We start from the raw sequence: 121,896 nt of genomic DNA, 5'->3' as shown, positions 1-121,896 counted from the left end.
GAAGTCATGTTATGTTAGTGCTGGAAGTGCTAATGAAAACAGAATACTACAGTCTGTGTGTATCCCTGATCTATAGCAATCAACTTTGATGAAAACACTATTATAATTAAAGGAAACACTGATATTATTTTGCAGAAGCTGTGAATGGAAGGATGTGGAAAAGGCATACACATGGGGAAGAGATTTCTCTATAATGCTGAACAGAAACGATTGGTCCTGAGGTACCAATAGCTATCTGCTCTCCTGTGAGTTAACTCCACCCTCTTCTCTTGCACTGGGCTATTTTGGGCTAGCCGTGTGAGCCAGAGCTCTGACAGATGAGCGCTCTGAAACACAGCACAGCACAGTTAGCACTTGTTGCTCCTGCGAACTGATATAAACCTTAACAAATTCTCCTTGTTTTCCTTTTCCTATTTTTTAAAAAATTCTTAACTTGGAAATATATCTTTGTTAGTAGAAGGTTCAGAAACAGCAAAGAGATTGTTTAGTGGAGGGGAAGAAACCATTGCAAGCACTATTTTGTTTTTTTAAAAAAACGTTAAAATAAAAGGAAGCATTAGCTGTTATTGGAACCTTTCATTGCTTTGCGATATAAGGAGAACATCACCTAGCTTGTGTTGGGGTTAAAAATGACAGACTCATCTCCTACTAACGGAGAAGGAAAGGACCCTGAAATAGAGCTCTTTGTAAAGGTAGGTGAGACACTGAAGTGTTTTAACTCTAGTCAGCTGGGCTTTTATTTAATACACTAAATTGTCCTCTTGCTGCCTGGCAATGCTGACTCTAACTCTGTGTTCTCTTGTGTTTCAGTCCTGCACTTTTATTCTCCAGCTTTGGATATGAGAAAGATGTTCTTTTTCATGCTCTTGTTTGCCTTCTCTCCTGCTGTTTGTCCTAATCGGTTGTCTACAGTGCTACGATGTCCTCATTCTTGTGTGCCAGGCTTGCCACAAAGAACCTTGCTTTCACCTTTTGAATTGTGCATTAGGGAGAGAAAGCCTAGCTCTGAAGAAGGAGGAAGGGTTACTTCCCAGAAGCCCCCTTAGCATCACCCGTATCAGCATGTGAAAAACTCTGAAGTATGATAAGGGAAAGCTCTCCTCTCTAATTAATATTTACAGTGATAACTGTGTCAATGCAGAGATAAAAATGTAGTCAGGTTTTGTTGTCAAGTAGAACTGGTTCACACATGTGGGAGTTTTTTGGGCATAGCCAGATTTCACTTGTGTCGTAATCAAGTGTATGAACCTCAGTGAAAAAGGTAGTGAGTAGAGATGGGGGGGAAATTCGATTCAGTTCACATTCCAAGGCAAACCTGCCTAATTTGCACTTTCTAAAACTATATAGGAAACCAAACACAGCCATCCTTCAAAACTCACGCTCCTCCAAATTCTGCAACGCAATTCTGTAGACAAGAAACGTGTACAACAATGCCTATACTAGGGTCAAGTGTCTGTGTATTAATGAAAACAACAAAATGCATTGCATTAGAGGAAATTGCTTTGCAGAAATGTGTGTTAGGCAAAATTGCATATAAAACGTGCATCTTAGGAGAAATCTGCACTAAAATGCTGATGAATGTTTATGAGAACTTTTTTTAAAAAAAATCACAAACAATTGTGGAAATGTGGAGAACTGAACTTAAGATACTAAGAGAAACCAGTGGACAGCTTCACTCATCCCTAGTAGTAGTGACTGAAGCAAAACAAAAGGGTTTTTTGTGTGGCAGTGTATATGGGAAGGCCTATTCAGACATCTTAAGTCATCATTTGATGTTGTAGTAATTAAGTGATGAAATATGCAGGCCCTCAGACAGGTGTAGGTGGAGAGTATTCCTAGCAGCTCAGTGGTGATGCTCAAGAGTTCTTGAAATTTAACACATTTTTATCCTAACAGTCATAAAACATTTATGAGTGCTGCTTATTGATGATACATAAAATGCCACATAAGAACAATAACGGACAGAGCAGAAATTTTACTCATTCATAGTATAGGAAGAAGTGTATAAAACGTGTAATATTATTTCAAACCATATGTATTTGTATAAGTCCTTAACATGTTGGTAGCAAATGTGCTGCTCCACACGGAACTCAACCCAAATGGATGCCATTTTGTAAACAGTAAACATGACACAAAACATTTCCCAGGGTATGTTCAGATGACCATTTTAGCATGGCTCAGAAGTTTCCATCTTCAGAGATAACTGTGTCAGCACATTATTTAATGCAGTTTAAATTGCAGCTAATTCCAAGTCTCTGGGACATCCACAATTATCTGTAATTGAAGTACAACATAACTATTATCTCCAGGCTTTCAGTGCCTTGTTCTAGGGAAAGAAGCTCCCAGTGTTTTCTAAAGGTCCATAGCACGGTAAGGCAAGAAAGCGTGTTTCCTTCCATCCTTTCAGCTGATCCCCCTCTCCAGAAACCTGTTTACATGTGAGAGATCAGCACCAGAGCATTGGAAATGCTAGTATGTGGAAAAGTATGTGGAAAAGGGAACATGCTAATGATGATGATGATGATGATGATGATGTTTATTTATAATACCTCTTCAACCAAAGGGTGGCACACCAAACATATACAATTAAAATAACAATACATAAAATAACATAACAGCTCCTAATATCAAGCATCAACCAGGCTCTTCCAATGTTTGTTGTTCTCTTTGTCATTTTAAGCAAAGTGATACCTTTTTGTGCCAAATACCTTCTCACCAGAGTTCCCCATCAACAATGGTCTCCCTTATTTGTGTACATTCTTTAGACATTAAGGGAGAGTTGTATAGTCCTGTGCTATACACGCTATAATCTAAGAAATGAGTTTCCTGTGTGGAATTTATATATAGTATCACTGTTTTTATGCTTTAACTGGCTATAATCAGTTAATCAATACTCTATGCTCCAGTCAGGGATGAAAGGAAGTGGTGGTAAGAACAGCAGGCTTTGGGTCTCAGCTGCTCGTCCCTTTCTAGGCCCTTGTGCACTTCATAATCTATGCTAGTAGATGTGCACCTGTACCAGGGCTCAAGAGTGCTATTGTTACTCTGGCACTGGAGCAGGAATGGAAGGTGCTCTCAATTTCATTTCTCTCATTTTCTCATTTTTCCAGTCTTAAATTCATTGCTCCACATTCCTACAGCAATTTGTGTTGTTTTTTTTTTTAAAAAAAATCAACATGAAAATTCTTCAGCATATTAGTGTGAATTTCTGCTTATAATCACATTTTTGTATGCAGTTTTGACTAAGGTACACATTTTTGTGAGCATTTTATCCTAATGTAATGCATTTTTGTATGTTATTTCACTCATATTCATTTTTCTCCTAATATATGCATTTTTGTAAACAATAGTTGGAGAACTGTAGTGCAAAATTCAGAGAAGTGCAAAGGGTGGCTGTGTTTCAGTTTTCTTACTGGTTTGGAAAGTGTGAATTTGAGAAATGAATTTGAGAAATTCTCCCCGCTCCCTACATTGGACTAAGGAGTATATAGGATTGCTCTGTAAATCTGTAGTATAAATAGACCTTGGTAGAAGAGCTATAAACCAAATACACAAAGCTGTCACACAGTTCCAGTTGTCACAGTTACTGTCAGAAGAGAACAGGGCTGAAATGTGCCTCATGTTATGTTCTGTAACTCTTTACCTGCCTGGCCTTTGCATGTCGACTTTTCCAAGGCCTTGGGAGAATTAATGTCATTTTTAACATGGTAAAAAGTTGGGGGCAAAAGGCTCTCATGGCTTTCTCTGGTACCTCCTTTAAGAAGGAATTGTCGTAGGTGCTTGGCCTTTTTCATTTGAGGGAGAGGTTTTGGTACTGCATATTGCTTAGCAAATATTGGAGGGCTTCCATTAGCCTTCTATGTCAGGGGTGAGGAATCACTCACGCAAGGGCTACATGTAGTGTGTGTGTGGGGTGCCTAACAGTGATGGGCAAGGCCAAAACCTAAAGTGTGTGGAACCATCCACACAAAGACACCATTCCGTCTCCATCTCTCTGTATCATACACCATTTCACACAACACACTACAGAAACACTGCAATTTGCCCATGGAGAAAAAGAACAATCTTTCACTTGGCTGCCATGCTGGACAGTGAGAAATGGTCTCCCCCCTTTTTTTTATCATACAGCAGAGAAACTGAGTGAGCTGCCTCTCCCCTGATTCTGAGCAGGCGGAGGGAAACTGAGAGGAGGAAAGGGTTGAAAAGCTGAGCTGCAAGGAAAAGATGACTGAGGAGATTTCAGTTTATCAGCAAGGTCAAGATGGCTGAGGAGGGAGGGGTCTGTGGAGAGGCTAGCTGGCTGGGTGGGGAGGTCCTAAGAGCCAGAGGTCCCCCACGCCTGTTCTGCACATTCCATAATATGACAAAGGAATGGCTTGTTGGATCATTACGTCATTACTTTTAACACCTGGGGTCTAAATCCAACATAGAGTTGAAATCAGTGGGCTTAAGCATCCCTAACAGGGTGTTGGTTTTAAGTATGTCATAATTGTAATAGATATGTTCTGGTTTTAGCTTTGGACACCGAAATGAATGCTTCCTATGGGACTTTGTCATTACTCTGTCATGCCCATGGCACTGCTTATGATTAATAGATTATGAAATTATTGAAGCGCCAGTTGAGGAGTTTGTGAATAACAGCATTTTCACACATGCTTAGGCCAGGCAATCATGTGGTCCTGCCATGACAGTGAGGCACTGACATTGTTACAACACTGGTGTAACTTAGTATGCATGCCTGGCACAAATCTGGGGAGAAAAAAGCACAGACTAGATCAAGAAAAGCCACACCCTAATGTCAGTGACAACTCCTCTAACTCCCACCAATCATGGGATGGCATGGTGTTGTACACCCACATGACAGACAGCAATGGAAGGTGGCATTCTGTTCATGGCAATGGGAATATGCCCCCATGACATCTCTACCCAACACTACAAACAACCTGTCATACATGACAGCAGCACAGTATCCTCTGCAGCTGTAGTCAACATGGTACCCATGAAGGCCTTCATTGGCAGCCCCTGGACTGGGCCCCCAGACTCTGAGCTTTCATAAAAAACAAACTAAGCATCTAGCTCTCCTGGAAAGAAAGTTATGAAGCAAGATGATGGTTGCCTCTATCGACTGAAACTCCTGGGAGTGCAGTTCCTGGTGGGTAAGTTTGGTGCATCTCTCATTGTTGCAGCATGTGAAAAAGGTAGCAACGTTGGGGGAGGCATTCAGCTCACCAGCCCTATGTAAAATCATTTCTCTTTAATGGCCCTCTGCATGAATCATACAAGTACATATGTATGATTAATAGTGCAAATGAAGCTCAAAGGTGCTTTAACAATTATGTGAAATCTCTCACAATACACAATGTATTTTTTAGGTATTGTATGTGAGTGGAGGATGTTTCAGCAAACAATAGTATCTGCCTAGTTTGAGAGTAGAGTTGCTAGGTCTAAGATTTTTGCCGGGAGACTCAGGATTTTTGGGGCATCTCTGGACTCTCAGCTTTCATTTTTAAGAAATTAAGTTTCTAGATGGTCTGGTTCAAGAGATATATACCCAAATGTCAGCCCCCTGCAACTTCTGTTAAATGAGCTCATAGCTGGCTGCTCTAACCCCTCCCTTTCATATTTTTAGCTAATAAGTGAAGTCAAAGTTGTGATTGACAAGGGATCTGTTAATCCCCAGGCGATAGCTAGAACCCAGTGCAAGGCCAGAAAATGGTTGTCTCTTCCTGCTTGTCTGAAAATCTCATAAATTGTGTGCAGGTTAGGAGATATAGAACAAAAAATCACAGCAGGATCTTTGTAGATAATTGTTTACTGTAAACAATTTAATTTATGATTATAATAAAAGTGTACATGCAGAGTTTTTTAAATTACTTGAAAAATAGCATATAATACATTTTATTTTTTAAATAATTTTTGAACAGAAATTTAAAAGAAGTGTACATGCAGCTTATGACGTGTTATACTTTTCTTATTATGAGTAGTCAAACAAGTTAACATTTTTTCTGGGGTGTTGAAGAGGGCAGTTTGTCTGTCTAATTAATAGCCTGTTTTGAAAACCTTCCCAATATGAAGCTTTAATTCCATGCTCACTTTTCTGGGAGTAAAGCTGCAATGCTAATGCCACACACCAGGAGTAAACCCCATTTAATTCATTAGAACTTACTTTTGAGTAGACATGGTTAGGATTGTGCTATAAATCAATGGGACTTTTGAGTGAACATAGCAAAGGATCGGGTTTGTGTTGTAAATCTTTCTTTCCCCTCCAATCCTATTTTTAAATTAATTAGGTAGGGCTTACCTAGGTGTCACTGCTTTTGTTTTATAGGAAACTAATACTGATTTTTTTTTAATGTTCTGCAATGACCAACTGGTTTTGACAATAAACTATTATATGGGGTGTAGGTTTTTTTTACATCTCCAGTGTGTATGTATATGGAATCTTTCCAACAACCCTGTAAGGCAAGGGTAGGAAACCAAGGCAGCTGACAAGAAGAAATAAATCCATTTAAAACCCAAGAATCATAAAACAAATATAAAACAGTTACAAAACAGCTTAAAGTGGCATGATTCTGAATTTTGGGTTGGAAGAGTGAAGTTCCTTATCATTTGAGTTTGCAGTCCTGAGAATGCTTCCCTGTTGGAGTAGCCACATTGAATACATTGGGACTGGCTTCTGAGTAAACATGCATAGAATTGCACTATAAATATTATTACAGGTTGTGTAAACATCTTTGACAGTCATGCTTATATAAATATTTCTTCATACTATGTCCCGATAAGTATCTGATTTCACACTATGGTTGTACATTATTTCCCCTACATTTTAAGTGTGCCCTTCTTCCTTGGGATGGTCATGGTTCCCCTCTGTTGTTTTCACCTTGAGGGGCAGATTAGGCTGAGAGATGGTGAGTAGCCCATGGTCACTCAGTAAACTTTGTAGCTGACTTCAATTTTAAAAGTTAATTAAAATGATTTGTATGCAGGCAAAGTTTATGAAGTAATGCAGGTCCGCATAATACATTTAAAGCATATCCAACCTGCATTTAAAGTTCCGCCAAAGAATACTGGGAAGTGTAGTTTCCCCTCATAGTTATAGTTCCTAGCACTCTTAACAAACCACAATTTCCACGATTCTGTGGTGGGATTCATGTGCTTCAAATGTGTCTTGAATGTGCTTTAAATGAATGGTGTGGATCTATCCTAGATATGCTGTGCATTCATTAGTGAATTGAAAAGAACAAATTTAAAAGATACATTTTAAAATGGGCAGGGCTGTAGGTAGGGCACATGCTTTACATGCAAAGGTCCAAAATCCAATCTCTAGAAAAGATTATTGCCTGGAATCCTGGAGAGCCAATGCTTTCCCATGTCATCAGTACTGAGTAGGGTTGCCAGGTTCATGGCCTGAGACTGATCCTGTATCTTTAGAAGAAGAGAAAGTCAGCCAAGTGCAGGTGTTCTTGCAAAAGTGTAATGGGAAAAACCACAAGGTAGAATTCTCCCTTCCCCCTGCACAATTTTTAAAGAGTATTTTTAAAAGGGAGAATTCCACCTTGTGGTTTTTCCCATTAAACTTTTGCAAGAACACCTGCACTTGGCTGACTTTCTCTTCTCCTAAAGATACAGGATCAGTCTCAGGCCACAAACCTGGCAACCCTAGTTAGGATTCCGGACTGGTTGTGGGATGCTGAGTTTTCTGTTTTACATGTAGGAATCTTGTTGTGGTTAGTATAGTATTGGATTTAGGAAATCATCACTGTCTTTTGTTTTTGTTTTTCTATTTGCATTTCATTTATCTTTGACCTTACTCCCTTTTATTCATAGAAACAACAACAGTGTTTTCATGCTCTCAGCTCAACCCCCTTAAACCCACTGATGACGCACCTTGTTGTTTGCATGATGGTTTGTTTCTTGCCCAATAGTGGTAAAAGAGAATTCACATAGTGGGAAGTGTGGATTTAATTGCTGTTATTCCCAAGCTACTGCCCATGAAGATAGACCAAACCATGTGTGTTTTCTGTCTGTCAGTTATTACTCACTGGAATTGGGTTGGCTGTCAAAGTGAGTTTATAGCAGCCCATATCTTCTTAACTCTTACTCATTTCTCAAACTTCTCTGTGCAGTGAAGGTCAACTCTGTAAAGAAGCTTGGAGTAGACACATTAAAAGGCAGGCAGGGCATTCCAGGCAGGAGGTTGCCAACTCTGCTTTGATACTGATATTTTTGCAGAGGATCCCGGGTCAAGCCTTACCAGCAGCACAATCCTAAACATATCTACTCAGAAGTAAGTCCTGTTGAGTTTTATGGGGCTTATGTCCCTTAGTAAATGTGTTTAAAATTGCAGCCTTCAGGGGCATCCATCCTGAGTGCTCCCATCTAACATCTCCACAACACTACACTCCCTTTTTCCTACAATGGCCTTCTGGTGACTGGCCTAGCCTGAGGGCACTTACACCCTTCTTGCCAGAAGCAAGTAGGCTAGATTAAATGTTCCCTACCCAGTCTCACTAAGCAGGTGAGAAGAAATTATCCCATAACTTCAGCTGGACCTGGGAACACCCTCATTTAGCTAAGATTTCTCTCTTAATTTCCAATCAGATATTTTTTTGTTTTGTTTGAGAAGTATGCTCCAAGCAACTGTAGTTGATGCTTAAGATGACTAAGGCCCACCCCTGTGACGTCACTGGGGTCCATCCTTGAAATCTCAGTGTTTGGGATGCTTCTGACTCGGCAACCCTGTACAATTGTACTTACTGTATTTGGCCTTTTGGCAGTGATTGTAGATAACTAGCTCTATAGGGATGTGTATGAGGCAGTGCAGCCAGGAAACAAAGCTGGCTGTGTGCTAGTAAGAGAGAGAGCGCGTCGGAAATATGGAATGAGGCTATAAATGAAAAGCAAAATTAAAAATAAGCATGTTTAAATGTTGAAATTGTGGTAAATTGGTCATGTACTTAAAAGTGTGTTTAACAAAGATGAACACAGAAAATGTTGAAAACATGTTGTTGAAAATGTATTCTGTTTTGTGTGTTTGAATATAATTATAATGGCCTTTCTGTTGGAGAAGCAAAGCCATTTTGCATAAATGCTCACTTGATATGGGGTACATTTAGCTTTTCCTATGAGGCATTGACAAGTGACATTTTAATATGGTGTGAAAACGTAATTGCTGCTATTATGATGGTGCAAAATGCTGGGTTATGGATAGCTGGCACTAAGCAAGAGTCAATAATAAAGTTCCTAACATTTGGCTTTTAAATAAAATAAAAAGGCCTGGACATCTTGTGATCCACCATTCTAAATGCATTCCAACAGATATTTATGGCAACCCAACAGAAACTACTTTTGCTGCCTTCCTGGTACTGCAGAAACGTGCTCGTGTAAGGGATGAGGAACGCTGCGAAGCAACCTGCAGGCCACAATACATGGGCATAGCGCTTTCTTTGGCTTTATGTGTCACACATTTTGCAGACATGGACCCTCCCCCAAAGTCATTTTACAAATCAGAGTAAGCTCTTTTACTTGATAATCCCCTCTCCAAATAGTGCAGCCCATCCTCACAGAATGACAGTACTACAGTATTCCTGAGACACATATGAATGTTCTAAAACCTCAGTCACATTGAACTGCTGTAGCTCCCTATCTCCACCCTAGAAAGCGGTACTATTTTGGATTTTATCCTGAATCTTAAGACTTACTCTGGCTCATTGCCTTCACTGCCCTGTTAGTACTGAAAGGCCCACAAGATGATACCGCACGAGGGGAGTTTCTCATCCTTCCCAGCAGGGCTGGCTGCAGGTTTCTTTGGGCCCCTGGCCACAGGATATCAGAGGGCCCCTTGGCCCCACCTTTTCATTCTTAAACCACACCTCATCTTGGCTCCTCCCCTTTAAACTAAACAAATTTTGACTGATTGTCAAAGAAAAACACAAACTTTAGTGTTCCAGTAGGTGCCTTTTAATTTTTTTTGGTCAACAGTATAACTTAGAGGTATAACTTTATCTGCAATCTTATACACACTTGCCTTCCACTTTGGGCTCCTTTGGGAGGAAGGGTGTGATATAAACTGAGTAAATAAATAAATAAATTTTGAATATCACCATGAAAACTGTTAAGGGATTGTTTCTGAGTCCAACACTATAAAGTCTGTACATATCTGTTATCAGTTGTGCTTATGTGAACCACTAGAATGCCATGGGGGATTATTGCAGTCTAACATGATGGAACACTTTTTTCCCCACTTCAGCTATATAGATACAGGCACTCTTGTGCCTTCTTTGAAAACTTTGATTTAATTTATCTAGGATTAGTCAACTGACCTGTCAAATCTTGTCAGTTGATTGTCTATTACTTGACCAAGGTCAAATATTCCATGAATGCTACTGGGTAGCTAGCAGCTTACCTTTTTTATTTCATTGTAATGTCATCTGTTAACAAGGGGAAGGATGAGTTCAGTTTGCCCCCTAGCTCTGCAGCAATTGGGCAAAATGAGCAGTGAAACAAAGCTGTTCCCACTGGCTACATGCTATAGTTTTAGGCATCTCCAAACATGAGTACAATCAGTCTTAAGTGGGAAAGGCCACTGTCTAGTGAGGATGCCTGACTAGAACTAGGGAGACACAGGCTGTTATTTACTACATTTATATACTATCCTTTCCCCAAGAAGCACATACAGACATATCTGACAGTGGATTCAAGGTGTGGCCAACATGTATTTACAGGGGGGAGTGGTCCCAGCTGCCCTGAAAGAGGCGGTGATCCGACCGCTCCTGAAAAAGCCCACCCTGGGTCCATTGGTTTCTAACAGCTACCATCTGGTCGAAATACCCCCTTTTTAGGGAAGGTGATCGAGAGGGTTGTGACACAACCCTTGGATGAAACAGATTATCATGACCCATTTCAATCTGGATTCTGGCCTGCTTATGGGACTGAATTGGCCTTGGTCGCCCTGATCAGGACGACCTTTATCAGGAGAAGGACAGGGAGAGTGTGACCCTGTTATTCTTATGTGATCTCTTGGTGACTTTTGATACCATTAACCATGGTACCCTTCTGAGCTGACATGGTGAGATGGGTATTGGAGGCACTGTTCTATAGTGGTTCCTATCCTATATTCAGGGTCAGATTCAGAGAGTAGCATTGGATGCTTGTCTGTTGTGCTGTGGAGTGCCACAGGATACCATCTTGTCTCCAAAGCTTTTAACATTTATATAAAGCCCTCGGGAGTGGTTATTAGGAGATTTGGAGCCAGGTGTCAGCAGAATGCTAATGATACCCAGCTCTATTTCTCTGTAACATGTGAACTGGGAGAAGTAGTGCAAGCCCTGGATTAGTGCCTGGACTCGGTGGTGGGCTGGATGAGGGCCAACAAACTGACTCTGAATACTAGTAAGATGGAGGCAGTGTGGGTTGGTGGTTTCCAGCGGCGTCACTAGGGGGGTGTGGGGGGTGCAGACTGCACCGGGTGACACCATCAGAGGGGGTGACACCCAGAGCTGCCCCTAGGCACCGGGAAGCCCTGCAGCAGCCATCTCGACAGCCACTTCCCTCTTGGGAAATCTTCCACTCTTCAGCTGCAGAGCGGTTTTCCCCCCCCATCCTGCCTGGCCTGCCCGGTCATCAGCTGTGAATTATAGGCGGGAGGTTTGAATCCCCTGCCTGCTCTTGTGTGCCTGAGTGGCTTCCCAGGAGGAGGGTTACCAGGTGTCTGATGTTTGGCTGGAGTTTCTGGTTTTGCGGGTCTCCTCCGGGTCCCCAGCTAATTTACCTTAGTCTCTGGACTCTCAGCTTCAATTTGTGTCCAAAAGGCGGCATAAAAATAAACCGTAATAATAATAATTTCATATTTATATATATTTTGTAGGCCCCCTTACATTTTTTGGAGAAGGAAAGTATAATAAACCAATCAAATAAATAAATGAAGTCTTGCTGGCCAGAGCAGATGGATGAGAAGGGTTTGCAAGGGCACCGGTGGAGGAATGTTTGAGGAGATTCAGCAGCAGCCATTTATTTGTCAAGCCTCTGGGTACTGACATGCGTAAGCATCATTGCTGGGTGAGGAACTGGCAACCCTAGTGGGAGATATTCAGAGCTCTTTAATCCAGGCAATCTATTCGTTGATTTTGTGTATAGAAAATTATAGTAGCACAAAGGGACAGGTACTTGGGCTTGGAATCATGCAAGAAATTCCATTCCATTCTACTACCACAATCGCTGCTTTCACAATGGTTACTATCGATTTTACTTGTACATTCATACCATTGCAAACCTGCTAGCTGCATGCTTCTAAACTGTAGTGTATGTTCTCGTGTCATGGTGCAGTGATGACAGCAAGTTCCAGTAATTGTCACTGTAACTGAACCAGGCTAAGCAGGATGCAGAGGTCATTCCCGAACGGTAAATGTCACAGGGATCATTTGACATTGCATCCCCAAAATATACTGGAGGAGCTTTCCAGGTCAGCAGAAAGCACCCTAGCTCATGAAAGGAACTCCAGTGTCATTATTGGCTTGGTTGACAATGCCATAGTTAGAACATAGTCATTTAACTGGAGGATCGCTATGAAATAAATGGCAAATGTGTCTTTTGGTTTCAAGTGATGAAACCTTCAGTCTGTGAATATGGAGAACATTGCTTATCAACATGCACTTTTAATTAAAAAACCACCAATAACTGCTGGAAAACACTGATGTTTAATTGCTATAGTAACCAATATAGTATGGGTGGCAGAACTTATTTTAGAGTACAGTGGCTCTTCTAAGGGTAGTTATACTCGAGTATCTGTATATTATTTAACTACATGATCCCTTTCTATCTGACTTGATCAGCACCCCTTATTTTAAAAATTAAGCAAGGACACACTGTTGAAGTGACTTCTCTAGTGGTGTTTAGGAAATCAGTGTAGCAACCAACAACAAAGCCTTCATTTCTGAATCCATTGCTTTAAACTGTATTTCTTCAGTTGTTATAAGTTTGGACACTGTTCTGTGCTGTATTGAGGAATGTTTTGTAATCCACTTCTTAATTAATTAAAACTTCCCATTGTTGCGATGAGAGGTGGTAAAGAGTGGCTTATATTGCAAGGACTTCATAGGAAACCAATGAGTTATTTATTTATTATTGTGGGGAAATGCCATAGTTCAGTGACAGAGCATCTATATTACGTGCAGAAGGTCCCCAGATTCAATCCCTGACAACTCCAGGTAGGGGTGGGAATGTCCCTATCTGAAATGCTGGAGAGTTGCTGCCAATCAGTGCGAACAATACTGAGCAGGATGGACCAATGGTCTGACTCAGTGTAAGGCAGCTTCCTATGTTCCTGTTCAGTTATTTATTGTGTATATAACCACCAGTTATGCAGGCATTTCACGGCTGTATATAAAACAAAAATATACAAATAATTGAAATCAAGTCCAATCAAGCACTCAGTAAGAATATTTAAAATTCTGCAGTGGCTGGCATCAGCAGCCAGCAAAGGCCATAGTTAGCAAAGTTTTTAGCATGTGCCAAAACTGTATCCAAGGTGGTGCATGACAACAGAGTCCTCTCAGTGAAGTCTAGGTCAGTAGTGGAAGGGGGCAGATGTTGGTCCACAATAACAGTGCTTTCCTCCCCCCTCCCCTACAACAGCCATCTGTACAAGACAAAATAAAGGGTTATTATTCTCAAGAAACATTGTTAGGTTGAAAATTAATCTTGGCCTTAGTCACAATAGTATTTTTGGAAGGGCAAAACCTGTTCATCATTCTTATCTGCAAAGTCCACCTCTTCAACTAGATACCTTTTGAATGCTAGAATGTGACAAAGAAACAAAATCTTGGAAATGTCATAGATAAAATTTCCATACTAGTTTCAGGGTTTAAATAACAACTGACAACAATTTAGGATTAATAAAAAAATTAATAGATTGTTATGTGAGCTGCTCTTTTTAGTTAGGATGTAACAAAGATTAACATTCAGGTAGCATATGACAATTCCACTTTGGAGTAATGGGCTTTATATATAATATTATGGAAGAGCAGAGGTCACCCTTTTTCTTCCAGGAGAGAAGTGTCATTATATTCAACATATATGTAAATAGACAGTTGCCAAGAAAGTCTGACATGGTTGGATTTGATTTGAGGAAATTAGTTGAAAGTTTGTTGTGAGGGAAAGACAAATATTGGGGAGATTTTTTAAAATCTGTGATAAAAGAAGCTTATCTAAAGGGTATACCACAGTTAAGGAAAAGCAACAACAAATCCAAGAGGACATTCGAGTGATTAATAAGAAGAGGTGATAAAGCTAAAAAAGGAAAGAAGACTTCCTTGAGAACATGAACGTCTTGCCCAAATGAAGAGTTCGAAACAAGCACAAAGTCTGGAAAAAAGTTGAGCATATTGCCAAGAACGTTAAGGACAACAATACAGTTTATTTTAAAATATGTCAGAAGCAGAAACTGGCCAAGGAAATGGTGGATTTTTTAGATGCCAAAGGGGTGCTAAAAAAGAGAAAGCCAGTGTGGTGTAGTGGTTAGAGTGTTGGACTAAGACCTGGGAGACCAGGGTTCGAATCCCCATGCAGCGACATTGGGCCAGTCACTGCCTTTCAGCCTAACCTACCACACAGGGTTGTTGTGGGGATTAAATTAGGAGGGGGAGAACCATGTTTGTATGCCATCTTGAGCTCCTTGGAGAAAAGGTAGGATATAAATGCAATAAATGATAATGATAAAAGAGAATAGAGAGACTGCACAGAAGCTGAATGAGTTCCTTGCATCTGCTTGACTATGGAAGTTGTAGAACAGATATCTGCATCTGAATCAATTTTTTGAGGGATGGCATCTATAGAACCTGTGGCATTCCATTATATATAACAAGGGACCAAAGAACATTCCTCTGATGCTACTCTCTGGAACTGTGACAAAGTTGGTCCAGGAGGATACCATGATCAGGTACCACTCTCCTTGTCCCTCTCCCAATAAATATCCATCATGTACCATGATAGCATCACCCTGGTTGGACAGATAGTGGAGGGACCTCTGGTCCAGGGTCCTGATAGGAGAAAGCCCTTACTCACACTGAGACTAGCTGAAGACTAGAGAAAATGAAGGTGTGGGAAAGAGATTCCTGTCAACCAACCCCGAGGAAGAAAGACACAACATATTTGGCAGTATTATTGCCTTTATTGAACAGCATCAGGGATGGAGTGAGTTCTGAAAATAGTAAGACATATGTATGCAGTTGCCAACCAGTCACCCCAGCAGGGCTCCTGTGCCTTTTGACAGATGCATGAGAGACAACTGCTAGCAGGAGAGCTGCCATTCATGGCTTCATCACACTGTTGCATAACCATCTGTCATGGAGCATGGAGGGGTGCAGGAGCCTGGTTGGAACAAGAAGGATCTCCTTGGCGGAGCAGGTGAAACAGCTCTAGTCACTGCTGCCAATCTTACAGTAGGCCTCCCTTGTTGTCTGCTGGGGTTGGGGTGGGTCCTGTCATCTTCACTGTCACGGAGCTGCCTGTGAAGAAAGAGAGAAAAGGCAAATCACCAGCTGAACATATTTATTTATTTGAACAATTTATGTACCATGTATATTTAAATAAAACTCTCAGCAGTTAAAACATATTTTAAAACTTCTTAAAAAGCATTCATGGATGCAGTATCTATGGTTGCTATATCTTTCCTGCCATATAACATGCTTTCCTATATAATATTGAGCGATAGCTGAGGCTAGCACTGATCTGGGAAAATGCCCAGAGTTTACTCCGGTGTTGCACTGCCTCAGCCATTGAGTCTACAAGTTCCTGGTGGCCCCTTAACTCCAAGAGGAGCAGTTGAGGTCAGAATCAAAGGAGTGTCTCCTGAGAAGCAAGAGAGACCTCTTCTCTGCTTTCCTATGTAACACTGTGTGATAGCTGAGGCTAGAGTCTCCGTGCGCCTGAGTGACGCACAGAGAGCTGCCAAGGAATGGGGGAGACCATACTGAAGAAGCTAACTTTCGGACAAGACACTGTCATTCCCAGGAGTGGATGAGAACAGAGGAAGTAGGAAGCTGAAGATGTTATGAGTATTATCACTTTGGCTGAACTAACAACTAATCTCTTTACATTACTCTGCCCTTTACTTCCTGTTTACAGCTCTGATTATTGATGTTCAAGGTGGCAGTATAATAAACTTTTCTTCTCTAACCCACTAACATCAATGAACTGGAATGCCAGATTATATGCTTACTTGATCATAAACAAAGTGTTTGTACTCAGTATTAGCAATAGCTGCAGATTCACCTGGCTTCTAATACTGGCTTCTAATACTGCAAGTAATGTCATGGAATTTCAATAAATAATTCAAGCTCATCTCCAGTTACATTTTCAGAGTTAACTTACAGCACCTGACTGTCATTAATTTTTGTTAGCCAAATATTGTGCTTAACAGTATGGAAATTTGGCGGAGGTTCATCAACGTTTATGAAGATACAACCAGATTATTGATCCAGGGCCAGAGATTTTAAACACTAATTTGAATTCCAGATGTGGATAGATTTCCTTTTTAGATAAACTCACTTTTAATTATGTTGTAATAGGTTTTAGCTGGTTGTTTAATTGATGTTATTAATGTTTTATGTGCCTTTTGTGTTTCTACTTTGTATTTTATTGCTTTTTTACTATATTTTATTATATTGTATTTGCAATATTGCTGTAAACAAACAAACAGTTACTGTGAAATATCTTTTCCAGGAATCTCTCTTACATTTGTGGTTGTACCTTGAAAAATACTAATAATTTTAGTATGATTTCCATTATCTATGAGCTTTTTATCATCTGACAATGATGCTGATTCTCTACATCTCCAATAATAGTGTTGCATGCCACCCCAATCTCTGAGAGGTGAGATTTCCAGGGGTCCCTGCGCTCACCCTGGGTTTGGTTTACTTGGGAAGAAGGTCAGCAGAGACTGTGGTGTCTATATGAAATATGATGTATTTAATTACACACATTCCAACCCGAGGTTAGGATGGAGGGGTTCAAGGCATCATAGAATCATAGAATAGTAGAGTTGGAAGAGGCCTATAAGGCCATCAAGTCCAACCCCCTGCTCAATGCAGGAATCCAAATCAAAGCATTCCTGACAGAGGCTGTCCAGCTGCCTCTTGAATGCCTCCAGTGTCAGAGAGTCCACTACCTCTCTAGGTAATTGGTTCCATTGCTGTATGGCTCTAACAGTTAGGAGGTTTTTCCTGATGTCCAGTCGAAATCTGGCTTCCTGCAACTTGAGCCCATTATTCCGTGTCCTGCACTCTGGGATGATCAAGAAGAGATCCCGGCCCTCCTCTGTGTGACAACCTTTCATGTACTTGTAGAGTGCTATCATATCTCCCCTCAGTCTTCTCCTCTCCAGGCTAAATATCCCCAGTTCTTTCAATCTATCCTCATAGGGCTTGGTTTCCAGTCCCCTGATCATCCTTGCTGCCCTCCTCTGAACCTGTTCCAGTTTGTCTGCATCCTTCTTGAAGTGCGGAGACCAGAACTGGATGCAGTATTCAAGACGAGGCCTAACCAGTGCTCAGTAGAGGGGAACTAATACTTCATGTAATTTCGAAACTATACTTCTGTTACTGCAGCCTAAAATAGCATTTGCCTTTTTTGCAGCCATATCACACTGTTGGCTCATAGTCAGCTTGTGATCAACGACAATTCCAAGATCCTTCTCACATGTCGTATTGCTAAGCCAAGTATCCCCCATCTTATAACTGTGCATTTGGTTTCCTTTTCCTCAGTGTAGAACTTTGTATTTATCCCTGTTGAATTTCATTCTGTTGTTTTCAGCCCAATGCTCCAGCCTATCAAGGTCCCTTTGAATTTAGTTTCTGTCTTCCACAGTATTAGCTATGCCCCCCAATTTTGTATCATCTGCAAATTTGATAAACATGCTCTGTACCTCCTCATCCAAGTCGTTAACAAAAATGTTGAAGAGCACTGGGCCCAGGACCAAGCCCTGTGTTACCCCACTCGTTACTTCTGCCCAGTTTGAGAAGGAACCATTGATAAGCACACTTTGAGTACGATTCTGGAGCCAACTGTGGATCCCCCTGATAGTTGTTCCATCCAGCCCACCTTTAGCTAGTTTGCTAATCAGAATATCATGGGGCACTTTGTCAAAAGCTTTGCTGAAGTCGAGGTATATTATGTCCACAGCATTTTCATAGTCTGCAAGGGAGGTTACCAAGTCAAAAAAATGAGATAAGATTAGTTTGTCAGGATTTGTTCTTCATAAATCTGTGCTGGCTCCTAGTAATCACTGCATTGTTTTCAAGATGCTTACAGTTTGACTGCTTTATAATCTGCTGCAGAGTTTTTCCAGGGATTGATGTTAGGCTGACTGGTCTGTAGTTCCCCGGTTCCTCCTTTTTGCCTTTTTTGAAGATAGGGACAACATTAGCTCTCCTCCAGTCATCCAGCACTTCACCAGTCCTCCATGATTTCGCAAAGATAATAGACAGCGGTTCTGAGAGTTCTTCAGCCAGTTCCTTCAATATTCTAGGATGCAGTTTGTCGGGCCCTGCCGATTTGAACTTGTTACATTCTTGTGTTCTCCTTGATTGGGTGGTCGGTAGTAGACTCCAAGCACCACATTCCTTTTATTACTTGCCCCATTAATTTTAATCCAGATACTCTCGGTGGAACTACCAAGCTCATCTTCCTGGAATTCTGTGCAGGGATCTGCTGTGTGCTGCTTGGGGTGGAGGGGCTGGGGAAAGGCTGACTCTGGGCTGTTGGAGAGGGCAGTGCTTTAAAAATCTTGGCAATAGAAAAATGAAGCGTGAATGCGAGAGGGACATCCGTAAGCTGATGGATGAGATAAACGGCAAAGAGAGAGTGATTTTTGCTCTGGAGAAAGATCTTGGTGTCCAGGCAGGCCATACACAAAAGTTGCTGCTCCAAAAAGAAGCACTGGATGAACAACTTGTTCAAGTCAAAGAGGCAGAACAGTTCCATGGCAGCCCCAAGAAAGAACTTCCTCCTGGTGCAGGAGATGTGACTGAACTTGTGGGAACCCCGGTCTTCTGGGTGGCCCCTCCCTTCATCATAACCTACCTTGTTTATTCCTGGGGGACCGAAGAATTTGAATGTCTGAAAAGGAAGAACCCAGCTGACTGTGGAAATGACGAGTAATTTGATTGATAACAAAGAAAACAGTTGCCAGAGTTATTCTTGCTCTTGCCTTGTGAACATGTATATACAAGTATTTAAAGTAACACTTGCTCAATAATTTGCTTTTAATAATGTTATTTGTTATCTAATTTTGAGAATTGTTATTTAATTTTGAGAATTGTATTATTTTATTGATGTATTATGTTCTATTAATGTATTGTTATGTTCATTTTCTTTTGTAAGCCGCCTTGAGGGCCTTTTGGCCATAAGGCGGGGTATAAATTTAATAAATAAATAAAATAAAATAAATAAATTTTTAACACATAGTGCGACTCCACCTCCCTTTTTATTCCTTCTGTTATTTGTGAATAAGTTATATCCTTCAATTGCTGTATTCCAGTCATGGGAGTCATCCCACCAAGTTTCATTTATACCCATCAAGTCGTAATTGCCCTCCTGTATTAAGAGTTCAAGTTCGTTCTGCTTGTTTCCCATGCCCTGCGCATTAGTATACAGGCATCGAAGACCATGTGAATGATTGCTTGGCTTCCTTACTACATTTTTCTGAGGACTGTCACTGGTCCGTATTACAGCTGATCTCTCTGTTCCCATTACTGTGCACAAGCCTTCATCAGTCATTACCACCAAGTTTACGTCTCCCTCCCCCTTAGGAAACCCTCCTGATGAAGTTCTCCATGCTGTGGCCAAACACATTCTTCCCAGTCCTTGTGAGATGCAATCCATCACTTGCCAGCAATCCATCTTCCAGGAAGCATAGTCCATGGTCCCAGAATCCAAATCTCTCACGTCGGCACCACCTTTGTAGCCATTCATTCACACGGAGTATTTTTCTTTCCCTTTCTATTCCTCTTCTATGTGCTGGAAGGATGGATGGGTCAGCAGTCCAATATCCAGCTTTTCCATCAGGGTTACAGGAGGCATCCTAAAGCCATGGTGCAGAGAGCCAGTCTCTCTCCCTGCCTCCAGTTCCCAGCCTTTCTCAGACACAACTAAAAACACAAACCTCTCCTCGGCCCCAGGAGGGGGGGAGAAGGCTCTCCTGAAGAGTTTCAATGACAAAAGGGTCTCCCTGGCCCATTCACCAGTTGCTGGGCACCTGATAGACCCATTAACCCACCTGGACACTCTCTTAGCTTAACAAAAGAAACTCATCTGACCAGCAGAGTGAGTTTCTCACCCCAAGGCACAGGATTCCAAATCAGAGGCTGGAAGGGGACTCATAGGAATTATCCATCTCAACCCCCCAAACTCACATCAATAGCAATTCAATTTTCAAGCTACCATTTCTTGGATTATTAAGTTCTCCATGTTAGTATGATGATTGGTCTTGTATTAATACATAATCACAGTGTGCAAATAACTGCAGAGATCTGCAGAACTTTTTAAAAACCAGCATATGTGCACCATAAGCTACAGAAAGACTTGTCACAGTGCTGCTGATAATAGCATGCCTGTAACATAGCCATGAAGCTCGCTGGGTGACCTTGGGCCAGTCACTGCCTCTCAGCCTCATGAAAACCCTATTCATAGGGTCGCCATAAGTCAGAATCGACTTGAAGGCAGTACATTTACATTTGTTAAAATTCTCTTTTCCTTAATGGACAATAGAACTTACCCCGTGCTGTGATATTAGCACATTGAGCACTTTCCCCCACACCTCTTCATAACATTGGGTACCTCTAGTTGAAAGTTTTTCTGAAGATGTGGGAGGTGGTGCCTGGTAGTGTTTTCCTATCTCATAGCATAATAGACTGCAGGTGATCATCAGGCTGGCACCTGACACAACACATGACTCACTACACCCTTGGCAGACATATGTTTGTTTGCCTGAGAAAGGAAGAAGCTGCCATCCTCACTATATCTGGGCACTAGTTGGCAATGTTACTATTATTTCATTGTTGAACTATTTTGACTGAAGCGTCAATGATCCTCTGTCTTGAATGAATTGTTGGATTTACAGTACAGTCCTATGCACAAGTTACACTAGCACGACAAAGACAAAATTATTTCTGAATTGATGATGATGTTGTTGCTTGCTATAGAAAGAGTCTTTAAGCAACTTGCAAAAATGTAAGAGTGCAAAGAATAACATAAAATGAGAAAAAGGAACAATATTTTACAAAAAAAAGCTATAAAGTAATCCATAAAACAGACTCGGGGCTTATCCACATGGGAGTATAACTTAATGCTAAAGATGCTGTTTTTACCTCTGTTTTCTGTTTGCACCGTCCACAGTAAGGGCTCAATGCCAGCTGCAAACACGGTGTTTTCTAGTCACACTTGAGGGGAAACATTAAACACGCAGTTTCCTAAAGACCATGCCCTCTAATTTAACATTTCCACTCTCTTTGGTTACCTGGCAACTGAGCATGCTCAGTTTGTTCTACCAGTAAGTTTCTTTTAAAAACAACAATTGGGAAGTGCAATTATTTGTATTTTCACTGGTACAATACAGCTGAAATACAAATCTTTGTTTGAGCAGTGTTATGCTTTTGTGCACAAGTTAGGGGGGAAAGAAATATGAGGCACCGTCTGCAGCAACATAAAAAAGGCTTGCAGAATGGGGGATAGCAGCCATAAGTTGCTCTTCAGCCCACCAGAAATGAAATAAAAGAAGGGAGGAGGAGGCAGTGGGCATGAAGAGGGGAACAATTGACACACCCATGGAGCAAAGCATCTGCAAGTCCTAGAGATATGGAGTGAAGATGTTTTTGCCTTCCCTTTTCAGATTATCAGAGGATTGGGTTACTACAGATTTACAGGGGGGAAACTGTATGATAGCTTCAGTTTGCCAGTAACATAATATATACCATGCAAATTAAAAGGGGTGTGAGTAGCACCAGACACACAGTAAAACCCTGTGTAGAGGAGCCCCCAGTAAAACCATAGCAAAACCTGGACAGCAAAAACATTATAATTCATCAATTGTTTGGGAGAAGAGTTTAACTGGCACCAAAAAGATATTAATGATGATGCAGGCAGAGCTCACTGGGGAGAGCATTCCACAGGCGGGGAGCCACAATTGTAAAAGACCTTTCCCTTCTTGCTACTACCCTCCAAGCCTCCCTCAGAGGGGTCGTGGGGAGGGCCTCAGATGAAGGTCTGGGTAGGTTCATATTGGGAACCTGAAAGATATTGAGGTCCTGAGCCAAAAGAGAAGGCGGAAATGGTGGTTGGACAATCAGCAACTGGGACAAGTTAACTATAAATATCTGGGTGTGATGTTTAAACCTCTGGAGCTTAGTCTACCCATTTAAAAGCTGTCACCCTAACAGCTAATATAATGGCCTGAGCTATTCTCCATTATGCAACTGGACCCGGGGATAGGCTAATGGTGCCCCTCCTTGAGCTTTATAGGACTACAGTAGGACCCTGCTTCTTGGCACCCTGCTTCTCGGCGCTCTGTTAATACAGCGCCAGTGAGGCGATCAGCTGGAGGGGGGCTGGAGCTTCCCACACTCCAGCTGATCACGCTGGAGGAGGGGAAGATCAGCTGTAGCGTGCTACAGCTGATCTTCTCGGGGGCGTCCAGACTCGCGCACTCCAGCTGATCGCGCCAGAGGAGGGGAAGATCAGCTGTATCTTCTCTTCTGGCACGATCAGACTCCCGCTCGAGCTGATCGTACCCGGTTTTCGCTTTCTGGCCGGGGTCTGGAACCTAACTTGACGTATGAGTGATACCGCAACTGGATGCTCTTGTCCCAGTTGTTGTATGGGCACATTCAGATATTGCAGCCCTAGAGTCAGAACAACATAAATTCCTGACAATAGCCCTAGGTGCCCCCAGATCTATGCCTAAGGGCTGTTGTACATAGAGAGGCAGCTTGTTACTTAGTAAAAACTTTAGCCCTGAAAGCAACAATTTATTACTGGCTTAAGATAATTTTTCAACAGGCCCCCTCCTTTTTCTTAATGAAATATGAGGAAATAGGATCAGAATCAAAGGCTACTAAAATTGGTTGGACTATTTCTGACTTGGGCTTCTCAGTGGGCTCTCTGCAGGGAGCTTTAGTGGTGCTCATTTGGAAGTCACAAGGTGCTTAACCAATGTTGACTTCCAGGCTATTTCCACACTAATGTCTAATTGCTGCTCTAACACCCTGTAAAAAATGTTATCGCCTCCCCAGAGAAACTGCTGTCATATTTGCCCTTTATTTGCCCTTATGGTCTTAAGGGGCTTTTAACTAAATGTTGGCTCAATATTCTGCAGCTGATGGAGGTTAAGGGATGTTATAAAGGACAGTGCAGGATGAGCAGATATTGCCCTGCTGGATGTGAAAAGGTAGAGGACTTGGCTCCCTTTCTTTTAGAATGTCCATTATATTCAGATTTAAGAACTCGGTACCTTGATCTTATTGCTGATTTTAGGGATAATACTCTTTTAAATAAAATTGTGTTCTTATTGGCAGGAACAGATTTCGATGTGACTTACTGGGCTGCTAAATATGTTAAATTAGCCTTAGAGAGGAGAAAAATTCTTATTCCCCCAGGTAACAATATTTGTACCTAGAGCCATTTTAATTAATCTATTAAATTAGATAATTAACTTTGGAGTATTTTAGTACGTTTATATAACTGCCTGATTTTATTATTTGAATTATTGCTTCTAATACAAATTAGAAATCTTTGTTTTCTTTTGATGTACAAGCAAAAAGCCTGGTTGGTTATCATGCAGTAAACTCAACTGAACTGAATCCCTGGCAAATGCAGGCAGGGCTGGGAGGGACTCCCTGTTAGGACTCTGGAAAGTTGCTGCCAGCCAGTGTGGACTGTACACTGGAACTAGATGGATCAATAGGTCTGACTCAGTATAAGGCAGCTTCCTATGTTCCTATGCACAGGTAGCCAGTGGAGGTGTGCCTTTGACTGCATTGCTTGATTTCAAACCACGCAGGCAAAGGAAGACAGGCCACCTGATATCATGTCAGGTGAATGACAGGTGGGAGGTCAAAGTCAGCTCATGGAGGTGGGGGAGGTAAGGACCCCATATAAAAACTGAGGCAGCCATGTTTTTCCTGTACAATTCTGTCTGAGAGTGACAGAACATCATCAAGTCCCATTGCTCTCAGGAGGTTTTCTCTACTATAGAGAAAGAATTCAGCAACAAGGAGCCGCGGGCTAATACTAAAGGCTGTCCCAGATTGGAACGGGACGGAAGGAGAAAAACAGAGAGAAGTGGTAGCAAATCAGAGACAGTTGTGTCATGATATTTGACTGAAGAGAGACAGATAATGTAGCATGTAAAGGAAGAGATGGTGCTGGAAGTTGTCCCGAGAAATTGGGGACCTTTTTTCCTAAGGCTCCCAGCTACTTGTGGGGGGGACCTCCATTCCAATTCCAGTGAGGGAGTGAAGAGATAAGTCTCCTGTCCCTGTGTGTCCCCGTAAGAATTCTCTTCCCCCCCGTGCCTGTAATGACTTAAAGAAAAAGAAGACATGAAACTGCTTTGTCTAGTTTAGCCCTGAGAAACAAAAAGTGTGGGAACAAAATGGAGGTAAGCTGCTAACAGGTGGATGAAGGCAGCAGCTTAGAAGAATTTGACAAGGACTTGGGTGGACTCAAATTGGAATCACAATGCTTCCCTGTGATGGCAAAAACTCATATCCAGATCATTCTCTTGTACACTTTTTATTTCCTCTAGGCTGGTGTAGACGGAGAAAGCATTGGGAATTGTCCTTTCTCACAGCGTCTCTTCATGATACTTTGGCTCAAAGGGGTTGTGTTCAATGTTACCACAGTTGACCTGAAGAGGTAAAGAGTTTTGAATAAAAATATTATACAGCCACAATAGTGGCTGTATACTATAGTCAGCATGGATTTTTTGCATTCCGCAATGTTAAATTGAAAATACCCCCGTGCCATTCTGATCCTTCCCATAAGCTCATTTCAAAATAAAACCCTACAAGACGTATAGTCCTGAACTCAGAAATGCTTGCTTAACAACCCTTTAAATTTTCATGGTGATACACAAAACAGTCAGAGAGAATTGAGAGTTCAAAGTGTAAAACGAGAGAAAAAACCCAGACCCCTTTAGGACTTGTTTCTGTCAGAGTTCTCATAATTTGTTGAAATTAATTAAAAATTGGCCATGTTCACAGAGTACCTGTATTCCTATTACTGACCTTGCCCCATACTCTAAACTTCATCTTTTGCAGTTTAAAAGTTAAAAAAAATGCCTGGCTGATTTTTAATTAATTTAAGAAATCTAGCATTGAACTCAATGATAAGGCCGAGCATGCTCAGTAAGAACCAACTGTGAGTGTTCTAAAAGCCAGACTCACAGCTGTTGGGCATGCCGAATCAGGGGGCCACACCCATGCCAGACCTTGATTTCACTTGAGACAGTCATGGCTTCCCCCAAAGAATCCTGGGAAGTGTAGTTTGTGAAGGGTGCTGAGAGGAGACACCTATTCCCCTGACAGAGCTCCAGGGGCCAGAGTGGTTTAACAGTCAACCACTCCAATTGAAGCTTTGTGAGGGGAACAGGGCATTCAGGGGTGGTGAACCTTTGGCACTCCAGATGTTGCTGAGCCACAACTCCCATCACCCCTGCCCATGGGCCATGCTTGCTGGAGATGATGGGAATTGTAGTTCAACAACATCTGGACTGCCAAAGGTTTTCCACTCCTGTGGAAACTCTCAGCACCCTTCACTAACTACACTTCTCAGGATTCTTTCGGAGAAACCATGATGGTCTAAAGTGAAAGAAAGGTCTGGTGTGGATGTGGCCAGGGACAGCTTTGGCTTAAATTTGGTTGAGAGGTTACATGAGCCTGCTGTAGAATAAAAAGGTGGGGGAAACCCTGAAAAAGAATGATACTGTTCACAATGTTTTCCTTTTGGAAAGGAAAGGGGCTTTCCCTCTGCCCAGTGCCCACCCATCCAATCTCCTCCCCTCGTTCTCCCCTTCCTGCCCTCCCCTCCCCTTCTCCTCCCTCCTATCACCTCCCTGTTGCCCCTTTCCTCCCCCTTCCTTCACCCCCTTCTCCTCCCCATCCCCTTCCAATCCTCTCCTTCCCCATCTCCTCCTTTCTCTCTCCTCCCCCTCCTCCCTCCCCCATGGTCTGTTTTACATATCTTAAGCATGGCAGCATGGAAGTAAATCCCATTGAACTCAGTAAGCATGCAAATGATCAAACCTGCCCGCCCCTCCTCCTCCCTCCCATCACCTACCTTTTGCCCCTTCCCTCCCCCTTCCTTCCCTCCCCCTCCCCTTCCAATCCCCTCCTTACCCCTCCCCTTCCAATCCCCTCCCCCCCAATTTGACAAATTTGTACACTATCTCAAAGAGGAGGTCAGGTCTCCTCCTCCCCTGGTACATTCACTATAGCTGCCCAATTTCCCTGTTTTTTAAAGTTTGATAGAAATATTTGTTGGCTATAGGCACATTCTTAAACCACAAGGTTTTTTGCCTATTAGTGAATTTGATAAGACATAATGGTGTTCATAATTGTGATCTCTGTTGGCATTATCATTCTTCTAATTAATTAATTAATTAATTAGTGAGATTCACTAAATGGTCTCAGGCCAGCATGAATACGTGAACAATCACACATACACACAACATAAAATAACCATCTATAGTAAATTGGACCATAACTGACTGGCATACTGTTGCCCTCTTCCAAAGTTCTGGGTGTCTTCACTTTCCAGCAATCAAGAGCACACCTCAGAGGGGAGGGCATTCCAGAGATGGGGGGTCACCACAGAGAAAGCCTCCTCATGTACTGTTGCCCCTCAAACTTCATGTGGCAGTGAGTTCACTAGCAGGGCAGTCTCTGTTGATCCTAATGCATGAGCCAGCCCATATGGGAGGTGGCATTCCTTCAGACAGTTGGCTTCCAAACTGTTTAGAGCTTTGTATGTTAACATCAGCACCCTGAATTGGACTTGGAACATATTGGCAACCAGTATAATTATTTCAGGACCAGTGTTATTGAATTGGCCGAGCCAGTTAACATTCTGGCCACAGTATTCTGTACCAGTTGCAACTTTCAAACTGTCTTCAAGGGCAGCCCCATATAGAACACATTACATTAGCCTAATTTGGAGGTTACCATAGCATGGATTACTGTGACAAGGCTTTTTCTGACCAGGAATGGCCGTAGCTGGTGAACTAGCTGGAGCTGGAAACAGGCACTTCTTGCTACTGAAGCAACTGGAGTTTCATGTGTTTGAAAAGGATCAAGGAGTAAGCTATGCACCTGCTCTTTCAAGGAGAGTGGAAGCCCATCTAGATCAGGACATCTGTCCAATGGCCTGGCCCCTTTCTTGTCTCACCTGATTCAGATGGAACAGAGAAATTAAGTTGGGTGTCATCCATATACTGATGACTCCTTGTTCCAAAACATCCGATAACTTTTCCCAACAGCTTCATGTTTCTTCATATCACTTTCTTTGAATTTTCTGTTGTGAATCTTAATTTTTCTCATACAGACAGTTTATTATACTGTACTGGGTTCTTTAAGTGCATACCATATGTAGTTATCAAAAAGTAAGGGGGAAAGCAAATGGACTAACTTTCTAAGTAATACAAAAGCAATGGTGCTCCTATATCAGTAATGACATATATGATTAATGATATCTTTCTTTTTGTTTTTGCAGAAAGCCAGCTGATTTACATAATCTAGCTCCTGGGAGCCACCCACCATTCCTGACTTTTAACGGGGAAGTCAAGACGGATGTCAACAAAATTGAAGAATTTTTGGAAGAGAACCTTTCACCTCCAAAGTAAAAAATTTAAGTTTTTTTGGAAGATTATTTTATGATACATTTACTAGGCAAAACTGACAAAAGTAAAGGGCAAATTGATGCCTGCTCTGTGTTATAATTAGTCCACCTGCCTCATAGGTAGTCAGAAATCATAATTTTGTTTACCTCTCTTCTCTTCTCTGTGTTAATCTGAGCATGGGCTGATGGCTAGGGACTCTCAGCTGTGGGACCTGTTTTCATTAATCCTCAGCTCAAGCAGATCTCATTTCAAATTAATTCCCATGCAGGTGACATATTACTAGATTGTATAATCCAATACACTGCATGATGGTGTCCCCACCCAACCCCATCCCCCAAAGTATAACTTTTTAAATGGGGCACATAAAACCTTAAACTAAATCCTGGTACATGTACATATTATTGGCATGATTCTGGGTTGAAGGACTTTTCTTTCTTTCCACACAGCATGACAGGGGAAAATGCTATGGCTTCACCTTCTACAATGGGCTTGCCCAACATATTGTCCACTAAACTGAACCCAGCTTGCCAGCACTGTATTGCAGTTTGCCAAGTGCTTGACACCCTCTTCCTTCCAGAGTTTTTTCAGCTAGGGCTGATCCAAAGGTTCAGATGTTCTGATGGGGTGGCAAAAACTTTCCAGGTGGGGGAAGACAGATGTTTGGGGGCATGTGTCAGGTCAGGGGGAGAGTTTTCAGCTTGGGGGTGGTTACAATTTGATGAGGGGGCTGCATAGTCTTTCCTCCCCCTTTAAAAAAAAACTTTAAATGGTGGCAAACTGTTTTGCTCCACAGCTGGCTGCCAGTCACGTTAAAAATCCTGTACAGTGTGTCTGGGAACCATGCTATATCAATATACCCAGCACCAAACTTCACAGATTTTTAAAGTGGCTGGTAGCTGGTTACTGAGCACAGCAGCTTGCCTGTGTGTGTCTGTGTGAAAACTAAACCACAATCTGGCCAGCTTGTCAGATTTCCAAGTACCCCATGAAGATCACACAAGTTCTCCCTCAATATTGCTGAAGAATGAAGGACCTGTTGATGGTGGGAGATAGTCCTAGTAGATAGCACAGCCCTAGTTTTGAGGCTAGGAAGCTGCCTTTCGCTTCATAGGTCATGGGTTGTACAGGACTGTTTTATAGCCATCACATTTGTTTATTGCTAGAGAAAGACCTTGAGCTTTGGCTGAGCTTTCGAGATCCTGATCCTTGAGCCACAGAAAACTTTCAAAGAATTATAATGCACTTTTCAGCAGGAAGTATTGATTTTTGTTGCATTTCAGCTGTATATAACTGCTTTTTATCAAGTGCCTCTGTAAGAGTGCACATACTTGGAACCCCATTTGGCCTTCTTTGTTGTTATGCTGAAAGTGCTATTATATATTGGAATGGTTTTCTCCAAAGGGAGCTAAGCACGTGGCTACCATTCACATCGTGAAGGGAAGTAGCTTACTGCCATACGCCTCTGCATCTTTTGAAAACATATGACTCTTTCTGATTTAAGGTTGCTGTTTCTTGCTTCCTGGCACATTAAGCCCCAGTGCAATTAACCTTGTCATAAAGCCATCATTACATAACTTTTAAAATTCTTGGCTTCCCGTGGCAGCAATGATATTCAGCTAGGGTCCTGTGAGGCTGACGTGCTGAGACAAAAGACAGTTTTAAAGGCAGTACTTGATCTACAAGAATTTTCGCTTTGTGTTACAAACAGCACTTGAAGCGAACACCGTATGTCTTTTTGTGGTGTGTGTGTGTGTGCTTTTAATTTTCCACTGGATCTCCTTTTTAAAAACTCTCTTCTCATTTTGCAGATATCCCAGGTTAGCTGCCAAGCACCGTGAATCAAATGCTGCAGGCATAGATATTTTCTCCAAATTCTCTGCTTTTATCAAAAACACAAAGCAGCTGGACAACACCAGTAAGTTTGGTTGTGATGAGGACCACTTTCGCTGCATTCTCATGCTTAAACAAACAGAAATATAGAGGCCACCAAGAGGTGTTTTTCTTACTTCATTTGGTAAAGGCACCAGCTCCATCTACAGATATCTCATCCCAGTGTTTCCCATAGAAAATCCGTATGTGCATCTAGAAACACTCTTGTACATATGCCTTGGAAGCCTGAATGAGCCAGGTCCCCAGACATGTGTATGTTGTGCATGCATGAACTGTGTTTGCAGTGTAGAAGAAGATAGATTTATTACGGTCAAAGACCAGCATAAAATACACAAGATTCTGTGCTGCAGCTATTACACACCAAAGAGCACGGTTAACCCAACAACCAACATAGACCTGAGAATTGGGTCACAATTTAGAGTCTGCTTTATCATGGAAAATGTGTTTGCAGTGTAGAGCATGCAGGTGCCCTGAGAAGCTGAATCTAGTATTGTATGTCCCAGGCCTAATTGTTACAACTAATCTTCTGATGATGCTAAAATCTATGTTCTATGCCTCATTGGCATTGTTTGCAAGAAACACATTCCAGACCTAGGGCTCATCCAGACGACTGTAAAATGTGTGTTGTGTTTTCATTATTTTTCGGTCGTCCATATGACGCCGCACGCTTTTGTGCATTTTTGCGCGGTTAAATCCGCTCCTGCAATACTGCAAATCATGCGATTTGCTTTTTTAAACTGGGAATCATCCACTGTACCTTCAGGCGCTCGGATGCAATACTGCGGACTTTACAGCTGTGGGCATTTGATGGGCGGTTCTTGGACGGTTCCCCATATCCCTGCCCTCATTCTCAGCCAATCATGTATTTCCACTGTTGCGCATGTGCATGAATGTCTGGGGAAAGCCCGGGAGAAAGGAACCTTATCTCAAAAAGGATATTATAGAGTTGGAAAAGGTTCAGAAGAGGGCAACCAGAATGATCAAGGGGATGGAGTGACTCCCTTACGAGGAAAGGTTGCAGCATTTGGGGCTTTTTAGTTTAGAGAAAAGGCGGGTCAGAGGAGACATGATAGAAGTGTATAAAATTATGCATGGCATTGAGAAAGTGGATAGAGAAAACTTCTCCCTCTCTCATAATACTAGAACTCGTGGACATTCAAAGAAGCTGAATGTTGGAAGATTCAGGACAGACAAAAGGAAGTACTTCTTTACTCAGTGCATAGTTAAACTATGGAATTTGCTCCCACAAGATGCAGTAATGGCCACCAGCTTGGATGGCTTTAAAAGAAGATTAGACAAATTCATGAAGGACAGGGCTATCAATGGCTACTAGCCATGATGGCTGTGCTGTGCCACCCTAGTCAGAGGCAGCATGCTTCTGAAAACCAGTTGCCGGAAGCCTCAGGAGGGGAGAGTGTTCTTGCATTCAGGTCCTGCTTGCGGGCTTCCCCCAGGCACCTGGTTGGCCACTGTGAGAACAGGATGCTGGACTAGATGGACCACTGGCCTGATCCAGCAGGCTCTTCTTATGTTCTTATGTTCTTAACCTATCAGAGCAATGGTGTGGTGTTGGGGTCCCCCCTGCAACTTCTACTGCACAGATGCAAAAAAGTGCATTTGCGCAGAAGCAGCAACAGCGGTTAATTTTTAGCCAGCCTGCAAACTGGGCAGCAGCTCAGGGTGAGATCTGCAATTGTGGTTGTTTGTAAACTTTTTCAAGGGAGAAAATATTTATCTTTGCCTAACCTCCACCTCCCACCTCTCACCCCCCCACATCAAATGCCCTTCTTGAAGGTATTGGTCTTTGCTTCCAGGCATCCAGAGTTGAGGGAGAGGGGGGGAGAAGAGAAACAGAGGCTTTCCTCTTGGATTACAGACACTCAGGCAACCTTAGTCAATTTCGCTTTCCTGCCTGCAAGGCTACTTTCTTTGAGTCTTGTCAATTTCAACCACAGCCTGCAGGTTCTCCCCAGCTGAGCTGAAAAGCATAGTCACTTTTGGGAAATATTGCATATACAAGCAAAAAACCCACAGGAATTATTGGCATATAAGTGGTTTGCTAGAGCGTCTCAGCCACCTGCAGCCATAGAGACTGGTGGTCTACCTTCCTAGACATGACACATTGTTACTTGCTGTTCTGGAGAAATAAGTGGAATTGCAATCATGTGTATCTCCAGAAACGTTAAAGGTAGAAAAGCATACAGTCGGTTTTGCGAAATATCACAAATACAAACAAACAAAAATACAGGAATTATAGGCATATAAGTGGTTTGCATGTTTCTTTTATCAGAGGGAACACCGCAAAGCCTGTGCTGGTCACTTCAGCGCAGATTGACACAGCAGCACGCGGGGCTGTTTGCCCGCATTCCCTGCCCGAGCCAAGAGCGGCTACCCGTGGGGGGGCTGTTTGCTTCCCTCAGGGGCAGCATTCCTGCCGCCGAGCTGCATAACGGTCTGGGGCTTAGGGCATACATTACCAGTTTGGATCCCAGAAGCACAATGGAGGATTTGGCAATGAGAAATTCAATCCTTTATTTTCTCAAAGAAATTTTTTTGCCTTAGACAACAGTACTGCTACAGGCAAACAGGTTGAGTGGGATCCAATTCTACTATGAGGCTAATCAGCTATAACATCTGGCTTCATTTCCAAGAGAAGATGAAGAAAAGAGATGAGTACCAAAGGCAAACAGAACCCTCAGTGGTCATACCACAAGCTCTTTATTTTTCACTAGACAAAATAAACAGACTAAGACTTTAGTGCATGAAAACCCATTTACTTCAACAACAGATGCTAGGCCTTCAGGGCCACACCAGTCTCCTCTTGTTTCTCCCCTTTCTGTCACCCACAATTCATTAATAAATATAGAATTTTCCCATGGCAGGTTTGGAAATCAAAAGGCTTATATAAGATAAGGGACTTTCATAAAGATGGCAGAATGCTGACCGAAGATGAAACACACTTCATTTTGAACGAGGTCCCCTTAGGGTGGTTTCAATGAAGACAATTAACTGCATCTTTTCTGAATGAAGAAATAAAAACACAAGCAATTAGAAAATTAACAGTCTACAAATCTCTGGTAGTCAACACAGCATCTGGAACGGTGGGTCAAATTTCAGCCACATACTTGATTTTAATAGACAAGGAGGTGGGTAATCTTTCAGGGCTAAAAAAAAAATGTGAGGAAAATTTTAGTTGTACAATAGAAGATCAGGACTGGATACAATTGTGGAATAGGCCAGCCTTGGATGCCCCGGTAACTCAAGTCAAAGAACAGAAACTCAACCTGGCTTACCCGTGGTATTCTGCTCCGATCCTACAATCTAGAATAATGGCACCACCACCACCATCAATTGTTGGGGGGGGGTGCCAAATGAATGGCACGTATGAAGGAACATGTAGTGGTTATGTCCAAGAGTGACAGACTTTTGGACAAACATCTTTACCCAAATTAGAAATATTGTCAAGTCGCACTTGGACATGACCCCTCAGTTGGCTTTGTTAAATTTATATGATGGCAACTATAGAGATTTGAAATGCAAGGAAATGATTAGGAATCTATTAACAGCAGCATGTCTTACTATGGCCAGGTTTTGGAGAGATCTTAATGACACCACAACTGAATACGGGTACAAAAAAATTGGGCAGTTGGCGATAGCTGAAAAAAATAACATAGAGGAATGGTACGATTTTATTTGTTTTGTTAATTATAAAACTAACAATGTGAACCCACCAATACAATATATTAAGATACAGACAGCTTGAAATAAACAGACCTAACCCCCCATGATGTATAGAAAACATTGTATATTAGGTGAGATGGTATATCTACTTCAATATGAACCCACCCGTACACTACATTCAAGATCAAAGTCCCTCCTCCGGGTGCCTACTCCAAGGGAAGCTCCCTTGGCAACAAGGGAGAGGGCCTTCTCAGTGGTGGCCCCCAAATTATGGAATGATCTCTCTGACGAGGTGCGCCTGGTGCCAACACTGTTATCTTTTCAGCACCTGGTCAAGACTTTCCTCTTCTCCCAGGCATTTTAGCATGTGTTTTAAATTGTTTTTATATTGTTTTAAATTTTAAAATTGTGTTTTAAATTGTTTTTAAAATATGTGTTTTAAATTGTATATTTGTTTTAATGTTTTTGATTGCTGTAAACTGCCTAGAGAGCTTCGGCTGTGGGGCGGTATACAAGTGCAATAAATAAATAAATAAATAAATAATATAGTTTACTATTTGAATTATACAATAGCCCAGCTTCACGATATGTCACATTACAAATGATTCATTAACTCACAGTTAAAGGTTCCGTGACCTAATTGAATACTTACCTATGAGGCTTCCTATGTTTTAGTGCATTAGTTTTTTGGATTTTGTTTTCATGTTGAGATATGGAACTGAGGGGGACTGGATTTTGGGGTTTGTGCATTAAATATGATTATAAGTTCAATTATTACCTGCATGCAATATATGCCATGGGTCTCTGTTGGCTCTGCTCTCTGTCTCCTCTAGTTTCCTTGTAATATCATATGTTTCTTCTCTGGAAAACAGAAGAATGTTAATAATAAATGGAATAGAAGACAACAATATTTGTTACTGAATACTTTCCTGAATCATTGAGGGATGCTAGATAGAAAGAGACAAAAATAATATCTGTGTTCCTCTCACAGACTCTCTTGTAACTTGTTTGTTTGGTTTTTGAGCTTCTCTTCTTCCTTCTCCCCAGACCACATCCCACCCTTTGTCCTCCATGCCATCCTGAGCACTCAATCAGAGAGATCGCTATATATGCTAGAAGTAAATAAACCTTAATTTTTCTTTCTCACCTTTACCTGTGGTCTAAACAGACTGATTTGTTGCAACTGCTATGCCACTCTGCTGACTTCCAATAGGATATTGGCCCAGACAGCAAAAAACAACTTTAATAGGTGCAGAAAATATTTTTGTGTGAATCTGCAGTGGCTTCACAAGCTGGTGGCATTAACATGCACAGCCTAGTGACAAAAACTAGAACCAGATAACTTTCATACAGTGCTTTATCAACTAGAGACTGTTTTGGATCAAGAAAGATTCTTGGAGACAATAATACAATGACAGCCGGCGGGAACAGATGCTGCTGTTGTTATACGCCTTCAAGTTGATTACATGAAAAAAGTTTTTTTAAAAAAAATACTGATTCTCCTTGTACAGCACACCACATGCCAGTGGCACTCTCACATTTACTCTGAAATAAGACAGGACAAAACACAGGCTACTCCAAAACAAGTACTTAGAAAGAAAAAAAAGGTAGAAGAGAGTATGAAAGGGAAGAATACTCCAGTGGTTGTGATCTGCAGGGTGTGTGCCATTTTGTTTTCTTGCCTGAGAACAACATGGCGTACACGTGCAACAAGTGCAAGCTCGTGGCACTGTTGGAAGAAAAAGTGAGAGGCCTGGAACAGTGGGTGGCCACACTGAGAACTACAAGAGAAGATGAAGAGTTCTTAGAACGTTGGAACAACAGCAGCAACGAGAAGTGAAGGTGGAAGAACAACAGCATGTGGTAGCAGAAGAGGAGACTGCTTTGGAGAGGAACAACGAAGTGGAGGAAACTCCATGGGAAAGGGTGACAGATAGGAGCAGAAGAGCTAGAAGACACCCTTTACCAGTGGAGCTATGGAACCACTTTCAACCACTCGAGGATGAGACTGGAGGACAACCTGTGGTGGAAGAATAACAGGAGACCCCATGAGACGAGCAAGAGGCTGAAGCTCAATCAAGCAGGGACAATGAAACCACACCCCACAACAAGATGAGAAGAGTACTAGTAGTGGGAGACTCGCTACTGCGAGGGATTGAAACCCAAGTATGCCGAGAAGATCCGTGGATTCACCAGGTATGCTGTCTACCAGGGGGATGGAATAGAGATGTGACGGGAGGGTTGCCATCACTCATCAAGCCCACTGACAGGTATCCCTTTCTCCACATCCATGTAAGAACAAATGATACTGCCAAACGGAGCTATGAAGAGATCACATCAGACTTTGAAGCCCTACGAAGGAAACTGGCGCCCAGATAGGTTTTTTCATCCATCCTTCCAGTACATAGAAGAGGAGTAGAAAGGGAAAGAAAGATACTCCATGTGAATGAATGGCTATAAAGGTGGTGCCAATGTGAGAGATTTGGATTCTGGGACCACGGGCTTTGCTTCCTGGAAGATGGACTGCTCGCAAGTGATGGGTTATATCTCACAAGGACTGGGAAGAATGTGTTTGGCCACAGCATGGAGAACTTCATCAGGAGGGCTTTAAACTGAATCCTAAGGGGGAGGGAGACGTAAACTTGGTGGTAACGACTGATGAAGGCTTGTGCACAGTAACAGGAACAGAGAGATCTGCTCTAATAGGGCCCTGTAACAGTCCTAAGAAAAAAATGTAGTAAAGAAACCAAGCCATAAATCACATGGTCTTCGATGTCTGTATACTTATGCACAGAGCATGGGAAATAAGCAGGACGAACTTGAACTCTTAATACAGGGGGGTAATTACGACTTGATAGGTACAACTGAAACTTGGTAAGATGACTCCCATGATTGGAATACAGCAATTGAAGGATATAACATGTTCAAAAAGAACAGAAGGAATAACAAGGGAGGTAGAGTCGCACTATATGTTAAAAATATATATCCCTGCACAGAAATACAGGCAGATGAGCTTGGTAGCTCCACCGAGAGTATCTGGAATAAAATTAATGGGGCACATAATAAAAGGAATGTGGTGCTTGGAGTCTACTACCGACCACCCAATCAAGGAGAAGATTAGAATGTAACTTTTGAAAAGCAAATTGCCAATGTTTCAAGGAGGCATGATGTAGTAGTAATGGGGGACTTCAATTATCCAAATATCTGTTGGGAGACAAATTCTGCCAAACACAGCCCCTCCAAGAAATTTCTGACTTGTGTTGGAGATAAATTTCTCCTACAGAAAGTGGAGGAAGCAGCCAGAGGATCAGCTATCCTGGACTTGATTCTAACCAATAGAGATGATTTGGTGGATGAAGTGGCAGTTATGGGAACTCTGGGGGAAAGTGACCACACCATACTTGAATTCTTGATTTTAACAGAAGTGAAAGCTGAGAGTAGCCATACGCACACCCCGGACTTCAGGAAAGCTGATTTTAATAAACTCAGAACAATTGTAAGTATGGTTCCATAGAAAGCCACCCTAATGAGAAAAGGAGTCCAAGATGGGTGCGAGTTTCTTAAAAAGGAAGTTCTAAAAGCGCAATGGCAAGCAATTCCAACAAGGAAAAAAGGGGGGAAACAGCAGGAGAAGCCAATGTGGCTTCACAAAAAGCTTAGAGATGACCTGGGGGGAGGGGGAAGATCACATACAGGAAGTGGAAAGAAGGCCAGGCCACAAAGGAATAGTACAGGCAGGTATCATGGAATTGCAGGGATGGTGTCAGGAAGGCTAAAGCTGAGAATGAACTGAGGTTAGTGAGAGATGCTAAAAGCAACAAAAAAGCTTTCTTCAGGTACATCCATAGTAAAAGACAGAAAAGAAATGGTGGCACAGCTACTCAATGAGGATGGCAAAATGATAACAGATGAGAAAAAAAAGACATAAGTGCTCAATTCCTACTTTGGCTCAGTCTTCTCCCAAAAAAGGGTCTATGACCCTCCCGGGAAACATGAAGTAGAAGGGGCAGGATTGGAGCTTGAGACTGATAGACAAATGGTCAAGGAATACCTAATCACTTTGAATGAGTTCAACTCGGCAGGGCCCAATAAACTGCATCCTAAGGTGTTGGACTATGACCAGGGAGACCAGGGTTTGAATCCCCACATAGCCATGAAGCTCACTGGATGACCTTGGGCCAGTCACTGCCTCTCAGCCTCATGAAAACCCTATTCCTAGGCAGATCTTGGAAGTAACTAGTTACAAGTAACGAATTACTTGTAATTCATTACTTTTTAAAGTAACGAGTGGGCAATTCCTTTACATTTTGATTGTAATAGAACTAGGAGTAATTTTACTACTTTTGTGGAGTAATTGTAACGTTTCCAGAATTACTTTTGGGCATTACTTCTGCTCCTCTGATTTGTGGATGAAAATCATGTGCCTCAAACTGGGCTTCTGTACAGCATCGCTCTTCCCTCATGCTCTGTGGGTGGGTAGGAGGCAACGAGGGAGGAGGCGGAGAGTGAGATGGGGTGTAGTGGAGAAAACAATTATTTAAAAAAACGGATAGTGGTGGTGAAGAATGGAGTGGAGGGAAAAAGGATCCGGAGGTCAAGAACATGGATAAAGGAGGGGAAGGAGGCAGCAGCAGAATGGAGATAAAGAACTGTGGAGGTGAAAGATGACAACATGTTTTGGCACACAAAGTGGCCTCCACCACCCTCTCTGGCTATTGTGCTGCATTTGCAGTATTTTAACTTCTTTGCATCTCAGGGGAAAATGTTTGCTTGAGTGAGTGTCCCTTAGTTGGTGGCAGAGCAGGGTCTGGAAGGTGGTTAAGTGAGAGAGATTATGCTGGCTGGCTGAGTGGGGGGGTTGCACTTGGTTTGACGTGCAAAGATCTGAGTAGTGGCCTCAGCCTCCCTCCCCACCACCCTTACCAGCGGAGTGACCACCACTGCTATATTATGAATAAAAATAATAATTGTACTACCTCAACAAAGATGGTGGCAGAGGCTTCAGCCCCTTAGGGAAACCTTGGCTGCCATCTTGATTGATGGCAAACCTGCGCGTGCTGCAAAAAACAACGGAAAGGTAGGTGAAGTGTGGAGATAGCGGGGGGATGGCGGTTGGCGCAGAAGCTCCTGTCTTGCGGTCCGCAGATGCTTAAGTTCCTCGGATCGTGGAGGGGGAGCAGAGGGGCCCAGGGCAGTCTGGTACCCAAGGGCCCCGGCATGCCTGGGGCCAGCCCTGCTCACTCACCTTGTTGCCTAGCAGGGCCTCTGTTCAGCAATTCAGAAAAGGCTAAAAAGTATTTTTTAAAAAAAACACATATCCTTCTTCAAAATGACTGGTAGGAATCTCCCCGCCAAAGATCACCCTACTTCATTTCCTCCCTAGTACACACACACACACACACATGTACTAAATACACACCGAGAGATTTTTAGATATATAATATATATTTTAATGCAGTAACATTTTACCTCCTTAGGACCAATAGGAATGGAACAGCTGCTCTGTCTAATGCTAGCACAGCTTGTCAGGTGTCTAATTTACTGCATTTTTATTTTATTTTTTTAAAAAGAGATGCCAGCTCTCAAGTCTCCATCAAATTCCAGCCTTTATCACAGAAGGCTGTGTTTCCCCTCTCCCTGATCTGGTATGTGAGAATCAGTGTACTAAAGTCACTTCTCACATTTTCAGACACCTTTCTCTTTAGATAAGATTATTTGACTGAACTGACAATACTGAAATCTTTATTTCTATCTGTACTACAAGTTGTAGTGGTGTGTTCATTTCACAATTCCTAATTGTTGGTACAGATGACCTCTTGGTCACAATATTGCTTTTAAATGGTGCTTTTTGTTTTGTGCTGGAGTTTTATACTGTTGCATTGACTTGTTTTATGTTTGTTTCTATTTTGGATTTTATTATGTTTTTCTGTATTTTTATTGATTTTGTTATGTCTATAAGCTGCCCTGAGCTCTGTTTTTAACCATGGAAGGGCAAGATATGAATCCTCTTAATAAATAAATATTCCATAGTGTTGGAAACTAGAGTTTAGGCAGTTAAGGCTGAAAATGTAAGGGTTTTTTTTTTTTAAGTTTCACACATCCCCAGTTTTTGATGGTAATTACTAGGCACAAAAACAAAACAACTGAACAATGAACTATTAATATGCTTAATTTGCATAACTAGCAAATAATTTGCATAATATACAAATTTGCCTGCCTGGATTTGTGAAACTGGAATATGGCAACCCTACACATTGAAAAAACTGTGGTAAAGAATTTAGCGCATTTCCAGATATGGATTTGGATATCAGTAGAAAATGACATCAGTAATTTTCCAGCATTTTGTGCCTGGCTGTACCTCTGGACTACCATTTTGTGAGTGGTGGGCCTCAGCAGCTTTCAGCTATCTCAAGAGGGCCTTGGGGGTAGAAAGTTTGAGGAGCCCTCGTACAGGATTAATTAGAAATTATCATTTGCTTGTAATGTGCTTGTTTGAGATGTACTGTATTTCTATTTAAATTATGAATTATTATATATACACATATTAGCATATGCAAATTTTATGCCAATTGTCATATTTTGTCCGCTGTTTTGGAGAACATTTCCCCTTTTTAGCAATGTATAGTGGCCACCCTTGGCTTCTACTTTAATATATAGCCTAGCAATGAGATTATGGCACATCTACTAAGAAAATTTGTAGTCTTTGATGGAGTTGGGAGCTGTCTGTAAGTCAGCAGTACTCCTGATTCATGGGCGGCGGGGGGGGAAACCACCTAGAAAACTAGCATGACAAGTAGTCTAGAACACTTCTCTCTGCCTTACATGAGTTGCATCTATTATGTTTTCTATTGGGAAAAATACGTTGCTTGAAATAACTGAGGCGAAGCTTAATAAACCAACAGGGAATCTAGAAATACAGGTGGTTTTGTTATGAATGCATGTGACATACTGGGTCCAATTTAATTGTGTGGGCAAAAACACTTAATTGTGTTGCTGTGCATGCACCTTGTGTCTCATTTAGATCAGAGTCTCAGTTGCTATGGACACAATGTTATATATGGGCTATAGATCCCTGGCATGCTTACACAGTCCATGCAGATGACGTGACCTGGTTTAAACGAGACATCAGGAACATGTGATAGCATACAGCATCCCCAAAGTCCCCTTCTGTGTGTGGGGCTCAGATACCTATATCACACCTCTACTTTCCCCCCAGTAGCTGCTTTGGGGGTGGGGAGAGTGGGAAGACAATGCAGGGGAAAGGGTTAAAGACTGCTCCCCCCCCGGAACTCTGATCAAAATTGTAGCTGACAGAGGATGCTTTAATAGGGAGTTCTGATCATAGACCACTTGCATCAAGACTGTCCTGGCCCTAAATCAAACATGTATATTTGAAATGATGGGTTCATTGCTCTCTGCTGGTCATTATGAAATGTATAGAGCAGGGATGGGAAAACTGTGGCCCTCTAGATAGCGCTGGACCACCGCTCCCACTATTTCTGAGCATTGGACATGCTGGGGCTGATGGGAGTTGGAGTCTGTAGCTATAGTTCCCAGCATGCTCAACAAATCTTTTTGGGGGGGCACAGGTTGCTCACCCTGTGCATTAATAGAAAGAATTTGAATATTAAGATTGAGGCTGTGTACACACCATACTTTTAAAGCACATTCAAAGCACATTCCTCACCCCCTGCCAAGAATCCAGGGAACTGTCATTAGTTAAGCATGCTGGGAATTGTAGTTACAGTTCCCAGGATTTTTTGGGTGTGCATATGGTATGGTGTGTTTGCAGCCTAAAGTTGTAAACTGTAAAAATTAAGCATTACACACCAAACAGTGCTTACACATCTCATAGGAACAGTGGAAGCTGTTCAGTTAGCACAGATTGGGCACTGCTCCACCAACCTTAGCCTGTCCTCAGCCAGCCTGCCCTGTTATTTACAGCCAATCAAGGGGTGGCTCTGTCTGTCACTGGCTCTGGTTCCACCTACTGTTGGTCTCCCTGTCTTTTGACTTACCAGTTCCAATAGGCACCAGCCACTACTGCATAGGAACATAGGAAGCCGTCTCAGACCATTGGTCCATCTAGCTCACTATTGCTGGCACTGATTGGCAGCAACTCTCTGGGATGTAAGGCAAGGGATTTTCCACCCCTACTTGGAGATACTAGGGACTGAACCTGCAAACTTCTTCATGCAAAGCAGATTCTCTACCACAGAGCTACAGCCCTTCCGCTCTGCATGCCTCTGTATTCTGTGCTGGTAATGTATCACCTGATGGGGCAGTTGCTAATGGCAAAATGTCTTTTGCTCACTTTAGTTGAACAGTAATTGATATAATACTCCCCTGCACTTTCCAGTCTCTTTTTCCCTTTTGTTGGCCACATTTTCCTGCCTTGAAATATATATATATATATATATATATATATATATATATATATATATATATATATATATATATATATATATATATATATATCTGGAAGGTTTGCAGCAGGCTGGCTGGGGCTGTAAGCCCAGAAGCAAACACATTTCTGCCATATCAAAGTTCCACAACTTTTAAGCGTCTTGAAAGAGAAGGAATTGATTCCAGATTCTCAGGATATGGCAGGCTATGTTTGAAGAAAGCACACATATTTATTATTTCATGCCAGTTCAATTACAGCCAACCTGATTCCTTCTACCCCCAACATCAACCAAATCATTTTAATAACAGGCTTTCCTAGAGGCATGATCTTCATTACGTGCCACCTCAGTGTGCAGTGTGATTCTATGCTTTGACTTCTTCTGCAAAGCCCTAGTGCTGCTATAGCTGACATAGCTAGAATTTAATTTCCTCACGTCTGATACAAGAACAAAGAATACTTAGAAGATACAAATGAGTAGGATCTTGACATTCTTTTAGAATGTTAGCTCTTTGAATTCCCTATCTGATGGAGGCATATCTACACCACAGGCTAAAATTGGCTTAATGGTTATTTCCTCAGAGAACCACAGGAATTATAGTTCTGTACAGAGAGAAAGGGATTCCTGGCAGAATTCTCAGTACCCCCATGCTGTTCAACATCTACATGAAACCGTTGGGTGTGGTCATCCGGAGCTTTGGAGTGCGTTGCCATCAGTATGCTGATGACACGCAGCTCTATTTCTCCTTTTCATCTTCTTCAGGTGAGGCTGTCAATGTGCTGAACCGGTGCCTGGCTGCGACAATGGACTGGATGAGGGCTAATAAACTGAGGCTCAATCCAGACAAGACTGAGATGCTGCTAGTGGGTGGTTCTTCTGACCACATGGTGGATGTCCAACCTGTCTTGGATGGGGTTGCACTCCCTCTGAAGGAGCAGGTTTGTAGCTTGGGGGTTCTCCTAGAACCATCTCTGTCACTTGAGGCTCAGGTAGCCTTGGTGGCATGGAGTTCTTTCTACCAACTTCGGTTGGTGGCCCAGCTACGCCCATATCTGGACAGGGATAACCTGGCTTCAGTTGTCCATGCTCTGCTAACCTCCAAGTTAGATTACTGCAATGTACTCTACGTGGGGCTATCTTTGAAGACCGTTTGGAAACTGCAGCTTGTGCAAAATGCAGCGGCCAGATTGGTAACAGGGACCAGACAGTCCAAACATATAAAACCGATTCTGGCCTGCTTGCATTGGCTGCCTGTATGTTTCCGAGCTCAATTCAAGGTGCTGGTTTAAACTTATAAAGCCTTACACAGCTTGGGACTACAATATCTGATGGAACACCACTCCCGATACAAATCCACCCGTACACTACGCTCAACATCAAAGGCCCTCCTCTGGGTGCCTACTTGGAGGGAAGCTGGGAGTCTGGCAACAAGGGAGAGGGCCTTCTCAGTGGTGGCCCCCAAATTATGGAATGATGTGTTTGACAAGGCGCCAGATCAAGACTTTCCTCTTCTGCCAGGCATTTTTGCATGTGTTTTTTAATTGTTTTAAATGTTTAAAATGTGTTTTAAATTGTTTTTAAAAGATGTGTTTTAAATTTGTATATTTGTTTTAATGTTTTTAGGTACTGTAAACTGCCCAGAGAGCTTCGGCTCTGGGGCGGTATATAAATACAATAAATAAATAATAAATACCCTCTGCAAAATAAAATGAAAAAAAATATCTAGGGAAGCCGTATCTAATAAAAATAGCACACAGCTAGTACATGAGTAATGAAGATGTGTGTCTATTTCACAGTAGTATGTCACCTTCTCTGAGCATGGATCCATACTCTGTAGGCTCTGGGCTACTTTCAGGTAGACTTCATTATACGGAGTCTGTTGGGATAAATCTAGTGCTTTGAGGGTGTGATGGCACATCACTTGCCAACCCACAGTGAAAGATGGGTGTGGGGGAATGGTAGCAATAGGACCTGATGGCAGTCTGCTATGGGGATAACAAGGATTAGCGCTGTGGCCCATATACCTTCTGCTTTTGTCTTAGAAAACTATTTGGTAATCAGGAATTAGTACCATATGATGTACTTAATATGCCAGATTCCCTAATCCAAATTAGCAAATGCAAAGAATCCAACTAATGTTTGACAATCATACAGTAGATGCAGATAGCAGCAGCTTTTTATGTGCTCTTGGATAGACTGATCAGCTGAAACACTTTGTACTCATTAGCCTTTTTATGACTGTTTATAGTGTGCAGTAACTAGCTGTTTGCAGCTGACTAATCCTTCCTAAAATTGTACTTACCTTGGCTTAAAGAATGAGCCCTTTGATTTCATTTGAGGGTTGTTATTTTTTAATTTGTACTAAAATGAATACCCAGTGTGGGTGGCCACATTCATTAAGGTGTTTCACTGTATTACTCTTCATTTGGAGCGGAGCTGGGAGACCACCAGCATGATTCCATTCCGTGGAATTTCCAGCTGTCTGACCAGAGGAATCCTCTGGTCTGGCTTGGATTCAAATCCAGGGCTTAAAAATAAAAGGACATTAAATCATTAATTTACATCTGATAAAATCCTTTCCCCCTCCTGCATCATATCTTGTGGCTAAGCAAGAGAGGTGAAAAATGCCTGTCTGCTATATATAGCACAGGTGCTGTCAAAAGTGTCTGTCGGACATGATTCCCAGCATACTTACTTTAGTTTGACTCTAACTTAGCTCTGTTGACTTTGATGCATTTAGAGGAAGGTGAGTGGTGATCCACAGTGCTTATGGTGTGTTTTAAGTGTGCTATTTCCTTTATGAAACAGTGTACTATAGTTGTCAACTTCTGAAACCATTTGCATGGCCTGGAAAGTAGAGTTAACAGGTCTGACTAGATCTGTAGAGAAAAAATGTGCCTTTCTTTATGCATTACACTGAAAGGAGTAGTCTGTCAAGTGCAGGTTCTTCTGTCACACAGCCTATGATGGGAAGAGCTGTGCTGGGAAAAGTATAGCATAGGACAGAGTTTAGACCTGGCAACTTTAGTAGAAAGTTTATGTGCATAATTAATTAAGATGGTCAGAACCTGGTCATTTTTTAATTTAAAGAAAGGGTTTAACGTTACAATGGATTTGATTTTAGACTTTGCAAAAAGGAAATATATTCATTTTTTAAAAAATTGGGTAACTGAAATACAAAAACATTTTTTTAAAATATTTTTCAGGGATTTTTTGTTTTGTTTTGTGTTATTTGTCTGAGTACAGCAGAAAAGAGAAACTGAGAATTCATCCAGATTCATGCAGACGCAGACGTTTTCAGTGTCAAACATGCTAATGCCTTGCCTGTAGGTTGCAAGCCACATGGGGACTAGGCAAATCCTCTGACTGATTCTGCTAAGTCCAAAGTGAAGGGAGCAGAGCAGTGAATAAAGGCAGGACCATTCAAATGAGGGGCCATAAGGCTATAACTACATCAGGGTTGGTAAATTTTTGTGGCTGTATCTTTCACCCTACTTCCAAAGATGTAAAGGAACAGTACTTCTCTCCCCCCATCTCACTCACACATACACAAACATTTTCAATTGCTGAAAACAAAACTAATGATGAAAAAGTAGGGATTTGATTCAATTTGCATTTAAAGCTGAATTTATCAAATTCACACTTTCTAAAACATCGAAGCACAGCTATCCTTTGAAATTTGCGCTTATCCGAATTTTGCATTGTGTGCATAAAAATGTATACAGTAGGGCCCCACTCATATGGCGAGTTAGGGACCAGACCCCCGTCGAAAAGCGAAAAGTGCCAAAAAGTGGAACATAGCATCGCCCTCTCCCTCCCGCTGGCTTGCTCACTCGCCCTCGTTATGGTGGGGGAGTAGTGCTTCCCTTCCCCAGCAGGCTCCCTGCTGCAGATTGCAGGGAGGGAACTGCCCACCCATGCCCGCTTGCTCTCCACTGGCTCCCTCGCTAGTCCTCCCCCTCTCCCTCTCCCTTGCTCGCCCTCTCCCAGCACTCACTCGCCTTCCCCCCACCCCCCCATTCACTCACTCACTTGGTGCACACACATTGCTTACCTTAAAATCTTTGAGTGTTGGCTGCAGTGCTTCTATCTTTGCCGGGTCTCCACGGCACGAGGAGCGGGTTGGGGCTGATGTAGGTGTTATTCAGGACTGGACATGGTACTGAAACAGCCTTGATCGCTCTGGTGGATGATATGAGGAGGGCATTAGACAGGGGAGAATTCACCTTTCTTGTCCTCCTGGATCTCTCAGCGGCTTTTGATACCGTCGACCACGATATCCTGTTAGATCGCCTGGAAGGATTGGGACTAGGAGGCACTGTTTTGCAGTGGTTCCGTTCCTTTCTCTCTGACAGGCATCAACAGGTAGCATTGGGGGATGAGGTTTCAGACCCTTGGCCCCTCACTTGTGGAGTGCCACAGGGTTCTATCCTCTCTCCAATGCTATTTAACATCTATATAAAACCGCTGGGAGCTATCATCAGGAGTTTTGGGCTGCGGTGTCACCAATATGCTGATGACACGCAGCTCTACCTCTCTTTTAAATCCTCACCGGAGTTCGCTGTGGAGACCTTGTCCAAGTGCCTGGAATCCGTGAGTGGGTGGATGGGAAGGAACAGGCTGAAGCTTAATCCTGATAAGACTGAGGTGCTGCTTGTGGGTGACAGGGGAAGGTTGGGTGTTGTTGACCTGAGGCTTAATGGGGTGAGTTTACCCCTGAAGGATCAGGTCCGCAGCCTCGGGGTTGTTCTTGATTCCAAGCTGTCCATGGAGGCGCAGATTTTGGCAGTGAGCCGGGCAGCTTGGTATCAACTACACCTCATACGGAGGCTGCAACCCTACCTCCCTATTCATCAGCTCCCACTGGTAGTACATGCCCTGGTCACCTCTCGATTAGACTACTGCAATGCGCTCTATGTGGGGTTACCCTTGAAAACGGTCCGGAAACTACAACTGGTGCAGAATGCGGCGGCTCGGTTGCTTACAAACAGCCACCGCCGCGATCACATCACACCAGTGTTATTTCATCTACATTGGCTTCCATTTGTTTTCCGGGCCCAATTCAAGGTGTTGGTGTTAACCTTTAAATCCCTATACGGTCTCAGCCCAGTTTACCTGAAGGAGCACCTCCAGTACCACCAATTAAGCCGCCCGACTAGATCAGCCACGCAGGGCCTTCTCTCAGTCCCACCAACGAAAACAGCTAGGTTGGTGGGGACTAGAGAGAGGGCATTTTCAGTGGCAGCCCCCACTCTCTGGAACTCCCTCCCGTTTGATCTTCGGCATGCCCCTTCCCTGGATACATTTCGCCGAGCCTTAAAAACTTGGCTCTTTGGACAGGCCTTTGGGATCTCCGGGGTGGGCTAATTTTTCTGTGACTGTTTATTGTTTCTGATTGCCTTACATAGTTTTACGCCTGCATTAGTGTTGATTGCATTGTATTTTATTCTGTAATTATATTGTATTTTATTGAATTTTAATATGTACGTCGCCTAGAGTGGCTTCGGCCAGATAGGTGACACAAAAAATAAATTTATTATTATTATTATTATTATTATTATTATTATTATTATTATTATTATTATTATTCAGGTGTTATGCAGGTGCTTGGTGTTGTCCACCCTTTCAGCCTTTAGGGCTGTGGGGCCGGCTGGCTATGCATGGCGAGCCTTTTCCATTGCCCCTGGAGCTGGCACATTTGCATCATCTGACTCCAAGTCATCCAAGTCTCCATCATCTGACACATCAGTGAATCTTATTCGTTTTGATGGTGGAGACTTGGATGAAGCTCTTGCTGTTGATGTTGATGTTGATGTTGAAGATTGTTCAAGGCTAGCTGCTGCTGTCGAAGGTTGTGATGGTACTTTCTTAAAGTAGGAAAGCAATTAACTTTGTTGGAATAGGCAAATGTTGCATGTTCCCTTTAAGGGATATTTGGGGAAATATCCCATGTACCTGTTTTACCATGATGTAACTTCCTTGTGGGTGGGGTTACTTACCTGACTTCCTCCTACTTTGTCATGGGGGACTTTTGAATATTCTCCATTGCTGATCTTCCTACCTTTGAGAGAGGCCGCATGGCATGATGGTCTCTGCTAAGAGCATCAATACAAACACCAAGATGGACTGAGACTTCTATCTTTTCATTCATCTAAGCTACAGCCTATGTTTCTAACATGTGAAGAGGTCGTGAGTAAATGTTTTATCTTTTACCTAAGAAAATTGTGTCTGTTGTTATTTATATAGAGAAAGGTGGGCCTGGTTTACATTCTCATTCTGCTGCTTGTATTTTTATATCTCTGCTAAGAAATAGGACCAAACAAATTAGTTCCTAATTCTCTCTGGTATTTTTATAATACCGAACAAACTTTGCCTCATGAATTGCCTATCCCTTAGAATTTCTTTATAGCACGCAATACCATTTAGAAGGATTGCATTCACTTTAGAACTTCTTTTGAAATTTGGATCAATCCTCTCAAAAGCTGCCATCCCTGTTTCTATACAGTTGATGTTGTTGTTATGTGCCTTCAAGTCGATTATGACTTATGGCGACCCTATGAATCAGTGACCTACAAGAGCATCTGTCATGAACCACCCTGTTCAGATCTTGTAAGTTCACATCTGTGGCTTCCTTTGTGGAATCAATCCATCTCTTGTTTGGCCTTCCTCTTTTTCTACTCCCTTCTGTTTCCCTAGTGAATCATGTCTTCTCATTGTGTGTCCAAAGTATGATAATCTCAGTTTCATCATTTTAGCTTCTAGTGACAGTTCTGGTTGAATTTGTTCTAACACCCAATTATTTGTCTTTTTCGCAGCCCATGGTATGTGGAAAGCTCTCCTCCAATACAGTTGATAGCTTCTTCCAATTCCTTGGTTGTCATTTCTCTAGGCACAGCAGGACTATCATCAGGATGGGGCTCCTCTTCACAAAACATCCTTCTTTGCTCTTCAGTAAGAAGATCTTTGTCTGTTAGGGTCTTGTCATGAGATACAAGCAATTCTGCCACATCCTCAGGCTCGACTTCCAATTCTAATTCCTTTGCCATTTCCACAACATTTGTAGTGGCTTCCTCCACTGGATTCTCAAAGCCTTCACAATAGTCCATAAGTGTGGGGATTTGCTTCTTCCAGAACATCTTTCAATGTTGTTTCTTTAACTTCCTCCCATGCATCTCTAATAGTTTTTATACCATCCAAAATCGTGAAGCCTTTCCAAAATGCTTTTAATTTATTTTCACTTTGCCCAGCTACTGTATCACTGTTTAAGGCATTTATAGGTAACAGGATTTAAACACTGCAATCACACCTTGGTCCATAGGCTGCAGCAATGAAGTTGTATTTGCAGGTAGAAAAATAACATTTATCTCCTTGTACAAACCAATTAGAGCTCTAGGCTGGCCAGGGGCATTGTCTGCAAGAAGTAAAATCTTAAAAGGAAGGTTCTTTTCCTTGCAGTAAGCCTCAACTGTAGGCTTAAAATAGTCTGTGAACCAATTTGAAAAAAGATCGCCAGTCATCCAAGCTTTTGAATTGGATTTATAATAAACAGGGAGGCTAGCTTTCGCATAGTTCTTTAGGGCCCTAGGATTTTCTGAATGATAAATCAACATAGGTTTTAACTTGCAATCACCAGCTGCATTAGCCCCTAACAAGAGAGTTAGCCTGTGTTTTGCAGCTTTGAAGCCAGGCACCGACTTCTCTTCTTTAGCAATAAAGTCCTAGACAGCATCTTCTTCCAATATAGGCCCGTTTCGTCCACGTTGAAAATCTGCTGCTTAGTATACCCACCATCTTCGATTATCTTTGCAAGCTCACATGGATAACTTTCTGCAGCTACTGCATCAGCACTAGCTGCTTAACGCTGCACTTTGATGTTGTGGAGATGGCTTCTTTCCTTAAACCAATTAAACCAGCTTCTGCTAGCTCTGAATTTATCCTCAGCAGCTTCCTCACCTCTCTCAGCCTTCATAGCATTGAAGAGACTTAGGGCCTTGCCCTGGATGATGGCTTGGCTTAAAGACACGTTGTGACTGGTTTGATCTTCAATTTTCACCACTAAAAGTTTTTCCATGTCAGCAATAAGGCTATCACGTTTTCTTATAACTTTAGTGTTCACTGGTGTGGCACTTTTAATTTCCTTCAATACTTTCTCCTTAGCGTTGACAATTGTACTGTTTGGTGAGCCAAACCTAGCTTATGGCCTGTCTCAGCCATAGACATGCCTTGCTCACTTAGTTTAATCATTTCTAACTTGGCACTTAAAGTAAGAGGCTTACGACTCCTTTTTTAATCATTGCTGCCATCAGCCAAGATGGTGGCAGAGGCTTCAGTCCCTTATGGAAACCTTGGCCGCCATCTTTATTGATGGCAACCCTGCGCGAACAGCAGAGAAAGGTAGGTGAAGTGCTAGGGATGGCGGGGGATGGCAGGCGGTTCGGAAGCTCGTCTTGTGATCTGCAGGATTGTGGAAGGGGAGTGGAGGGCCCCCCAGGGGCTCCTAGAGCTGCGGGGCCCTCGGGCCAATGCCCAACCTGGCCGCCCTTTGGAACTGGCCCTGTTCACCACAAACGTAGCAGAATGCATTAGGATTGTTTAAGCAGCCTCTTCGTGACGAACTCATATTCCTCTTCAAAAAAAAAAAGTATCAATATGATATTATATGCAATGGATAAACTTGCAAAACAATGTTCAAGAGTAAAAAGACAGACCAAACCCTGCTGCATATGTCAGCAGCTACAGGTCGTATTGGGGTACAATCGTCATTTGAGGGGTATCCATTATCTCAAAAATTAGAGCCAATTTGGCAAAACTAATGTCATTTTTGGATTTAGCACCCCCAAAATACCCTAAAGTCATTCAAACATCCTTGGCAACTAAATTTTTTATTTATTTTTGTTGGGCTGTACAATATAATTATATTTATATAAATAAATTATAAATATTATAAATTATTATATTTTTTATATATGTATATACAGTATATATAAATATTGTATTGTATAATATAATATAATATATAATAATAATATAATAATAACCTTAACCTTTAAAAGTTTGGAAAATTGCCAGAATACAGAGAGACGCAGAGCGCACAAATGCTGAATCAGACTGAATCACCGACAATAAAATCACGCCCGACGCCCTTCTCGGACTCAGGTGCTGAGTGTGTCGTCAGAGCTTGGAAACATTGCTTTTTTTGAACTAAAACTCCCATCAGCCCAACTGTAGTTTAAAAAAGTAACTTTTCCAAGCTTTGCGGGTCATTCCGCAAAAATGTCAAAAAAGCATAACAAGCACCGAACATAGTGAACATGGATATAATTGAAAACCACTGCATTAGCAGAGCACCGAAAAGTGGGCCCTACTGTATATGAGTGAAAATAATATACAAAAATGCATTATATTAGGAGAAATTGCTTGCAAAAATGTGTACATTAGTAAATATTGCATACAAGAATGTGTTTGGTAGGAGAAATTCTAACTAAAATGCTGGAGGATTTTTTTAAAATTGCAAATTGCTGCAGGAACATGGAGAACCAGATTTAAGATCAGAAAAAAAGAGAGAAACAGAGGACAGAAACTGATAGATCCTTCCATCCCTTTGAGAAAGACAACAGGAGTTTCCAGTTCAGTTGTCAGCTTGGCTCTGCTTCTGTGACTTTGAAAACAGTCTGACGTGAAGAAATGTAGCAGATGAAATTTTCCTACCACTTATCTGTAATGAAGAAGTGAACTTTGAATTAAGTAAGTTTAGAATGAGAGCTCTCCCCATTCACAAAGCTTCACCCCATTTGAGTTTGGACCTGGACTCCTTCAAGTCTGCTTTCTGACTCCTAACACAGCAGAGCAGAGCCGAGGGAGCTGTCTCAGTTGATCTACAGGTGAGGACATAAAAACAAGCCAGCTTTCAGAGAGCGAGCAAACAGAGCGAGCGAACAGAGAGAGCAAACAGGAGTACGACAGGGAAGGTCAAGGGGGAGGTCCCTAAAAACCAAACAAACAACAACAAACCAAACAAATTACTAATTCTCCAGTGGGACTCTCAAGTTTACCCTGAAGTAGGACAAGACACAGCACAGGCCACTCCAAAACAAGTAGTTAGAAAGAAACAAAAGGTAGAAGAGAGTATGAACGGGAAGGATTCTCCAGTGGTTGTGACCTGCAAGGTGTGTGCCATGTTTGTTTTCTTGCCTGAGAACAACATGGCGTACATGTGCAACAAGTGCAAGCTCATGGCACTGTTGGAAGAAAAGGTGAGAGGCCTGGAACGGTGGGTGGCCACACTGAGGACTATAAGAGAAGATGAAGAGTTCTTAGACAGAACGTTGGAACAACAGCAGCAAAGAGACGTGGAGGTGGGGGAGCAACAGCATGTGGTAGCAGAAGAGGAGACTGCTTTGGAGAGGAACAACGAAGTGGAGGAAACTCCGTGGGAAAGGGTGACAGGAGCAGAAGAGCTAGAAGACACGCTTCACCAGTGGAGCTATGGAATCGCTTTCAACTACTCGAGGATGAGACTGGAGGACAACCTGTGGTGGAAGAATTACAGGAGACCCCATGAGACGAGCAAGAGGCTGAAGCTCAATCAAGCAGGGACAATGAAACCACACCCCACAACAAGATGAGAAGAGTACTAGTAGTGGGAGACTCCCTACTGCGTGAGATCGAAACCTAAGTATGCCGAGAAGATCCGTGGACTCGCCAGGTATGCTATCTACCAGGAGGACGGACTAGAGATGTGACGGAAAGGTTGCCATCACCCATCAAGCCCACCGAGAGGTATCCCTTTCTTCTCATCCATGTGGGAACAAATGATACTGCCAAACGGAGCTATGAAGAAATCACATCAAACTTTGAAGCTATGGTAAGGTAACTCAAGGACTTTGGGGCCCAGATAATTGTTTCATCCATCCTTCCAGTACTTAGAAGAGGAGTAGAAAGGGAAAGAAAAATACTCCATGTGAATGAATGGCTATGAAGGTGGTGCAGATGTGAGAGATTTGGATTCTGGGACCATGGGCTATGGTTCCTGGAAGATGGACTGCTCACAAGTGATGGGTTGCATCTCACAAGGACTGGGAAGAATGTGTTTGGCCATAGCGTGGAGAAGTTCATCAGGAGGGCTTTAAACTGAATCCTAAGGGGGAGGGAGATGTAAACTTGGTGGTAATGACTGATGAAGGCTTATGCACAGTAGCCGGACCAGAGAGATCGGCTCTAATAGGGCCCGGTAACAGTCCTCAGAAAAATGTAGCAAGGAAACCAAGCCATAAATCACATGGTCTTCGATGTCTGTATACTTATGTGCAGAGCCTGGGAAACAAGCAGGACGAACTTGAACTCTTAATACAAGAGGGCTATTACAACTTGATAGGTGTAACTGAAACTTGGTGGGATGACTCCCATGACTGGAATACAGCAACTGAAGGATACAACTTGTTCAAGAAGACCAGAAGGAATAAAAAGGGAGGTTGAGTTGCTCTATATGTTAAAAATATATATCCCTGCACAGAAATACAGGCAGATGAGCTTGGTAGCTCCACCAAGAGTATCTGGATTAAAATTAATGGGGCAAGTAATAAAAGGAAGGTGGTGCTTGGAGTCTACTACCAACCACCCAATCAAGGAGAAGATGAGAATGTAACTTTTGAAAAGCAAATTGCCAATGTTTCGAGGAGGCATGATGTAGTAGTAATGGGGGATTTCAATTATCCCGATATCTGTTGGGAGACAAATTCTGCCAAACACTCGAGGAGGAGACTGGAGGACAGCCTGTGGTGGAAGAATGACAGGAGACCCCGTGCGACAATGAGCAAGAGGCTGAAGCTCAATCAAGCAGGGACAATGAAACCACACCCCACAACAAGATGAGAAGAGTACTAGTAGTGGGTGACTCCCTACTGTGAGGGATCGAAACCCAAGTATGCCGAGAAGATCCGTGGACTCTCCAGGTATGCTGTCTACCAGGAGAATATATGAAACCATATGCTTGTCAATGAAATCTATAAGTAATCTTGTTATTCTTAGTGTTATCAATACATATTTTCTTGGTTCACTTAAAGCCTGATTCCTCAGCTGGGGGGCACAGACCAGGGAGGAGGCAGAGTAACCAAGGCTGAAGAAGAAATAGTATCGAATGGTGGCAGCGGTGAAGGAAGAGATATTGTATCAACATCCAGTACCACAGAGCAACCCAGAGCTGTGAGCTTCATAGGCAAGAGGCTTCAGGGGGGTTGGGAATTACCTATGCAAACAGACACAAGGTAACAAAATAACCAGGAAGAGACTAAGGCACAGTCTAGAGGTTATATTGGATACACAGAGTGTTGGGTAGTGTGGCCTAGCAGGGGGATCTTTTGAGATCTGTGCTAGAGCGGAGGTATCATGGAATTGCCGGGATGGTGTCAGGAAGGCTAAAGCTGAGAATGAGCTGGGACTAGCAAGGGATGCTAAAAGCATCAAAAAAGCTTTCTTCAGGTATGTCCATAGTAAAAGACAGAGAAAAGAAATGGTGGCACAGCTACTCAATGAGGATGGCAAAATGATAACAGATGACAAAGAAAAGGCAGAAGTCCTCAATTCCTACTTTGGCTCAGTCTTCTCCTAAAAAAGGGTATATGAACCTCCTGGGAAACATGAAGTAGAAGGGGCAGGATTGGAGCTTGAGATTGATAGACAAATGGTTAAGGAATACCTAAAAAACTTTGAAAGAGTTCAAATCGGCAGGGCCCGATAAACTGCATCCTAGAGTATTGAAGGAACTGGCTGAAGAACTCTCAGAACTGCTGTCTATTATCTTTGCGAAATCATGGAGGACTGGTGAAGTGCCGGATGACTGGAGGAGAGCTAATGTTGTCCCTATCTTCAAAAAAGGCAAAAGGAGGAACCGGGGAACTACAGACCAGTCGGCCTAACATCAATCCCTGGAAAAATTCTGGAGCAGATTATAAAGCAGTCAATCTGTAAGCATCTTGAAAGCAATGCAGTGATTACTAGGAGCCAACATGGATTTATGAAGGACAAATCCTGCCAAACTAATCTTATCTCATTTTTTGATCGGGAAACCTCCCTTGTAGACTGTGGGAATGCTGTGGACATAATATATCTCAACTTCAGCAAAGCTTTTGACAAAGTGCCCCATGATATTCTGATTAGCAAGCTAGCTAAATGTGGGCTGGATGGAACAACTATTAGATGGATCAACAGTTGGCTCCAGAATCGTACTCAAAGAGTGCTTATCAATGCTTCCTTCTCAAACTGTGTGGAAGTAACGAGTGGGGTACCACAGGGCTCGGTCCTGGGCCCAGTGCTCTTCAACCTTTTTATTAACGGCTTGGATGAGGAGGTACAGAGCATGCTTATCAAATTTGCAGATGATACAAAATCGGGGGGCATAGCTAATACTGTGGAAGACGGAAACTAAATTCAAAGGGACCTTGATAGGCTGGAGCATTGGGCTGAAAACAACAGAATGAAATTCAACAGGGATAAATACAAAGTTCTACACTGAGGAAAAAGAAACCACATGCACAGTTATAAGATGGAGAATTCTTGGCTCAGCAGTACAACATGTGAGAAGGATCTTGGAATTGTCGTTGATCACAATCTGAATATGAGTCAACAGTGTGATGTGGCTGCAAAAAAGGCAAATGCTATTTTAGACTGCATTAACAGAAGTATAGTTTCCAAATCGCGTGAAGCATTAGTTCCCCTCTATTCAGCACTGGTTAGGCCTCATCTTGAGTACTGCATCCAGTTCTGGTCTCCGCACTTCAAGAACGATGCAGACAAACTGGAACGGGTTCATAGGATGGCAACAAGGTTGATCAAGGAACTGGAAACAAAGCCCTATGAGGAGAGACTGAAAGAACTGGGTATGGTTTAGCCTGGAGAAGTACATGAAAGGTTGTCACACAGAGGAGGGCCGGGATCCCTTCTCGATCGTCCCAGAGTGCCGGACATGGAATAATGGACTCAAGTTGCAGGAAGCCAGATTTTGAATGGACATCAGGAAAAACTTCCTAACTGTTAGAGCCATAGGACAATGGAATCAATTACCTAGAGAAGTAGTGGGCTCTCTGACACTGGAGGCATTCAAGAGGCAGCTGGACAGCCATCTGTCGGGAATGCTTTGATTGGATTCCTGCATTGAGCAGGGGGTTGGACTTGATGGCCTTATACGCCCCTTCCAACTCTGCTATTCTATGATTCTATGATATCTTTCACAAACTGCCATATAACCTCTAACACCACACCCCAGAGATTCTTCTCCTGAAGAAAGCCCCCACTGACAAGTCTGTAAGCCCGAAAGCACTAAATCTATGAAGGAGAGGCTCTCTGTGGTCCACATACCACTTGATGGCTTTGTAGGCCCCTTCCAACTCTACTATTCTATGATTCTATGAAGATCTGTCATGTGTCTTTCTAGCCGTTTCCGTCGCTGGCAATATCGCTTTACAAAGATAAGGTTTTTTTACTTGGGAAAAAAGGGGGACTGGGATAGGGAGGTGGGCAGTTTGGGCTCAAACATTCAAATGTTTTTTGAGGTGAGCCCTGGATGGCAGGTATGTTGACACAGCCTACTTATCTCTATGGCAGATCTGCTTAACTTACTTTTTAGGCTACTGTTTAAAGGCCTAGGAGCAAAGCAAAAAAAAAGTGGACAACCTTAGTTTCCAGAAATGTTATCCCATGATATGTGGTTTTCAAAGACTTTAAAGTTATGGGTAATATTAAGAATGTTCTGTAACTGCTGTGTGTACCTTGGTTTGCACATGAATTTGACTTTTTTCCCATTCTCAATCTTCTTCAATAAGTATGTAAAATGTATGTGTGAAGTACTTGTGTCTTGTACGGAGTCATCATAAAACTTACTGTGGTATGCTAGTGCACGGCATGGAGAATGTGGCAGAGGCACCCCACATGTCAATTGTGGTGGTTTTGTAGTATGGGAAAGGTAGCAAGAACAAAGCCATCCCCTAAAATATGGATTAGTTTTTAACAGATTCTCTATCAGCTTATACAGCAACCTTCTTGTAAATAAGTAGAAATGTAAGAAGGCAGCAATTTCCATTCTTCTCTGCATTAGTCACAATCAGCGTTGTTTCCATTCCACTGCAGTGTGGCTTCTGTCAAAACTTTGTTTCACTTTGTCTCACTGTCCACTATAGCGAATTTAACATAATGAATTGTCATTAATTTTGTCATTAATTATGTCATTAATTACATAATTTGACACCATTTCACTGCAAAGAAAACATATTTATGGACTAAAAAAACCCAACAGATTAGCAAGTATTGATCATATTCACTTGCCTGATTTGTGTTCCTGACCACAAATGAACACGGAAACTGCAGCATGTCCACTTCAAATGAATTTCTCCTCCATCCCTATGAATAAGCATAAAATAGAATGTAAGACGATGAAACCTCTGGGACATTCATTTTTAAAATGGTTAATTGCTGTTAGAACTCTAGGGGGCACTACAGTCTAGGACAAGCACAACAGCAGAAATTCCATTCTCCTTTGGCCATGTAAAAATCTGAAATTACTTTTGGATGCTTAGTTTTCGAGGTATCTCCTGTTGCTCTTTGATCATTTAAATTACACTGCACAGTCTATGTAAACACACAGCAGCTTAATTTGGAATGCTGTAATGATCATCTTTCATTTATAAAATGTGGTTTTACATTTAGGGGTTGATTTTTCTCTCACTGCATTAGTACTTGGTATGTGCTGTAGAGGCATTATAAAGGAGGCAGATAAAGGGCCCAATCTACTAAGCACAGTTTCTTTCCAGAAAAGAAGCAGCAGCGCTTGTCTGGGGCAGCTTCTGTGGGTGTGCATGTGCCTGCGAGAGGAATTCAATGATTTGCAGAAGAGGAATTACTCACCTCTCTGGACCAGTTTATACTTTGTGACAGTCCCCATTTGAATTCTTTGTGAGCCCAAGTGATCACATAGGGAGGCACTGTTAGTCTGAAGTGGTGCCTCCATGTGAGAGCCGTCCTTGTGGAGGCAGTGGGTCACATGAACAGCAGTTCCATGTGAACATTGCCTTGCATTAAGTGTGCTGGCAGTCCTGTGGACTACTAAAGTTCTCGTTGGGGCTACTGATGTGAATCAGGTTCCTGAGACTTTGCATGGAATGAAAGGTCGAATCAACATTCTGAAATATGACTAGATGTGATGACTGCCAGCTCATTTGTTTTTGTAACTCAGATCTGTCAAATATTTTATAAAGTGTTCACAATTTGTTCCTCAAGGTACTTTTCAGTCATGCCTGGTGGCTCTGATGTCAGTGGGACAGTGAATCTGCTCTGAGCACCTCGTGCTGAATATCTTGGGCAGCTCCTTAAAAGTTCGGACTAAAACCCAGAGCAGAGTCCCTGCCCCACTGACATTGGAGCCACCAGCCTCCACTGGTACTTTGCTTCAGCTGAGCTCTGATGTTGGAAGTGAGCTGGGCTAAAGGAAGGGATGGGAGTGGTAGACTACAGAGAGGTAAATGGCTTGGCCTCCCTCACTTGCACACCTTTTAGCTATAAAGATTTACCTCCTTCTGCTTTATATGTGGTTAGGACAAGGAATGGGGAAGAAATTCAATTCAGTCTGCATTTAAAGCCGAATTGATCAAAACCACATTTTCTGTAACAATTTGAGAACTGAAACAAGACATTCTTTGAAATTCATACTTATCCAAATTTTGTGATGCAGTTCTCCAACCAAACAATGTTTACAAAAATGCATATATTAGGGGGGAGGGTGATAAAAATGAGTATATTAATGAGAATAACATACAACAATGCATTGTATTAAGATAAATTGCTTGCAAATGTGTGTACATTAATCAAAAATGCATACTAAAAAGTGTTTAGTGGGAGAAATTCACACTAAAATGCTGAAGAATTTTCATGAGGATTTTTTAAAAAAATTGCAAGTTGCTGCAGAAGTGCGGATAATTGAGTGTAAGATTGGAAAATGAGAAACTGAGAGAATCGAAACTGACAGATCATTCCATCCTAAGTTAGGACCAGCTAGGGCTAAACAAATGGAACCATTATGTCTGTTTGGTCCTAAAAGGCAATACATTGTATCCCAGATATTATTTATCCTACAAACTTTATTTTATTTTATTATTTATTTCAGAGCTTGGAAGTAACTCATAAATAACGAGTTACCTGTAATTTATTACTTTTTTGAGTAACGAGTGGGTAACTTCGTTACATTTTGCTTATAACAGAACGAGTGGTAATTTCATTACTTTTCAGCTGCAACCGTAATGTTTCCGACGTTATTTTGGACATTACTTGGCGGGGGGGAAGCAGGGGAAGTCTTCTGCTCCTGTGATTGGTGGACCAAAGACATGTGCCTCACACTGGCCTTCTGTGCAGCGTTGCTCTTCCTGCGTGCTCTGTGTTAGGAGGCATGAGGGAGGAGAGCCAGCCAGTCATGGAGCAGACAGAAAGAAAAAGAAATTTCTGCAAAAGGAGTGGAGGGAGAAAGCCTGAGGGCAAGCATGAAGGAGGAGAAGGAGGCAGCAGCAGAACAGAGATGAAGAGCTGTGGAGGTGAGTGACGATGGTGTGTGTGTGTGTTACCAGACCTTTCCGGCTTTCAGATGGTGGATCTCCGCCATCCCCGCTCGCTCACCCTCCAGCCAGGAACCTTCCCCTCCCCCATCTCTCTCTCTCTCTCTCTCTCTTTCTCAGCCTAGTCTATCTCATTGGGTTGTTGTGAAAATACAGTGGGGTAGTTGACATCCAAATAGATCACCCTGAGCTCACTGGAACCTGGTGAGATAGCAGTGCAGATGATAGGTTCTCACTGGAACTTGGTGAGATAGCAGTGCCAACCCTCCCTCCTGTTGCCATCCAGGTGGCCCACAGCCCTGGACCAGAGGCCCCCAATGTTGCTGCTACTTGCTGTTCTTTGTTCTTGTCTTCTGCCCTAAAGAGAAGACTCTCTGCTGCCTCTAACCGCCCCTCACTAGGGAGATTTTGAGTTTTACTTTTTTTACATTTATGGAAACTTATTAAAGGGGAGGGGGGAGATATTGGGATTCTATTTAATACTTTATTTAAATAAATTGTTATTTCTGGGATGAAGGGTGGGATATATATTTAATAATAACAATAATAAACGTGTCCTCTCGACCCTTGTCCTCCTTGGCTTATTAAAGCTTGCTGAGGGGGCATGACCAAGTGGACCCAGGGTTTGGTCAACACATGGTTGCGGGAGGGAGTGGTTCCAGCCACCCTGAAAGAGGCAGTGATCCAACTGTGCAATGTAACATCTGTATTGCTACTACTGTGTAATTGAATTGTGATTATTATTATTTTGCATTTTATTGCTTTCTTTGTATACTACAAGAACCTTTGTTGAAGGGTGGTCTAAAATAGAATGAATGAATGAATGAATCTATTTGTAGAAAGAAAATCCACCCCCTCTCTCCCCCTCTCTCCCCCTCTCTCCCCCCCTCTCTCCCCCCTCCCCCCACACATAGACACAAAAGGGGTACAGAAGCAAGGAATCTTCAAGAGCAAGCAAGAGGAAACATCTTAACTTCTTTGTCCGTATTTTGAGGACTGGAGTATTGGAGCACTGCTACACATTAGTATGTAACATATAGTTTGCCCCTAGCACGGGGGAGAGGGGGTACCTCTGCAATGATAAAGGTTTGCATCACCTGAACTCACATGATCTAGAGTTGCCTTAGGTCATGTAAGATCTGAAAATGAGAAGTGATAGGATTTTATATTAGTTCTGATTGTCTATGGGGCTATCACAGGGTGTTTTTTGCCTTTCTATGGCAAAAACTCCAACTTCAGTGGAGTTTATGTGATGTGTTCTAATCATTTGAATTTGGCTTTGCTGTTATGTGCCTGCAAGTCGATTATGACTTATGGCGACCCTATGAATCAGTGACCTCCAAGAGCATCTGTCACGAACCACCCTGTTCAGATCTTGTAAGTTCAGGTCTGTGGCTTCCTTTATGGAATCAATCCATCTCTTGTTTGGCCTTCCTCTTTTTCTACTCCCTTCTGTTTTTCCCAGCATTATTGTCTTTTCTAGTGAATCATGTCTTCTCATTATGTGTCCAAAGTATAACAATTTCAGTTTCGTCATTTTAGCTTCTAGTGACAGTTCTGGTTGAATTTGTTCTAACACCAAATTATTTGTCTTTTTCGCAGTCCATGGTCTCCACAAAGCTCTCCTCCAACACCACATTTCAAAGGAGTTTTTTCTCTTATCCGCTTTTTTCACTGTCCAACTTTCACATCCATACATAGAGATCGGGAATACCAGGGTCTGAATGATCCTGACTTTAGTGTTCAGTGATACATCTTTGCATTTGAGGACCTTTTCTAGTTTTCTCATAGTGGCCTTTCCCAGTCCTAGCCTTCTGCTGATTTCTTGACTAGTCTCTTTTTTGGTTAATAACTGTGCCAAGGTATTGATAAACCTTGACAAGTTCAATGTCCTCATTGTCAACTTTAAAGTTACATAAATCTTCTGTTGTCATTACTTTAGTCTTTTTGATGTTCAGCCGTCGTCCTGCTTTTGTGCTTTCCTCTTTAACTTTCATCAGCATTCGTTTTAAATCATTACTGGTTTCTGTCAGTAGTATGGTATCATCTGCATATCTTAAATTATTGATATTTCTCCCACCAATTTTCACACCTCCTTCATCTTGGTCCAATCCTGCTTTCCGTATATGTTCTACGTATAGATTAACCAGGTAGGGTGATAAAATACACCCCTGTCTCACACCCTGTCCGATGGGGAACCACTTGGTTTCTCCATATTCTTCCTTACAGTAGCCTCTTGTCCAGAGTATAGGTTGCGCATCAGGACAATCCAATGCTGTGGCACCCTCATTTCTTTTAAAGCATTCCATAGTTTTTCATGATCTACACAGTGAATTTGGCTAATGAACACTTTATTCTTTCATCAGAAGTTTAGCAGTAGTACTAAAATAATAATAAAAAAGAAAAGGGAAAGAGAAAAAATGCTTTACATACATAATTCAGCTTTATTACTAATTATAGATATAACGGATAAATGGCATTTTGTCAAAAGTATTTTTGCCTACATTTTATACCTTTTCCTTGGTTTTCCAAGCTTGGCATGGAATGCTTCTCATACAGAATTAATTTGAAATGCTGCATATTTATTATCATAATCATCATCTTCAAATCCTATCTCAATTCATTGTGCATGGCTCTTTGAGCATCTTGTTATTTTGAGACATGGGAGAAATGTATTGTAAAAGCAGCATTTCAAGTGTAAAATTTGATTTCAATTGTTGGGGTATCATCATTGCTGGGGGGATGTGAGATTCTGTTATGCCATTCTGTTAATCTTATGGATATTTTTTTTTTATTCTACTACCTTCTGTGTGTGTGTTTATTTTTAATGTTGTTTTAGGCTACTTAGATGTGCAGCAGCCAAGGCCAGCACCTTGTACGCATTTTTTTAAAGTAACTAAAATGTAATTGTAGTGATTACTTTTGAGAAAAAGTAATCAGTGACTTCCGGGAAGGGTGACTTAGCCTGTGCCTGCTTTTGAGACGGGCTCCTGCCTCAAAAGAAGCTTATTCAGATATATCAGTCAGTTTTTTCTTTTTTTTTGACTGATTAAACTTCTCCCGGGTAGGGAGAAACGAAGAGATTAACCTCAAAGCCTATTTTTGTTGGGACGACCAGATCTCATTAATTTATGGGACGAGGTCCAGCCGACGAAGGTGGGACGGATTTTCAACAGCAAGCTCTATCTGATAAAGCGAACGTTCACCTTATCTTCTAAGAGAGAACGCACTAACAGGCAAGCACCCTTCTTTCTATATTTTTCTTTTACTTGACTTAAATTGTTGCTGTTTAAAAGAGATTTGCCAGATTGATCGGTTTTTGACATCTCACTGGGGAGCCATAACTTCTCTCTGCTACGCACTAATTAATAGCTTATCTCTGTTTTTGTTGCAAAAAGCTGTCCTGGATTTGCATTCTAAAGATATACACAGAAGAGGGATTTCTATTCCAGATTTTTATTTTGAAGAATATTATATTGTCTGAGACTACTCTCTTTTTGGTCTATTTTATTTTATTTTATTTTGACGAATCTGTTTTCTGACGACTGCCATTAATTGTTTCGATCCTGGGAACTGCATTTTGTTTACTTAACTATGGAGAGATAAGGCTGTCTGCTCTGTTTATACTGTGATGTCACCAAGTTTGGAGTATTAACCCAATTGTTGCTGAAATAAGAAGTGGTTTTCCTATATTTTTCTTTTAAAATGGCAATTAAGAAAGTGGCTGAGAATCTGGAAATAACTATGTTTCAGAAAATAATGGATGAGATTGAGATAACGAAACAAAACCTGCGACAGGGTTGTAAGGAGCTGAAAATTGAATTGAGTAAAATGACGCAGGAGATTAAAGATATAGGGGTCCCTGTGAGAGAGGTGACCCTGGAAGGGGTCCCTGTGAGAGAGGAGACCCCGGAGATTGGAACAAACGTGGAACAGGAAAAAGATTTGGAGTCTATGGACTTTAGAAATAAAATCTATTGTTTGGAGACACAGGAGATTAAAGACATAGGGGTCCTTGTGAGAGAGGAGACCCTGGAGACTGGAACAGGGGTCCCTGTGAGAGAGGAGACCCTGGAGACTGGAACAGGGGTCCCTGTGAGAGAGGAGACCCCGGAGATTGGAACAAACGTGGAACAGGAAAAAGATTTGGAGTCTATGGACTTTAGAAATAAAATCTATTGTTTGGAACTCAATGTTATCTCTGAAGAAATTAATGAAGATTCTAGAGATAAAGTTATCAATGGCATGGATAATCTTCTGGACTGGAATGATGTGATGGAGCCCAATATAGAGGAAATCTATGGAATTAACTGCAGCCATGTGACAATGGAAAAACTTTCAAGAGATGACCCAGTGTATTTTGAAAAAAAGAACAGAGATATGATTTTACAGCAGTATTTCAGCAACCTATTCAGAATGGATGGCAAGAAAATATTTGGGATAGAGGTAATTCCCATCAGACTCTTACTATATGACTATGGCTTTGACAGCAAGATTATTATGGAATACTGATAATGGAAGATTGGATACTGAAATTACTGGACTTAACAAGACTACTGAAGATGGAAGATGGAAAATGGAACTAATAGGGATAATAGAACAATGGCTACTGAAATTACTGAACCTAACAGATTCTGATGTGATGGATTAATTGAAATGTTTATTTTGACTATGGTTATGACAATAAGATTATCATAATTAGTAATGAGATGGGTTAATCGATATGCTTATCTGGAAAAAAAAAATTGATAGATATATTTCTTAAAGAATTGAAACCTCTCTTTGACTTTTTGTGGAAAGAATAAAGTAATGTTTATGAGATTTGATGATTAAGTAAGATAACTATTGGAGGAAAGTGATTTTATAATATGACTTAAGAGACAGGATTGTTATATATTATAGACTTATAACTGATCTGATCTTTGACAAATGGGAAGTCAATATTTTACTCTTTATTTTTTATTTTTATTTTTATTTTTATTTTTTATTTATTTTTTTTGTTTAACTATTTTTGATTTTGTTTTTTGTCTTTGAATGTTTTATGATTTTGTCTTGTATGTTTTATGAAAATTTGAATAAAAATTATTGAAAAAAAAAAAAAGAGAAAAAGTAATCAGTTACTTTCAGAGTAATTGTAATTGTAACGGTAATTACTACTTTTTTGGGCCATGTAACTGTAACTGTAATTTATTACTTTTTAAAAGTAATCTTCCAAGCTCTGATTTATTTATATATTTATTAGATTTATATCCCACCCTTCCTCCCAGTAAGAGCCTCGATAATTCCACCCAGGATTATAACCTACATGAAAACATTTAAGAACAGTGAACCTTTTTGATAAATACCTGTAATGGAAGTATCTTTCATGTCTGGATTATTATTATTTTAAATTATTTATTTATTTATTTATTTAATTTAATTTATATACCGCCCTAAGCCAAAAAGGCTCTCTGGGCGGTGTACATAAGAGATAAAACAAGCACAATATATAAATACAATAAGTATAACAAAATCAAAGATCAAAACAAACAATAACAAAGAACCAACAATGTCAAAATACAACAATAATGAAAATACTGATAAAATACACTATAAAATACAATTTAAAATACACTTTAAAATGCCTGGGAGTATAAAAAGGTTTTCACCTGGCGCCGAAAGGATAGCAGCGTCGGCGCCAGGCGTACCTCATCGGGGAGACTATTCCACAGTTCGGGGGCCACTACCGAAAAGGCCGTAGTTCTAGTCACAACCCTCCGGGCTTCTCGATGGGATGGCACCCGGAGGAGGGCCTTAGATGTTGAGCGCAGTGTACGGGTAGGTTCATATTGGGAGAGGCGTTCCACCAGGTATTGCGGTCCCATGCCGTGTAGGGCTTTATAGGTCAAAACCAGCACTTTGAATTTAGCCTGGAAACAAATAGGAAGCCAGTGCAGACGAGCCAGAACAGGTGTTATATGAGCAGACCTTCTGGTCCGTGTCAGTAATCTGGCCGCTGCATTCTGGACTAGCTGTAGTTTCCGAACTATCTTCAAGGGCAGCCCAACATAGAGCGCATTGCAGTAGTCCAGCCTAGAAGTTACCAGAGCGTGAACAACTGAGGCGAGGTCGTCACTGTCCAGATAGGGACGTAGCTGGGCTACCAGTCGAAGATGGTAGAAAGCATTCCGTGCCACCGAGGCCACCTGGGTCTCGAGAGACAAGGAAGGATCGAAAAGAACTCCCAAGCTACGAACCTGTTCCTTCAAGGGGAGTGTAACCCCATCAAGAACAGGATGAATATCATAAGAACATAAGAAGAGCCTGCTGGATCAGGCCAGTGGCCCATCTAGTCCAGCATCCTGTTCTCACAGTGGCCAACCAGGTGCCTGGGGGAAGCCCGCAAGCAGGACCCGAGTGCAAGAACACTCTCCCCTCCTGAGGCTTCCGGCAACTGGTTTTCAGAAGCATGCTGCCACTGACTAGGGTGGCACAGCACAGCCATCACGGCTGGTAGCCATTGATAGCCCTGTCCTCCATGAATTTGTCTAATCTTCTTTTAAAGTCGTCCAAGCTGGTGGCCATTACTGCATCTTGTGGGAGCAAATTCCATAGTTTAACTATGCGCTGAGTAAAGAAGTACTTCCTTTTGTCTGTCCTGAATCTTCCAACATTCAGCTTCTTTGAATGTCCACGAGTTCTAGTATTATGAGAGAGGGAGAAGAATTTTCTCTATCCACTTTCTCAATGCCATGCATAATTTTATACACTTCTATCATGTCTCCTCTGACCCGCCTTTTCTCTAAACTAAAAAGCCCTAAATGCTGCAACCTTTCCTCGTAAGGGAGTCGCTCCATCCCCTTGATCATTCTGGTTGCCCTCTTCTGAACCTTTTCCAACTCTATAATATCCTTTTTGAGATGAGGCGACCAGAACTATACACAGTATTCCAAATGCGGCCGCACCATAGATTTATACAACGGCATTATGATATCGGCTGTTTTATTTTCAATACCTTTCCTAATTATCGCTAGCATGGAATTTGCCTTTTTCATAGGTGCCGCACACTGGGTCGACATTTTCATCGTGCTGTCCACTACAACCCCGAGGTCTCTCTCCTGGTCGGTCACTGCCAGTTCAGACCCCATGAGCGTATATGTGAAATTAAGATTTTTTGCTCCAATATGCATAATTTTACACTTGTTTATATTGAATTGCATTTGCCATTTTTCCGCCCATTCACTCAGTTTGGAGAGATCTTTTTGGAGCTCTTCACATCCTCCATCTGGGCAGTGAAGGCACTCACCAACAGCGTCTCGGTCTTGTCAGGATTGAGCTTCAGTTTGTTAGCCCCCATCCAGTCCATTATCGCGGCCAGGCAACGGTTTAGCACGTTAACAGCCTCACCTGAAGAGGATGAAAAGGAGAAATAGAGTTGCGTGTCATCAGCATACTGATGACAACGCACCCCAAAACTCCTGATGACCGCACCCAGCGGCTGCATGTAGATGTTAAAAAGCATGGGGGACAGTACCGATCCCTGCGGGACTCCACGATGGAGAGTCCAGGGTGTCGAGCAATGTTCCCCAAGCACTACCTTCTGGTGACGACCCACAAAGTAGGAGCGGAGCCACCAAGCAGTACCCCCAACTCCCAACTCCGTGAGTCTTCCCAGAAGGATACCATGGTCGATGGTATCAAAAGCAGCTGAGAGATCAAGGAGAATCAACAGAGTCACACTCCCCCTGTCCCTCTCCCGACAGAGGTCATCATACAGGGCGACCAAGGCTGTTTCAGTGCCAAAACCGGGCCTAAAACCAGATTGAAATGGATCAAGATAATCAGTGTCACCCAAGAGCCCCTGGAGCTGGCCGGCAACCACCCGCTCCAGGATCTTGCCCAGGAACGGAACATTCACCACAGGTCTATAGTTGTTCAAGTTGTCTGGGTCCAAGGAGGATTTCTTCAGGAGTGGTCTCACCACCGCCTCTTTTAGGCAGTCAGGGACCACTCCCTCTCTTAAAGAGGCATTTATTACCTCCTTGGCCCAGCCGGTGGTTCCGGTCCTGCCAGCTTTCACCAGCCAAGAGGGGCAAGGATCCAGTACAGACGTGGTCGCCCGCACCAGTCCAAGGATCCTGTCAACATCCTCAAGCTGCACAGACTGAAACTCATCCAATAAATGAGGACAAGACCGTGATCTGGATACTTCATTAGGTCCAACTGCTATAATATTGGAGTCTAAGTCCCGGCGAATGCATGCGATCTTATCTTGGAAGTGCTCGGCGAACTCATCACAGCGGGCTACAGATGAATTATAATTCATTGCTATAATTCTACCTGCCTTCAAGGAGGAAAATAAATTCTAGAGCAGTTTGTAAAGAGTTAGTTTATTACAACTTTAATTATTATTATTATCTTTATTTATACCCCGCCCTTTTTCCAAACTGGAACTCAAGGAGTTTTCTTAGGTGTAAAACTTTGCACTTCCCCTGTTAAATTTCATTCTTTTGTAATCAGCCCAATGCTCCAGCCTATCAAGATCCCTTTGAATTTTGTTTCTGTCTTCCACGGTATTAGCTATCCCTCCCAATTTTGTATCATCTGCAAATTTGATAAGCATTCCCTACACATACTCATACAAGTCATTAATAAAAATGTTGAAGAGCACCTGGCCCAGGACCATGTCCTACAGTACCCCACACTCCCCACTTTAAGAAGGAATCACTGATAAGCTCTCTTTGAGTACAATTCTGTAGCCCACTGTGGAATCACTTGGGAGCTGTTCCATCCAGCCCACATTTAGCTAGTTTGCTAATTGGAATATCATGGGGCACATTATCAAACGTTTTGTTGAAGTCAAGATTTATTATATCCACAGCATTCCCACAGTCTACCAGGGAGGTTACCTGATCAAAAAATGAGATAAGATTAGTCTGGCAGAATTTGTTCTTGACAAATCCATGTTGGGTTCTAGTAATCACTGCATTGTTTTCAAGGTGCTTACAGACTGGCTGCTTTATAATCTGCTCCATAATTTTCCCAGGGATTGATGCCAGGATGACTGTAGTTTCCAAGTTCCTCCTTTTTGCCCTTTTTGAAGATAGGGACAACATTAACCCCCCTCTAGTCATGCATCCCAGAAGAATATATAGATCAAATAAGGAACAGATTTGAGGCTTTAAACTTAGTTGACAGAGAACCAGAAGAACTATGGAGTGAACAGAGACATTATCAGGGAAGAATGCAAAAAGACGATACCTCTAGTTTAAAAGAGAGAAAGACCTCAATGGATGACTGAGGAAATGATTAAAAAGGTAAAAGAGAGAAGGAAACCAAAAACAAAAGGGTGTAGAAACACAGTCAGAACCCTAAATGCAACAATACAATGACTAGTATGTAGGGACAAAGAGAATTATTACAATAGTTATTGTATAGAAATAGAACAGGTCAACAAAAAGGGCAGAACAAGAGCCCTATTCCAAATGATTAGAGAAATTTAAACCAAGACCAAGGACGTTGAATAATCAACAGGGGAACACACTGACAGGCTGAGATGAAATAAAAGGAAGATGGAAGCAATACACTGAAGTTGAGACCTCCAGGACAGAAGGCACTCACCGAGCTACTGTGGAAGAACATAGGGCAAGTATGAGTAGTGCTGTGACTAATGACGCAGCTGGGTCAAAGTCGAAAGGAAGCCCAGAGGCTGATGTGCACAGATGCGAAAAGAGAGTCTGGACTTGTATGACGCACACAATAGGAACATGGAATGTGAGAAGCATGAACCTGAGAAAGTTAGAAATTCTTAAGCAAAAAATGGAACATATCAACATTACAATACTTGCCATTAGTGAATTAAAATGGACGGGAATGAGACATTTTCAATCAGGCAACTACAAAATATTTTATGCAGGAAATGAGAAATTAGGATGAAACAGGGTTGCTTTAATAGTGAGTAGTGATGTAGCAAAAGCAATTAAGAGCTATAACGCAAGGTCTGAGTGAGTTATATCAATGAGATTAACTGGGAAACCTACTAACATAACCATCATCCAAGTCTATGCTCCAATGGCAAACACAGAAGAAGAGGAATTGGAAAGATTTTACACAGAAGTACAGGAAAAAATTGATCACACACTAAAACGAGATGTGCTGATAATCATGGGGGACTGGAATGCAAAAGGAGGAAACAGAGAAGAACTAGGAATTGTGGGGAAATGGGTCTTAGGAGAGAGAAATGAAGCAGGAGAAAGACTTATTGAATTCTTTGAAGCCAATGATTTGTTTATTGCAAACACATTTTTTGAGCAACAGAAAATACAACTGTACACGTGGACATCACCAAATGGTCAATATAGGGATCAAATTGATTATATAATTGGAAGCAGAAGATGGAGAAGTTCCATACTTTCTGCAAAAAAAAAAGACATGGAGCAGACTGAGGTACAGATCATGAACTGGTAATATCAAAAATCAGAGTAAAGCTAAAGAAGAAGAACAAAGCAATCATAATACCAAAATACAATTTAAATAACATCCCAGAAGAATATAAAGATCAAATAAGGAACAGATTTGAGGCTTTAAACTTAGTTGACAGAGAACCAGAAGAACTATGGAGTGAAGTCAGAGACATTATCAGGGAAGAATGCAAAAAGACAATATCTCTAGTTAAAAAGAGAGAAGGACCTCAATGGATGACTGAACAAACTCTTGAAGTGGTTAAAGAGAGAAGGAAAGCAAAAGCAAAAGGAGACAGAAACATGGTTAGAACCCTAAATGCAACATTACAGCGACTAGTATGTACGGACAAGGAGAACTATTACAATAGTTATTGTATAGAAAAAGAAGAGGACAACAAAAAGGGAAGAACAAGAGCCCTATTCCAAATGATTAGAGAAATGAAAAGGAAATTTAAACCACGAATAGGGATGTTGAACGATCAACAGGGGAACACACTGACTGACCGAGATGAAATAAAAGGAAGATGGAAGCAATACACTGAAGTACTCTATAAAAGAGATGCAAGGATGACAGATTCATTCATGGAGGAAATGTATGATGAAGAACCAGAAATTTTACAATGTGAGGTGAAAGCTGCTCTTAAAATACTTGGAAGAAATGAATCACCAGGAACAGATGGCATACCAATAGAGTTGCTACAAGCTACTGAGACTGAATCTGTCATAATGCCATTGTATAAATCTATATCATAATGCCATTGTATAAATCTATGGTGCAGCCACATTTGGAATACTGTGTACAGTTCTGGTCACCTCACCTCAAAAAGGATATTGCAGAGCTGGAAAAGGTTCAGCTGAATGATCAATGGGATGAAGCAACTCCCCTATGAGGAAAGGTTGCAGCATTTGGGGCTTTTTAGTTTAGAGAAAAGGTGAGTTAGAGGTGGCATGATAGAAGTGTATAAAATTATGCATGGCATGGAGAAAGCAGATAAAGTTTTTCCCTCCCTTTCTCATAATACTAGAACTCATGGACATTCAGTGTTGGAAGATTCAAGACAGACAAAAGAAAGTGCTTCTTCACACAGTGCTAGGGATGGAAAGATCTGTCCGATTTTGTTCGCTCAGTTTCTCATTTTTCCAGTGTTAAATTTGGTTCTCTACATTTCTGCAGTGGTCAGTTAATTTTTTTTTAAATCCTAATGAAAATTCTCCACCATTTTAGTGTGAATTTCTTCAAATAAACTCATTTTTGTAGGCAGTTTTGACAAAGGTACACATTTTTGCAAGCCATTTCTCATCATTTCATGCCTTTTTCCATGTTATTTTCACTTATGTATTCATTTTTATGCACACTTTCCCCTACCTGTAAAAGTTGTTTAGTTGGCAAACTGCATCTCAAAATTCTACTAAATGAGAATTTCAAAGGATGGCTGTGTTTCGGTTCCCATATTGTTCTGAAGTTGCGAATTTGATAAATTCTGCTTGAAAGGCGAACTGAATTGAAATTCTCACCCATCCCTACTCAGCGCATAGTTAAACTATGGAATTTGCTCCCGCAAGAGCCAGTGATGGCCACCAACATGAATGGCTTTAAAAGAAGATTAGACAAATTCATGGAGGATAAAGCTATCAGTGACTACTGGCCACAATGGCTGTGATCTGCCACCATAGTCAGAGACAGAATCCTTCTGAAAAACAGTTGCTTGTAGCACAGGAGGGGAGAGTAGTCTTGCACAGATCCTGCTTGTGGGCTTCCCATGGGCATCTGGTTGGCCACTATAAGAACAGGATGCTGGACTAGATGGGCCACTGGCCTGATCCAGCAGGCTCTTCTTATGTTCTTATGGTGACTTACAAAGTAAATAAATAAAATATTAAAAACATACCATAATAATAAGTGATCACATCAAACATCCCTCCAAGTACACATTTCCTGCATAGATCACCATAGAAGAGCAAGCAGCTTCAATCATCCATTGAATGAGTGAGGGGTAGATAGAGTGGGGGCTCTTGCATTAGCAATACTGGGGCACAGTCCTCCCAAGGAGAATGTTGAACATTTTTTTTAAAAAAAACCAAATCTCAAAGCCACTTCGTTTCCTGTAGCACGCATATTTTATACTGCTGTTTGTCCTTTCAGAGGCTTCATGAGACATTTCTGTCAATCAGCTCTGTGTACCACTCAACGAATCCTTATCCAAAAGTAGAGCTATGGCAAGTAGGCCCTTCCCATCTCTGGGCAGAAAAACAATGTGAAATTTGACTGTTAAGAGGATTGTCAGCTTTTCAGCAGGTTCCCACTCTCTCCTGCTGTCTTGAGGACAATTGAGGGAGTCTACATTGACTAGGGAGGACTAAGGCACTTCCAGTTTTATTAGGATGATACATCCATTCTGAACATTTTCAGACCTGTTTCCTTGACCACACCCACAGAGCACATTACGTGGGGTTACCCTTGAAAACGGTCCGGAAACTACAACTTATACAAAATGCGGCGGCTCGACTACTCACAAACAGTCGTCGCCGGGACCACATCACGCCAGTGTTGTTCGATCTATACTGGCTTCCAGTTGTTTTCCGGGCCCAATTCAAGGTGTTGGTATTAACCTTTAAATCCCTATACGGTCTCGGCCCAGTTTATCTAAAGGAGCGCCTACAACGCCACCAATCATGCCGCCTAACAAGATCGGCCACACAAGGCCTTCTCTCAGTCCCGCCAACCAAAGCAGCTAGATTGGCGGGTACTAGAGAGAGGGCCTTTTCAGTGGCGGCCCCCACCCTCTGGAACTCCCTCCCACAAGATCTTCGGCACATCTCTTCCCCGAATATGTTCCGCAAGGCCTTAAAGACCTGGCTCTTTCAACAGGCTTTTGGGATTTCTGGGGAGGCTTAATATTTTTTGTTTACATGCCTCCTATTATGTATTGTTTGTTTTATAATTTATACTATTACACTGTATTTTTGTATTGTATTTTGCTATATTTATTGTATGTACGTCGCCTAGAGTGGCCACTGGCCAGATAGGCGACACATAAATTAAATTTATTATTATTATTATTTATTGAAGCGAAGCCCCCAGGACTGTTTGGTTACCTGATCAGCCTTACTGTTTGCTTATTTTGATTTCACTGATATGCCTATTTCTGTAACAACCACTGGACACACTGCGAGGCTGTTTCTACTAATACCATATTTGTTTATAGAATCAGAAAAGTGAGTGGGAAGAGGCCTATAAGGCCACTGAGTCCCCTGCTTAGTGCAGGAATCTAATTTAAAGTTTACTCGACAGGTGACTGTCCAGCTGCCTCCTGAATGCCTCCAGTGTTGGAGAGCCCATCACCTCCCTAGGTAATTGGTTCCATTGTCATACCGCTCTAACACTTAGGATGTTTTTTCTTTTGTCCAGTCAAAATCTGGCTTCCTATAACTTGAGCCCATTATTCTGTGTCCTGCATTCTGGGGCGATCGAGAAGAGATCCTGGCCCTCCTCTGTGTGACAACCTTTCAAGTACTTGAAGAGTGCTATCATATCTCCCCTCAGTCTTCTCTTCTCCGGGCTAAACATTCCCAGTTCTTTCAGTCTCTCCTTATAGGGCTTGGTTTCCAGTCCCCTATCATTCTTGTTGCCCTCCTCTGAACCAGTTCCAGTTTGTCAGCATCCTTCTTCAAGTGCGGAGACCAGCACTGGACGCAGTACTCAAGATGAGGCCAAACAGAGGGGAACTAGTACTTCATGCAATTTGGAAACTATACTTCTGTTAATGCAGCCTAAAATAGCATTTGCCTTTTTTGCAGCCACACCGCACTGTTGGCTCATATTCAGCTTGTGATCAACAATTCTCCTTCTCGAATGTAGTATTGCTGAGCCAAATATCCCCCGTCTTATAACTGTGCATTTGGTTTCTTTTTCCTCAGTGTAGAACTTTGCATTTACCCCTGTTGAATTTCATTCTGCTGTTTTCATTCCAATGCTACAGCCTATCAAGATCACTTTGAATTTTGTTTCTGTCTGCCAGTGTATTAACTATCCCTCCCAATTTGGTGTCATCTGCAAATTTGATAAGCATTCACTGCACCTCCTCATCCAAGTCATTAATAAAAGAGCACTGGGCCCAGGACCGAGCCCTGTGGTATCCCACTCATTACCCCCTCCCCAGTTTGAGAAGGCAGCATTGATAAGCACTCTTTGAGTACGATTCTGGAGCCAACTGTGAAATAACCTGATAGTTGTTCTACCCAGCCCACATTTAGCTAGCTTGCTAATTAGAATATCATGGGGCTCTGTGTCAAAAACTTTGCTGAAGTCAAGATGTATTATAACCACAGCATTCCCACAGTCTACCCAGGGAGGTTACCTGATAAGAAATAAATGAGTTAAGATTTGTTCTTGAGAAATCCATGTTGGCTTCTAGTAATCACTGCATTGTTTTCAAACTGTTTACGGGTTGACCATTTTATAATCTGCTCCAGAATTTTCCCAGGGATTGATCAGGTTGATGTGTCTGTAGTTCCCAGGATCCCCCTTTTTGCCCCTTTTGAAGATAGGGACAAAATTAGCCCTCCTTCAGTTATCGAGTACTTCACTCATCCTCCACGATTTTGCAAAGACAATGGACAGTGGTTCTGAGAGTTCTTCAACAAGTTCCTTCATTAGTCTAGGATGTCGAATCCACAGTTTGTTGCAAATCAAGTCCCATCGTGTGCTCTTATTGCTGGCTGCTTTGCGATGGAATTTTTTTTATCATAGGTGATTGCTGCTTGTTCACCGGCCTTAGCCCTCACCATGTAAACAGAACTCATGTGTTCGGATAGGTACCAGCTTCACTCAAGGTATAACCCCCATGAAAACTAGGGGCCAAGTTGTCGAAAGTCCTCCTACATACTCCTTTGTGCTTTGAGTCAGATTGGTCCTCCTCCTCAGATCTTAGGAGGGAGAAAACATCCACGTAATGGCTATCCAGGATCTTTTTCCTGACTCTGTGGGACAGGTGTTCACCTGGGGGTTTGCCCCTGTCCTTAACTGGTGAGCAATGTATCCCGTGGTTGGAGTGTCTACATTACAACTCCAGACCTCCCCTGGGGAAGCTGTTGTCCTGGTCAGTTCCTTACATCTGCGCCAGAACCACCTTGGAAGCCCTGGGATGGAACTTCTGGATCTCCAGTCCCTTATGTTGGGCATCCTCATCTGAGGAAGAAGACTCACCTGATGATCCCTCAGTGTCGGGTTCTGACCCACCCCTGTGGCTTCTCCTGCAGCAATGGCACCTGGATCAGGATGAAGATTTGTGCTGCACTGGCTCCTTTGTAGTTGGCCCCAGGGTTTCTGGGGTGTTGGGGGTGTTGGCCACTATCTGCTGCCCCATTCCCAGCACCCCTGCAGATTCCCTGTCCCTGATGGGGTGGCTGATGTTGATGGCTCTCTACCTGCAACTGCATCACCAACTCGAAGGAGATGTCCTGCATAGCCTGCCAGAGGGCAGCATTTTATCTGGTATGGCAGGTGCTGGACCTTTGGCTTGATTAAGCAGGACTCTTCTTTTGTTCTTCTGTTACATGTATATAATGCATTTATATGCAATGAGCCCTCCATTTAACAGGGGAAAGATGGGAAGAAATCCTAAAGTAAATAATGCTGTGCCTATGCACATACGCTCCATAACTGAAGCGCTTCCTGCCAACTTCATTATTAGGCTGGCTTTTCCTGGTCTCCAGTACTGAGACTACTGAATTTCCCATCCTAAACAAGTGTTCCAAGGATGCAACACTTGCCTCCGGGGTACTGACCTCTGGGGCAAGAATGGTATCCAGATCTGAAGTTTGTTTGCTGAATATGAATTTATAAAGAAAATAAAAGGGGAGCACATTTGAATTTGGGTATTAGTTGGCCAGATGTTAAAGAGGAAGCTTTAAGTTAGGCTAATGAAGCAGAATTGTTTGACTTTGTTGTATTTTACCTTAATTTTATGTTCTGAACTTGTTATTCCTTACATACCAGAAAACGGCAATAGGCCTCATGCAATATCAAATGCTATGAATCTGGAAGTGATCAAGGAAGTTGGGGTGGGGGGTTAAAAGGAAAAATAAATCTCAGGTTGTTTGTGTGAGACTGAATATTTATGTAGTTTCCCCTTTTCACTCATTGCATATTTCATCCAGTTTGTTTGTGTGTGTTATGGGATAAATCTTGTGCAGGTGGAAAACAGCATTAAAACAGAAAAGCATCTGTCAGTCGGCAAAGGTAGCAGGCAGTCACGATTCATTTTGTATACAGGTCATAGCTTGATAAACAAGCCTTTGTGTGACAATTAAGCAGCTTGCAGGTTTACAGAGGTCATTTTGGGGTGGCTTCACATTGCGGATTGAAAGAAAGTCCACTTACTTTTTTTAAAAAAAAGGCAGTTCTCAAATTTTGTTGTCAGTAAAGCTAAAATTGGGCTCATGTGTGAATATTGAACCACTTTCCCTCACACTAGAGTAGGGATGGAAGGATTGGTCAGTTTTGGTTCTCAGTTTCTCATTTTCCCCTTCTTAAAGTCAGTTCTCCACATTTCTGCAGTATTTTTATTACTATTTTTATTTATATTTATGGGTCACTTTTCTCACCAGATGACCCAAAGAGACTTATGTAACCAATTAAAACAACAGAATCCCTGCTGACTACTAAAACCAAATTAAAACAAACACACTCAATACAAATAAAGGGCAGGTATACTGGCTCTGCCCCACTAAAAGAGGTCATCAGGGGCCAAAGGCCTGGGCATAGAGAAAAGTCCTTCCCTGGCACCTACAGATGGCTAAAGATAGTGCCAGGCATGCCTCCTTTAGGAGAGAATCCACAGCTGGGGGGCACCACTGAAAAGGCCCTTTTTCGTGTTGCCACCGTCTGAACCTCCCATGGAGAGGGCACACAAAAAAGGGCCTTTGATGACAATTGCAGGGTCCAGGTTGGTTTATATGGGAAGAGGCGGTCCTTGAGGTATTGAGGTCCTGAGCCACATAAGGCTTTATAGGTTAAAACCAGCACTTTGAATTGAGCCTGGAAACTAATTGATAGCCAGTGCAATCATGCCAGCATTGGGGTTATATCGTCAGACCGACTTATCCTGGTCAACAATCTAGCCATCCAATTCTGCACCAGCTGCAGTTTCTGAACCATCTTCAAAGGCAGCCCCACATATAACACATTACAGCAGTCTAACCTAGAGGTTACCAGAGTGTACACAACAAAAGTTAGGCCATCCCCATCCAGATAGGGGTACATCTGGACCACCAGCAAAAGTTGATGGAAGGCATTCTGCAGCATCAAGGCCACTTATTTATTATTTTATTTGTACCCTGCCCTTCCTTCCAGCAGGAGCCCAGGGCGGCAAACAGAAACACTAAAAAAGCTCTAAAACATTATAAAAAGACCTTAAAATACATTAAAACAAAACAATGTTAAAAACATTAAAAAAAACTTTAAAAACATCTTTTAAAAAAGGATTAAAGATATTAAAAGACATATTAAAACTTGAGCCTCAAGCAACAGTAATGGATCCAGGAGTATCCCCAAGCGATGTGCCTGCTCCTTCAAAGGGAGTGCGATCCCATCCAGAACAGGCCACATCCCATCCATCTGGTCTAGGGTACTACCCACTAACAGTGCCTCAGTCTTATCTGGATTAAGTTTCCGATTATTGGCTTTCATCCAGTCCATTAGCAAGGCAAGACACTGATCTAACACATCCACTGCCACATCTGCAGATGTAAAGGAGAAGGGAAGCTGTGTGTCATCAGCATATTCCTAACAACGTACTTGAAAACTCTGGATGATCCCATTCAGTGGTTTCATGTAGATGTTAAATAGCATGGGAGATAAGATCCAATCATGCAGAATCCCACACTGAAGGTTCCACTGGGCCGAACAACATTCCCCGAGCATCACCCTCTGAAGATGACCATCCAAGTAGGACTTGAACCCCTGCAAAGCAGTACTACCTACACTCAACTCAGACAGCCACTCCAGGAGAATACCAAAATACCATTTGCAGATGAGCGCCTTTTCCTAGCTCTGGCTGATTTGCAAAGTACAGCTCCTTTTGGGAAAAATGACTTGGCCACAGTGCTTCATGCTCTGGCTTCAGCAAGGTGATGACCTCATGTGCCTTCAAACCATACCCTGGGACCTTCGGGTGAAGGGATGTGATAAATAACATACAGTCTGTGTTGGAATTGCTTTTAAGATGTTTTTAAAGCTTTTTAAAAAGATGTTTTTCAAGATGTTTTGTTTTAATGTGTTTTTTAAATATGTTTTGTTGTAATATATTTTAAAATCTATTTTTATGACGTTTTAGAGTGTTTGTGGCGCTTTTGTTTGCCACTCTGGGCTCCTATTGGGAGAAAGAGTGGGATATAAATAAATAAATAAATAAATAAATAAATAAATAAATAACTGAGACCCATCAGTCACAAAATGGTAGTAGGTGGAGGCAGAGTTTGGCATAATCAAGTGGCAATTACTGACACACCTTCTACATGTATCTATTCCATCTATGGAACTCACTAACTTCTTTCCTACAGAGTTTTCCTTGTGGCAAGGCTGCGATAGCTCAGTTTTCTTCAAGCTAAGTACAGAATTTGCTCTGGAGGTATTGTGACTATGGATGGGTGACAAATTCAATAACGGTGATCAGTACATCAGACTACCCCGCAGTTTGCACATTCACTATCTTCGCAGAGCAATCTTGTTTGTTATAAGGTTCTGTGATTTTTGCTTGATACTGGATTTTTTAAAACAACATTGTTATCGATGATATCTTTGATCTGAATTGCTGAAATATTCCCTTTAACTTCTGTGTCATTGAGCTGATGACGGTAGCCATTTACATTCATTGTTTGATTCTTAACCTGTCTCCCCCTTGTATCTGTTTTTTTTTTAATCTCTGTGATTTTCACCCAGCTCACAGTTCTTTACTAGTCTGTTGCCTCAGGCAGGCAAAAAGTATGTCACCACCAGCACACTAAAAAAACTGACTGAGTTGTGTTGGGGGTAGGGAGGTGGGGAAGGAAGAAAAATAAGTTGGTTAGTTCTAGGTCAAACAGGCTAACTGTAAGATCAAGAGCTCAGCAGATAGCAACCAGTCAAGCCTTGAAAATAAATTGGATTCAGTTTTGAAGTTTCAAAATTACATCACACAGCTCATCTGAAAAAAAAATCAACTGCAGAAGCTTCATTTAATTGTGTGTGTGACTTTTGTCTCCTCTCTTCTGACAGATAGTAACCCTGAGGCAAGATGCATATAGTAGGGCCCCACTTTATGGCGCTTCGCTTTAAGGCGCTTCGCTAATGTGGCGGTCTCAATTAGACACAATTAGACTAAAGCCCCACTCATATGGCGCTTGTTCCGCTTTTACGGCGGTTTTCAGGCATCGCACGCTATTCTATTAAATGAGTTCCGCTTTACAGTGGTTTTCGCTTTACAGCGGGGGTCCGGAATGTAACCCGCTGTATGAGTGGGGCCCTACTGTACTTGATGGGAAATTACCTGTCTCATTTACTTTTGAATAAAAAATAATCACAGGCAATCATTGGGGGGAAAAGAATAACATTATTTTTTGGCAATGAAAAAGGATGAACTGGGAAAAGCAGAAGATAAAGACACGCTAACTACAACAGACCATAAAACCTGCCAGTTCACTGAACCAGCATCAAACTGAATTATATCCCTAATCGTGACACCCTTCCCATTTTAGACAGAATTTGCTGATCCAGAGACTTTAAGGGGAGAAGGCTGTTGCTTTTATATTTTTCTTTTCCCACCCCTACACGCCTCTCAAAGTATTTTTACCCATCTTCCCATTTGTCTCCCACTCTTTCACACTGGACACGTAACTTATCCTCCACCCCTCCTCTCAATTGCCAATTTCTTTCATCCCTTCTCCCTGGTCCTTTTACATGCATTTCTTGCTCCTATAACAGCTTTCCTCTCTTATCTCCTTTCTTTCTGTTCCCAATCTATGTATTTATTTATTTTAATAGTAACCTTTTATCTCACTTTCTAATTTCCTTCAACACCTCCTCTGGCCCTTTCCCCCAAAACGCTCTGGCATGACTAGGGGACAAGGCAAGCAAGTCAGGAGTCACTGAGCATGCTGTGGCACTGGTTGAGAAACACTGCCGTATTCTGTATGCTTTGCCGGGGAGTATACATGCATGTTTTATGCATATATTTGGACAGCTGTGCAAGATACAGTTAATATCATTTGTAGCTTAGTGTATAGTTTACATAAAAACACTGCTGTTTTAGAGAATGAGAATGGCCAATTGGTTACAGTAGCCAGATGCATCTTCAAAAGCAACTTTTATCTGCCCCTTAGAGGTCTACCAAATTGTAAAAATGATGTTGTGAAAGGGTTACTCACCATTTCACTTGTAATGTTTCTCATCTGGATTTTGTATCTAATGCTAGAGCACAGTGGTGGCTGGTGCCCCTAGGGCAGTGGTTCTCAAACTTTTTTGGTTCGGGGCGCACTGTAAAACATATAAAAAATTTCTGGCGCACTTCGTGTACAAAATTAAAAATATATTAATATATATTATATTTATATTAATTGATCATGGATGTAATAAATCTCTATACAAATGGGTTTCTTCTCATTTTTAAAATATACTTTCCTAATATTTGTGGCACACCTAGTCACCTCTTGCGGCGCACCAGGGTGCCGCGGCGCACCGTTTGAGAACCACTGCCCTAGGGACTGGTAGAGTGGAAGGCAGGAAAACCCAACAGTAGATGGAACCAGAGCTAATGAAAGGCAGCACCAAGTAATTCTAGTTTTGCCCTCCTCCTCCTTGTTGAGTTCTACAAGCGCAACACTAAGACTAAGGAGGACGAGGAAGCTGACAGCCAGTGACACTGCCTGGACTGGTTCTCAGTAAGAAGGCAGGCAGGTGGGTGCTTGCTGAACGAAGACTGAAGTTGATAGCTTTAGAAAAACCTTCCTAGGAAATGACACTAGTAGGTTTCATCTTTATTGTGGAGCCAGATAACTTGTTAAGTGTGAAGGAGTTGAATCATGCGGCAAAATGCACTTCCAGCCCCTGAGCTATTGTCAGAAAATAGAGAGGCTCCTAAGAAAACAGAACCTAGTCATCCCTACCCTATAATGCAAAACAATGCTCTATATTTCCTCCCCCTGCCACCACCTCAAATTAGAAATACGAAGCAGATGATCAAGTATAGGCAAATGTCTTATCTGAAGAGGGCCACCTCCAAAAAACAGATTGTTCAGCTAGGATTTCAAAAATCCAGTTGAGTAAATAAATAAATGGAATTGAATGGGACTTTATAGTAAAACAATATTATTCATTGCTGTCCATGAGTGGAAAACTTATTATTCAACAGGTGTAAAAAACCCCAAGAGAATCCTCAGTATTTCCAGGTTGCCCTAATAACAGCGGCAGGTGTGCTCTGCTAATATTGCCATTTCAGTGTGCCTTGCACAGAAAAATGCAGCTGAAGGAGATTAATCTGGCAGTAGAATGTCAAGTGTCAAAATCAAATTTAGAATTTATTAAAGTAAGGATAGTAACACTTTTGTTTGAGAAATGGCAACGCATCAATCACTTTATATCACTGCTTTTAGAAATGATGTGTGGGATCTTGTTTCAGTGTATTACCACTCCTGTTCATGGCTCCAAACCAGCCTTCAAGACGAGCCTTGTAGTGTTGTTCAGGTCAAAGATGTTTCAGGAGTGAAGAACATATAAAGGACATGTTTTTCTCTCAGCTTTCCTAGCCCCATTTCGGACTTCACCTAAAATGGGGTTAAGGAGATTCTGCTCATTTGTTTCAGCTATCACATTCTGGATGGCAAGAAGGTGGGCTATGTTTCAAATTACTGAGTTTAAGTAATTTTGTACCAACTGAGAGTTCCTCTCCACAGGATACTCCAGATATTCCTCTAGCTGTATACGGTGATCTTGTGCCACCAACAGAAGAGTTAAAGGGGACTGGTATGCCACATCTTCCATAAACCCTTTAAAACTTCCAGTAGAAATAGTCCCTGAAAGGTTGGGGTATCTCAGCAGTGGACATTTTTTCACCTGTTTTGAGGTCTATGACTCAGTAATCCCTTCTGCTTTGAAGAATATCCAGTGAATATTCCTTCCTTGGCAGTGTTGTCAAATTTTGACCTCTTTTGTTCTGGAATGTGCCCAGAGGCCTTGCAGCCTAATACATGAAGGTGAGACACACTTGGTGTCTGATCATGCCATAGCTCGAAAGGTGTTTTGTTGGTTGCAGCTGCCAGAAGTCAGTTCTGCAGATAGCTGGCAGTAGCTGCTGCTGCTTCCCCCCAGTATTTCTGTGGTAACTGTGCATCTTCCAATAAGGAACAAATCATCTGTCCAATAGTTCATGCATTCGGTGACCCCATTTTGTTCTGGAATATAAATAACAATACTCTGGTGCTCCATGCCTTCCTCATGTAGAAAGTTTGACATAGCCCTGGACACAAATTCTCCTCCATTGTCAGATCTTATAGTTTGTGGCTTTCTGCCAAATTTATTGGATACAATTCTGACACAGTCCTTCAATTTTTGAAGTACTTGACCTTTCTCTCTCAGTAGGTACATTGTAGTATACCTAGAGTAATCATCTATGAAGGTAAGCATGTATAAATTTCCATACTGTGATGGCATTCTCATGGGTCCACAAAGGTCTGTGTGAATTAATTCTAGAAGTTTTATAGTTTTCCTTTCACTTTTCTTGGGAAATTTTGGTTTCATACATTTTATCTTTATACAGCATTCACATTTTTCTGTAGATTTGCATTGTCCAATTGTAATGCCTCTAGCCAAATTTTCCTTCTCTATAGCACTGATTCTGGCTAAGCTGGCATGTCCATTCTTCGATGCCAAAGATGTAAACATCCAGAATCACAGTTTCTTTGGTTGTATTTGCATGCATAGTTTCAAAATATTCCAAATGCAGAAGTCCATTTTTCATTTTTGCAGTATAATACACTAGTCCTTGGTCTACAACTCGACAAATTTTGTCACTTAAGAAAAGTTCACCTCCAAGCTCCATTATTTTACTGGCACTTAAATTATCTTTAAATGCTGGCAATTTTTCAGTTCAAGCTCTATGGCGCCCCCTGGTGTTTTTCAGTGCAGCTCCATCGTGCCTATTCCTTGAGAACAGAAAATGTCTCCTGCTGCGCTGTAATTACAGTCTGTGTACGGGAGCAAAAGTTCTTAAACAAATTTTTATTATTTATTAAATGTGTGGTACAACCAGTGTTGATTAAAAATCTGGTTTTATAATCATTCTTTCCATCAGATACATAGTAACTGGAATGCTTCACTTTAGTTTAGCTATTTGATTTTCTTTCAGCTTGCTTCTGTTTAAAATCAACTCTTTTTCTGTCTCCCTTCTAGGACAATCTCTTTGAAGGTGATTAGGAGATTTGCATTTGAAGCAATTCTTCCTTCTTCCTTCAGACTTCAGGGCATGACTCATCTTTCTAACCTTCCTTTGGTTGCTGTTTCTGCCCATAGCAAAATTTGCTCTTTCAGACAGAGCTTGTTCCTAGAAAAGGCTTAATTTAATTTCTGTTTCATTTCTGCCTGCACAAGAGCCCTGCTGTCCCCCAGTGCCAACCCTAGTTCTCACACTCAAGAACTCAAAACAACATTTGGGCAACTTAACTTATTTTAAAATATTTAAAAATATATTTAAAATGAACGTATAAAAACACACTCAAAGCCTTGATAAACAGCAACAAAAATACACTGAGCATTTGCCATTTGACATTTTTCAACTTACTTTACCCATCATTTTTTGCTCACTTACTGCCTTGGATCAGCCACTAACTCTCAGCCTAACCTACCTCATATGGCTGTTGCTCCATTGAATTCTAACTGCGGAGTAGACTTGGTTAGGACTGCAGCCTATGTCCTTGTATTATAATTTTTTATTTCCTGTAATCAGAATTAGGCATCTTTGTACTATAAAGCCCCATGCCCCCACCCCCACAAGTAGTACAAACCTACAGTAGAATCTTAGTCTGGTTGATCATTGCAATTTGATTTATCTGGGAGTCAGCCCCATTAAATATGAAGAGACTTATTCATTCATTCATTCATATTCCACCCTTCCTCCCTACTACTTCTGAGTAGGCATGTATACATTGTACTATAAGTTAACTACACAGTGAATTTTTAATGAGTGCCCAGGTGTGTATTCATGGGGGAATGCTCTGGGACTCTGCCCTGTTATTATTATTATTATTATTATTATTATTATTATTATTATTATTATTATTTTGCAAATGGACCCGTCCAGGATTCCATCTGTCTCTACAGCCAGAATCAATCCCTCACTGCCACTGATGGGGACTGGGGAGAAGCACTGGAGTTTAAATAAACCCAGCTGGCCCCTTGATGCACTTGAGTGCTCTGCTGATCAGGTGTGTGCAGGACCAGTTCTAAAGGGCGGCTAGGTGGGGCACTGGCCCGAGGGCCCCTGGAGCTACAGGAGGCCCTCCGCTCTCCGTCGGCAATTTGCGGACGCATCTGCGGACCGCCATCCCCCCTGCTATCCCTCCGCTTCACCTACCTTTCTGTTGTTTTTTGCTGCACGCACGTTGCTGCCATCAACAAAGATGGCGGCAGAGGCTTCAGCCCCTTAGGGAAACCTCAGCCGCCATCTTGATTGATGGCAAACCTGCACATGCCACAAAAAACAATGGAAAGGTAGGTGAAGCGTGGGGATAGCGGGTGGCGCGGAAGCTCCTGTCTTGTGGTCCGCGGATGCTTCAGTTCCTCGGATCGCGGAGGGGGAGCGGAGGGGCCCAGGGCAGGCTGGTACCCAAGGGCCCCGGCATGCCTGGGGCCAGCCCTGTCTGTGTGGTAGGAACTGACTGTGCTTACTGGAAGGAAGGAAGGAAGGAAGGAAGGAAGGAAGGAAGGAAGGAAGGAAGGAAGGAAGGAAGAGGAGATGGGAGTGGCTGTGAGTACATGCAGTGCAGGCTCGCAAGTTGGTGGTGCACAGACCAGGCATTAATAATAATAATAATAATAATAATAATAATAATAGTAAAGGGTAACCCCCATGGGGGTCCTGACCCCCTGCTTGGGAACCACTGTTGTAAATCAGAGATTTTTGGAATTGTAATGTTTTAGAAGAAGGAGCAGCAGAAGCAGAGAGCTGAATTTCATTCTGCATTTTGGGAAATGTCCAAAAATAAAAACACCATGATGAAGTGCAGAGGCAATATCCCACTTGTAATGGGTCTGTACAAGGCCAGAAGCCAAATGCAATAGTCTCAGGTGTCCAAAAAATGTGGTAAGGTGCCCAACGTGGATAGAATTTTGGACTTTTCTTTTCATGTATCTTCCCACAGTCAATCCTTATCAAGGAAAACTAGGGATAATAATAATATAAGAGTACATGGATGTACATAGGCCGGGCCACACTAGTACTCCGAGCACTGCCAGCACACCAGGTCGAAAGCTTTCTCTGCATGGCCATGGACTTTGTTGGAAATTTGGTTTCAATACTCTTCTCTTTATTTGTTTCTTGACAAAGGTCTGGAAAGAGGTTTAACAAAGACTTTGAAGAAGCTGGATGACTACCTGAGCAATCCTTTACCTGAAGAGATAGACGCAAGCTGTACACAGGAAGAGAAAGTGTCGAAACGCAAATTCCTGGATGGGGATGAGCTGACTCTTGCTGACTGCAACCTTCTGCCCAAGCTTCACGTTGTCAAGGTGACAAGGTCTTATTTTCATGACAGGCAACCTGATTTGAGGATAAAATAACTTATTTACCAGTCCCCTCATTCAGAGCTTGGAAAAGTTACTTTTTTGGACTACAGCTCCCATCAGCCCAATCCAGTGGCCATGCTGGCTGGGGCTGATGGGAGTTGTAGTTTAAAAAAGTAACTTTTCCAAGCTCTGCCCTCATTGCTGTACATGCTGCCCATCACCATAAGCAGTGAAAAGCCCAGAGATGGAAAGCAATAGAAACTTCTTTCATGTACAAAAGGACCAGCAGATGACAGGCAGGCAGCACAATTGCTCAACCCACATGAGATTCTCAAAAGCAACACGTGGGGGCCTCCAAGGCCGCCTCCGGCCCAGCTATACTCACATATAATTCTGCCCAAATTCAGTAAACAGTCTACTCTGATTGGCAGCAGCTGTCCAGAGTATCATTCATGACTATGGCCAGCTGCTGCCAATCCGAGTGGACAAATTATAGATGGGCAAATGATCTGACCTGGTATAAGGCAGCTTCTCACGTTCCCTGTAGCAGTACAACGCACAGAGTATAACGAAAAGAAATCCCCCTGAATGTATGAAGCTGTTCTATACTGGATCCGACTATTGGTCCATGTACATCAGTATTGTCTGCAGTGAGTGGCTCTCTAGATTTTCAGAAAACAGTCTTTCACAGCCCTACCGAGAAACACCAGGGATTAAATCTGGGATATTTTGCATGCAAAGCTTATCATTTACCCTTGAGCTATGGTTCCTTCTCATGGGTTTCATTGTGGTTTGCAAAGGATAATGTTTAGTCAGACTGTGTCCATCGGTCAGGTCTGTCTGTCTTTCATTCTGCCACTCTCATTAGCACTCCCAATCTACTATTTAAGACAGCTGCTTCACTTTGGTTCATGGCAAAGATGCCTCTCTTAATACAGCCTATGGAAAACATCTCACTTGGTAAGGTAAGTGACTTTGTAAATCAGTTGTGCTTGAAATCCTTATGTGCAGGTGTAATACACTATGTATTTGTGCCAGGTCCTCTCATGTTTCAGCCTTAGTCGCACTTTATTACGAGTCGGACAGGGGAGTGCAGCTTTGCTCTTCTCAGTCTTTCTGTGGGTTTTGATACCATTGACCATGGTATCCCCCTGGATCAGCTCCACAGGATAGGTATTTGGGGCACTGTCCTACCATTCTACCTGTGGGGCAGAGTACAGAGAATAATGTTGGGACAGAACTTTTTGAAACCTTGGCAGTTGTGCCTATGGGGTACTACAGGGCACTATTCTATCCTGCCATTGGGAGTGGTCATTAGGGGATTTGGGGCAAGGTGCCATCAGTATGCTGGTAACACCCAGCTCTATTACTTCATAACATCTAAATCAGGCATGCCCTGGACCAGTGTCTGATGCAGTGGTGGGCTGGATGAGGGAAAATAAGCTGAGCTTGAATCCTGGCAAGACAGATGCTCAGTGGGTGAGTAGTTCTCGTGTCTGAGAAATTGGTTCATTGCCTGTTCTATAGCAAGTATGCAGCAATACACAGCCTTGGATGCTCCTGGATCCAGCTTTGTTACTGGAGGCCAAAGCGGTATGGGTGGCAAGGAGTTTAGATCAGGTCAGATCAGGCGCAACCATTCTTGGACTGGGACAGCTTGACCGTAATGGTTCTGGCACTGGTAACTTCAAGACTGGACTACTGCAATGCACTCTACATGGAGCTTCCCTTGTACTTGGTCTGGAAAGTATAGTTAGTGCAAAATGCTGCAGTATGATTGCTGACATGAGAGTCTGCCAGCATATTACACTTGCACTCAAAGATCTGCACTGGCTGCCAGATTGCTACAGGGCTGAGTTCAAGGTGTTATTGGTATATAAAGGGATCGCCTTACCCCAGTCATTTCAATCTGCAGAACCTCCACTTCTACAAGTGTCACACAGTGTCAGTTCTACATTGTAAGGACTCATGCCTTTAGTGTGACAGCACCTATATTTTGTAACTCCCTGCCTAGTGACATTAGGCAGGCGCCATCCCTGTACTCCTTTAGATGTCTGCTGAAAATACATGATTTCATTATATCTGTTGTTAAATTTGCTTCAGCTGTTTTATCGTGTTTTGTTTTTAGATTTCCCCCATTTTAAAATGTTTTAAATATGTTTTAATTTTATTTTTAATTGTATTTTTATTACTGAAGTGTTTGCTGCCTTGTGCTCCTTTGGGAGGAAGGGCAGAATATAAATCTAAAATGTAAATAAAATAAAACAAGTTTTGCTAAAATATGTGAAGAGCTGTATCGTAACCACTAGTTTTATCCTAGTTCTAATGTAAATGTACTGCCTTCAAGTCGATTCCGACTTATGGCAACCCTATGAATAGGGTTTTCATGAGGCTGAGAGGCAGCGACTGGCCCAAGGTCACCCAGTGAGCTTCATGGCTATGTGGGGATTTGAACCCTGGTCTCCCAGGTCGTAGTCCAACACCTTAACCACTACGCCACACTGGCTCTAGTTCACAACCATAGGAAGAGTTAACACAATTCCCTTGTTTCCTCGAAGAATAAAACATTTTCTTCTGTTATATCAATAAATAGTTCATATATAATTGTAAATAGTCATAAAAAAGGAAATGAACTGCCTTCAAGTCGATCCCAACTTATGGCGACCCTATGAATAGGGTTTTCATGGTAAGCGGTATTCAGAGGGGGTTTACCATTGCCTTCCTCTGAGGCTGAGAGGCAGTGACTGGCCCAAGGTCACCCAGTGAGCTTCATGGCTGTGTGGGGATTCAAACCCTGGTCTCCCAGGTCATAGTCCAACACTCTAACCACTACACCACACTGGCTCTCATAAATTAGTTAATAAAATAACAAAATTTCAGTCCATTTCTGCTTTTGTGCAGTTTGAGAGAAAGATGACAGTTTTGATTGGCCACAATGTAGTTTGTAACACAGTAACTCAGAGGAATATTGAGGTATTTTTACCAACACCATCTGGCATATTTGTTCAGGGCAAAATTCTGATTCAAGTTTAAATACCAGCTTGACTCTGCCATGCCCAATACCCATTTCCAAAGCTGGGAGGAAAATGAGAATCTCTCTCTTGAACACTTAGACATTGCAATGCAGAAAGTATGCATTATGCTCAGGACAACAAGCTGCATTTCTTGTACAAATCCGAGCTTGACTGCTCTGTGTGCATTTTCATATGTGGAGGGATGCAAAATAGATTGTAATGTGATGTGTGAAGTGCCTCTAATACAGTGGGTTTTTAAAATAATTTTTATTGGAAAAATTGAAATACAAAAAATAGCAGACACACACATGAAAAGGAATAAAAGCACAAATAAATTCATACATTGCATTTACTAAATTGGTGAAAACTATTTTCTAATACTTTTAATGTACAGAGAAGGCTCTTCCCCACCCTTCAGTACGTCACATGCAGAAAATATTAGCGGTGGAATTCAGAAATTTAAGATGCAGGATGTCCAGTGGTGATCTGCAAATGTGTTGTTATACAGTTATTTAACTTATCAGATTATATTTACTAGTAGATCTTGACACAGAAACCTAGAAAACAGAAAAGTCATGAGTCTTGTTTGGTTCCTCAGGCCATAAACAGAGACATGGAAGCTGACTATAACCACGAGAGAAAGCAAACATAGTATGTTGGGTAAATAGCAACAATAATGTGAAAAATATTCTTACCAGCTTTGTTGTTTCGTGGGGCCCATTCTCCTGGACTCGAGTCAGCTAGGACTTGTAAATTAATGCCCATTTTAATTTTCTGTATAGACTGTGGAATAATAATAATAGTAATAGTAATAATAATAATAAATTTGCTTTTTTAAAATACGCTTTTAAATTTGTATATTTGTTTTTAATGTTCTTAATTGTTGTAAACCGCCCAGAGAGCTTCGGCTATGGGGCGGTATACAAATGCAATAAATAAATAAATAAACAAACAAACAAACAATTCATTTAGGTTAAAGTCCCATCATCTTTTATTTAATCCAGCATCCTGATCTCTCAGTGGCCAACCAGAGGCCTATGAGAAGCCTAGAAGGGGGACAGGAGCGCAATGAACAGTCTCCTGCTCATGATCCTGATATTAAGATGTTCTTAAGCATGGGTATAAATGCCTTTTTGTATATTCTCGCAAACTCAACAAGTAATAATTTATTGGTAAACAGTACTAACTTCTTCATGACTTCATTTTTATTTCCTTTGTCCATGTGTAATCATAAATAAATATTAAAATCAGATGTTGGGTCTTCATTCTAGATTGTAATGAAGAAATATCGAAACTATGAGTTTCCAGCAGAAATGACAGGACTTTGGCGATACCTGAAAAATGCTTATGCTCGGGATGAATTCATCAACACTTGTGCTGCTGACAAAGAAATTGAAATAGCTTATGCTGATGTAGCCGAACGGCTAAGCAAATCCTAATAAAAATCTGTTCACTGGACTGCTGGAAATAAACTTGTTTCTTCCTAGAGAAATGTAAGATGGCAATGCAAAAGAGGCAACGTTATATCTGAAATCTGTACCAATTAGCTGGAAGAAACTTTATCATTTATTATCAGTGTTTTGAAATGATCATGTTTGATTAACAGCCTCTTGTTAACAGTAAGTTCTTTAGCAAGAAATTTCAATATTGAGTAGAACAATATTATTTGGGCTTGGGGTATTTTTTAAACTTTTTCATGAACCCTTGATGTGTTCTTTTTGAAAACACACTGTAAGACAGACAACTTAATTTGGGAGGTTAGCATAACTTTAGGGTAGGTGTGGGGAACCTTTGGCCCTCCAGACCAGCCCCAGCCCGCATGGCCAATGGCCAGGGATGATAGGAGTTGTGGTTCACCAACATCTGGAACGCCAACGGTTGCCCACGTCTGCTTTAGGAGATAGATTTAGAAGTTTTTTTGGAACGAGATCCTGCCCTCATAGAGCTAGGAGACAGTTATAATAAAACTCTTGTGCTACTGGGGAAGCATGAATGAATGCTGAAGCTGCAGATATTTTGCTCAATATTCCAGGAGTGTGGAAATGGTGAATGAAATAATTTTGTGTATGTGTATGATTCAAGGATATGTGGAGGAGCAATACTGATACAAAACAGGTGTAGATAATCTTGAAAAGAGACTCAGACACTACATTAATGGAATTTAGGTATATGCTGAACGGATCCACAGCTAACTCATAATCTGCAGTTTACTTGCCACCATCTCTCTTAGCATGGAAAAGGAAAAAAGAAAAAAAGGAGCATGCAACAAAAATTAGATTCCTCTACAAATTCAAGGATAAGAAAATGAGTTCATGCTCTATTTCAAAGTTGTCATTTGGTCTAGAAATCCTGAAAATAATAGTATTGTCCTAAAATGACTCCTTACTCCCAACATTAGGTGGAAGTTAACAGACATATAACAGCTATCCCAGAGTTGGTGGCTTGCCTTAGTTTTATTACCATTATGAGTTCATTCACTAGAATCGTCATGATTCACTAGAAAAGACAACAATGCTGGAAAAAACAGCAGGGAGTAGGAAAAGAGGGCCAAACAAGAGATGGGTTGATTCCATAAAGGAAGCCACCGATGTGAACTTACAAGATCTGAACAGGGTGGTTCACAAAAGATGCTATTGGAAGTCCCTGATTCATAGGGTCGCCATAAGTCGTAATTGTCTTTAAGGCACATAACAACAAATGGGTTCATTGTATTCATAATGGGTGACATCCAATTGTGGCCTTCCACTTGTGCAATACATTCCTGCTTCCTCTGTCCCCCCCCCCCCCGCAGCCCCTTGCATGCTCTTAATATCTGCTGTGGATGGTTGAGGGACACAGCAAACTGGGGGTCACGGGGATGTAGTGGGGAGGGGGAGAAGAGGAATTCCATTGTGGTTGCTCTGCTGGCATGAAGTTGGATCTCACCCAGACTGATTTTCTGTAACTGATTATTCTATGCTACATCTAGCCTTTGTATGAAGAGTTCTGCTTTAAGCCAGTGGGTACTTTGTTCTGTCAATTACTTTTAAAACTGTTATTTATTTTGTGAAATACTTTTCCCCTAACGTTTTGGAAAGCAAACATTTTCACTCTGAATCACGAGACTGCGAGGAGGTTGTGGGTAAGATTGGGAACTTAAATTGTGAGGTTGGCATAAATTTAGGGCCAATGGCCAGGGATGATGGGAGTTGTAGTTCAGCAACACTCTGAATCATATATAACAAGACTGCAAGTAGGGTTAACAATGTACACTTATCTTCCTTTGACTTCAGAAAAGGTCACATTCAACATTTCTAATCTTTAAGCCACACATTTTTTACAAAACAAAAAACTGTTTTGTCACATTTGCAACTAGGGTTATATGAGTGCTTAGAATCATAGAATCATAGAATAGTAGAGTTGGAAGGGGCGTATAAGGCCATCAAGTCAACCCCCCTGCTCAATGTAGGAATCCAAATTAAAGCATTCCCCACAGATGGCTGTCCAGCTGCCTCTTGAATGCCTCCAGTGTTGGAGAGCCCACTACCTCTCTAGGTCATTGGTTCCATTGTCGTATGGCTCTAACAGTTAGGATGTTTTTCCTGATGTCCAGTCAAAATCTGGCTTCCTGCAACTTGAGCCCATTATTCCATGTCCTGCACTCTGGGACGATCAAGAAGCGGTCCCGGCCCTCCTCTGTGTGACAACCTTTCATGTTCTTGAAGAGTGCTATCATATCTCCCCTCAGTCTTCTCTTCTCCAGGCGAAACATGCCCAGTTCTTTCAGTTTCTCCTCATAGGGCTTTGTTTCCAGTCTCCTGATCAACCTTATTGTCTTCCTCTCAACATGTTCCAGTTTGTCTGCATCCTTCTTGAAATGTGGAAACCAGAACTGGATGCAGTACTCAAGATGAGGCCTAACCAGTGCTGAATAGAGGGGAAGTAATACTTCACACGACCTGGAAACTATACTTCTGTTAATGCAGCCTAATATAGCATTTGCCTTTTTTGCAGCCACATCACACTGTTGGCTCATATTCAGCTTGTGATCAACGACAATTCCAAGATCCTTCTCACATGTTGTATTGCTGAGCCAAGTATCCCCCATCTTATAAGACTGCATTTGGTTTCTTTTTCCTAAGTGTAGAACTTTGCATTTATCCCTGTTGAATTTCATTCTGTTGTTTTCAGCCCAATGCTCCAGCCTATCAAGGTCCCTTTGAATTTTGTTTCTGTCTTCCATGGTACTAGCTGTGCCCCCTCAATTTTGTATCATCTGCAAATTTGATTAGCATGCTCTGTACCTCCTCATCCAAGTCGTTAATAAAAATGTTGAAGAGCGCTGGGCCCAGGACAGAGTCCAGTATCACCCCACTCATTACTTCCACCGAGTTTGAGAAGGAACCATTGATAAGCACTCTGAGTACGATTCTGAAGCCAACTGTGGATCCACCAAATTAAAAATATTTTTTAAAATATTAAAGATTTTTATTTATTTTTGTTAGGGCATTTTCCTGATTGAGTATGTGTCAACAGGTGATTCTATAAAATTGTTATGAACAAGGCCTGTGTCTGATTTTGTAAATAGCAGTAAATATACCTGTTTATTTGCCATTTTGTACTGTTCAGTTTTTGCAATTCATCTGCTTGGCTTTGTGCAACCAGACTTTGTGTAACCAGCAGGTTCACACAGTCATGCTAATCGCTTACTGATCAGAACATCAAGCAATGACGTGCATGTATGACTGAGCCCTCACAGAATAATTGGCACAGATGTAATTTTCATTTCACCTGATATCAATTTAAGCACCATCTTGTTAAATTCAAACAGTTAACACAATCGTCTTTGACTGAGTTATCAAGTGATTGGAAATCTAGTCAGTTATATGCATGAGTGAACCAGTTCTCTGATTTGAATTGTGACTCAAGCAGGACAGATAAAAACCTGCTTTCTGTATATACCTCTTTTCCTAAGCACTATCTGAAATAAACAGCCATACGCGGGTGATGAATCAGCTTAGGATATACTGAGTTGGCTACTGCCAGTGGAAGAGAAAAAGAGGAATCAACTTTTGCCAGTTCTTGCTTGTACCCCTGAAACCCTGTGGAACAGAGGGCAGGACTGAAGGGGAGAATTGGTAAAACTGCCCTAGTTATGACTTTCCTTTAGCATTCCCTGAACCGTTCCTTGTTTTGCTCAAACTGGGTTTGTTAATAGCCATGCCTTGCTATTTTTCATGCACCTGGCTGCTGATATTCATGCAAGGAGGTTTATAATCTGTACAACAGCCTGTGATCTTTTGAGTTTACACTCCACTTCCTTGTTATTTTTCACAAATCTATTAAAGTCAAGTGGCACTACAGGTTTGGTCCAAAATCTCTCATTCTCCCACTTCCCAGCCTGTGTCCTCCTCCTCCCTCACTTGCAGACCTTTCTTTCTTGATAAATCAAGTACTCAGGCCATTGTGCCTATGCTTCCATTTACTTGAAACACCTTCCCAACTTTATCCATTAGCTGAAGCTAGCGGCTTCTTTACTTTCCCATCTCAACATGACATGCCCACCCTTTCTAACACTGCATCAAATTTATTGGGAGAAGGGTAACAATTGTGTGATGCAATTCCACAAAGTCAGCTTGTTTTGAAGAAATAAAAGCATAAGAGTGGGGATGATTGCGGAATTAAATTTTCGCAAATTTCAATGCCAATTGTCCTGATTCGCTCACCTAATGTGCAGATTAGAACATTGTTATCCTTCAGGTTTTGCACTTCTCTAAATTTTGTGATTAAAAAGTATTACAGTTTTAAAGTGCATATTTTGAAAGAAAAAAGATTTTAAAATGTGCATTTAAAAACATGAAATGCAAATTTGAAAAATAAAATCCACAGATTTATGTGGAAATGGGACAGAACAGTCCGGTAATAAGACTGATCTGTCTATCCCTACATAGGTTCCCTAGTGGTATAATTCTGAGGAAGAGGGGGAAGCATGGGGGTACAGGAAATGCACAAAGATTCATTTTGGGGCAGTGAGGGTAAAAGGTGAAATAAATTAAATGAATGGTGACAAGAGAGCTAATGTGGGTACATTCTAATTACTATTAGTAATTAGAAGTGCTTTATAGTCTTCATGCCAAAACCACTATCCACAGCTTATCATATATGTTGCAAGATAGCGATTTCTTCTTGTTCTTCTCTTCCTTGTTCTTCTCTTCCTTGGTGAATCAAGGTCAAGGAAAGGCCCTATTACTGCCACCTACTGGCAACAAGAGTATCATGCCTCATTCACAGCCTTTTGTAAAGCCACAAGCTGAATATGAGCCAACAGTGTGATGTGGCTGCAAAAAAGGCAAATGCTATATTAGGCTGCATTAACAGAAGTATTGTTTCCAAATTGCATGAAGTATTAGTTCCCCTCTATTCAGCACTGGTTAGGCCTCATCTTGAGTACTGCGGCCAGTTCTGGTCTCCGCACTTCAAGAAGGATGCAGACAAACTGGAACATGTTGAGAGGAAGACAATAAGGTTGATCAGGAGACTGGAAACAAAGTCCTATGAGGAGAGACTGAAAAAACTGGGCACATTTAGCCTGGAGAAGAGAAGACTGCGGGGAGATATGATAGCACTCTTCGAGTACATGAATGGTTGTCACACAGAGGAGGGCCGGGATCTCTTCTCAATCATCCCAGAGTGCAGGACACGGAATAATGGATTCAAGTTGCAGGAAGCCAGACTTTGAATGGACATCAGGAAAAACCTCCTAACTGTTAGAGCCATACAACAATGGAACCAATTACCTAGCGAGGTAGTGAGCTCTCTGACACTGGAGGCATTCAGGGGGCAGCTGGACAGCTGGGAATGCTTTAATTTGGATTCCTGCATTGAGCAGGGGGGGTTGATTTGATGGCCTTATAGGCCCCTTCCTACTCTACTATTCTATGATATCTTTCACAAACTGCCATATAACCTCTAACACCACACCACAGAGATTCTTCTCCCGAAGAAAGCCCCCACTGAGAAGTCTGTAAGCCCCAAAGCACTAAATCTATGAAGGAGAGGCTCTCTGTTGTCCACATACCACAAACAGTCCCATGATCATTTGTTTCCTTCACCCCACAAACCTCACAACACCCAGAATCAGTGCTCCCAGCCATGCACAAACCACTCCGGAAAGCACAATACCCAGTCAAGACTCTAAACAAACTGCCCCTGCCTCTGCGTTCAGTTTAAAAATTTGAAAAACTCCAATAATGGACAAAAAGGGAAAACCCTCATGCCAGCTGAGACCACCTCCCACTCCCTTTGCCAAAGATGTTGATTTGTTAAAGGCCAAAGCACATTCAGCACAAATGTGCGAAGGGGCTCTCATGCCTGAGCCCTGCCTACTAGATGTCAGTGCACATGTCCCAGGCAACAGTCTGAAGGAGGCCCTACACAGATAGGACTCCCTCACAAATATGAGCCTAGATCAATCAGGGGTCACATTCCCAAAAGGAGGTAGCTCTATGGGCAAAGCCGCTTCCAAGCTCACATCAATTATTTATTTATTTATAGAAGCATGTATATACTGCTCTCATAAAATATCAGGGTGGTACAGGAATTGCAAACCATTGCATATAAACCATTAAAAGCAGTATAACAGGATCAGCAGGAGTAGAGCTTGGAAAAGTTACTTTTTTGAACTACAACTCCCATCAACCCAATCCAGTGGCCATGCTGGCTGGGACTGATGGGAGTTGTAGCTTAAAAAAGTAACTTTTCCGAGCTCTGCAGGAGTGGCATCTATGGATGGGGCTGGCCCACTAGTACACATAAGCCCCTTCACACATTCATGTGGAATCCCTGATGAAGGATACTGCTGAGAAAGAACTCGGGTCCCGGCTTCCCGTACCTGTCCCAGAACTAACTACTAGACCACACCAGTTTTTAGCATATACTTTCTGCCATCACAGTAGCCAAGGGAGCCATAGCATTCTGTAATTCCAGTGCACTGTATATTGTATATTTTTAGTGCTTTGAAACAGAATACATGACACTTGATATTTTGTCTGCTTCAAGATTGGAGCAAAGATATTGAAAACAGGGACTACACAGCTAATTTTGGTGGTCAGCTACATTAAAATGTCCTATTTAATTTCGTTGACCCCAAAGGCTTAGGATTTAATTGGAAAGTGTGCAAGTTCCTAATGTGTGTCAGCTTCAAATGGGCCTCAGTCAGAACTTCAGCGTCTTGCTCTCTTTCCATTCCACTTTGAATATGAAGTAGTATGTGTTAATCATGCTGAACATAATTCTTCTACATTGGCAAAGCAATTTTTTTGAAAAGAACTTAAATGACAAGACAGACAGTATGGATTAACAATAATTTTGTTCATAAATTTCTCACAAGATGTAAAGAATGATGCAGATCAGAGGAGAAAGTAGCCAACAATGTGGATTTAATCAGTGATGTTTCGGAAAATGCAGACCAAATGTCTGTAAAAATGTCCAGTGTAGCCAAACATTTCTTAGATATTTGTTTCAAAGACACCAGTACTTCACTAAGTACTTCATTGTATCTGGGATCCACACTGATTTCTCTCTTAACATTAATTTAAAAACTGCTAAAGGGCACCTTTTTCTAATAGAGTACTTGAGTTGTTGACAATATAACTTATCTATAAAGCCAAGACAATACTAGGGACTTTAAATAAGAACGGTGGCAAACAACTATTGAGGATTTCCAGAAAGATAGCTGTGTTAGTCTGTCACAGCAAAGTCAATGATGAAGTAGAAACTACTCCATACAGTACATCTGTTAAGACTTTAAGGTGCCACAAGACTCTGTTGTTTTATGCCAGTGATTTTACAGGGAGAATATCTGTATGTCATTGAACAGTCTGGAGGAGACATTCCTTTGTTTTCTTGGATTTATTTGGAAATAGATGAAAGGAGAGTACTATTAAGTAATGATATAGGCAGAGTGATTATGAAAACACGAGACAAATATCAATCATAACTTGTCCCTGATATTTCTTCTTTATACTCTGTCCTCCTATCTTTACTATTGCAAGAAATGGTTCAATTTTTGGATTTTAACCAGGGCTGGGGGACTTTTGGCCCTCCAGGTGTTGTCGAACTCCAGCTCCCATTTCTCCAGCCACCATGTCCAATAAACAGGGATAATAGGAGTTGTAGTTCATTTGGAGGGCCAAAGGTTCCCCAGCTCTGATTTTAACACTCACGTGCATAGGATAAAAGATTTAACTAAAAACTGTACAATAACAACATGCAGAAAATTGTTCCCAAGAAAAGGATTAATAACCCACTTCCCTCAGTATCTGCAAATCAGAACCTTTTCATTAGAATCGGGTAGAAGCAGGAACTATTTTGAAAACAATTTTCAGGCAAGTCATCACAAAAAGGATGACTGCAGAAAATGTATCATGAAAATGTATCATCATGAAGGCTCCAAAGAAAGCAGGGGGAAGAGTTCAGTCTGAAATTGTCTGGTAAAAATTGGTCAAAAAAGACACAGATGTAACAAAGAAGTTGTTAGATGTTAGATCTAAAGAAAATTTGATCTACATGCCCAAAATGCAGGTGTTAAGACATATTTGGTGGTCATATAAAAGCTTTCTGGAAACTTGTTTTCATAACTATTGAACAGATCATGGGGGAAATCATGCCTTTTAATTCGGGTTTGTTATTGTTTTGGCTCAGTCTATATTTAGTTATAAAAAATGAGTGTTTAGTAAACAATTTGTTACTTTCAATCTGTATTCTAATTGTAAATTATTGGAAGAAACCAAATTTACCTACTGCTGATGATTGACAAACTTTGCTGATGATTGACTGCTGATGATTGGCAAACTTTGGTGATAATAACTATTCATAAAAGACTTTGGGAAATTAGACAAACTACACTCACAGATAATTGGAGACCATTCCTCTTGTACTGGAAAAAAATCATATGAAGGAGCTTGCCAAGACAAACTAAATATTGCATGATAGATTTTCTAGCTAAAAAAAGGGAGTCTTGTACACAAAGGGTAATTGTGAGCATGCTTTCAGAGGGCTCTGCATTTGTTTTTGTTTTCTTTTTGGTTGTTTTTAAAAGATTATTTAGAAACCTTGTTTTCCCTCTTAATAACCACTTCACTGGAATATTTCCTTTATCTGGCACCTGTGGGCATAGCTCTAACGTAGCTTGCTGAGCAATGCCAAGCAAGCTGTCCCAGGTACATTTCCAGCCCTCCTTATTGCCAACACATGTGCAACTTGTGCTAGGACATTGTAAAATTTTATTTAGAAACAAGAGTGCTGCAGATGGGCTACTAGTGAGTAGGCTACCCATGTGCCTGCAGCACAGCCCCTAAATTGGCCTGACATCAGAAACCACAGGGTGAGAACACTGGCTCCAGAGTGATGCTTTTGTCACCAGTCATTTTCTATTTATAACAACAGCATAATCTCATTTTATAACAACACAATAAAGCACAACAGAAGCAGGCATTGTTCTGCTCAAATTGCTTTTCTCATGTGGGTGTATTCTAAACAGTTACCCTTTGGCCTCTGGTCACACCCAACAAAAGCAATTAAGGAGCAACAGTGCACACCCTGTTATATCTGAATGCACACAGCCCATTTGAGTAACAATCTTCTATTAAGCATTTAGTATTTTAGAAAATACTGAATTGTTGCTTTCATCTGTTGTGTCCTAACAAAAGTGTTGCTTAATGCTCTTGATATTAAGAAAAGTGGGGGATTTTTTTTTGGGGGGGGATGAATAGCCTTGATCTAGTTATCTGTCATGTTCCATTACCACAGCAACTTGTTTAAACGTAAATGTAATTAGGGCAGGGGAGAGATTAGTTATAATATTTACTAATTACTGTAAAATGTGTGTCACCGATAGTTTTATTAGCAGTTTTAAGTATGGATGTCAAAGGAGGTGTCCATTTGAACCAGGAAAGAGAACTCTGTAGCCTAATATGTTTGTTTCTGTGAGAATTCCTTGCAGGCCCAGTATTTGGGTATAAGAAATTTCATTTTTAGTGAAACAAAGGTAGACCCATTGGAATGAATGAACCTAAGTTACACGTCTGTTAACTTCAAACAGCCTAGTCTGGGTTGGACTAGCATTGAACACCACACGTAGGGTTCTGTTCCTGAGTGGGCAGCACATTTGAGATACAGTAATCTGCAGACATTTTCTAATATTAACTATTTGTAACTGTGGTTGACAGTGATCAAAATACTGCACCGTAAACAAAAAGAGGGTTGCCAACTTTTGATTTCAAACAATATAACCCTGCACTGCTGGGAACTCATAACATATACAGACATACCTCAGTTAACAAATCCTCCTGGAAAGAAGCTTCTTATAACAAAGTCTTTTTTGGGTACAGGGAGTGGGGGGGCACTTTGACATAGAATGTGGCTGTCTACAGGATTGCAGCTGCTGCAGACAGCTCTGGCACGCGTGACTGGAATGACGCTCCTTGCCAGGTGGCACAGGTGGCAGGGAGAGAGAGAGAGAGAGAGCACAGGGGGTGTGTGGCTGCCCCTTCCCTGCCTGCTTGCGTGTACAGAGAGGAGAACTGCGCTCAAAGCTTTAGATTGCTAGAGCAAGATGCTACATGATAAAAGAAAAAAGGCAGGGCAGGCATCCCTGGATGCATTTCCGAAGAAGCCGTCGGGTGGTCTGTATGCAAGGCTTACCTGACCTGGTTGTTTCATTTCAGACATGCATGTCGTTAGTTTTGAATACAACAATTGCTGAAAAGCATGTAGAGCTCCTCTTCTTGTTGTGGTGTAGGAACCTATCGCTGTTCCCTTCATGTTATTCTTACCTCTGGTATCAAGGTTTTTATTAATGTCCAGAAACACATGTACTTCATCAACGGAAGTATTGCTGCAGTTGAATGGCATTGTGATGCTGTCTCCAAAATCTAGTTCCATAACTTGGGCGTAGCAGTGACAAACCACTGAGGTCAGGCTCCACCCTTCTTCCCCTAGCAGATCAGACTAGAGGCATTGTTGTCAGGCAGTTTGAGAGGAAGCCACTAATCTTATTCAGATGTCAGTTAATCCATGAAATACACAAAAAACAAAACAAAACATACTATTGATTCCTTGAATCTTATAGTGTAGAAATGGTGTAATATTATTTCTTCAGGTGTAACTTTGAAACGTCCATCAAAGTTGTGTAGATGTCCGGTTTGGAACAGCATGCAAATATTGAAACATTGAAATTGTAACCTAGATGGAGCGCTATGCCTTTCAGGCAAACATATTATGTAAATCTATTTACAAATAAGGAAACAATAAATAGTACATTTTATCTCTGTGCCCATGACTTAAAACACAGGCTCAGTAGCCACACACCTAACTTTATTTGTGGAATGCTATGTGGGTAGTGGTTCTAGTAAATGTTATTTTCCTACTAGGCAGTCTGACCTTGCCAAGGCAGTAAAGTATTTGATTTTTAAGGAATACAGAGTTGTCTTTAAAATTAATACTACATATTTGTAATTTGTCAACTGTGAACTCAATAAGTGTATGACAATGGCAAATAGTCCAATAGTAAAACAATACTATTATTTTTAAGAGCAGCTGAGTTTTCACTTTGTAACTAAAACTAAATTCTGTTCTTTTGAAGAGCTGTGAATAAAAAAAGAGGCACTATTTTTTAAATATTAATATTTTTATTTGTTGAAAGACACAACACTTCAGAACAGAGCCGAGATGTTTTATATTGTCTCCTGCTCCTGATACGTACCTGATGATTCTAATAAAAGGAGTTTATTTTCTCATATTAGCAACTGTCTGTGTTCTGTAAGCCATTTCTTTTACAGTCACATTGAGCTTTGTTGTTCATTAACACTAACGGCCCATCCATACCTAACCGCAAAATCCTTGTTTTCCATATTCAGTGGGTGGCCTCAAGATCCATACATGTCCTGTTTATGGTCAGATTTATATTGTGAAAACCTGATTTTCAAGCATCCATAAGTATGGGCTTTTTTTTTTTTTTTTTTGGTCTAAATCGCTTTAGCATTGGTCATTCCCCTAAGTCCACCCCTTTTCAGTGATTGGTCCATAACAGTTGTTTGCTTTTCACACACTTTTTCAGAAGAGTGCAGAAACGTGAATTATCTTTTTTAATTCCCATGCATGTGCAAGTTTGTGGATGCGCAAAAGGGCAAAGTTAATGAACCCCCCCCCCAAGTGCAAGCAAAATAAATGTCTGGGTTGTTACATATGACATAGTGCATACTATGGATGGGTAGGATTGCCAGGTCAGAAGCATCCCAAAACCTGAGGTTTTAGGGGTGGGCCCAAGTGATGTCATCGGGTAGGCCCAAGTGATGTCACGGGGTGGGCCCAAGTGATGTCATTAAGCGTGACACATTAAGCATCAACCACAGTTGCTTGGAGCATACAATTAAAAAAATATCTGATTGGAAATTAAGCTAGAAATCTTAGCTAAAAGATGGAGCCTGGGTAGGGAACATTTAATCTAGCCAAAAGCAAGAAGGGTTTCAGTGCCGCCAGGCCAGGCCAGTCACCAGAAGGCCACTGTAGGAAGAAAGGAGCCTTCCATCTTGTTGGAAGATTCAGGACAGACAAAAGGAAGTACTTCTTTACTCAGCGCATAGTTAAACTATGGAATTTGCTCCCACAAGATGCAGTAATGGCTACCAGCTTGGATGGCTTTAAAAGATTAGACAAATTCATGGAGGACAGGGCTATCAATGGCTACTAGCCATGATGGCTGTGCTGTGCCACCCTAGTCAGAGGCAGCATGCTTCTGAAAACCATTTGCCGGAAGCCTCAGGAGGGGAGAGTGTTCTTGCACTCGGGTCCTGCTTGCGGGCTTCCCCCAGGCACCTGGTTGGCCACTGTGAGAACAGGATGCTGGACTAGATGGGCCACTGGCCTGATCCAGCAGGCTCTTCTTATGTTCTTATGTTCTTATGTTCTTAGTGTTGTGGAGATGTTAGATGGGAGCATTCGGGAGTAAAGATGGATGCCCCTGAAGGCTGCAATTCTAAACACACGTACGAAGGGACTAAGCCCCATAGAACTCAACAGGACTTACTTCTGAGTAGATATAGTTTGGATTGTGCTGTTGGTAAACCTTAACTTGGGATCCAAAACCAAAACTAAAAAAATCCTTGCAGTCAGTCAGTTAATGCAGAATGCTGTGGCATGATTGCTGCCATGAGTGAGATCCTATCAGCACATAATACCTCTGCTCTGAAATCTGCATTGGTTCCTGATTTGCTACCAGGCCAAGTTCAAGCTGTGCTTTCCATGTTATGGGTGCCACATAGTACTTGTTCTGCTCTTGTAAGAAATCAGTCCTGTAAAGTGGCAGCATTTTGGATACTCTGTTCATAGGGTTTTCGTGGAAAGAGGTATTCAGAGGTGGTTTACCATTGCCTTCCTCTGACTTTGGACGCATACCATATTTTGGACACATAATGAATAGACATGATTCACTAGAAAAGACAATACAGAAAAACAGAAGGGAGTAGAAAAAGAGGAAGACCAAATAAGAGATGGATTGATTCCATAAAGGAAGCCACAGACCTGAACTTACAAGATCTGAGCAGGGTGGTTCATGACAGATGCTATTGGAGGTCACTGATTCATAGGGTTGCCATAAGTCAAAATTGACTTGAAGGCACATAACAACAACAGCAAAGTGGCAGCACCTACGCTTTGGAACTCCTTGCCTATTGACATTAGGCAGACGCCTCTTTTCAGCACCTGCTAAAATCATTTTTGTTTAGGCAAGCCTATCCACACATGAAGAAGCTATTGTGTTTTGAAATCTGTTTTTACCTCATTGTTGGTTTTATTAATCTGAATGTTTTTCAATACATGTCTTTAACTGGTTTTGCCAATAATTTTGTTTTAATTCTTTCTGTAAACCACTTTCAGATTTTTTACAATAAAGCAGTATATAACTGTTGTAAATAAAATACATAAATAAATTTTGGAGTCACAGCTTTTAAAAAATTTTTAAAGATGTTTTGTTTTAATATATTTTAAAGTCTGTTTTTATGATTTTTAAAGTGTTTTTGGTGCTTTTGTTTGCCGCCCTGGGCTCCTCCTGAGAGGAAGGGCAGGATATAAATCAAATAATAAATAAAAATAAATAAACTTCATTCACCTGCAACTGTTTATACTTGTTTTATGGTTATTGGTTTTTAAAGGGATTTATTTCTTATTGTGAGTTGCCTTGGTTTCCAATCACCAAGCCTACCTCACAGGGTTGTTGGAAAGACTCCATACACACACACACACACACACACACACACACACACACACGTAAATACACACCCCATATAATAGTTTATTGTCAAACCAGTTGGTCATCGCAGAACATTTTTTAAAAAATCAGTATTAGTTTCCTACATAATTAAAAATGTGATACCTAGGTAAATCCTGCCTAATTGCTTTAAAAATAGGATTGGAGGGGGAGGGAAAGTTTTACAACACAAAAACAATTCTTATGTTTACTCAAAAGTCCCATTAATTTACAGCACAATCCTAACCATGTCTACTCAAACGTCAGTCCTAATGAATTCAATGAGGTTTACTCTAGGTATATGGGATTAGCATTTTACTCCCAGAAAAGCAAGTATTGGATTAAATACTTTCATATTGCCAAGGTTTTCAAAGCACTGCCCTCTCCAACAGCCCAGGGTCTGACTCTTGCATACAAGAGGAAAAAAAACTTTAAGCCATATTCATTCTTACTTACCCAAACTGAAGATCTGAAAGCCACCATTTCCTGACGTTGCAATTAAGTGTAGGCACTGCCTGGGTTAACAAATCACAACCCTGGCTTCACTTATTGGCTACAATCCTGAAAGGGTGGGGTTTGAGCCACAGTTTGGGAAAGTTATTTTTTTGAACTACAACTCCCATCAGTCCAATCCAGTGGCCATCCTGGCTGGGGCTGATGGGAGTTATAGTTTTAAAAAAGTAACTTTTCCAAGCTCTGCTAAAGGTAAAGGTGTCCCTGCACTTATAGTGCGAGTCATTTCCGACTCTTAGGGTGACGTCTTGTGACGTTTACTAGGCAGACCGTATATATGGGGTGGGATTGCCAGTTCCTTCCATGGCCTTTCTTTATCCCCCAGCATATGCCGGGTACTCATTTTACCGACCACGGATGGATGGAAGGCTGAGTGGACCTCGACCCCTTTTACCGGATATTCGACTTCCTCCTTCTGTTGGAATCGAACTCCGGCCATGAGCAGAGCTTCGGCTGCATTACCGCCGCTTACCACTCTGCGCCATGGAGGGTCTAAAGCTCTGCTAGGAGGTGCTATAACAGATCCGCTAAACAGATTTAACAGTCGCGGGGAGGGGGTGGCTGATGTTTTGGTGTATATCTTGGGAACCAGACCACCTAGAAACTTAATTTTTTTCTAAAATTGAAGCTGAGAGTCCAGAGATTAAGGTGGGTTAGCCGGAGAGCTGGAGGGGACCCCAAAAAACCGGAGTCTCAGGCCGAAAAATGGAGGTCTGGCAACCCTATGGATGGGAGCCACTGGTTACTCCCTATTCCACTGAATTTGTCAAACTGAGATCTGGCTGCCTGGCTCTTCGGTGTGTTTGGTTCCCCCTCCCATCCCCATCAGCTGCTGGGCAGGAAAATAGAGGCTTTGCCTGCTACTGGATCGACTGCAAGATCAATGCCACATTAAATACTAGACCTTGCTCCCCCTTCCCACTATCAGCCCAAGGAAGCTCAGTTAAAAACCTTCTCCTTTAAACTCCATGTTTTCAATGAATTGTTTGCGTAATATCACAAAATAGCTTTTAAGTGGAAATATTATTCATTAAACATTTTACGTTTAATCGGAAATAGCAGGTTTTTTTTAAAGTGATCATTGGCAATCACTCGTGACCGAGGCAACCAAGAGGTCTTCTGTATCTTTAAAAGTTGTGGAGGGGGGAGGGAGAATTCCACCTTGTGGTTTTTCCCATTACAGGGTTGCAAGAACACCTGCACTTGGCTGACTTTCTCTTCTCCTAAAGATACAGGATCAGTCTCAGGCCATGAACCTGGGAACCCTAATATATATATATATAGGACTATATAATATGCAGTGTTACTGCTTTGTGTCCTCATTAATTCACCATCATCTATATGAAGTTACAAGCTAATACGGATTTTCACATTCACAAATATGGATTAGAAATACCACCAACAAACCGATATGCTCTGCTTTATCGATAATCAATCGCATTAATGTCCGCGTGCTCAGATGCAATGCTGTGGACTTTCCTGCAATAGGCAGTCCATGGGTGTTCCTCCATCATATGCCAAGCCCCCTGTCTCCTAGGGGGCATTTCCAGTACTGAAGTTGGACCCACCCTCTGTCCACTTCTCCTCCTCCTTCCTTATTTATCATTATTTGTTTATTTTATTTATACTCCGCCTTCTTTTCATGAAACCCAAGGTGGCTTACATATGATTCCCAGGTGGTCTCCCATCCAGGCACTGACCAGACCTGACCCTGCTTAGCGTCAGCAAGGTGCTGCCCTTATGTGCCTTCAGACCATAGCCTAGGACCATAATCTTATTTTATCAGCAGATTTCTAAAACATGGTATACTAAACTGAATAAATCAAAATAGATCACCATTAAAATAGACCACTCTCTTTTTACAGCACCAGATTTCTCACCTGGCCATTGTGTTGCGTTCTGTATGTTCCAGTGATAAAGCTATCCTAGTTCAACCAACCTTCTAAAGCCACTTGGAAATTTGAGGGAGAAAAAGGTGTGGTTACATGGGATTTAATTGTGGTCAGAGGCTATAGATGACCACTTTCCCATGAAGTTACAAACACTGCTTACTGTGTGGCTTTCAGTCATCCGAATCCATCATCAAAATGTAAATGTACTGGATCAAATGAAACGGGCACACGATTTATATTTCATACTGACTTAAAGACAAAATATGATAACTCAGTATCAGTAGTATATTGGAACCAAGGTTTTGGGCATCATCCATCCTTCATATCTTGTGCATGCCTTTACCAGCAGATGCCTTTAACTGCTAGCAACTGCTGTGGGCTTTTTTTAAAAAAAAGTAGCTAGGGAACCTTTGGAGTCCCTTTTGGCACAAGATGAATCAAAGGGGCCCAGCGCTGTTATGACACTTCTTGGCAATGAATTTCGTTCTGGAAAGAACAGAGTCCTACCTCCCTTTAGATAAGCACAGAAATCTTAAGCAGATGCTTGAAAAAGAAATGGATGCTGTGACAGGAGTCCCACTGAAGTTGTAAAGACAAAACCTACATTTATTTCCCAAAGTTATATTTTGCACTTGACACCTGGTGTTAATGAAAGAATTAATAAAAGTCCTGAATGTGTCCTACCTATTCATATCAATGAGGGTTTATGGTGGCAATCCATTAGCTATGGATTTGCATCTGTTCTGGGTTCAGTAGAACATTTACAGGGATGCACAAACTCCTCAGTCAAATACATGGAATCCAGAGGTACAAACTCTGCAGTAGCAGCACAGCTTTTCATCACTCTATGGAGGGTAACAGATGTGTAGAATATTGTTAACATTTTGGACAGATAACACTTATTTACCACTGAAAAAAACATGGCATTGTTTAAACATGACTTCCTCCTACAAAGAATAATGCATGGACAGTGCTTCTCTCATTAGGTTGTGACACAGGTTTGTATGGGGATGTCTTTTTGAGGTTCAGCAAGAAGAAAACAATGATAGCTTCCAGAAGACTCTTCTCAGCGGGTCACACACTCCCGTTTCATGGTGATTGGCTTGTAGGACACTGGAGACATAGGGACCCTACTGGGACCCTGTTCCCCAAAAAGTAAGGGATCTACACCCCCTGTAGTCCGGGACAGCTACATCCCTGATTGCTTGTAACTGAGGCCTCAAAATTGACAGAAGGTGTGACTGAAGCTGTGTATAGCTTAAATCTTATTACCACTTGTCTTGCATCTGCAGCGATGTGCAGGTGTGGTCAGATCAATAGCAGTTGATAAACTGCGATATCCCAAATGTTTCTGTCACAGTAGCATCCTAAGAACAGCATTGCATTATTATGTGAGTAGGAAAAGTGCGCTAACAGTAGGGTTGCCAGGTCAGAAGCATCCCAAACCCTGAGATTTCAGGGGCTGGCCCTAGTGATGTCACAGGGGTGGGCCATAGTGATGTCATTAAGCATGATACATTAAGCATCAACCACAGTTGCTTGGAGCATACCACTCACACACAAAAATTTCTCTGATTGGAAATTAAGATAGAAATCTTAGCTAAATGAGGGTGTTCCCAAGTGTAGCTGAAGCGACGGGATCATTCCTTCTCACCTAAGGGAGTCTGACAACCAGTCAGCCAAGGTCACAGAAATCCCCATGCAGCACAAGTTGACATTGGGGGAGCAGTTAGTGCAGAATGTTGTAGCACGATTACTGACATGAGTGAGGTCTTATGAGTACATAATACCCCTGCTTTGAAATGTGCACTGGTTGGCAATTCAAGGTGTGCTTTCCATGTGTGCCAAGTTCAAGGTGTGCTTTCCATGTTATGGGTTGCCACATAGTACTTGTTCTGCTCTTGTAAGAAATCAGTCCTTTACTTTGGCAGCCTTTATGCTTTGGAATTCCCTGCTTATTGACATTAGGCAGGTGCCTTCATTGTACTCTTTTCGGCACCTGCTAAAAACATTTTTTGTTTAGGCAAGCCTACTCAGGCATGTAGAAGCTATTATGCTTTTTATCTGTTTTTAACTCATGGTTGCTTTTATTATTTTGAATGTTTTGAAATACCCATCTAACTGTTTTTGCCAGTGATTTTATTTTTTAATTTCTCCTGTAAACCACTTTGAGTTTTTTTACAATGAAGTGGTATATAAATGTTGTAAGTAAAATACATTAATAAATTTCAGAGTTACTGTGGCCCTAGGATCTCTTTCCTCTTCTAGGAACAAATGAATCTGCCTTATACTAACTCAGGCGATACCAATAACATGGACTAGCATCAGCTCTCAGAGATTCCAGGGAACAGTCTTTTCCAGAGATTGAATTTTGGACCTTTGCATGCAAAGCATGTGCCCCTACAGCCCTTCCCGTTTACAAAGGTATCTTTTAAAATCGTTCTTTTCAATTCACTAATGAATATAGAGCATATATTCTACACCATGCATTTAAAGCACATCCAACATACATTTGAAACACATGAATACCACCACAGAAGCATGGAAACTGTAGTTTGTTAAGGGTGGTGGGAATTAAAACCATGAGGGAGAAACTACACTTCCCAGGATTTTTTGGGAAGTCATGTGCTTTAAATGTGAATTTGATGTGCTTTAAATGTATTATGTGGATCTGCATTACTTCATAAACTTTGCCTGCATATAAATCATTTTAATTAATTAAATTAATTAAATTAATTTAAAATGGAAATAAGAGACCGAGATTACTGGGTGACCATGGGCCATCTCTCAGCCTAATCTAGCTCTCAGGGTGAAAACAACAGAGGGGGACCATGACCACTCCAAGGAAGAAGGGCACACTATTATTATTTACCCAAGCTGTAAAGATATTTATAGTGTAATCCTATGCATGTTAACTCAGAAGCAAGTCCCAATGTATTCAATGGGGCTTATTCAAACAGGGAAGCTTGCACTGGACTGCAATTCAGTGATAAGGACATACCCCTTCCACTCAAGCTGCTAGGGAGCCCTTCAGCCTTTTCACCTACCCAGCTGAGCACAGGGTGACTCAGAACAGCTGAGCACAGTCAGCACAGTGACTCAGAACAGATAGCCTCCTGGGGTTACTCCAGGTCACCCTCCTCTTGCTTTTGTTTCTTCCTCACTACACCTCCGCTGCCAAACTCCTGTTAGTTCTGTTAGCTTGGTCTCTGAGAGTTGGCTTACTTGTATATCCTCTGGACCAGTTGAGGAAGCTTCCTCTGCTCTGCTCAGTTAGAAGTCAGGAAACAATATTACCCAAATGTTTTTGTAAATTATTCTAAACAAAATCCAAGAAGATCACTTGTGACTATATCCCTATTCAGTTTCATTGGGCATTATCAAAAAGTAAATTAAGGCATGAATTGTTCACAAAGAATTAATATTGCATTTGAGAAAATTCAAAAGGAAACTTTGCCCTATACAGGGCAAGCCTGCAACCTCTGCATTATTAAAACTGCACTTTAACCAACTGAGCCAACCAACAATTTTTTCTTTTGTTTTTCTGGTTAGCTATGTAGCATGGATTTTAACTGTATTGGGAGATTTATTAGGGCTAAATTGCTTCTGTTTCATGATACTTAGGAATCTCCTACAAATGTGGCTGGAGGACTTGGTCCCAGATTTTCTACCGCCTCTTTAAATTTGAGGCAGTACAGTAGAGTCATTAACCCAAATTGAGACAATAGTCAAGAAATCAGAAGAAGGCTAGGACTGGGTAGGGCAGCTGTGAGAGAACTAGAAAAGGTTCTCAAATGCAATGATGTATCACTGAACACCAAAGTCAGGATAATTCAGATCATGGTATTCCCAATCTCTATGTATGGATGTGAAAGTTGGACAGTGAAAAAGGCGGATAAGAGAAAAATCAACTTATTTGAAATGTGGTGTTGGAGGAGAGCTTTGAGCATACCATGGACTGAGAAAAAGACAAATAATTGGGTGTTAGAACAAATTAAACCAGAACTATCACTAGAAGCTAAAATGATGAAACTGAGATTATCATACTTTGGACACATAATGAGAAGACATGATTCATTAGAAAAGATAATAATGCTGGGAAAAACAGCAGAGAGTAGAAAAAGAGGAAGGGCAAACAAGAGATCTTAACAGGTCTTAAACGCAGTTTTCCACTCATCCCCCTCCTTAATCCACACCAAATTGTAAGCTCCTCTCAAATCCAGTTTCGTGAAAATTTTGGCGGAACGCAACCGCTCCAACATTTCCCTGATGAGCGGCAGCGGGTAACTGTTGGGGATTGTGAGCTGGTTTAGGGCTCTATAATCATTACATGGACAGAGCTCCCCCCCTTTCTTCTTAACAAGCAGCAGGGGTGCACCAGCTGGGGACTGTGAAGGGCGAATGAAGCCTTTCTTCAAATTGGCATCCAGAAACTCCCTTAGCACTGCCAACTCTGGTTCAGATAGAGAGTAGATCCACCCGGCGGGGATGCGTGCCCCAGGCACCAAGACAATGGCACAATCATAGGGCCGGTGAGGAGGGAGTTGCTCTGCTTCCTTTTTGTTGAAGATGTCCTGAAAGCTCCCATACTTGGTGGGCAAAGTTATCTCTCTTGGGGAAGGCGCCCCTGCCAACACCTCTGGCTCCTCTTCAGGCTGGCAATGTTGATGGCAATACTTGGAGGTAAAAATCACCACAGATTCATCCCAAAAGATTGTGGGGTTGTGCCTAACCAACCAAGGCATACCCAACACCACCAGGAAGCGCGGCAAGGACGCCACATAGAACGACAGGTCTTCCCTATGTCCAGGGACCATCACTTCCATGGCCTCAGTCACCCGGGTCACCCCCCCAGACTTCAGAGGCCGGACATCTATAGTTTCCACTGCCAACGGCTGACTCAGTTCTCGTGTGGGAATAGCGTGGTGTAGCGCCAACTCTCGGTCTATGAAACAAGAAGATGCTCCGCTGTCAATCATAGCCTTGGCTGAGAAGCTCTTGCCTGAGGGTAGGGTGATGCAAATGGGCAACAGGAGAGCCCCTTGGGATAGAAGGGGTTGTGGCGGAGGCTCAGTGTCTGTGGCAGCCCCCAACTCTCTAGCCTCTACGAGAGCTGGGATATGAAGTTTTCCGGCGGCTGGGGTCTTACGGTTTTGGCTGCACAATTTCGGGCGAGATGACCCGGCTTTCCACAGTAGAGACACAGTCCTTCTCTCCGGCGCCTTTCCCTCTCCTCCTCGGTTTGTAGGGCTTGCGTAGTCACTCGGAGGTTCTGGATCTCGGCATACAAGGTTTCCATGGTGATGGGTACTCCCCCTCTTGCTCCGTTCTGGTTCATGTCATCCGCCATGGGAACAGATTCGAGTAGGGATGTTGGTTGAGTCAAACTGTCCCGTTCAGAGCCGGAAGGACGAGGCTGAAGCGTAGGTGCAAGTAAATCTCATTTTATTAGAGTAATGGATACATCATAAGAACATAAGAACATAAGAAGAGCCTGCTGGATCAGGCCAGTGGCCCATCTAGTCCAGCATCCTGTTCTCACAGTGGCCAACCAGGTACCTGGGGGAAGCCCGCAAGCAGGACCCGAGTGCAAGAACACTCTCCCCTCCTGAGGCTTCCGGCAACTGGTTTTCAGAAGCATGCTGCCTCTGACTAGGGTGGCACAGCACAGCCATCATGGCTAGTAGCCATTGATAGCCCTGTCCTCCATGAATTTGTCTAATCTTCTTTTAAAGCCATCCAAGCTGGTGGCCATTACTGCATCTTGTGGGAGCAAATTCCATAGTTTAACTATGCGCTGAGTAAAGAAGTACTTCCTTTTGTCTGTCCTGAATCTTCCAACATTCAGCTTCTTTGAATGTCCACGAGTTCTAGTATTATGAGAGAGGGAGAAGTTTTCTCTATCCACTTTCTCAAGGCCATGCATAATTTTATACACTTCTATCATGTCTCCTCTGACCCGCCTTTTCTCTAAACTAAAAAGCCCCAAATGCTGCAACCTTTCCTCGTAAGGGAGTCGCTCCGTCCCCTTGATCATTCTGGTTGCCCTCTTCTGAACCTTTTCCAACTCTATAATATCCTTTTTGAGATGAGGCGACCAGAACTGTACACAGTATTCCAAATGCGGCCGCACCATAGATTTATACAACGGCATTATGATATCGGCTGTTTTATTTTCAATACCTTTCCTAATTATTGCTAGCATGGAATTTGCCTTTTTCACAGCTGCCGCACACTGGGTCGACATTTTCATCGTGCTGTCCACTACAACCCCGAGGTCTCTCTCCTGGTCGGTCACCGCCAGTTCAGACCCCATGAGCGTATATGTGAAATTAAGATTTTTTGCTCCAATATGCATAATTTTACACTTGTTTATATTGAATTGCATTTGCCATTTTTCCGCCCATTCACTCAGTTTGGAGAGGTCTTTTTGGAGCTCTTCACAATCCCTTTTTGTTTTAACAACCCTGAACAATTTAGTGTCGTCAGCAAACTTGGCCACTTCACTGCTCACTCCTAATTCTAGGCCATTAATGAACAAGTTGAAAAGTACAGGTCCCAATACCGATCCTTGAGGGACTCCACTTTCTACAGCCCTCCATTGGGAGAACTGTCCGTTTATTCCTACTCTCTGCTTTCTGCTTCTTAACCAATTCCTTATCCACAAGAGGACCTCTCCTCTTATTCCATGACTGCTAAGCTTCCTCAGAAGTCTTTGGTGAGGTACCTTGTCAAACGCTTTTTGAAAGTCTAAGTACACTATGTCCACTGGATCACCTCTATCTATATGCTTGTTGACACTCTCAAAGAATTCTAATAGGTTACTGAGACAGGACTTTCCCTTGCAGAAGTCATGCTGGCTCTGCTTCAGCAAGGCTTGTTCTTCTATGTGCTTAGTTAATCTAGCTTTAATAATACTTTCTACTAGTTTTCCAGGGACAGAAGTTAAGCTAACTGGCCTGTAATTTCCGGGATCCCTCTGGATCCCTTTTTGAAGATTGGTGTTACATTTGTCACTTTCCAGTCCTCAGGCACGGAGGAGGACCCGAGGGACAAGTTACATATTTTAGTTAGCAGATCAGCAATTTTACCTTTGAGTTCTTTGAGAACTCTCGGGTGAATGCCATCCGGGCCCGGTGATTTGTCAGTTTTTATATTGTCCATTAAGCTTAGAACTTCCTCTCTCGTTACCACTATTTGTCTTAGTTCCTCAGAATCCCTTCCTGTAAATGTTAGTTCAGGTTCAGGGATCTGCCCTATATCTTCCACTGTGAAGACAGATGCAAAGAATTCACTGAGCTTCTCTGCAATCTCCTTATCGTTCTTTAGTACACCTTTGACTCCCTTATCATCCAAGGGTCCAATTGTCTCCCTAGATGGTCTCCTGCTTTGAATGTATTTATAGAATTTTTTGTTGTTGGTTTTTATGTTCTTAGCAATGTGCTCCTCAAATTCTTTTTTAGCATCCCTTATTGTCTTCTTGCATTTCTTTTGCCAGAGTTTGTGTTCTTTTTTATTTTTTTCATTCGGACAAGACTTCCATTTTCTGAAGGAAGACTTTTTGCCTCTAAGAGCTTCCTTGACTTTGCTTGTTAACCATGCTGGCATCTTCTTGGCCCTGGCGGTACCTTTTCTGATCTGCGGTATGCACTCCAGTTGAGCTTCTAATATAGTGTTTTTAAACAACTTCCAAGCATTTTCGAGTGATGTGACCCTCTGGACTTTGTTTTTCAGCTTTCTTTTTACCAATCCCCTCATTTTTGTGAAGTTTCCTCTTTTGAAGTCAAATGTGACCGTGTTGGATTTTCTTGGCAATTAGCCAGTTACATGTATGTTTAATTTAATAGCACTGTGGTCACTGCTCCCAATTGGTTCAACAACACTTACATCTCGCACCAGGTCCCGGTCCCCACTGAGGATTAAGTCCAGGGTTGCCATCCCTCTGGTCGGTTCCATGACCAACTGATCTAGGGAATAGTCATTTAGAATATCTAGAAACTTTGCTTCTTTGTCATGACTGGAACACATATGCAGCCAGTCTATGTCCGGGTAGTTGAAGTCACCCATTACTACCACATTTCCTAGTTTGGATGCTTCCTCAATTTCATCTCTCATCTCAAGGTCTCCCTGAGCATTTTGATCAGGGGGACGATAGATCGTTCCCAGTATTAAGTCCCTCCTGGGGCACGGTATCACCACCCACAACGATTCTGTGGAGGAGTCTGCCTCTTTTGGGGTTTCGAGCTTGCTGGATTTAATGCCTTCTTTCACGTATAGAGCGACTCCGCCACCAATACGTCCTTCCCTGTCCTTCCGATATAGTTTATATCCAGGGATAACCGTATCCCACTGGTTTTCTCCATTCCACCAGGTCTCGGTTATGCTCGCTATATCAATGCTCTTCTCTAAGACCAAGCACTCCAGTTCTCCCATCTTGGTTCGGAGGCTCCTAGCATTAGCGTACAGGCACTTGTAAGCAGTGTCTCTCTTCAAGTGTCTTTGGCACTTGTGGTTAGGCCTGTGGTAATTTTGCTTTTCTTAATTTATATCCTGTGCCCCTGCTCTCACAATGCCTACTTCTAGGCCTACCCCTTTTAAAATTTCATCATTTCTTTGGTTTTTATCCCAGGGGGGAGGTTTATTTCAAACCGGACCTTTCTCAGCTCCTGTCGGGTTTCCCCCCTCAGTCAGTTTAAAAGCTACTCTGCTACCTTTTTACATCAAAGGCATTGCGCTTCATAGAAAACCCTGCGCTAACTCACTAGAATTCCTAACTACACTCTAGACATGCTCTGCAGTGTGTGAAGGAAGTTGACTCAACGACTCCCCTCTGTAAGCGGCAAGCTTAAGAAGGGAACGTTTTCGAATGTAATCTCTGACTCCTTCGTAATTCCTTTCTTTGCCCTGTCCATTTCTCGCGGTGGCGGGAGCGCGGGGACAGAGGGCGTGTTTCCAATGGCTCATCAGAAGACACCTGTTCCTGAGCAACAGCCTCAAGATCAGGGGGCTGTGCCACACTGGTATCATCCTGGGAACTGCTTGGCAAGGGAGGAGCTGGCACTGTCTCTGGAGCCTCCCCCAACAAGTCTTCTGCAGCAGCTGGGGGCGGCGCACTCTGTTCCTCGGGGAGTGTGGGACCCGTGGGAATTGGCTGGTGTGCAGGCTGACCCCCTCCCGCAAGGTCCTGCTCAGACTCAACAATTCCCAACTCTGCTTCCTCTGGCAGCCGAGGCGCCTGAAACTCATGCCTCCCCCTTCCCTGACCATTCTGGGTTAGCTGAGGCTCAACAGTAGGTTTCCACTCCTAATTCGTTTTTATCTTATACCAGCCTTTCCCAACTAGTGGGCCACCAGATGTCATTGGACCATGTGATGTCCTCATATGTTAAAACCTGTAAATATGGTAAATGCGGGTTTACTAAGGGATATACGGTAAGTAAATTGAATGAGAGGGGGGAGAGCATGGGTTGGAAGGCTGGAGAATGCTGGATGATGATTGGCTGAGTGTTTGAATGGCTGAAGGTATAAATGGGAGGATGACAGTTGAGAGTGGGTCGGTTGGTGAGAGTTGTTGGAGAGTCGTTAGTGGAGAGTTATTTGGATGGGTTGATTGGCAGAGTTCTGAGGGAGGGTTGGATTATATTTGGCTGATATTTAGACAGTATATATTTGACCAGAAACATAAAGAGTGACACTGTATGAAACCATACGCTTGTTAAACATTCCTAAAGTAATCTTGTTATTTCCTGGTGTTATCAAATAAATACTTTTATTGGTTTACCAAAAGCCTGATCCTTGACTGGGAATACACAGACCAGAAGGGAGGGCAGGGTAATTACCAAGGCTGAAGGGAAACTGTATCTAATGGTGGCAGCGGTGAAGGAAGAAATTGTAACATCGTCAAGTATCCAGAGCAACCCAGGATTGTATGCTTTATAGAGAACGATACAGGGGGGTTGTGGACAGCAAGGGCACCCAGATACAAAGTAACAAGCCATAGGGAGACTAAGGTGAAGTCTCTAGCAGTATTGTTTACAGGGAGTGGCTGGTGGTGCTGCCTAGCAGTGGGATCTTGAGGGATCTGTGTTAGAGCGGAGTGAGAAAAAATAAAAACGACGATCCTGACTGGTGGTGTCCTGAGGTGGTGCCTAGTGAAAGGCAGTAGCCACAAGCAGATGGAAACCTGGCAGGTGGAGCCAAACGAGGGAACGTCACAGACCATAACTCCCATCAGCCTCAGCCAGCATTGCCAATGATCAGGAAAGATGGGAATTGTGATCCAACAACATCTGGTGACCCACTAGTTGGGAAAGGCTGTCTTATACTGTAAACTGCTCTGAGAATCTTATTAGCTGAAGCAGGGTCTAAAATTATATAAATACTAGAGCACTGTTCTTCAACCTTGGGTCCCCAGATGTTCTCAAACTACAGCTCCCATCACCCCCAGCCATCTTATCTGATGGCTGAGGATGATGGGAATTGCAGTCCAACAACATCTGGGGACCCAAGGTTGAAGAACAGTGTACTAGAGGCTGTGCCCCTGCTCACACCACTTCAGAAACCCCATTTCTGAAGCTACTTCTATTCTGCAGCCCCACTTTGCACCCCTGGCTTCACCTTCCACTCCATGTCCATGCCTCCTTCTGCCCCTCCTTTTGTGTAACTTTCCCTTGCACACAGACCACCCCCATTTCCATACCTCTTCCCTTCTCTCCTATTCTGAAGCCCCCTTTGTACATCCACCCCTTTTCACCTTCACCCCTTTCCCTACCTTTTCCCCTCCTTCTCTCAACTCCCACTTGCAAACAGACTACCCCCAATTTCCATGCCTCCTTGTCCCTCTGTTCTGCAGCCCCCTTTGCACTTTGCCCTCTGGTGATAAATGTTACTATTTATTTAAGATGAACAGAAACTTAAGAATAAGCCGGTTCAGTCAGAGAAGGTCAAGTTCAGTTGATGGATGTTGTACATACAGTACATGCATGTTTGCTTGTCACTAAAATACCTCTTCTAAATTCCTACACTGAATCTGGAATTTCATGTCAAAGACAACACTTGGTACCATAAATGAAGATACTGTGGAATATTTTAGGCCTATCTCTCTCAGATGAGGCAGATGAGGAATGGAAGAGGGAGACGTTTGAGTACAACAAAAAAGAAAGGAAACTAAAAAGGAAAATGTGGTTGTTTAAGAGGCTTGAGTAGAATGAATAGGAGTTTTACAGTGAGAACAGAGTTGTGTTGTGTTTGTGGTTGTTCTGTGCCTTCAAGTCGATTACGACTTATGGTGACCCTATGAATCAGTGACCTCCAAGAGCATCTGTCATGAACCAGCATTATTGTCTTTTCTAGTGAATCAGGTCTTCTCATGATGTGTCCAAAGTTTCATCATTTTAGCTTCTAGTGATAGTTCTGGTTTAATTTGTTCTAACACCCATATTGTGCTTCATTGCAAAGGGGGAGAGGAGCATACGTCATTTTTTTGCTGACCAATTGGTTGATAGGGGGAAGTTTTAGAGGCAGAGCTTGGAAAAAGCGAAAAGAATGTAGGGGTCTTACCGCTGCATGTGCGGGTGCAAAAAAGCATTTTTTTTAATTGGGAAAGAGCGAACTAAAAGGCAAAGTGAGGACTATCAGATGACAAACCGAATATGGACACCGTGGATTATCCCGCTCCGTTTGGATAAGCCCAAAGTTCTAGAGAGATTGGATTGGGTTTTCTTTGGATGAAAGATCATTGGAGACAGGGCTGGCTTCAGGATCGCTCAAAACTTTGAGCATGCCCTCCCATGCCCTTCCCCACCATGCTATAAGCAACTGGCAACTCCAGATCCTCTCATCCTCCCACCCATCTGTAGTATGACAGTGGCACCACCAATTGAGGAGGAGGGCAGCAGCGTGGACACAGTGCTGGGTCACCAGCAGCTGACCAACCATGCCACCTGGTGCTTATGGTGTTTTTGATTTATTTACAAATACACAAGTACAGTATATGTGGAGGTAAACAGTAGGTTCTCCTACAAGGCAGCAGATCTGTCATCCCACATCAGATAATCAAAAAAAGAGGTCCTGAACTTTCTGCCTTTGTCTCTATTGCAAACTGCAATTTATACACACACACACAGAGACATCCTTTATACCTTTGCCCTTTGTTGTATGTGCATGTGATCTTCCCCAAACGTTATCTTCTTCAGAACCCTCAAGAAAGATCTCCAGCAGAAATCAGGAGGCCACCTCCTAGCAATTTACTTTCATCAGCCAACCATTCTAAGCTGTTACCCAGCAATCTGCCTAACAAAGGAATGGTGCCAGAAGCCATAACACTCTTCAGTGGCACAAATGATAGTTATCTCAGTCTGGAATAGCTTTCATATTTATGAAATATGTTTACATCCTAATAAATAAATAAATAAAGTAGAACCTACAATGTCAGTGCAGCCATTGAATTACTCTGGAAAGGCAGAGGAGAAAGTGTCAAGCCTGGAAGAGATAACTATGTGGGAATGTTATAGTGTTACACACTCACACACACACAATCACCACCACTAGTTGCTGTCAGTTAAGTCTTTCTGTTAGTTACCTTTACCATTATGATTCATTTTAAGATTCAGACTTCAACATACATAACTTTAAATCACTAACATTCTTCATAGCCTATGATACGCTAATTCCACATGTAGCCTCTTTGTCCATTCATCTGGCTCAGATTCAAGCCTTTTTCTGCCTTTGGTTTAGAGTTTTATTTCTTTGATGAAATAAATAAATAAATTGCACAATAATTTTCAACTCTTATTTAGGAGGATATTGACATACCCCCACCCAATACTTCAGCTCATCCTGGTTCAAGGACATGACCTCAAACCTTGTGGGGATTTTTCTGCCTGCTACACACACCCACGCCCCTTTCTGTTGTCACCTTAGCTTTGAACTCATCAGGCAGTGCCCAACTGCCAAGCTTTGACGTTAACCAAACCACACAACAGCTGAATCTAAATCAGTTGATTCAAGAACAAACTGCCAGTCTGTATCCATCTCCTGTCATTTTCACCCTGCAATTCTGGTCCCTTCCCCCCTTCCCTTTCCTTGGATGACCTCTGCCTCCAACTGCACCCCCTTAAGCTTCTCAGTACATTTGTGTAGGGTCAGGTTTGACTGCTGACATAAATGTGAGTTTCTTGCTTTGTCTAGCAGAGCTGCTGATGAGCACACAGATGATTTAGTGCTGCAAAAATACCCAGGAATGCCAGGCAAGGCAATCTCTGTGTTATTAATGACAATAGGAATAACACTAAATGTCCCCTACTCAGAGCTTTCAATGGACATGCCACTTAATTTAGCATTTTAACAGTGGCATATGGCCTCTGCATGGCACCTGATTAGAGCTGATGGATCTGAGCAGGCAAAGGAAAGGCTATTTGTCAAGCATTCCATCGTTAACTGTGAACTGTTTGGAATGCTCCAGGTCAGAGCAGCTCCAGCTTCATTCCTGTTCATAACACTGAACGAGACTGAACTTTGTCACATTATTAAGCTGTCAGCGGGGCCAGGGTGTAAGCTAGATTTCTGGTGGGAACTCCCTGCACATGTTCAGGGTACTTTAGTGGAATTATATTGCTATTGTAAAACATGCAGAAATGAGCTGCACCATAATCATCACCTGAAAATCTTGTTCCACCAGGAAAGCTAGTAGAAATACTTGATAAACACCAATGTTAGGCATCTACCAGGATGTTTACCACAAGGCAATGCAGTGACTGATAAGAGTTTTAAAGGGAAAACTTCACTTCCTGGGCCATCATTCTGTGTAAGGCAATCATGCTTTCTATGTGAACACTTTCTGAAGAGAATTTATATGTGTTCAGAGCTATAAAACATTATATCTGAAAACTTGCTTATTTTATTTATTTACTTATTTATTACAACTATATACTTGCTCTTCCTCTGAGAAGCTCAGAGCAGCTTAGAGCCAGTGCAGACGTTACTATTAAAAAGATTTCTCAGTTGTCTTATCATTATTTGTCATATCACATCTGAAGAAGGTAATCAAGGTCAATCACTATGGTGATCATTTTTCTAACTACAGAAATACCTGCTGTAGTTTGTGACTTTCTATAACAGACACTATGTACTCATGCAAGTAAAGCACTCACATGAATAGTGCTCAGGGATGCCACACCAGAGGGCTCAAAGGAGGCAAGTGTCTTCCTAAACAAAGAGCTTGCCCTCCCTTTGCACCCATCACTGGACTCCTGTCATTACTTGAAAGAAGGGCACTTTTCACATATACAAGTGCATTCTAGGGTTGCCAGGTTCAGGGCCTGAGACTGATCCTATATCTTTAGGAGAAGAGAAAGTCAGCCAAGTGCAGGTGTTCTTTCAACACCGTAATTGGAAAACCCACAAGGTGGAATTCTCCCTTCCCCCTGCACGACTTTTAAAGATACAGAAGACCTCTTGGAGGCCGGGCCTGGTGGTGGGCTGGATGAGGGCCGATAAACTGAGTCTGAATCCTAGCAAGACGGAGGCACTGTGGGTTGGTGGTTCCTGACTTCAGATAATTGGTTAGTTGCCTGCTTTGGACGGGGTCATACTCCCTCTGAAAGAGTAGGTCCATAGCCTAGGGGTGCTCCTGGATCCATCTTTGTAACTAGAAGCCCAGGTGACCTCAGTGGCTAGGAGTGCCTTTTACCAGCTTCGGCTGGTGAGACAGCTGTGGCTGTTTCTAGACTGGGATAGCCTGACCACTGTTGTCCACGCACTGGTAACCTCCAGGCTGGATTACTATAATGTGCTCTATGTGGGGCTGCCCTTGAGATTGGTCTGGAAGCTGCAGCTGGTGCAAAATGCAGCTGCAAGACGGCTCCCTGGGGCAGGGTATCGCCAATATGTCACCCCACTGCTGAAAGAATTGCACTGGCTGCCCATTTGCTACCGGGCCAGGTTCAAGGTTCTAGTTTTGGTGTACAAAGCCCTATACAGCTCGGGACCAGGATACTTGAAAGACCGTCTTACCCCTTATATACCCAGTCGATTGCTGCGCTCTGCAGATGAGGGCCTCCTGCAGATACCATCTTATCAGGAGGTCTGTTCTGCACAACATAGGAAACAGACCTTTAGTGTGGTGGCACCTACCCCTTCGAATTCCCTCCCCTTAAATATTAGGCAGGTGCAATCTCTGCTATCTTTTCGGTGCCTTTTGAAGACTCCTCTTTCAACGAGCCTTTTAAGTTGAGACTTATCCAAGTCTGCGTCTGTGTTGGAATTGCTTAATATGTATTTTAATAATGTTTTTAACCCTTTTTTAAAGTTGTTTTTTAAAAATGTTTTTAACATTGTTTTGTTTTATTGTATTTTAAGACCTGTTTTTATGATTTTTAAAGTGTTTTTAGCACTTTGTTTGCCGCCCTGGGTTCCTGCTGGGAGGAAGGGCGGGATATAAATTAAATAATAAATAAATATTAAAATGAGGCCCTTTAGGTGCTATCAGAAGAGGATGGTGCCTTAGTGCTACTGGGTCACAGCCCTCCAAATGAGAATGTCAAGCA

At 42.0% G+C, this 121,896-nt stretch overlaps 1 protein-coding gene across 1 annotated transcript; it reads left to right on the top strand.

Moving 5' to 3' along the window:
- The first annotated feature begins 306 nt into the window (after window positions 1-306).
- Window positions 307-90,121, top strand: CLIC5 (chloride intracellular channel 5). The gene is made up of 6 exons (XM_061622349.1): window positions 307-692; window positions 24,797-24,906; window positions 27,760-27,885; window positions 29,695-29,801; window positions 85,471-85,652; window positions 89,935-90,121. Exons 1-6 carry the CDS (start codon window positions 630-632, stop codon window positions 90,100-90,102), a joined length of 756 nt encoding a protein of 251 aa, XP_061478333.1. The 5' UTR covers window positions 307-629; the 3' UTR covers window positions 90,103-90,121.
- The last annotated feature ends 31,775 nt before the right edge of the window (window positions 90,122-121,896 follow it).

This window comes from Rhineura floridana, chromosome 4 (genome assembly GCF_030035675.1).
Source record: "Rhineura floridana isolate rRhiFlo1 chromosome 4, rRhiFlo1.hap2, whole genome shotgun sequence".
NCBI classification, from domain to species: domain Eukaryota; kingdom Metazoa; phylum Chordata; class Lepidosauria; order Squamata; family Rhineuridae; genus Rhineura; species Rhineura floridana.
Note: the sequence above shows the minus strand (reverse complement) of the source record. Positions and strands in the feature narration are given on the sequence as shown.

Bases quoted from the DNA above. Each gene is read 5' to 3' on its own strand.
- CLIC5 (XM_061622349.1), top strand. From the start codon at position 630: ATGACAGACTCATCTCCTACTAACGGAGAAGGAAAGGACCCTGAAATA. The intron at 24,907-27,759 runs GTAAAGAGTTTT...TTGTTTTTGCAG, and splicing joins ACCACAGTTGACCTGAAGAG to AAAGCCAGCTGATTTACATA. The intron at 27,886-29,694 runs GTAAAAAATTTA...CTCATTTTGCAG, and splicing joins GAGAACCTTTCACCTCCAAA to ATATCCCAGGTTAGCTGCCA.